Source organism: Zophobas morio, unplaced genomic scaffold (assembly GCF_036711695.1).
Source record: "Zophobas morio isolate AGI-343-1 ecotype UQ-CSIRO unplaced genomic scaffold, CSIRO_AGI_Zmor_V1 ptg000024l, whole genome shotgun sequence".
NCBI classification, from domain to species: Eukaryota; Metazoa; Arthropoda; class Insecta; order Coleoptera; family Tenebrionidae; genus Zophobas; species Zophobas morio.
In genome coordinates, this window is record NW_026972129.1 from 5954544 (window position 1) to 6098722 (window position 144179).

General features: G+C 32.8%; 2 protein-coding genes across 6 annotated transcripts; one reads left to right on the forward strand and one right to left on the reverse strand.

The window, feature by feature from the left end:
• Positions 1–17577: 17577 nt before the first annotated feature.
• Positions 17578–29703, forward strand: LOC135135653 (activating transcription factor 7-interacting protein 1). Of its 3 annotated transcripts, none has more exons than XM_064064776.1 (6): positions 17578–17743; positions 24677–24835; positions 24890–26209; positions 26911–27506; positions 28587–29058; positions 29114–29703. In XM_064064776.1, exons 2-6 carry the CDS (start codon positions 24679–24681, stop codon positions 29605–29607), a joined length of 3039 nt encoding a protein of 1012 aa, XP_063920846.1. In that variant the 5' UTR covers positions 17578–17743; positions 24677–24678; the 3' UTR covers positions 29608–29703. The 3 variants fall into 3 exon arrangements, with proteins under 3 accessions (XP_063920846.1, XP_063920848.1, XP_063920847.1); XM_064064778.1 differs by having other exon boundaries at positions 24893–26209; XM_064064777.1 differs by lacking the exon at positions 17578–17743 and adding an exon at positions 22595–22719.
• A 365-nt stretch (positions 29704–30068) lies between these two features.
• LOC135135655 (myeloid zinc finger 1) lies at positions 30069–104584 on the reverse strand. 3 transcript variants are annotated; one of them, XM_064064782.1, is made up of 6 exons: positions 103926–104584; positions 80812–81285; positions 70689–70718; positions 55327–55698; positions 47498–48163; positions 30069–32957 (listed from the first exon to the last, which is right to left on the reverse strand). In XM_064064782.1, exons 1-6 carry the CDS (start codon positions 104011–104013, stop codon positions 32650–32652), a joined length of 1938 nt encoding a protein of 645 aa, XP_063920852.1. In that variant the 5' UTR covers positions 104014–104584; the 3' UTR covers positions 30069–32649. The 3 variants fall into 3 exon arrangements, with proteins under 3 accessions (XP_063920852.1, XP_063920850.1, XP_063920851.1); XM_064064780.1 differs by having other exon boundaries at positions 55243–55698; XM_064064781.1 differs by lacking the exon at positions 70689–70718 and having other exon boundaries at positions 55243–55698.
• Positions 104585–144179: the final 39595 nt, after the last annotated feature.

Consider the following 144179-nt stretch of genomic DNA (forward strand, 5'->3'; position numbering starts at 1 on the left):
ATTGTCTACACCACGAAACAGATCAACGGCACACCGATTCAGCCCATTAGGTATTAGGTAGTCCTTTGGCCTTTATCAACTAAGAATCTACGTGATCTAAAACAAATGCTGTCCGCCATATCAAAGGACTAAAGTACCTACATTATATTCAAAGTACGGGTAGCGCGAAAATAGTTGTCATTCGACATGTTTAATCCAAAAAGCTGACTGCGAAGGGTGTTCTCTATTATTTAAAATAAAATAAAAAAAAACTTTAGAACAAGCACGAGTTTGTGGCTTTCTAGCCAACAATATATTTAAATTATTTTATGAGTCTTTGTGGATTTTATACAACATGGTTGATAAGCATCTGTAATAATATTAGTGAAGATAAAAAATTAAAGTCAGGATGACCATGATGTGGTACATTAGAAATAACTCGCGTAAGCACAGCTATTCAATAACAGACAATTAGCAAAATTACGTTCCGTACAACGTATGTTACGTTAACGTACACAATCCCCAATTGGGACACTGCATTTTCTATGTTTCTATATATATAAATAATAAAAGATGTAATAGTTTTTTCTACGTTTTGCGTGCTGTACGTTCTATGGAACGTGATTTCGCTAATTGTCTATTCATTTCTTCCTTTAAAGTTTAGGTTTTCTTGTCCATAAATGAACTTCTACTTTTAGGATGACAGTATTACACACGTATTTGTCCACAACAAAATAAAGATCACCAACTCTACTTATTCTCGTTTCCTTTAAACTCTCTTTTCTTAGGCGCAAGGGGTGTTTCTAACTGATAAACCTCAACGTAGATCCGCTTGCACGAGGGTTTTGTTTATTTCACGTTTATCCTAGTAATTTTTTCTTTTGTGGCAAACAACTTCTCGTGTTTGTTATTTCGAGAAACGTTGTAGAATATAGTGGATCCTATTTCCACACCAAAACTGTAATTTTTGGAAAATAAGTACACTTGCATAGAGGATCTTAGTGTGTATAGAAGTTGTGCTCAGAAGTGTCAAAGTATTGTCAAACCTAAAGACAAAAATATGGGAAAGCAGAACCGAATCAATTTTAAACAGCAGTACTTCGATATTCCAAGTTCCTTCGTGTAATTAACCTTTCCACCGATTTCAAAGCAATATGTTCAGGATGAACGGTTCTCCCTCGGTGCTGATCTTTCGATTTTACCGTTCTTCTTGTTGTCACCATCGTCGAAGTTTTTGATTACAAAATAAAATGAAAAAAAAAAAACGCGACAAAAGTTTTAGGTGACTTCTCGCTCGATTATCTCGAAGGACGGTAGACACGATCCGATCGATCTGGATCAGTCTGCTCATGCGCACTTTCATCGATTTAACGAGATCGCTCGGGTATCGTGTTTGATTGAAAAAGTGATCTTTTGATGAAAATACGACAAGTCAGAAGCACCTGACGAAATCGGAATTTTCAAACTGTACCATATGGACAGAACGATTATTTCCTAACATTTATATCAGTTACATTTAGGTCAATTTTCCCAGAACTAAACAAATTTGGCAAGGAGTGGAACAATTGTTTTTACAATTAGCAGTCGAATTTTTAGAAAGTAGTCCGTACTATTGGACGATAATAATGGGAGAAATTTTAGTAGCAGATAGTCTAGTCTAAAAATACCTAATTATCTGGAGATTGTAGATGAGTACTACAATACAATGTCGATCAAGCGCGACTGATATTACCTTTTAACCTTGCACTTGTTTTATTTTTCATATCTAACTAATATTTCTATAGTTTTAGAGTTACTACCGCAAGACGAGAAATGCATTTATATTAACTTTAAGGAAATTTATGTATTAATTTTTTTATTTTCCCAACACGGAAATTTTAAAGGTTTGACTGTACTGACTTAGTTATTGTCAGTATTCATAATAGATTTTAATTATTATTATTAATAGTTTTAAGTTTGCCGTAAAAAAGTTATTTTACGAGATGATGTCGACGGATTTAGGTACTATGTCATGGTCTACGATAAAACCATAAATAATGTTTGCCTTCTTTTTTAAGAAATTGCATCGAGTATCTTGTGTTATATAATTTCCAACAGCATTGGAATAAAAAAGCTTCATGTACACAATGTGTATTATGATCTTTCCATGTTGGTAAAATTAAAAAAGGAAATGAAAAGGATGCCCTTTTTAAGAACTGAGAACAAAAAACATTATACGATCAGGGGTAAAGAAGGACACCGTTTTGGTACCTGAGCAGAAGATGGAGCGGTTTTTTAGTGAATGTCAGTCTCTTGCTCCCCAGTGCAACGAACCAAGCACAGAGGGTGCATAAGACATCCCCCTCTACTCAGGAAAAAAATCCCACCTTAGTAGAACGGAACCAAATCTGAGCAGTCTTTTCACATTTTTGTTAGATTCATCGACATAAAGCTAAAGAGGTAGTTTTTCGAGTAAAGCTAGTTTCATTCCCAATTAGAGCGATCTCAGTCGAAAGCAATATCTATATTTAATTTTATATATTTTAGTAGTGAAATCGTCTACTATATAAACCTATATTATTATTTTGTACGGACTTTTCATTATCAATATCAATATGTGTCGTGCTGACAAATGTATTTTGTTAATCTGAATTTATTTTTATTTGTTAATTCTATGCTTGAATGTTTATTTTAATTTTTGGTATATTATGAATTGTCCTGTTGGGTCTTCCTGTTATTTTTATTATTGTAGCCATGGCATCTAAGGACAAAAAATAAATCATGCCGCATTTTCTTCCAAAACAATAGCAATCTAGTTAATAACAATCAGCTAATTTTTACGAATACCCTCAATAATATTGGCGATTTTGACAGTGATTTGTATTGAAGATGTGAATTGCAAAACGTATCAGTAAATATACTTATACACTTAGTATTATTAGTATAAAAAAATAATAATAAATAAATAAAACTTTCAGATAGGGATATGTTACGTTAGACTGTTTCGAAAAAAGAAGAAACTACAAAAAAATTGGTTTAAAATTTTATTCAAAGAGAACAGGTATTGGAAAATATTCAGAAGTTATAACATTCTAGACTAGTGATGTAAGTGTATAATCCAAGCCGTATAATACCACGATTTAAAACCGTATTATGTGGTATGTATAAAATGTTTTTATACCACGCGTAAAAAATTAAATTTTTCGGTTATGTTATTGTAAATTATAATGAAAGTGTTTCAAGCTGCCAAGTGCTGTTTGTCAAAACGGGCGGCCCTGCTAAATATAAAGAGTATATCAATATAAGAGAATATTTCACACTAATAAGAGAGAATAATAAAAATATTTATAAATATAATTTTTGCAGCGGCGAATAGCTACTTAAGGGGATGTTTGCTAAAAGAAAACTGTCGGATTTTTAATTTTGCCGTGTTATTGCCTTCACAAGAAGTTTGCGTGTAGAAAAATAAAGACGAGAAGTAGTGGTAGGCTGGTTGAAACTCAGGAAAGCTGGGGTGTAATTTATGACACCCATAATCTCTGGTAACAGTTCGGCACCCGCTTGTCGTGTATTATTGTTCGATTTTCGTTCGTCAACAGTTCAATTTTCATATACGAAAAAAGACTACAAGAAATTAATAACAAATAAAAATTTGAATATGTACAAAAATGAACATCGAAAAATTAAGACAACAAATAGTAAGTCCAAGCAATTATAATCTAATTGGGAAACTGATTGATTTACAACAAAAAAAGCACTCAGCCGAATAATTATAAATGCAGTTATTTTTCGGACACACAACAATCACTTTCGCAACACTTAAAAAGATTTGTGGCAAGTAAAACAAAATCAATTTTAAGTGTCCACATAGCTCTACTGAGTGTGTCCCTATACTGAAATGCAACGAGAAAATCACCAATTTCGGCATCACTACGTACCTATATGTCATGATGTAATGCAAATTATAAAATAAACTAGAGACTAATAATTTGTTTCGTTTTTATTTATGCGTATTTATAAATATACCCAATTGTTTTACTTAAAACTAAGTACTTCAATTATTTGGTTTATATATTTCAATTATAACTGGTTCCCTAGCTGGTTAGTATCGGCTAAGTTCAAACTAAAGTGGTATAGAAACTACCTGTGTATACTGAATGGTTATCCGGCTAATTATAAGGTTTATGGTAATCTTTTATTCAACAAAATAAAATTCTTTCAGGTAATACACTTTGATCTTTGACAAAAAGCCGAGAAGCAATAGGATTGGTGATTATATAAAGTAACAATAATAAAATTTATATTAGTAACATTGGCTTACACTTTATGTAAGTGTATAAAAACATCGGCGGGTCTAAAAAACAGTAATATTTATATGTACAGAAATTAGGGAATAAAAGCATAATAATAGTAAAACTAATCAAATGATGATTAAACTGCATTTTTTGTCTGTAGTTTTAGTAGGTTTTTGTCATAATAATTCTGATAAAAGTTTTTCCCACTTTTTCGTGGCTTTGAAAGTGGAATCTTCGACTTTCGTCCTATTTCAAAATATACTCTTTATATATTTCAGTGGTCACGAGTTCGCTAACTACACTAAAGTAAATTTATGCAAAGATTAAATTTGTCACCGAAAAGATGTCGGAAGTAATAAATTATCCCATTGGTCCAAGAACGTTCGGTGGGTGTTATACCCCGATCCGAGAGAGACCGCAGTAAGAGACAGCAAATGGAACGGATAAAATAAAGCTTCAAACATGATCAGTTTTAAATCAAAATTATGAAGTTTTATGAATCGAATTTTTTTTTCTTTTTGAAATATTGTCACGACCGGGTCAGGGGAGAGATTGGTAGAGCTAAGGATAATTACCCGATCCGACGTTAAGAATAAAAATCCCAAATACATTAAATAAACTAAATATATTTCAACTTACATTACAAATTCCATCCTTAGGGGGTACGGTGCGTCACTTCACTTCCCTCACTTTACCTTCTCCCTATCCCTAGTTAGTACCGACTGCCCCTTTCGTCAGTCCGCACTGACCCCACCTAAGCTTCAGCTGTCAGCAAAAAGAGGTTTTTGCTGACATCCCACAAGCATGGCATGAGGCAATCTTTACATAACTAGGGCAACTCGCAGTTCCGTGACACATCTCCCTCCTTAAGGAACACTGGACCTCCAGTGTTTTACAAACAGATATCTCTTAACTAATACAATGCATAAAACGTACATAGCCACAAATTATCCATTTTGCAAACACAACCCTACAAAATATACAATCATATTAGACTTCACTCCTACTTTACTACAATAACAAAGATACCCAACGATACAAAATGACATTCTTCTGGTCGACATACCCAGGAAGACCCTACCAACATTTTACACACTTGAATAAGACAAAAATTGATTTAAGGTATTTATCTTTTGAAGCAACTATTTTAAAATCTCTCGCGACAAGCAGCACTCTCTTACTAATTGCAGCAGTTGATGAGCGCTATTTTAACGTCCCTGCTTACTGGCCGAAGTCCCGTTCACCACCATTTCCTTTTTGGCAACACTCAACCACTATGAGTCCAGTCTTGTTAACTGGAGTCCTCTTTAAAGAGAACTCGCCGTCGTAGAAGCTTGGTTCTCGAACGAGAGCGTCGTATGCGAGAGTGATGTCAGGGCCTCTTTTTTTTCCATGCTGGTTCTGTCTCGAGCAAGAACGCCTTATGTATGGTAGGTGTCTCCCGTTGCCAGACCCGGTTCCAGAACATAAAAAAAAGTTCATTCATTAGAATTACCTTATACTCCTACAAAATAGATAAAGCGAAGCCAGTACACACTATCTAAATAACTTTCTAAATCTATGTTCAATCTCCGATCTAAAATATAAAACAGTGGACAACTACTTATTATCTACATATAACCTACATATGGGTAATACATATATGCCTGCAGGCTTCAATCGACCTGCACAGATATTGCCTCAGCATTTGTCTAACGATCTTTTTAATCGAGAGTCCAAATATTAAGACAAGATCCACAGGTGATAATATATATAATTTACGACGCGTCATCTACAGTTATCCTAACGGCTTCCCCCCCTTGTAGTAGAAGGGAGGTGGTAGGGTTACATGTTTGGTTGGGGGAGGCTATCGCTGGGTGGTTGGATTTCCAAAATATATATATTAATAAAACAGTTAAGATTAAATTCCAAACAACTAAAGTAGCGGATGTATGTACACCATAACTGTCCGCAAAAGAAAAAATTTGTGGTGATTCTGGAATATTTGCGACAAAATTTTGGAGAAGTTTATTCGGGGAGGTTAAATTTAAATGCGGAATAGTCAATGACCAATTTGGATTAATACATTCCGAAAAGTTGTTATATGATGGTAACGAGTGGGTATGAATGGGGTTAAGAATGAAAGATTTTAGATTCGACCACGCTGCTGGAATTATGTGATTTACGTGGATGCGAGGGATAGTATCTAAGCAGGGAAAACGTCTAGGTATTATTACATCATGCAGGTAAACAAGTGCACACTGGCAGTGAAGTTTTATTTTTAACGCACCCAATAAGCTTCCGAATTCAGTTAGGGTTTTATTACTGCTGGGACAACTTATATAAGCGCCTACCTTTAAATTTGTTATTATAAATAAATCCTCCTCGACTTCTGTGATTGTAAGCGATGTCGATGCGTGACATTTCATGGGGCAGTGATAACTTAATTCCTCCACTGTCGCACCTTCATATAATTTTCGTGCACACGTAGGCCCATGAAGTTTATCCTCTCCGAATCGAGGAAGAAAGCACAGCTTGTCGGAGTGCGGCCTGCACTGATGCAACCCCAAACCAGAAATTTGTCGGTACAAATTGTGCCTCCGGTGTCTAGTGTAGGGAGCTTCTGCCACCGCCAAAAACAAGGTGCTGTACTCTATTCTGCAACTCTGATTGTACCAACTGAAAGGTGCAGTTATGAGCTCAAACAAACTCCTCCTAATGCCCTGTTGTACGATGGGCACTCGTACTACCAGTGTTATGTTATTTCCTGAAATTACACAATCTGTTATTGGTAACTGATAATACCTGTGTATATCCGTGACAGCAATAGCTAAATCGTGACCTGCTTTGATTAATTCCTTTTGAAGTTCCATTAAGTTCGCTTGAAAAAGTTGGGGCCGCAACACCTTTTCTGGTATTTGGTGTTGTCGACATGACAGTTTTACGTCCCTTTGTTCCAACGCGCGCCACATTGTTACGATACGTCTAGTATTCTGAAATTGATTTCCTATTAAAGTGCCGAAAAATCCTTCCCATTCATTCGTCTTGTTCCTAAAATTTGTGATGGTTTTTTCCATTTCTTTAATCCTCCTTTCCGTGGATTTAAAAGCCTCCGGAATGCTCCTGCCGACACTTCTATTTGTCCTCCAACGCAAGAATTTTGACTGATTAGTAAGATAGCGAACAGCCTGTAGGAAAGCCATGTTAATACATTTATTTTGAATTCGTTTTACCTTAAACTTAAAAATTGTACTATTTGTTTGTCTTTTTCCGACACGCAGGCTTACACGTTTGAAAAGTTCTCGTAAACCCCCGTTAACAAAGCATACATTTAAAATAAAAACTAACACCCAACGCTTTTATATAGTTCGACAAAATTATCTCATTATAATGGATGCAAAAGTAGATCAATGAAAACATTGTTTATTTGTCGCTACTCACCTGTGGACTCCATGGATCATTATATTTTAAAAGTCGACTTACATGTACAACTTCTTTTTTCGAGCCTTTTCTAATCTCGTAATCCACATCCCCCATTTTTCTTATCACCGTATATGGACCGAAATATTTTAATAATAATTTTTCACTCTTTCCCACTTTTCTAATAGGAGTAAATATTTTTATTTTTTCCCCAGGCATGAACTCAACGTGCCTATGTTTTTCGTCGAATCTTTCTTTATCAATATTTTGTTTTTTATAAATATTTTCGACAGCCCAGTTCCTAACGGCCAATGCCTTTTCTCTAATATCAAACACGTAGCTTGACAGCGGTTCCTGCAGAAGATTTGCCTGCGTAGGTAAGACTGCTTCTCTTGCATAGACAAGCATGAATGGAGAAAACTGAGTGGTATCTTGACGAGCTGTATTGTAGGCGAACGTTACGTGAGTTAAATACTGGCACCAGTCTTTCTGGCTGGTGCTTGTGAAAACGGCGAGCATGTCGGCGAGTGTTTTGTTGAACCTCTCTGTCAGTCCGTTACACTGTGGATGGTAAGCTGTTGTAAAATTGTGATAAACACCCATCAATTTCAACAGTTCTTGTACCACTTGCGACCGAAAGTTGGTTCCCCTATCACTCAAAAGGTATCTTGGGCTTCCATGTCTCGTAAGTATTTGTTCCAAAATAAACTTGGCCACTGATTCTGCTTTAGCATTAGCCATCGCCCGAGTCTCAGCCCATCTTGTTGCATAATCTGTTGCTACAACTATGACTACATTTCCTCTCTTGCTCTTTGGGAATGGTCCCAAGATATCTATGGCTACTCTATCAAATGGCAACCCCACTTGAATAGGTTTTAGTAGTCCGGCTGGTTTCTTATGTTGTTCGCCCTTCCGCGCTTGACAGTCTGCACACCCTTTTACAAACTTTTCCACATCTGACTGCATAGCGTCCCAGTAAAATCGCCCTTTAATTCTATGGAACGTTTTTGCTATCCCTAAATGTCCTGCCAAGGGTTCGGAATGGTGTGCAAAAAGGATCTCGTGCTTCAGATGATGCGGGACTACTAGGAGGTTATCATTTCCACTTGGTATTGCATTTTTTTTGTATAAGACGCCGTTGATTAGTGTAAAATTTTTGGATTTTCTCCTCAAAGCTATTGTCGACTCGTTGTTTTCTGGATCCTCAATTATTTGTATTAGTTGTTGTAAACCCGGGTCTTTCTGTTGTTCAAGGCGAATATCTACGTTGTCCAGCAGGAAGGTAGGTACGTCGAAAAGGTCAGATTCTTCTTCAGGAGCGGGAAGTACTGGATTGCGTGAAAGGCAGTCGGCATCGGCGTGTGCTTTACCATTTTTATATATTACCTGATAATCAAATTCTTGTAATTTGATCGCCCAGCGAGTTAACCTGCTTGTCGACTGATCTGCGTTTTTCAAATAACAAAGAGCGTGATGATCCGACTTTACTGTGACGGGGCGACCATGAACAAAGTGGCGAAAATGCACTAAACCGTATAGGACTGCTAAAGCTTCTAATTCTGTGATTGAGTAATTTTTCTCGGCTTTTGTTAATGACCTGCTGGCATATGCCATAGGGTGCATCTGCCCCTCGTATTCCTGAAGTAGAATCACCCCTAGACCATCTTTACACGCGTCTGCTCGAAGTTCGCAACCGATATGGGGATTGAAATGCACTAAGACGGGAGACTCGCAGAGTTTATTTTTTAGAACATTAAAAGCATCCTCTTGTTCCGTATCCCATTTGAATTTGAAATTTTTTGATAGTAGTTTATGCAGGGGATGAGCGAGTTTAGAAAAATTTGCGATAAACTTTCTATAATAATTGGCTAAACCTAAGAAACTTTGCAATTGCCTAACAGTTTTTGGTCTAGGAAAATCTCTAATTGCGCCGAGCTTTTCAGGATCCGGTCGTATGCTATTGTTGTTAACAATGTGCCCCAATACTTTCACCTGCGTAGCTGCAAACGTACACTTTTGAGTTTTTAATGTAAGATTAGCGTCTCTTAATCTTTGAAAAACTTCTTTCAACTTGTCCAAATGTTCCTCAAAAGTTTCTGAAAAAACTATCACGTCATCGAGATACACTAGAACGGACGACCATTTCAGTCCCCGAAAAACTCTATCCGTTAGATCCTGGAAAGTCGACGGGGCGTTACACAGACCGAAAGGTAATTTGTTAAATTCGAAAAGTCCGAAACCCGGTGTTACAAACGCTGTGTACTCTTTAGAGTTTTCGTCTATTCCAACTTGCCAAAAACCGCTAAAAAGATCCAACGTACTGAAAAAGTTAGATTTTCCGAAATACGTAAGAATTTCATCTATATTACTTAATGGGTAATTGGATTTTTTTGTCACCTTATTCAACTTTCTGTAATCCACGCAAAATCGCACTTTTTCTTTTTCGCCTTTCTTTTTTACCAAAACAATTGGGGAGGAGTACGGAGATTGGGAAGGTCTAATTACACCTTGTTCTAGCATTTCCGTGATCTGCTCTTCAATTATTTGGCGTTCTTTTGGGGATACTTTATATGGTTTGCTTTTAATGGGAGTACTGTCTGTTAATTGTATTTTATGTTCAACTAGCTGCGTAGAGCCTATTTCGGTTAGGTCGTCCGCAAATATATCACTGTATGAGTTAATTAAATGTTTAATTGCTTCATTTTGTTGAGAGGACAATTTAGAGTCAATTTTAACTTCGCGATTTTTCGTTTGGCCCGTTTGTAGTTGATTTATTAAAAATAAGGGTTTGTCTATCACAAGTTCTTCTAGGTACGCAACAGCAGTACCCTTAAATAATTTTAATGCATTATGACCTTGAGATTCTAATGTTCCTGACGTAAAGTCGTCTGCAACATTTAAAATGAGTCCTTTTTTGACCAAAAATTTGTTATTGTTTGATAAGTGAGGTAATGTGATGTCCCTGACGTCTCCATTTAAGGTAAGCTTTACCGTAATTTTCGTATGTGGGTCCATTTTATAATCTTTTGATAGACATAGTTTTAATATGTGTGTGTTTCGGTCGCCGGTTTGCTGCAATTGATCACTCGTTTGGGCAGAAACTGAATCACATAGAGATGTCTGGTGTACAGTTACAGTGTTGTAATCTTGTGAATTTATTTCTGAAGTGGAAATTGAATTTTCAAAAATATAAATATTAATAGGTGTGTCTTTGAAAATGTAATAAATCATACGGATAATTTCGGCAACTTTAATTTGGGTATTATTCACAGCTGGTTTTTGTAAATACATGTGTGTAATATTCTTCCTCGTTACTATTTGTTTTAGTTCTTTTAGAACGTGCCATATCATTTGATAGTTACTTGCCACATTAAGAGTAAAATTTAATTTATTATCAGTGGAATATATTTTGCGTATGTTTAATTTATTTTGTTCATTGAACAACCATGTGACACAAGGGTAACTGTTTCTTTGGACTTTCACGGTAGAGATGTTGCAACTAGTGATGGTGTCAAAAATGTCAAAATTCGCTTTTGCGAAGGTTTCGTATGTGTCTTGTTCTTGAAGGTCTAGGTCTTGCCGTGTCAGTAATTTGTGGTCGCGAAGTGAATCATGTATGGTGTTGACTTGTGTCATAGTTTCTTTCTGTTGAATTTGTGTCATTTCCGTGTTATCATTCCGTTTTTTGATTGCACGTAATGTTTGCGATATGTCATCAACGCATTGTTTATAATAAGTCATTTTAGGAATGTCGACTAAGGTGTTGTTGTACCACTTAACTGACCTACGTTGCGTATAGCTTGTATGTTGTGAAACATGAAACGATTTATTCAGTTCGAAAACTTTACCTGTCAGCATAATCGTGTTATCTTGTAAATTAATGATAGATTTTTCGTTGCATAAAAATTCCATGCCTAAGATAATTGGATAGGGTAAATTCTCCACGACGTATGCTGAAATGTTTTTTGTATGATTCATTACCCTTAAAGTCAGGGAGGTTGTACCTAAGACAGGAACTTTCGCGTTGCCCGCCGCTAAATTATAGTAGTATAATTTAGCATAGTAAACACTTCAAAGAATGTCCATGACTTACTTTAATGTGAATTTTATGACTATGATCGGCACAGTCGGACCTAATATTAGTGTGATTTTGAGCATATTTGCGATTTTATTAGAGCAAAACAGGTCATTTTTTCTCCAATTTTATAAGTTCCGGACACTAATAGCATATCAAAGATATTGTAAAAAAAAAAATTTAGTTCAGATTCCAACTAGTTGTCTAGTATTTGTGAAACAAAATGTACTGTAAATTCACTGAAAACTAAACCGATAACATCACCTTAAAAAAAGTTCTTAGAATGGTGAATCACTTGATAAAATGTTCATGTCCGTATTAAACAACTTTCAAAAAAAGCCATTTAAAGGACGTGTTACTACAGAAACTGCAGTAGATGGTGAATGGCGTGAGTGCTAACACAGCCAATAAAACTCTAGCTCTGGTATCTTAAATATGATACACTCTGTATTTGCGAGTACTTTCGTGTTTTTTAATGCAATAGAAAAAAAATTCATATTTACGAGTACGACATGATTTACTGTTTTTGTGTTTTTTATTATATTCGTGAATAGTGTATACTTATTTTTCTACTAATTAATAAAAAGTCAGATGATGTTTTCCGTAAACCTAAAAATAAAAAAACTTTGCGTCAAAATTTGAATATAAAATCATATGAAATACCGTATAAATCGGTCGAATTTATACCGTAAAAATAAAATACGGTATTTTTACAGCACCATTCTAGACAAAAATGACCACGTGCAAAAGATGTACATAAAATTTTTATTGAAGATAAACATGTTGTAAACGTTAATAGTGGATATGTACCTACATGCAACATGTTCTGGTTCAGTAAGATATTGTAGTATTACATTTTTACAACTTGTGGAGATTTTGTTGATAAAGGTTCAGTTGTTATTCCATGCTGCCGCATGCTGTTCGTCAAAACGCGCACCCTTGTTAAATATAAAGAATATATAAATATAAATAAAAATTGACAGAAACTGTGGACAGATAGACGGAAGCGGGAAACACATTTTTTCGTGCTCTAGGGGTCATGGCCCACTGAAAAAAAACAGACAGTCGCCCAATAGGACTCGACTAAAATAGATACATACTTTCTTAGCTTACGCTCGAAAAGTAAAAATAACGCATTATATCTTAAGTTTTCTTAAAAAAAGCCTCTAATGTCTGAAACTAGCAATCCTAAATATCTTGAATTGTCTACATTTTCAGTATCAAAGGTCTTGGAAACACTCTAACTAACTTAAATGTTGTTTTCTATGTTGCGAAAAATCAAGTAGGTATAACACATCAGTTTTAATTTTGAGGGCAACCCTTTTAACGGCAGATATGGCCTTATCACGTTGATTCCTTGGCCCCGGCAGCAACCTAGTCGTGACGCCTAGAGTACAAAAAAAGTGATCTCCCGTTTCCGTCTGGCTGTCTGTCTGTCTGTATGGCGTCTGTGTCGACACGTAACTGGTTGTTATTAAATTTTTATGTATATTAGGAGTATCATGTACATGTAAATGGTAAAACGCTAACTAAAACTTGGCAAATCATTACAAATGGGAGGACGTCATCTCCAAAATTTATAGTAATAAATTTTATTTAACTGTATAAAATAACATAACTTGTGATGTTTGAATGAACTGTATTTTTAGAAATAAAATCAAATTTCTAAAACAACATTTTGCAATTTAAGTTTGAAACTACTGCAAAACTGAATGCTCTGAAGTCTTGCAAACGTTTTACGAGGTGATCGTAATCATGGTAAAGCGTTGTACAAAATTTATTCGTTTGTTTCCTCCGAAAAAATGAATGACGTCATCTCAAAATTTTGCCTAATAAATCCTGTCTGAAATATGCAAAATATTATGACTCTATACTTGTGGTTTATCAGTACACTCATAGTTTTTAGAATTACTTATACAGGGTGACTTAAAAAAATTAATGAATGAGGCAAATTATTTTATTGATTAAATCAAGAATGACTCACTCCATTTTCCCGAAAATTTGGGAATACAGTCCTGTTGTTATTAGTGTTACACTGCATCTATCCAAATTAATACACATGTCTTTGCAAAAATGTTGATGACGTCATCACACAATTTTCAACAATCACCTGAAACAAACGCGTACCACACTTCTTCTCCTTTACTTTAACATTATATACATATCTTTATTGTGACTTATAAAAGTTATCATAAAAAAAAAAAATTCGCAAAATCCACGCTTTTAATTTTTCGAAAAAGCTAGATTTGTTCTAATGTACTTCAGCAGCGAGGGACTGCTAGTGGGTTGCTAGAAGATATTCTTTAGAATAGCCACATCTCACGTCACTTGATTTTTTGGCACTTTAAGTAAATGGTTGGCATAATTAAACCAGGATCTTTGGAAGAATTAAGAGAAAGTATTGACAGAGTCAGCAAATGACTCCGGCATTTTTGCACCATGTCTGGAAGCGTTTGAAACAATTGTCAAGGGCGGCAAGTGCCCCCCCCCCCCAAATTACAACGTGGGCGTGGCAAAATAGTAACTTTTAATATTCAAAAAATTATCCGGAAATTTGTGTCATACTTATCAAAACTAATTTTTTTCTCTTGCTCCACTTATACAAAATGTATCAAAACTTACATCCACTTACATCTAAAGATGTTGTGTCTTGGATATATGATATGTTGCTAATGAAGTGCTGATAAAAGCCGGAGACCGAATCATGGCTGATTTAGATGTTTTGTTTACACCGTTGCTATGGAAACGGTGCGTCTGGTGGCGGTATTAAAGTGCAATCGAGTCGCAGTTCCGATAGTGTCCAGAGAACCAGTAACTCAACTGCGGGTTTTAATTTTCATTCTGCGCGATTGAAATTGTCTGATTTTAAATAAAAATAATGAATTCAGTTGAATATTTAATAAAAAATCGTCCTCGGTGTCAAGACGGTAACATTTTAGTGAAAAATTTAAGGAGAGCCACCCCCGATTGATTAATAAAAAACGTGTTCATGGCAAAACGAGAGACTTTCGTAGATATTTTAATAGACGTAACACGTATGATAAATATTCTTGAATAATCTTTTCGGTAATACAGACATTCGGAAACAACTAGACACCGCCTATATTAATAATATTCGGGTACAGGCAAGGGTCGACAAAAATCGCCATATATTACGCCCATTGATAATGTGCACAAAATTTTGTGGAGTGTTCGAATTTGCTTTACGTGAACAGGATGAAAGCAGGGAATCGCAAAATCCAGGTATATTTCGAGGTCTGTTGATTTTACGGCTGAATTGGACTCTGCTTTATCAGATCATTTGAAAGAAGCAACGGTGTTTAAGGAACGTCTAAAAGTGTCCAAAATGAACTTTTAGATGACTTCAACGTAAAATTAATAATATTTTTTTACTTTTATTGAATATATTTTTGTATTTTTTCCGTCACACAATTTCGTCTATTAATTGGTAATAACAACCTGTTTTATATCTTCATATTTAACTCATCAATCAAATTGTGTTCCCTCATTTCAAAAGGTCACGAGCCGCCACTGTCATTTGCATGGAAATCAGTGGAGCTTGTAATTAATATCGTATAATATTAAAGTTCATTAATTGTTACTGTAATTAATTCATTATAATAAATTTAAAATATATGTTGACTAGTGAAAAATTAATTAACAGTTGGAAGAAGGTATACTTAACTATAGTTAGGTATTAAAACCACAAAATACGTGTTAGTAACACTATTTTAATAATTTAATAGTACAACAATGGTAGTCCCATTCATATTTGGTAAGGTGAGTAAAGTAGGTAAATATTATCCTTTTAGTTTTAAACTTAAAAAAATGCATCTATTTTTAAGCAAATTGAAGAACAACCTCAAAATTATTTATAAAGCTAGGTAGAGATTCCAACTGAGAGGTCGCTTGACCACCTTGCAATAAAAATTTTAAAGCTGGGGACCGTAGGGTGCAAACAACCCTTAAAAACTAAAATTGATGTTTTTGGATTTTTCTCGAAATAAAACAGCAGTAGGTGTTATTTAGGGTGGTTTCTTTTCATTCAAATACCCTGCACAATTTCTGTAGAAAATTGCATGCAAATGTAGGCGTCGCTATTACCTGAACACTACGAAGCCAGAGACCATTTACTACACCTGGGTGTTAAAATCAAATTTATCAAGCTCCAAGTTTTAAAGGATACGTTTAAACAGATAGATGGTAGAATTTTTACTGTCAGTGTTTGCTAGTCTACAAGTAAATATGCAAGGAATAAATTTAGGTGTGGTTCGTAATGAATAATGATTTTCACAGTAATAAGAAAAACACCATTCTATAACATAGACGTGTGAGATATCGGATATCTTTCACACAAGCAGATTAAAGATTCAAGCTCTTCATATTTCTAGGCCACATAAAATGACCGTGAACAAAATTTGTAAGTAAGAAAACGTATTTTCGCTAAAAAAAAATATATGGGTGTATTTTGCTAAATAGACCAATCTGAAGGTGTTAAATAGAGACAGGGAGATGTTGTTTTTACTGATGTTTTCTAATTGAGCAGCACGAATTACTAAAGTAGCTAACGGTACAGATATACAAAACGCTCGAGACAAAACGATCCACCCAAGCTGTTTACAGTAATCTCGATAAATCATTTTAAAAGAGATAAACACCAATTTGCCGTTCCACGCAGACTAGTGAAACATTTTTGTACAACCATAGAAGTTTTTGACGACGATTCTACTTTTCTTTAAAAAGTATTCGTCAAAAACAACAACGAACAATGCTATAGACATTGCGAAAGTGCTCGATAAAGATGCATGACGTCAGTTGATCATAGAGCATGATTCGCTAGTCCGACTGACAATGAGTGAATGTTGCAGTACAACACAACTGCCAATGCCGTAACCTAGACTAAATTAATTGTTTTCCATTCCAACATTTTTACTTTCATTGTAATGATAAAACATTTCGTCTCATTTACAATTTAGAAAATCTAATCCAAATCGAATTTCACTTAAGTAAATAGTCAAGAGATAACAAAAATATGTGAAATGAAGGTCATCTAAAAATAGTATAAGCGACCAGAAGGCAACAAAATTTGTTTTCTGCTTAATCGTCTCTGCTAAATCTCTTGGCGTTGGAGACCTCGGAAAGCAACATCGAGCATGCGCTATCGATATAATTTTTACTTGGTGCTGTAATTTCGATCAATTCCATTTCTTAAAGTAAAAAAAGTCACCCCAACGGCTGAAAGATTTGTTCATTATTAATGGCATATACATGGGTATTTGAAATACGTACAGTTTTATCGACGTAAGCTACGCTCAATTAATAGTCCCAGACTAAAACAGTTGATTTGAAAAATTAATTAGCAAAATTTGGAAATTTGCTAAATATGAAATCGTACTAACTTTATTAGTATCATATTCAACGAGTAGTGTTAGCGTATACAATATAATGACTCTTTTGCTTCATACATTTTATATAACGGCCCGCTCGGTTTCTCCTGCAGCCTAGTTATTCAGTCGCCGTTACGTACTTTGTTTTTCAATATTGTAAGTTTTTCAAGAAGTATTTAATTTCAGAAACTTCTTGTGCTGCTGTAATTCACAGGGAGAGTATAGCGAAAGGTCTGTGTGATTCTCGCGTCCGTAACTGAGCTAAAATAATATGGGTCATGAACCCAAGACAAGTAAAAAGCGTAAAATGTATAAAAGTAAGAAAGAACTTTAATATAAACCCAAAGTTGACGTCAAGTTGCTAAACATTTATCAGAATAGGGTACAATAGAAGGCGCGTACCGGTTGCGCCGTAGTCGTATAGCACGGTTCCAACATTTGGCAACGCCGCTCGACCAGTCTTTCTCGACGTCGCTTTTTATGACACAGTGAGTACGGTAACAGTCAAAGCGATAGTGGCGGCACTTAGTTTGTGTTTTATAAATTAAAAAAGAAGAAATGTAAATTCTGTATTTCACCGGGAATTACATCAATGCCTGTAGATGTTGTCCGCAGCCTATATTTTTGAGGTAAGCCCACAACATTATTGCTGTGCTCATATATGGTGAACTAACCTTAATGTCACGAACAGAACACACCACAGTCACTGATAACGTAGCTGCTTACGGCAATTATTAGTGTTACATGTGTAGTGAGTGTTAGAAAGATAAAGTGAGGTTATGTGGTGACACTTTCAAGATGGCTAACATTCTAGATGTGGGTGGGGGAATACGATCGTGATCGAAGGATCACGAGTGGTTTACGAGCATTGCGCTTAACTCCCCACTCTCTTACTTAACTAAACCTATATAACACTCATGGAAAAATAGATTTTTCACAACCAACGTAGTGTTTTTCTGTTTTTGATATATTTCTAGAACATCTAAAATATATACAGATGTTCACTTTTATTGTATTATTTATCAGTGTCGAATAATTGCTTATTTGATATTAAGCAGTAAAAGTATAATTAATAATATAGAGATTATACATTTATATACGGATTTAATGAATCGGAACTCTCGTTTGAAATTGTTATGAACGATAACTTATTAATCAAGTGTTAACGATGCTAATTTTAATATATTAACTAAGGTTAACAATTTTTTACAGTATGTTCTTTATCATAAAATCATGCAAAGCAAAATTCAACAAACATGAGATTTGTAAAATAGAACACTTTGTCAATGTATTCTTTTACGTTTTCTTTTTTTGTAAAAGAAGGAAAATGTTTATTATGGTTTGTTGCGATTTATAAATAATAATTAAATTTAAAAGGACACTACTTTTGTTGGTGGAAGTTTTAATAAATTACTAAAGACTTGTTATTATGTGCCATTTTGCATTAATTTTTTTTTATATATATATATATATAAAATATGGCTATATTTTTGTACACATTAATTACTACTGGTGTTATGATTACAACGGTTAAATGAAAACATGTTTTATATTCAGTTATTACAAGTCTTGAAAATCAGCCTAAAGCCTTCGGAATGTATCGTCAGACCACGAAAATTATGTAATGAAGGAGCATACAGATAGCTTGCATATATGAAAAACGTTTGTGTAATCCTTTTGGAATTTGATATAAAACAGTTCCTAAAATAAAAACTAAAAGCATTGTCTTTGTTGAACTACCTCCAAAGTGGTTTTACGGCTTGAATGTGATACCATTTGTCTCAAATGACGTATATTTAATTTGGATAAGCTTTTGTTACGTGGCGATCAATGGTAAATTTGACCGTCCCATTACAGTCGAAATATATTCAAACTGGCTTTCGAAAGTTTTTGGACATGATAATAGTTAAAAATATATATTTCATCGCCTGATAATAGTTAAAAATGATTTTGATAGTTGTATGTAAATAAGATATTTTCATGTAAGGTCGATAAGAAGATTTCGAAAAAATATAGAATTCTTAATAATTCCGCCATTTTGTCGAGCGAGTACTGTGTGTTCGGCTGCTTTAGCTCGGCGAGTTCATGTTACGCCGGACAGGGGAGTCGCGTTCATTTACCTCTTGCAGCGATGCCACTTTTACACTGCGCCAAAGCTCGTAGAAAGTCAAAATAATTATTATGACGTGGATAGTTCAAAAATATTTTGATATTTCCGTATGTGGAACTTTCTTACGCAGTGACCTACTCGCGGATAAGAGAAGTAATTTATTGTCAGTGGAACTGCTTTTGGTTCAAGGTCATAGTAAAAATGTCGGGCAAATATGTCGTAGCCAAGAACTTTGGTAATAGATGATTACTAAATTTACTAATTGTAATTATTAACCGCGTTAACGTTAAAAGGACAACAAAATCTCTGAGCCGAAATATATTTTTTTAATACCAACGTGACTTTGATTATACCCTACAAGAGACGAACATTTTGTATACATATACGGTATAGTTCAAAAAATTAAACTGAGGAACTTTGGTAATTAATCGTACACAGTAACCGTACATCAATGAAAGTCTACAATTTGACGTACTGTCGTGAATTAAACATATAGTTTTAACAAATATAACTGTTTTTGAATATTGCAAAGTAGATTGCACCAACGCGTGTAAATACAGGGGACCGGTTAAAAGAAAAATGGGTGAATTTTTAGGAAAGTATTGGCATTATAAATTGAAGTTTCTCGGGAACAAAGTTGTTCGAGTATGATTGCGGTGCGGCAAAAACAGAACCGCTCGCGCTACAGTATTCCTATACCGTGCTCCCCCAGAATCTGTAAATAGACTCGCCCAGTCTGGATGCAATTTTGGTCAATCAGAACCAAGTGCAAATGTGCAGTCAATCGGCTTTTGGTTTTTTGTTCATTAACATTTTTCAATTAGAATTTGGTTAATATTCCTAATACAACTGAACAACTACAACTACAATAAAAGTAAAAAGAAAACTGAGTATATATATATACTTATCTCAAATTAAAAAATTCAAATGTAGATCGCTGTCATATCTGGAATTTTGGATTTTTGTTAACTTTAAACTGTGTGAGTTCGATAAAATTGATTTCGTTTGAGAACTTATACGACAATGCTGTGTTGCTATTACTATCGACTAAAACCCAATAAAATACGACGTTTGATGAATTCTACTGAGTAAATAAAATTTTGTATAAGATCACTAATTAAGTATAGTCCCCGTTTGTAAACAAGAATCACTGTGATATGCATACGTGCTAAAAGGTTTCATATACTATTTAAACTTTAAACGAGAATATAAATCTGCCAAAGTTCATCTAAACTAGTCTTTTTAACGTATATTTGTTTGGTCATCCCTGGCTCTGCGACTAATCGATTTGGGACATGTTCTGAAGACTTCGGGCAGTTGATCGGATAAATCGGTTAAAACTGCAGTTTTTGGTGAACTCATCATTTCAAATTTGTTAATAAAGACGAAGGAACTTATTAACAACACTATTTTCTAAGTGAGTTTTTGGAATGTCGACATCAATTTGCATTTTTCTGGATTTGGAAAATAAGAAATCAAAAAGTATGTCCACGTTGAATGTGGGTTAGTCCATTGTAAGCACGAAGGGGAGTAGTAACAATCTATTGCGTCGCAATCTGACTTGAGCGCGTTGTTAGCATAGCCGTAGCGCAACGGTTAGATTTACGTAACGATGAAATCATGAAATAACTCAAGTGCGCAAGTCATAGATTTTTTTAATGTAAAAACTGGTAACGTTTATCAAAAAATTTAGCAAATATAATTTTCTTTTGCAAATAACAGTAATTGTTGAGGTGCAAAATAATTCTCAGTACGGGACCGCATTGAACAATTTCTTTTGTCTTACGAATTGTTGTTGGTCGTTATTAAATGTCAACATGTAACAAATACCCACTATATGCTTTGACAATGGTACATACGTAGCGCGACAATTGTAGACATTCTTGGTGTCAGTTTTTCTGACGGACACCCCTCGCCTGCGCTATTGATGGACTCGTCCAACACTATAGCACTGTATGGTAGACCATGGATAGATTTTATTTCTTGTCCATAGTTATACATACTAACTTTTCTCTAAAACGATTTTACACAATTATCGGCGTACGTGGTCGAGTTGGTTATTTTTAAAATAACACTCATTTTCTTAAATTAGATTTCCAAATATAGCAGTTTTGATTTGGTTTTTCTTTGCACATTGTCTGTCTCTTAAGCAATATTGTAGCTAAATTTCTGGTAATTGCAGTTATTTGGGTGGTGCCACGCACAAATAGAAGCGGAATATTTTTCCTTTGCTTGCCCTCGAGAGATGCTATCGTAAAGTCACGATTAATCGAAGTTGCATAGGCAGTTTTCAAATGTAAAAAAGTTCTTCCTAATTTTTAGCATTACCAATTATCAACAATCTAATCTGTTGCCAGTTTGGTCATTAGAAACAGACAAGAAACGAGTCAAGTAATATGAGGTCAACAACGTGCGCATGCGCTCGCGACCACTGCTTTTGTACGACCTTCATCACATCTCTAACGATTTTTTCATTTCGATGTTGTATTTCGTAAATTTTGCGATTTTGGAAGCGAATCTTCCACGATAATTTCGCTCGATTGTCTTGTTTTTCCAAGTCTCGGATCTTCGCTGCGACTCTATTGATTTTCTGGTGCCTTTTTGCTACCACTATCGCTTTTCCTGAAGTTGTTTACTTTTAAATCATGCTAGTTTTATCTGTGTTGTTTTGTACTTGTCATTCAGTTCACATTAATCCTAATTAATTTAAAGTTAAAAATGTTGCGAAGAAAAAATCTAAAAGTGTAACCGTTGAATGAAACAGGGTTTACTGGTTTTAAAAAATAAAAATAAAACTTCTATCGATTGAAAATAATAATATATTGGCCGTAGCTAAAAAGTTTTTCCATATAGGCGACGTCCAAGTGCGCTAGTTTTCTAGCCGTGCGTCAACTTGGCTTACTTCCACACCCACATTCGTGGGCGCCTCCCAAGACCACCGTGTTTGTACTTACGTATTTTTGTTCAATAATGCCCAAAGGACTTTTTCCCATCATGCTGGGGGATGCTATTGGATCAAGGTTGTTCCTAAATGCAATGTAACATTTAAAACAAGGGAAGATATTAATTGTTTTATGCATTATGCGCCCCAAGTTAGCACTGCTAACACTCAACAATTAATATTAAGGGACTAATATAGGTCCTCAGGTGGCCATTATATGATCTTCTTTGTGTAGACAAAAAGTTAGTTTTTCCAAACCCAGTTTGGCATTGGCGGAAATCAGCACCGTATTTAGCAAAAAACGAAGTACGTTTAGAAGGTATGACAGAAAGATATATTTTTCTAGCATCATTTTCGGCCCAGGAAGTATTTCTGGTATCTTTCTGCGCATGTGTAATGGGAGGATAAAAGTAGAATGCACCACTGTAGAATATCGGACCTGCAGTCTCCAACTCTCGTTGTGAACATTTTGCCGCTGCCGTTCCACTCTAACAAATAAGTGATACTGGCAAAAATTACGGTTTCGCAACAATCAATAATTAATCTTTAACATGGTAATGTATAACGGGATAAATACGTCTCTATAACCAACTATATTGTATTACAGGTTATATATTATCCCATAATTCAGTTGTGCTGAGGTAGGGGTGGGGGGAAAACATGAACAAGTTGGCTATTTTACGATAATATAAATTTGCAAAAATCCTAATGATCATTTTGTTTTGAAATGTATTTACAGTGTTGCGATACTATTAGAATCAAAGTATTGTATATTACGTGGCTATTCTCAAGGTTATTGACATCATTTAGTCATCGGGCTACAAGCGTAGTATATTAACCGATTGATAAGTCGATTGAGTTAAAATCAAGAGGTGCTTTTAACAGATTTTGTAGTGCATTTTTTTTGCAAAATTTAATTGATGTTCATGTTTATGAACAATTAATAATTTTATAATTTTATCGAACTATTTAGGAAATGGTTGTAACTTTTGACAAATTGTGTACAAATTTAATGGTTCAGATTTAGTTTCATTAGATAAACTGTATATAATTTCATTATTCCAGTGAATATTTGACTTTTTCAATGTTGTAAATACTTTATTTGATTCGTACTTTAAAAGCGTGGCACCTTTAGTAAGAGAAAGGCCGAAAGATTGCTCACATTGCAACAAAACAATCGTTATTGTTATTGTAATTAATTGTTTCCTTAGCAAAATACCATGCAAATCTAGTAAACCATGAAATTTTGTTTTCAAATCATGATGTTGACAGTACAGTTATTTGACACTATGTGACAGTTATTTGACCATAAATGTCAAACTGAATAAGGAACGCGTTGGTGTTGTCAACATAATTTTTTTATCATTAAATTTCAACGGTTGCTGGGCGACTTTTTTTTCGATCATATGGTACTACGAACTTTATCCCAACCTTGTCCGCAAAATGATTTGTTGTTTTGTTAAGAACGAAGTTAAATATTTATCAAATGTAAAATTAAGTTATTTTGGCTATTTCTGTTCAAATGAATTTACCATTTCAAATGAATACTATATAGATAACTAAATTGTCTAAATTTAAAAATGTACATCTCTGTGCAAAAAAGCGTAGTACAAGTCCTTTGAACAATTTTTCTAATTTTTAATCTATGTGAAAATTGTTTTTCATTGTTGCTACTATGGTGCCGTACATACCTTATTTCAGATTAACTACTAATTAAAGATTAAATTACAAACTAAAATGAAACTATGCTTTTTCATTGAAAAGAGGTGTACTTTGGTATATTTTGGCAATTAATGTTATGCGGGATTAATGGTTAAATTACAGTTGATTTAATGTTACTAATCCATGCGTTTCGTTCTTATAGTCAGTAAACATCTAACAGAATTGGAGCAAGTCATTTTTGAAAAATAAAAGAAATGTACTATGAAGTGCCTTAAGAATTAAGGTTTGTTGATCACTTATTGGCAATTCGACAAAATAGATTCGATTGTCGGGTACTTATATATTATATAGTCATAAATGGATTGCACATTTTTAATACTTTGGACAACTGAATTTACTGACACGTATTGTCATTCTAATAAAAATGAGATAATTAGTGGTGTGTTACTGGACGACATCTTGAAGTATGAAGTGGTTGTTGAAGATGTTTGTCTAATCTGGTACAAATTGGTTCCATTTTATACTTAATTACAACAGTTTTATATTTAATGAAAATCTTGACTCCTTCTTGTATTGTATGCCAAAGAGTCGAATAAAATTTTTCATTAACAACATCCTAAATCTCTGAAAATGTAGTAATGCAAATTCGTCACGTGTATTTGACTAAACTGATATTAAATAGCGAGCAGCAATTTTTGTGAACGTTTTAGTGTGTATCACATTTAAAGATTTTTATTCTTGTTTGTCGTAGTTATAATTGCGTTACTTTTCTTAACACCAGCCGCTGGATTCCACCTAATCGATACATAATATTCCATTATTATTTTAACATAGTCGGGTTTGTTTCAGTTATGATGCCATCATTGGACCACTGTATAAGTAATTCATCAGAAATGACGACGTTAACAAATACTTTGGAGGTCTTTGACACATACAAACATCGCGATGATAAAGATTCCGATGAAGAAAGTTTTCATCTTCCCTTGGACGATGACGAGTCAGACTCGAGTTAGTGGGTGTTACTAGCACGATTAATTTTTTCTTAACAATTATTTGTTTCAGAAGTTCAGGATTCAGTTCGAAACGGAAACGGTAATGAAACTGAAGACGACATCTTAAATAAATTTGAAGGTGCATCTGGCGCTTTGGATCATATCGATTCTCAACTAGAAGAACGTTTATTAAATGAAGAGGAAGAAGAAAAGAAAGAAGCTAAACAGGAAACTGCCAATACGTCCACAAAAAAGTTAGAGTCAGACTCCACTCAAATTGTCGAAAATGGCATTCACTCACATGAAGAAGGTAAAGATGAAGATGTTCGAGAATCGGAAGCAAACTGTACTGCCTCAAAAGACGTTGCCGATCTTCAACCCGAGACAGATAAACAGTCGTCGCCATCTACCAATCTGTTGGAAAAATCTACCGAAAATGTTTCAACTACAGAAGAAAAACAAGAAAGTCAAAGTGGTGGTATTTTGAACGAGACTAATGCAGAAAAGGGGGCAGCGACAGATATTAATGAAGACTCTAAGAGTGATGCCACTGAAAATAATAATGTTCCTAAAGTAGATGTAGGTGAAGAATTATCTAGTACTAATAAAGATGCAAGTGCAATAGACGCACTAAAAAACACAAATGAACACTTAAGTGTGACTAAGGTTATAAATGCGGCTAAAGAAGATAAACTAAATGAAAAATCCGCAAAAGACAACAATGACTCACTGCAACCTATTGTTGATGAACCGTCTGGTGTTAGTAAAGAACAAAAGGATAACAAAGATATGCAATCCAAATCTCAGGGAGACGTAAATGAAGATGCGTCAAATGAGAATAAATCTGCAGACAAGGGTGATGATCTGAACGAATCGTGTAAACATAACGAGGATTCCGAAGATCTGTTTGATATAAGCATTATTAGAGATGCTGAAGAGGATAATGCAGAAAGTGCTTATAATGAAGCACATGCTGAGGAAAATCAAATTGAAGAAAATGAAGAGTATGATGATAGAGCTGATGACAAAATGGAAGACGATTGCGTTAACGATAAAGGAAGCAATGAAGAAGATGACGAAATGGAAGAAATGGATATTGATAAACATGAAGATCACTTAAAAAGTGATGACGTGGATATAGAAGAAGGGAACCTTAAACTAGATTGTGATGCAACTAAAGACTCAGTTAGTGATGGAGAAGGTGAAAATTGTAAAAAGACTGATGTAGTGCAAATAAGCAATGAACAAAAAGCTAGTGAAAAAACAAACAGTGTAGAAAAACGTGCATCTGAGTGTAGATTGGATGAAGTTACAGGAAGTTTAATTGGTGTTGATGGTAGAGAAATTAATTATGAAGACGATGTTACAGAAGAACATAATGACAACGAAGGTGAGTCACAACGGACATATGCTATGTAACCTGTGCAAAGATATCAATTGCTAAAATGTATTGAAAAAATATGACTCCAAAAAAATTCATTAATACACATTATTGTCAGATATAAATAATGGTGCTCCATGAGATGCACAAATCAATGTGTCTGCCATAAATATGTTAATTAAAAAAAAGTGTATTTTAATTATGTTTGGTTGACTCTTGTTATAAAATATCTGTTCGTCCCTCGAGTAAAGGGACAAAGGCAGATTTAAGGACTTATCCTGGACCGTTTTTGTAGTGTATAATTTAAAATTTTATGAGCCGCTAAGTAGTATTTTTGTTGAGGTAACTTTCCAGAAAATTTTGGAATTATCAAAATACACAATATCTCCAAAGTTCCAAATTTTCTTCATAATGCCATCCACAATAGTTCACAATTTATACTATTTCGTCTTAATACGGAAAAATGGTTTTAATAGACGTCTAATTTTGATAATTTTAAAATGAGTAAAACATAATAAGTTTCAAAAATCGAAATTTTCTTTTTTGAACTGCGTCTGTTTATAAATAAATGCAAGGAATATTGGAAATTTCGAACTAGCATAGTTTTCTAACGTCTTCAACGAATTTTAACTTATCAAATAAAATAAATAATCTGTATGTCGATAGCTTAGTAACAGAAAACACAGTCACGTTGCGTGCTTCATTCACAGATCCACTCAGAAATTCCTTGAAAAGGCCGTCAGCGGAAGATGGTGAAGCCGGAGCAGCAAAAAAGTTACGCACTGAACAAACAGTTGCCGTTGAAGCTAAAGAAAAAGAGAAACCTAAAGAAAAACTGCCATTAAGAACACTTTTATCTCTATCAGATTTTATGAAAACTAGAAAGCACAACAGAAGACTGACTATGCAGGATTTGGAAGAATTCTGTGTACAGAAAATTTGTGAGGCAATAGTCCACAAAAGTGAATTAGGAGATGTCCATCATCAGTTAAAATTACAAGAGCAGCTGATTGAAACAATGCGGAAGGAAATACAACAATTGACAAAACAAGCTCGAGATCTCGAAATTGTAAACAAAAAATTAATGAACGATTTAAAACAACAAACAGCCACACAGAAACCATTGAATCCTTTGAAAATAACAAGATCTGTAGGTTTACAAGTTAAATTTACTCCTACTTTCGAGGCCAACCTAAAGAGGAGACAACCCAATCCAACAGTTTCTAATCAAAAAGTACAAGCACAAACGCCACCTGCCAGGAGCCCAAGGGTCACCCCAAATGTAGTGACAACAGTTAATAGACAAGTAAGTATTGTCTACTAAGATTGAATGCACAGAGCTGAAGATTGTTAGTGAAATAACGAGCATAAGAGGCAATTCTGAATCAAACTTGTTAAATTTAAAGGGTGTTAAAATGCAAATTTCCATAGTAACGAGTTAAATTCGTAAATCTGATTGGCTGTTTATTTTTTAACAACCTTTAAATTTTAACAGGTTTGATTCAGAATTGGCCCTATAGAACTTTTCGTTTTTTATTTATTTTTTTGCTGTGTCCGTTTTTTAATCCAACTGAGCCATTTTTTCTGTTTACGTTGCAACAAACACTTCCTTTTAATAAAATGAACATTTGCTTCATTGTACGGGAAGTCATTCAAGAGATCTGAAATGCCATACACAACACAAGGCGCAGCACTATCGCATGTTCTTCAAATATATGCATAAAAATATAAAGTTGTAGCACATTGTTGTATTTTTTTTTTTTTGTGGATTTATGAATACGACTTTACGTTTGGTAAACTACATACGCACAGTACAGCATTCCTAGTTGCCAATGTTTTAATGGATTAAAATAGGGCTAAACATGATAAGTACAACAGACAAGCAACGAGGTGTTAGTAGAGGTCAAAGCTCGCAGCTTGTGTGAGCGTAGGCCAAGCGACCTATTGTAATTGAATACAGAATTGTGAGTCAGTTATTTAGATGCCCAAAATTATTAAGAATTTGAAAATGTATCTATTTAACATTAATAAAAAATGGATATGGAACTTTAAAATGAAAACTTAGTTCACTGTTTTAGATATTTTCGAATATTTTTTTAAAAAGGCATGTAGTCTATTTAAGTTGAACAGAAAAGTAAATAGTAGGTTTTTGGAAAAAGCGACTTCAATATAACAAGCAGAGGAAGAGGTAGAATCATGTTATACAATTAATTATGTGTATTAGTGAAAATAGCGAGCTACTAGGAACGAGCAAAGCTTGGAGTGTATTAAATACGCTACTGTGTTCTGAGTCAAAAATTAAATAAATAAATAAAGTTTCTGTATTAAATGCTTCTCCATCCGTTATAACAATCAGAGTCTATATCGTTATGTCTTCCCTATATAGGTGGCCTCGCCGCAGAAACAACAGCAAGTTCAGTCAAAACCAACTACACCTTTGTTATCTCAAGCTTTACAAAATCGTCGGTCTCTGCCTACGGATAACACCAACAAAATTCCGAATCAAACAGTTCGAATAAAACCAGCAGATCCAAAAAGTGGAACTCCGTCGGCTTCTGTTATCGATTTGACAGACGAAGATGATAAAAAGGACAAGAATAAGGCCACGCCTGCTAAAATAGTCCCCTCGAAAAATATAACAGTACCGTTACGAACGACCCCCATGCGAGTTAACGCTACCGCACAGGGACTCCGACTGACAACGTCTCAAGGAAAAGTCTCTCCTATCACTTCGGTAGTAACATCAAGCACACCTCAAGTGATGTATGTCGTACAATCTTCGCCTCAGAATGTTCTTACGTCGCCTCTTGGGCCTAAAGCTGTCGTGGTCAATTTTCAATCGGCCAATGGTGTTCTAAGTATGTTTTCGCATTACGCATGTGTAGTATATATCTAATTTGTCATTACTTGCAGCATCGACCTTAAACGGATCAGCCGTTTCTGTCATTCCAAAGCAAGGAAATACTATTCAGCTGAAAACAGTTGCCCCCACGAAAACCTTGCAAAGTAACAAAATCGTAAAAGTTTCCAACAAACATCCCGCGCCTTTGCCTCCTCCGCCCGTCGTTAGAATAAATTTGGAAAAGCCCCTTAAGCCGATACCTCCCAAGCCTCATTTAACCATTAGGAAAACAGATACAGGTATAATTCTGCAGTGGAAGATGCCATACGAGCTAGATATGTATGAAGTCATAGCCAGTTATCAGTTGTATGCATATCAGGAAACTAGTGCATTGCCTAGTACGGACATGTGGAGAAAAGTCGGTGATGTTAAAGCGCTTGCGCTTCCGATGGCTTGCACATTGACTCAATTCGCCGATAAAAATAAATATTACTTCGCAGTGCGTCCTGTTGATATTCATAAACGAATTGGTATGTTTAGTGAACCAGAAGAAATTTCTTTGTAAATATACACGTCTTTGTAATTAGATAGCATTCATTCGTTTCATTTGATATTTAATAACTTATGTTTATAATGTGCATTAAATGACTTACGGAATTAATATAGTTGTTTTATTTACTTTTTTTTTATAAAAATGTCCCTAATCGATCTTTGTTCTGTAAGGAGTAGGGGTAGACAATATAACAAGGTTATGTTTAACAAATACATTCATATTTATTTAATATGCAATACAAAGAGAATCAGTTCATATATTTCTATTAGAATATATTTATAATATAAAACAATTCCGGTATCTATTATTTACAGTATTTGTACTTTTGAGCAAATACTTGTATTGCATGTGTTTAAAAAAAATACGACTATTGTACATTGGTTGAGCATTTAGTAACTGTCATTGTGTAATGGCATTATTGAGGTTACTGCGAGTAGTTGTAGTTAAAAAAACTGAAATGATTCTCTTATTCAAAATACGCTGGACGCAAAATAGTTTCGATTTATAAACACATATACCATCAGATAAACTTTTAAAACAGTGGTTCATGTTTATCTTGCAGATTTTCAGTTAACTAAATTATAATACTTTTGAAAAATACAAATAAAACACACTCGAAAACGAATCTGCAAGATAAACATATTTGATTTAGAGATTGTCTCACGAACAGAAATTAGGGCATTTTATAGACACTAAAATGCACAGGTGTCCAAACACTAACTAAAACATTTACATGACAATTTAAAAAACCCTGTTCATTAATATCCCAGTCTTTTGGTTCTATCTGTTCCTACTGTTGTCACATTTGATACAACTCTTACAGAGTTACTAAGGATTAAAATTTTGATTTTTCAATTAGCATAATATCACTTGACCAACCCTTAGTAAATCTTTACAAGCAAATTATATATCGTGTCAGTCGTACATTTTTTTTTTTTACTTTAAAAGTCGAATATACTAAAATGCAGTGTAAAATGAGTAACACATAACATAACAAAAAACTTAAAATAGTTATTAGACTATCAATGGCACTTAAACATGTTTTAAAATATTTCTATACCATTTCCATTCTAAGAGATCTTATTGCAAACAAAAACTTACTTAAATTTTAATAACACATTAAAAAAAATATTTTTTCATTGATTTTAGCTGCACTTAGTACAAATGTCTTATTACTACTATATGAGTATTTAGAGTAGTTAAACTACGTCAACTTAACGATCGAAATGGAAACACATACGCTAGTATCAGAAGTTCTCAACGATACAAAGTAAGATCCCTAAGTTAAATTTTAAAAATCAAAAATTAAGAATTCCATTTCGATGTTTCAGGAAAGTGTCGTAAAATTATCGATAAAACCATTTCCAAAACTGACATTGCTCTTGTTGAAATATTTTCGAATGGAATGTATCTGTTGAACAGATGAAAATGATCTGGCGATGTAGGAATGCTATTTTTTATAATTAAGTAAATGTTTAATTTTAAACTTAAAATAGATGCCTAATTACTGGTATCAATGAGATTAGTTCACTGCGAAACGATCAATATAGGTGACGAAATAATTAAGAATGTAAAATAATCTTGTGTCCAAATGGACACGAAACTTTAGCTTTTAATGATGGATAATTTCAGTCTTCACTTCTATGAAAATGTTATTTGATGATATGCTGAAAAAATCACGCGATTAATGAATGTCAGTTTGAAAAAGTTTATCCTTCGAAGATAAAATATAGGTATAGTTAATAAAAAGGTCACCCAACTGGGATATCACACAATCACTTAATCTCGTCTTATCTCTTTACAGTTATTATAGTAGGTTTAACACATATTTTAGTAAAAATGATTTAAAAATTTAATTATATACATAAAAATGGCTTATAACTAATTAAATGCTATCACGTTTTATATAAGTCTTGTAGCTCAACAAAACTGGCTGCTACAGCCTTTTTCAATATCATATACATATAATTAAAAAAGGTAGGCCTGCACACCACTTTCAAATCCTAAACAGTTCAATATATATCCTTTTTTACTAAAGTAATCGTATACAAATAATCTATATAAACAAATACATTTACAAAACGATTTGGTCATTAGTTAATTACAATGTTTGTGGTTATGACGGGACCTAGATCAGAATAAAATATGTACAATTTACAACCGCTGCGTCGAAATTTTTACATTTTATCTACTTGTATTGTTTGTTTATTGTTAAGTAGTCAGGAACTCAAATTATAAACAAAAAAAAGCCAAAAATAAATGACATAAAAAAGTAACTGTCTCAAATTAGGTGTGTAGACCGTCTATAAAAAGTTTCTTAAGTAATAATTGTGTATATAGAATATATATTTATAAAAACTGTGGATCATATGAAGAATTGAGTTCTCAACCATCACCCATATGATTATGCATTTTATTTACCTATCTGTTGTTTTTTAAAGATACCCTTTGCAAAGAATTTCATTAAAGTATAAATTTAAGAGATCAAAATTTTAACACTAAGAATTACTTAAAGTGAATTATTAAATGCATATTTTTGACTAAAAAGAATCAGTTAGTGGTTTAATCTATTTTCCAAAGTCTATTACGCGGCGAAAATGTTATTAGAACCCGTCAAACAGTTCTATCATTCTCTCTTGCCGATTTACATTAAAGAGATCACATAAGAGTAAAATCTACCTACAACAATAAAGTTATATTCATTTAAAGTACTTATTTCTTAAAAGTATTGCCACTATGTGAACAGGACACGATCTGGATAAAATTTAAAATACTTTTACATTTTACATATATTTATAGTATGTATACTTATCGCATTAATGTATGTGCTACATTCCGTATGTTACAGTGAACCAGACCTTGTGGTTCTCAGCACCATGTGATAATCACTCAGCAAAATATCATGTCGATATTTTATTGAAATCACCAATAAATATAACTTAACTAGTAAGATCAGTCCGTTAAGCTGGAAACTTAAGTAACAGCATTGGGCTAAGTCCATACACTGGCAAAGGGTCACCCAATACATGGTCCCAGTTGCCAGCTAGCCGTTAGTCACTGAGTTGGCAAAGCGTTGGGCGGCTTGAACTCTGGATTCGCAGCTTGGAATTGGGCTACGCTTGTTGGAGGGTTGAAGCTCGGTGCGTAACACTGCGGGAAATATAATTCTGGTTTTACCACCGTAGTAGGCGTCAGTCCTCTTGGCAGCATTCCATTTGCTAATTTTCCATCGGAACCAGTCGAATCTCGTCTCGTTTTTGCAGCGTGAGGATTCATATGGTTATCGATGTGTTTTTTCACTTCTGGTTCGGTCGCGAATCTTCTTCGACAGTTTGGCATTGGACAACAGAATGGTCGATCACCTGTCGACAAGAATTATTAAGCATGTAATAAATGCGAAAACTTTGTTAAAATAAAATATACAAACGTATATCGCTACAGTATTTTTTGTAAGGTTTTGTTCACTGCAAATTTTTAATTAGGTATATCATAAATGTTAGGATTCAGAATAAGTAGTATTTAATGGATATTTTTGTTAAATATTTTGTTTCTAAAAACTTAAGCGTATTTTCGCGATTGATCAGGTCATGAGTCACTGAACCTAGTCATCAAAGGATCGTTTTAGTATTTTGGTCCATTATTTTTGGTCAAACTACTACATGAATCAAAACACTGTTATTTCCGGTGTGGTTATGAAAATTCTGACCATGCGCTTTTTGGTTGATTACATTTTTTGGTCAAGTGATCTTTTTCGTGTGGAATTGGGTTTGACGGATTTACACGGCAAAACTAATTGAACAAATGACAAAAAAGTAAAACAAAAATACTTCAATCCTTTATGTATGTTATCTACAAATAAATGCGTTAAATATTCTTTAGTAATTTCAGCTGACCCATTATTCCTTTTTACATCCGTGGTTCTTTCACCATCATTGGTAATTAACTATTTATTATTCCTGTAATAAATATGCAGAAGAATCCTCCAAAATATGGCGCATTTAAGGGTTTTGAAAAGTAGTACATATCTACAATTTTTTATATACAATTTCCTCCTCATTTATGCACTGTTTAGACCCACTTTTAAGAATTTTCAGCAATATGTTGATAGAATTACATAATAATTAATAATAATTATTCGCTATTTGCAATGTGTAACACTAATTACAATGTTATTATTTTTATGGAAAACACACATGTGTTATCTGTAATTTCTCTGAAACATATTTTGTCCACAAATAAATAACAAGAATTTACTGCTGAAGCGTAGGCAATATCGCATTTCAAGGCATATTTGTCAGTAAAAATTCAATTTATAATTTTTTGCACTAAACTTGCTGCAGACAATGAATTAATCAAATTTGGTTAATAAGCTCTGATTCCTAATTTTATAATATTAAAGTATACGAACAGTAAAAAAGATACAAATTTGACAGCTCATTCCATGTAAGATTTATTAAGTAATATTTTGATATGACATTATTAATTTATTAGCCGGGATAAATAAGACGGTAATCTTAAGGAACATTTTAAAAACTTCAGTTATCGGTTTGATAATTTTGAAGTTTTGAATATGTGCACATGTACAACCTTAATTTTCGTGTTCTAGAGTCTACGAAATGTCAAGAATAATTGAAATTAGGCATGCACTGTTTGCTAATCAGCTGTTCAGACTACAATGGATTGTTAGTGTCACTGATACTTCAGGTAACATTGGTTCTGAAATTTTAGTTTAATTATAATAGTATCTTGACAGTTAATTTTGGTTACTACTTATCTTTATGTGATATTCCTTACGGGTCCTAGTTTTAGTTTTAATCTGTAGTTAATTTCGCACTCTGATATTAATTTAAACTTCTGGTTACAGTTCCGCCGTTATTTGTTTCGTGTCTTTTTTTATTATTAAGAATCAACAGGTGTGGCAATGTCGATATGTACGGCTTAAAACCTATTACTGCTTATCAAGCTGCTGTAAAATTCAAATATACGTGAATAAAAGAAATAAACTTAACTAACATGTCAGGTAAAGTAAGAATGACATCAGTATAATTTTTGACTTGTCATGTTTTTACTGTGGCACTAAAGACGCATAAAACAGAAAGATATTTACAATGTACATATTTCAGATGTTTTTATTAATAATTACTAGGGATGTACCGACTAGTGGCCGACCGGTCGGATAAGCCGACTATTCGGCCGTTTTTCATCGTCGGCTGCAGTCGGCGACTAGTCGGCTAAACAGCCGATCGGTCGGCTTTTTTTATTAAAATTAAAATAGTATATAAAACAATTAAACCCGGTTTACAGAACCTCAATTAAATATTTAATTGCGATTTAATTTTTAACCCCGCGTTAAAGTATCATGTGACCGACTCTACGCCAATCAGACGTCGCTAATGGCCTTGTTAAATGCGCGATCAACTTTAACTCAGTTAAAATATTGTATAAACTGGCCCTAAATTGTGTTATTCTTTATTTTTGTACTGAGTTACTAAAAAATTAAATGTTAAAATTATCCAAACAAATTTAACACATTTTTTGGAAAACAAAGGAACTTCAGTTATTCCTTTTATTAAAATAGAACAAACCTTTAAGGTAGCCAGAGAAATAGAAAAAAAAACACACTGTTTGTCGCATTTATAAATCGGTTTTAGCAAAGCCGAACAGTCGGCCGACTAGTCGGTTTTTACTGGCCGAACAATCGGCTAGTCGGTTAGTCGGCCAGACCTACAGTCGGTACATCTCTAATAATTACATTGAGCACTAAAGGCAACACACAATAGTAATTCTTAATAATGGCCATTTGTTTATTATGGTACTTAAAAAAGTGTATTTTGATGATTGCAAAGTAGCAGAGTACTAAAGAAACACCAGAGGGGGACACCGGAAAATATATGTACATACATATATGTCAATACTCACTCAATAGTGAGTCACTAAGCGTGCGGTGCTTGATATCGTCAAACACCAAATTTGCACCGTTCTTAAAGGATTACCTATATTCTAAAATATATTGAACTATATAGAGTGTCCTGTTTTTAAGGTGCAACACACAACTTGGTTTTTTTACATCAAATGTCCTATATATTTTTACATATACTCATTAGCCTCTCCCGATATACAGAGTATTCATTCTAAAACTTTACAATTTTCAAATACACGATATTTCAGTTTTTTCAAGTGATAAAATTGTATGTGTTCGTTCTATTTGAAAAAACTGAAATAAAGAAAAAGCAGAATACTCTGTATAGTTGAAATGAGAGAATAGTCCTCAATGAACCGTACAATTTGGCCTTTGACTTTTTTTTTCTATTTCTAATAATATAATTAATGAGATATCGAGGAGCGCCCGCTTAGTGACTCACCCTGTGTACCTATATTTGTGTTTTATTTTCGTGCATATTTCGACAGAAAGTGTTGTATGTCATTTCTGACATATCTATCATTTATGCGGCACTAAGAATGTAGTTGCGAAGTCACTGCTAATGCCATTAATCTAGCTGTTTTTCACAAATTAGCTACGTGCTACGTTGCTCTCTGTTACTATTTATGCATGTGGCAGAGAAAAAAGCAGAACTAACATCTACACAAAAAGACGCGACTTATTTCTTTCCGAATCGTTAAAAAACGATAAATCCCTTCATTGCCAACAAGAGTTTTATGCAATATTATTTTGCAACTACTGCACAGTCGGATTAATTTTCTCACTGAAAGTTCATTACTACACACTACTTTACTTGTTAATGAACCTTCACTATTCTCAATTTATTTTAATTGAGTAAGTTGTAAGTAAGTAATGTAAAAAAATCTTGTTCCATACTTTTGTCCGTCCCTGTACATTTTTGTTTTTCTTTATTTGGCAAATCATCCCCACCAACAATTTGATGACGTGAACTCCAAAATTTACAATAGTAAATTTGTTTTTATTTTTGTAAAAAAAGATACTCCTACATTTGTAATATATGAATCCGTGTTGAGTTTTCACCCTAGACAACTGCAACACCGAATGCTCTGAAATCTTGCAAAAGTTTTAAGGTTAATGTAATCTGCAAAAACTGATGACGTCATCTCAAAATTTTGCCGAATAAATTCTCCCTGAAATATGCAAAATATTATGACTCTATACTTGTGGTTTATTAATGCACTCATAGTTTTTAGTATTACTTATACAGAGTGACTCAAAAAAATAAATGAATGAGGCAATTTATTGTATTGATTAAATCAAGAACGACTTAGTCCATTTTCCTGAAAATTTGGGTATACAGTATCGTTATTTTTAGTATTACACGGCATCTAACCAAAATGATTTACGTGTCCTTGCAAAAATCACAAAATTTTGTATTTGAAAAACTCACTTGAAACTAACACGTAGGATGCTTCTTTACCTTTACTTTAATATTACATTCATATCTTTATTTTAACTTATAAGGTTTATCATAAAAAAAAATCGCAAAATCAAATCTTATAATTTTTCGAAAAATTTGGATAAACAAAATCATTTAATAGATTTTGTTATGCGATTCAGTACGCTACCAATAAATAATTTCTAATACGAATGTTAACATTTTATTGTAAATATATTATTTCTTTTTAAACCTGATAATCTATATGTAGGGAATTAAAATTAAAGGTAAGATTACCAAACCACAGATAAAGAAGCATGTGATTCCACATATTTCAATTAAGCTGGGCTAAACAAAATTTTGCGATCACGTCATCGATTTTTTGAAGGGCATAATTGAAAGAAATTTTGGAAGGCCATTAAGTAAAAACGCTTACCGTTGACTTTATTACGGGTGAACTGGTTTCTAGACAAACTGAACTACTATCGATGCTGAAGTCATCGAAACCGGTTCACTTGTAATAAATAAAACCAACAGTGAAGACTGCAGTATTCAATAACTGAATTTCAATCAGAACTTCACGCCGGCTAACATAAATCAAAATAAAATTTTGTTAATCAGCTAAGTTAATGTTTTATTGAAAATTTGAATGAATTCAATTGACACAGTTAAAATCGCCGACAGAATTAAAAAATTGAATTTTTCAGAAAAATAAAAAAAAATGTTGGAAAACTGAATCTACAGGTATGGGGACACTCGTATTTAAGAATGAATAACTTTGGTATAAAACTGAAAGTCAAAAAGAAAATTAATTCACGAAATGATAACAAAGGTCGGAAAAGTTCCACTTTGTAAAAATTAATTTAAAAGTAGTACTTACGAGTATCTAAAAAAATTGTAATTTTTGAATAAAAAAACCGGGATTTGAAGCAAATAAAAATAGAAAGCGACTTCAGACTTGCTTGCATTTGTCAATACACCTTATCAGGGCCGGCCCTAAGGGACCGGGCGCCCCGATGCAACTTACTGTTCAACGCCCTCTAAAAAATTTTTGTAAAAAAAAACAAATACAATTTTGTAATCACATATTTTTTGAGCGATATTTTTTTATTAACAAACATACATAAAATTATGATGAATCAATCTTAATAGATAAAAGTGTTTGTCCTGACTGACAGACTGAATGATTCGTCAACGCAAAGCCTAAACTACTGAAGCTACAAACATGAAATTCGGATAGTAGGTTCCTTTTGTGTTATAAGCACCCATTAAGAAAGGATTTTTGGAAATTCCGCCCCTACGGGGACAAAATAAGGGATGAACATTTGTGTAGGCATCCTGTGAGTTTTTAAGTTAGACGGGCTCACTGAGGAGGGGGAGTGAACGGGATGAAAAATGATGTGTCCTAAGTGCAAATTCCAGGCAACCTGAACTGCGGGCAACAACTTTTCTGCATAGTATGTGTTAGAGCCTCTGGCGGGGACCTGTTTCACCCCTCCCCACCCGTAAGGGTGGGAGCCAGAGCCACCCCCACCTTGGAACACAGGGTAGCATTCATTCTTAATTCTTAACTCATTCATACACATTCAATTCACAATTCTCAATTCGTAACTAACATTCAACTATCTCGACCGCACAGTCACATAATATTCAATCCTTATCATTCTTATTTATCTAACACTTGTCACTAGCAATATACATTTATCTTACTGTTCGCTGGTCTTATTCATTTATACAAACTTCGACATGGTCCTTCGAGCCGGATTAGCGACAGAATAACAGTGGTAGTGATAAGTGCAATTCTCAACATATCATTCATCGGCTGGAATTCAGCAAAGTAGTTATCAAAACATCACCTAGAAATCATCCGCGCAGTGTTCAACTATCGGTGACGACCGCGAGTGCTGTGCAAAATCCTCAAGTATCATTCAGCGTCAGCCAAGATAATTCTATCCAGGAATCCAGGATTCCAGGTAAGCTTTAATTCTGTTTGGTTGGTGTAATACATTTATTCTCGTACTCAAGATGGTGGTAATCCAAGACAATACTTTTGTTAAATTTTCAATTCTTCTCAGCGAAATAGATTCACATTCTAATTTTATATCAAATGTTGCAAATCATCAAAAAAGAGGCCACTTAAAGCGTCGATTTGAAGACGTACAGCGAATTTATTCAGAATTACAAATGCTTGTAGTTCAGCAAAAATCCGAAACAATGGTAGTCCCGAATGACACGAGTAACACGGAAACGATCAAACCTATAATTTATAATATCAGAGACGTGCTAACTTATATTCAAAAAATATCCGAATTATATAAAGCTCTCATTGAGAAAACTAATCCATTGTGTACTTTCTCGAATTCATGTAAGATAAACACTAACGTGCCAACCACGGATCTGGAAAAAGCTTGTCAAAACTTAAAGCCTCTAAAGGTACACAAATTAAGAAATGGAGAACCCATCAAAATTCACAAAACCCATTTCAATGCTCTACCTAAATTGCCGTTCACTATTAGTAAAAAATCCCCTCCGGATTCCATTGATTCAAAAACTCCTATTGTAATATCAAATCGTTCAAAATTTCCAAATTCAACACCCAATGAAGAGAAAAATCATCTTTTTAATGATTGTTACAACTCCGAAGGCGCATCTCAAATTAATTTAAATAAAACTTCTAATGCAGAGTCATCTACTGCACTAGACAAAGTAAAAAGTCCTCCAGTTAATTCGAAAAACTGTGACTCATTGTTAGTCTGTAACCAATTTAAATGTAGATCGCAATATTTATGTAAATCCGTAGACTCGAATATTAAAGACAATACGTCAAACGTAGCAATGCTCGACAAGAAAAAACATTCCGAAAATGCCATACCAAAAATAATAAGTCATTTCAGTAAAAATCCACCGGGGCTTCAAAATACCGCGCTGGGGTTGATTCTTAGCGGCAATTTTGCGTATTTAAAAAACAATACTTCCCATCATCACAAAATTAGTTCAGCCCAAATTATTTCTCGGTTTTTGGAAGTTGAAACCGTCAAAACCGGAAGCAGGTCATTAAGCAAAGGGTTTAAAAGCGATCTTTGTGCAACCCCTTTTCAGTATACTACCACAGGCCATTCACCCGATGGCTATTTCATGGTCAAACACCCCTTTTCGAAAAATCAGCCGCAATTAGAGAATTTTGCAGAAATGCACCCAAACTGGCTATTATCAGTCGAGAAAAGGTTGGGCCATTCCACAGTCCCTTATTTCGAAAATCTACCTAAATTAGGAAATTCCCCAGAACTCGCTCTCCAACTATTATTGTTAGCAGAGGGACGTGATCATAAACATAACGAGGGTTTTATTGTCTCTCAAAGGAAGTACCTAGACCTTGTGCACCTGAAGGTACTTAACGAAAATTCGTTAAATAATTCCATTTACCTGCAACACAATTATGTTTTAAATCTTTACATTTCTGCCACTAAACTCTGCGTGGTTGCTGACCGTTTAAATCTTAGTTCAAAAAGTTTAAATATGAATAGCCGGAAGTACAACGAAATTACTGATAAAAACCATCTTGAGGGCGAGGGCGTGTATGCGCTCACTGTCAGGGTTAAAGCCGTCCTGAATTCGCGCCTTTCGAAGCCTCTGTCCAGCGACCGCAATAATTTGGTCGCATTTATACCTGGCCAATGCCTCTTTCGGCCAGCCATCAACTGGTCCCTCAGGAAAAAACCACGCCGTCGTTCCCATCAACAGGCCATCCCTTGGCACCTCATCCACGCTTACCATCAACACTTCTGGAAGTCGTGGTACCTCGAATATTTGACCACACTGAAAGGCAGGTTAGGGTGGCAAAGGCCATCTTCCAACGTTCCAGGAATGGCAAGATGGGTCCTCGTGAAGGAGGAGAAATTTCCGCGTCTACAGTGGCGGTTAGGACGCGGCCCTCCAACATCATTTTGGAAAGGAAGTGGTGGTGTGTGTAGTGTCGGTGAAGTGCAAAAGATAATTTCGCAATCGCATGCATTATCATTCTATTTAACCATATTGCATACATCTTGTCAATTTGTTATATACATCTCATTGTTGATTTATTTTACTATGTTCTATGTATTCATATTTGTACCATTGTTATATTCATTCGCCATATTATTTACTCGTCGTATTATTCATTGATTTGGTACATTATAATTGTTGTAAATTTATTTTTAGGTATATTGTAAATAATGTGTATTCGCTGATATTGTACCAATGTAATTTGTCTTAGATATCTTTTTTTTTAAGTTTAATGCATTTCTTCAGGTTCATTGCTTTCTGTAACAATGTCCACCCAATTCATGTAATTTCATCTGTATTTAACATTACTAAATCATGTTTTCATTCTAATGTTCTATATAGTTTATTTTTGGTCTTAAAACAATGTAATTGTTTCAAGGCGGGGGGTATGTTAGAGCCTCTGGCGGGGACCTGTTTCACCCCTCCCCACCCGTAAGGGTGGGAGCCAGAGCCACCCCCACCTTGGAACACAGGGTAGCATTCATTCTTAATTCTTAACTCATTCATACACATTCAATTCACAATTCTCAATTCGTAACTAACATTCAACTATCTCGACCGCACAGTCACATAATATTCAATCCTTATCATTCTTATTTATCTAACACTTGTCACTAGCAATATACATTTATCTTACTGTTCGCTGGTCTTATTCATTTATACAAACTTCGACAGTATGTGTATAAAAATATTTATAACTATTACAAAAATTTTTCAATTTTTAATATTGTAAAATTGATACGATTTCAAAGTTATTTTTAATTTAGGCTTGCCTCAATGTTATTCGAAATGTAAATTTAAAATTAATCATGACAAAGAGCCACGGAATGACACAACAGAACCAAATTCGGCTACAAACAGGAAGTACAGGAACAGTGAAAAATATAACAAAACTGTTGAACAACCACTACAATCAACCGACTAATCTTGGAAAATAAAATTTGTATGTATGTGCCGACATGGAGTTTTATGGTAAAAACAAACGTGACAAATGTTAGGAAAAACATCTGTACCGCTGTCTCGTCAAATTGTTACCCAGATAATGCAGTCATAAATCTGGTATTTTTTGTCGGTATTGATCTGTAGGTCCAATTACCTAACCCAAAGGCGCACTATTTTTCAATTATTACAGTCAAAAAGTGCCAGGAATTGACTTCTTATGATCTGTTTTCGTGAACCATTCCCCATAGTGGAATGTTAAAATGTAGCTTTTTCGGAAAAATTTTCGATGGGCGCCTTGGTCTGTTCCTGCTATAATATTTTGTACGTAGTGATTCAATGTTTATTTTTATAGAGTTAATATAAACGCAGGGACAATGCCCGCCGCCCGGCGCCCCTTGTCACGGGCGCCCCGATGCGGTGCATCTTTCGCTTACCGTGTTGAGCCGGCCCTGCACCTTATTCTCCTTGTCAATGTCGTCGTAAAGTACTTATTTAGGTTTAAATGACATGTTACCCTATTCATATATGCATAATATGTATGTTACCACGCTAATCCGGATTATTTGAATAATGTTTCATTAGCGTAAAAATTTTCAATATTAAAGAAGTTGAAAAGTTTTAGTTGTTAAAAAATACGAATAGAAATTAGTAAACGTTTCCCGTTGCAATTGTTCGTTAAAAATCCTTTGACCTTTGCGAATAATTTGTATGTAGTTGTTCTAACTATGAACGTTATAAAACTTTCTCACTTGTGGTTACAATTCTTGGGGAAAATACGCAAAGGTTTTTTTTAACATTATGAGAGTAGAAATATTTATTATATATACATAATATGAAACAATACTTAACATATTAAGTTTACTACTATAGGAAAGGATAGTAAATAGAATCTTTGAAAATATATGTGAATATTTTTTTGACGAAGTAAAGATGGTTCGTAAAATTCAGAGCACGTCTATTTATAATGGTGATGGCACATCGTTATCTCCTAAATTATCGATAATTCACGAAATAATATAATAATAAATAAATTGAATTTTCTGGAAATTTTTTTCGTTGGGAGTAAAATTGTGAGTAAAAATGGAGGTTGTGCTAAAGCGATGTGCAGGATTCAACCATGTTTTAAATTTTGCTAAAAAATCAATGCTGATAGCTGTCGAGACCTATGTCCAAAAAGCGTCTAATTGTTTTGTATTAAATATTTTTACCTCTTGATAGCAACCAAATGGAATAATTTGGCGAATATCTAATTTAATTTTTTGTCGACGTTTCGCAGCTTGTACAGTACGTAGAAAAATATCGGTCTTCTCTTTTTATCTGTCCATCTATTAGAGATTTTATTACACAGATAATATTCGAAACTGCTGGATTGATTATTATTATGAAATTTTAGGTAGAGTCATACATAAATCCCGTACAGATGACAATTTGAATTTGTGTCTATGTCTTTGATTTTGAGACAACGTAAAAGTGAGGTTGTACGGGATTTATGTGAGCATAACTGTACACATTACTTTAAGAATCTGGTGTCCAGGTAACACGCACACAAAAATGTGTACATTTATTCCCAGTAAAAATTTGATAACTTCACCTCAAAATCAATACCAAAGTATAATTATATGTATATATTTACTTGAAATCCATATTATTAACATTCGACGTAAAAATATTACAATTTCAACTGTGGGTACGAGTTATTACATGAAAATAAAATTTTACGGTTTATCTTACAATATACACATTAAATGTCTTTGAAATTTTGGTAAGAGTGATTTAACGGTCGATTAAAACTTATTTACTCGTTCCCTATACAAAGTTGATGACATGATCTCAATAATAATAAATATATTCTTTTATGTAAGAGCTTTAAGAAAAATTATTAAATTAAGCAAAAATGATTAATAATAATCACTGTTCAGTATGTAATGTAATTTTAGTGACATTAAAATTAATTTGCACTGTTTTTGTTATTAAACTTTCAAGATGCATGCTGTGGAGGTATAAATCAATAAATAAATAAGTATACCTAATTTTGAAAAAAAGCTTGTCACTTCTAGCTCCTTTACTTTTAGATGATAATCTATTTTTACTTTTACTGTAACACATGTGCATTATTATAAAAAAACTGCAGAACCATTTTATAAATTATCTGAAAAACAAGATTTCAATAACAAAAGGCATTGAGTAAATACATATCGATAGTTTCATCCTATGCTTTCCCGTGATCAACCCAACGGCCGGCGAATAAGGTGTACTTGGCTGTCAAATAATAGCTTGAGCCCTAATTACGCGCCTGGAATACTCACATCACAAACCAAACATGAAAAAAAAAACTTTTTAAGTCTACCACTTTATAGACGGAGATGGAAAGAAAATACCGTTCCACGCCTTCCACCGCATGAAGATGTCATAGTAACCATTAACACATATAATTGACAGCATTGCCCGAAGCCTGTTTCAGCTTTTGGGTTGTTCTAAAATGAATAAAGTACATATAATACAAACAAATTATACTTATTGCTGTTCTAAATATTTGTTAGTGGCATGTTCATATTATGTGCTAAATTTTTATTAAGTTATTATTATTATTATTATTATTATGTATTATTTTATAGTATGTTCAACAGAATAAATTCCAATTACTGAACATACTTCAGACTATTTTCAGTGAACATACTTTTTAATACTACCCGAAGTAATATAACTAGATCTGAGAAAACTCAAGTTAAGTTATATTTTCCCTGTATACTCGCGTTGTATCAAATAACTCTGTCCATCACTTAAATGCCTAAAAGGCGAGACGGCTTAGTCTGCAGCTCGGTCATGTAAAGTATCAGGTAGTTGCAAAATTTTGTACCGCAGTTCGGACAGGCTGGATTAGAAATATCCAAGAATCTGGGGCAGGGATCAGGCAAAGTTGTAAATTATTATCTTAATGGTCATTATGACATTTTCACGGGGCGGACGGCGTGAATTCGTCGTCCGTAGTCTAGATGCGCGATTGGAGCCCGAAGTATATGACGGCCAAACGTTGGTGCACCATAGGATTTAAGTATCTACATATATGTACGTAATTAATCGATGCAAAAGAGCTGGAAAAAGTTTACAGAGGGCTTGGTACTAAGGTTGTTAATACGTCCTGACAGTTTTTAAGGTCTTCTCAGAAACGTTAAGGATAAAGTAGAGCCCAATAAAAAGTCGGGAATTTATTAAATAAGCTGCAAAGATTGTAGTAAAAAGTATATTGGGCAAACAAAATATCAATCATCACGCGATTTAAAAAGCACATGACTCACCTCAAATTCAGATTTGGAAAATCAAGTGAAGCTCAACATATTTTCGAGAATGACCACAGAACAGACGTACATACAATACATAATTACAATAACTGTTCACGAAAGTATAGAAATATTCAAAAATAAAAATAATTATGTAATGAATTCAATGTATCCCGCACTCGTTTCGCAAGGCCCTTGTGGAATCAGAGAGGAGGAGAGTAACAGGAGTAGAGTAGACAGGATACAAAATACTACATTTTTGTAATTTAGTATTTTTAGTGTTACAGGGTACAAGAGATTATAGAGGGTTTTATCTGTGAATGAAGATGAACAATAATGGGCTGTATAAAAATGTTAAACCAGATTAAGTCTTTCTAATGGTGAACTTATCTCTAAATAAAGAGAACAAAAAATCCTATAAAACATAAATTGCATCAAGCAACTAGGCCAGTGTGTGAAGGAAGATCCCTTAAGAAAATGAATAATGTAAGTAACTAATCACTAAAATCAAAATTCACTATATTGTTCACAATGAGAAAATGTACAGAAAATATGCGTATAGTTTTTCTCCAAAGCTTGCTGATAAGAGACCAAGGGAAACAGATCTTCGGTGCTAGCATCACATAAAAAGACATCAAGAAATAAAATGAAAAAGAATACCAGATTTAAATTAAGTCATATATTTTCGAAGTGTTTTAAGAATGGCCTGTAGGTGTTAAATTATATGTTCCAAGACAAACCCGTATCAACTTTCAAATGACATTATAGTTGTTAATTGTTCTGTTGGTGTTCGTTAGTTCATTTATTTCTTCTCAACAATGTACTCTATATTTAAGAATTTGGTCATTGGCTAATTAAAAAGGTTATGCAATGCACAAAAAGTATTACGTGATTATGTATATTTTTCTTCTAACTAATCAAGACGTTGATCAAACTACCGGTAATATTTTAGAATGTGTTGCAGATCTAGTTTTACAACCTCCTTCGAGTTATTATAATTATCAGCGCATTAAACACGGAACACTACGTGGTAACTAGCGAACAACATACTAAAATATTGGCTACTAATTTAAGTTAGTTATATCCACCGCTTGACATGCAGAGGTAATAAACCTAAATTTGAACTTTTTGCACATAAAAAAGAAGAAACAGCAGCGAAACTGTTGTAATCTGCTAGATTACAGCAGTTTAAGATACCGCGAAATCTGTCATTTACTTAATATACAAACATTTCTGTGCTGATCATGTACTAGACATCTGATTGGAAACTATTTTGTCTAGTGTACTCTTTTTCGTTCTATGCGAACATATCTTACAATAATACTAAAAAGTTTTCCTCCCAAGCGAAGCAGTTAAATCAAAATTTCTATTTTTTTTTGCACAATGTGATTTGGATACGTCTTCATATTATGTATGATTTTATAAAGCTGTGGAAATTTTTGCAAATAAATCTTCACGCCAAATTTATGCAAAATACTTTCTTATTTTTTAAACTTACATATTTCATTTTCAATGAAGTAAAAAAAAAGATACGCATAATAAACTTTTCAACATAACGATGTTTTTGTGCCTATTATGTGAATACTATTCCCTGCCTTCTTCTTTAAAAACTATTTTTCAACAAATTTTACAATTATAGACATTATGCACTTCAAGTTTAAATTTTTTAGCGAAAAAAAGTTAAACTAAAATACGGATATGTAGTATTTTTACTGTACTAAATTTTAAAACTTGACCCGGTTTACAGAGGGTCAATTAAAAATTTGATTGCGATTAAATTTTTAACACGGCGTTAAAGTATCGTAACCGACTCTACCACAATTAGACGTCGTTAACCGCCTCGTTAAATGCGTGATTAATTTAATTTCAGTTAAAATATGTTCTAAACTGGCTCTTGAAGTTTAAAAAAGACAATACATACAAGGGTTTTTTACAAAAATTTAAAAAATTTTATGAAATCAATGATAGACTTTTTGCAGATATATTTTTCCAGTGTTTGTTCGCCTGAAATGGTACGAATTGTAGAAGTGATAATGCACGAAATTATCACTGCGTAGTAGAAGTAATAAATCTACTCGTACATGCATTAAATAAAACGAAATATAAAATTTGTGAAAATATAAAGTCATGCAAAAACAAATTGCAAATTATCGTTTTAGTTATTTTAAAATCCGTTAGTGCAGTCATACGTGTCAGAGCAGGTGCAGCTTCCGTTTTTTTAGCAGTTTTGTCTTTTATTAACGTCTTGTTACATTAAGTACATAGATAAGTTTTGTGTACGAGAAAAAATAGAAGACTTACCTTGATGAGTTCTCGTGTGTTGATCTAATATAGCTTTTTGTCTAAAATCTTTCCCACACTGCGCACACTTGTATGGTTTTTCACCAGTATGTATTCGCAGATGTTGATTCAAAATCGTTCTTTGCCTAAAGTTTCTTCCACAGTAAACACAACCATACGGTTTCTCGTTCGTATGAATTCTTAAATGCTGCGTTAAATGCGACTGTTGTCGAAATCTTTTCCCACATTCTGGACAAGGGTACGGCCTCGATTCGATATGTATACACCCGTGTTGTAACAAAGTCGACTTTTGTTTAAATTCTTTTTGGCAAATTGGACACCTAACGTATAATGGCATTCCTGCTGATCTCCCGTGTTGTATCACGTCGGGTAAAACTTTCCCAGATTGTTGTTGCTTCAGATATTGTAACGCTCCAAAGTTTGTACTTGAACCGAACACAGAATGGTTCATGCCTTTGGCATCTTTAAAATATGCTGGATACTGAAGATTGCCAGAAACTCCATTAGGCGAGAAGCAGCCAGTTCTATCACTTTGAGAGTTGTTAGTATCACCATCGCCATAAGTTGAAGCAACCTCTTCCTTGCCTTCGTCCGGCGGAAATGGAACATCTTGAGGCCACAGTGTGGGATTGATACCGTTTTTGAATACCAGATGAGGACTTACATCTGAAAAAAGAAAATGTTGTTACAAACCTTTTTCAATTGAGGCGATTCTACCGAAAAAATATAACTTGACTTCGTGTAAAAAGTGGGTTTGGGTTAATACTATTGACTGAACAATAAAGAACACGATAGAAGACAGCCATGGATTTCTGACGACTTGTCTGGTGGAGTTTTTGTTTGGTTAGATTAACGTCAATTTGGAAGTTTGAGTTGAAAATACAATGATCAGAGACAAACTTACAAAAATCCACGGTGTCTTTGATCGTGTTTTTTATTGCTCTCTCGGTATATCTCTATCTAACTAGAAGTCTTTTTAAATATCCCAGGAAAATTGTTTTGTAAAAAATAAGCATGCTTTGGAAAAAGTTAATTAAATTGTATATATAACCAAAAAATGATTTAGAAATGAAACAAATATTGAATGTAAAAGATCACTTTTTGTCGCATTTAATTTGATTTCAAACCTTGAAGTCATTGATTGTACAGTTACAACAAGATCTGATAAAAGATCTACAGAAATTGAAATCTCAGTTTAGAACTTCAGGAAAAAAGCACCCCGGAATGCAGTACACAACTCTAACAATGTGGTAAGCTGCAGCGGTATTTTTAGTGTTAGATGCTTTAATTTATGTAGCAAATAGCAAATATAAATTTCCCTCATTTTGTCAGAATGTGATAATTAAAAACTTATTCAATTCAATGAAGATATTTCATACAAGCTCAAAAAATAAATCCAAACCCACTTTTGTAAGTAATTTAAAATTGAACATTTCGTATACATTTAATTATTGCACAGAAGATTGTGACGTTTGTTTCGTATACCTATTCTGCGTTGTATGTAAAATGTAATCACGACAAAGTCTGTACTTTTCAAATGTATATGAAAAAAATTTATATTCAAAAAGTGATCAATTTTATAAGCTATAGCAAAAGTTTTTCAATTTTCTTGAAATCGCTTAGTCATCTCATCAAGTCACGAATACGTAAAACTGTCCGGATTTGTATAAGACTCGTTGGTAATATTTTAACAAAATTGCATTGCTTTGATCGCTAGGAGGTACAGCCATGGAAATGGGGCTATAACAGTAACTACTTATAATGTAGAACATCATTTCGAGTGAGTAAAACGCAAAAAGAATGCCTTCCAGGGTGAAGTGGAAACTCTAAATGGTTTATCATTATGATCATTATTTTTATACAGTCAAGAAAGAGAAGAATAAAATTTGTTTCAGACATCTATTGTGGCATCATTAAGGATAAATACATGACATTGCAAATCTAAGACAGTAAACACCAACGAAATTAACATTTTGTCAAAAAAGTTGGAATCATTAAAACGCTAATTAATTTACATTTCAAATTTTGTATAAGCGTATTATGTTTATTGTTTTTCTGTTACAATTTGGTATGAATTTGAAACGAATCTGAATCCATGGCATTCATTTCTCTAGTGACAACTGCACGAAGTCTGTAATTAGAAATTACATATTGACGAATGTTTAATTTAAGTTTTCTTGGCGTGTTGTGGCTCCTAGAATACGAAAATGTAAGTACTTCCTGTCCGTCTAATTGTCGTTTGATAGTGACAATTGGAAACTAGTGAATCGAACACATTAAATTTTGAAGTTTAGTGGATTCGTTGAAGGTAACATTATTGTGACGGTGCCAAAACTATAATTTTCTTCTAGTTATCCCCTTCACGAAAGTGGTAGCCATCTCAAAATGTTAGCCGACACTTAGATACTTCTTATGTGTAGAGAAAGTGCTGGTTTATGTTTGGTCTAACAATCCAATCTAATCTTATTCTCAACTTTGCTTACATAAGTTGTCTTAAAATTCGTTTCTTTAATTAAAAGATATATCCGAGGACAGCCCTGATGTTCATAATCATAAGAAACATTAAGATACCAGATCGAATCAATTTATTTTGAACTATCGAATTTCACCGTTCATTTCGGAGATTATTTAACAGAATTTTTCCAAATTTGATAAGCTGTTAATATTGAAAAACTAACTGAAATTTATTTATTTGATCCCCCTAGAAAGTTAATGACGTCATGTCAAAGAATACCACGATAAGCCCGGGTGTATTTCAGCAATATGTTTCATGTTTAATCTATTCATTTGACTGATTCCTTCAAATAAAGCTGAACTAGTTTTGCTCAAATTTTAACAATATTATGTTAATAAGTATTATTACATAATGTAGAAACTACTTACGGAATACATACAATTTAAAATTAATTTAATTTTAAGTGCGTAAAAGTTGCTGTACGTATTTGTGGCTTCATCCCCTTTCGAGCTATCATGTTATATGTATATTTTTTTATAGAATACTAGATTTTGTAGACAGTACCTTGAAAGATCTTTTCAAGAAACCCACATTTGTTCCACTCATTGTAAAGAATTTGTTGTAAAAATATAATAACATTTGTACTCACATCAAATTTCACAAAAATGTGAGAAACATGTAAAAAGTTGCAGATTGAGCTTTTAAGATTTCTCCAGTTTTGTTATTATTTAAGAAATTTCTACACGTTCGTGTGAGTTTATGTACAATATTCGTTAGATAAAATGTGTATTTCAAAAACTATTTAAGGATATCTTAATAATGTCTTAAAAGTACTATCCATAACTAAAACAAATTACAATTTGGTACTTCTTTAACTTAAGCTCGGGAAGGAAAAACATAACGTTTTATTTAAAAAATGAGACTGACGTCATAGCTCACAGTGGATGACATCACGAATAAGTGAAAAAAGTTAAAAAGCGCGTAATTAGAAATAAAAATTGTTTTCGATAAATACCATTAGTTTTGCAATTACTAAATTTATTCCATAAGTACGAGTAGTTTCCACACTTTAAATTCATGTTAGAGTATTCCTGAGACTTCAAAAAGTCTTATTCTGTAGGTTCTAAGATCAATTGCAACATTTCATTCTATCAGTTATATTCTTTTCGATAACCCGTATGCATAAGGTTAAAAATATCGATACCTTATTATGTTACTACCGATAAAGGTGAATATTAACAATGTAACTTTCAACTACAAACAAAATTTTAAAACGATTTCTTAAAGCTTTTTTTGCATTTTGGTTAGTGTTTTATCATTTACACATAGTGGGTCCAGTAGTTTTGGAGATCATCTATCGTCAACAGACAGACGATCGACAGACAGTCCTTGGTTACTTTTTTAAATTTGACCGAGGCTCTAAAAAGGCAATTTTTATGAAATAAATTTTAATTGAATTTTTAATTTTAGAAAATTTGCATATTTAGAAACTCGCGGAAAATGTGTAAAAAAAGGAAGAACACTTTTAAGCTTTTTTTAAACATTTTTGCTGTTATTGACGCACTAGTGTCTGTGATTTTATGACACAACACAAAATAAGTTTACACAGTGGTAAAAGATATATCCGATGATAAAATTTAGGATGTATCTTACACGAATAAAAAAAACTTTTCCGATTGAAACTGGTTATATAATTTGAGGTTAGCTTCATGTATTTTTTCAGAAATTAAAATAAAAGAATAATATGTAATTGTAATTTAAAATTGTAATAGTTTCTTATAAATTTGAACATTTCTTAAATTTGGCATGGACCAGACTTATAACGCATACACAACACAAGGTTTAAAATGATAAAGAAGATAAAGATTAACTGTTCAAAAACAAAATACAACTTTCAACAACTTTCCAAGTTTTTTTGAGTTTTCGATACTATCATTATTTCAGTAATCAGACTAAAAACAATGTTTTCTCTTTGTCACTTTTTAAGGAAACTGTATATTCCTATTATTTGCTAATACCGAAGGAAATTATTAGTCTTACTTGATTTTTACTTCACGAGTACAAGTTAGAAAAGTATTCTAATAGGATTATTTTAATTACTGTCTGTTCATATTTTCTTGGCGTTCCACAGCTTGTACAACACAAAAATGCCGATCTTTCTATCTGTCGTCTGTATGTCTGTTGGCAGTATATTAGACATATCTCCAAAATTAGTGAACTGATTGCTGTGACATATAACCACCCAAAAATCTGAATCCATCGTGTCAAAATCGTATGGAATTGCTGCTGCATCTGTCACTAAACAATGTATTGATTCAACCCATTTAGCATTATGACTTTTATACTGTTATTTTTTGTGACAACACAATATATTCTTTTAATTCTCAAAAATTTTGCCTCACAATTAATCATGGTTTAATACAATTAAGTATATTGCTGTTAGCTTCAGATTTGGTTTTCCGTCCTTGTGACGAGGCTACTTTTTACTTTCATAGCCTTCGAGCACTTTTTCAAGGTATATTTATACCAAGTTTGACAGGTTCATTACTTAAAGTGGTCATTGTAATGTTAATTTCAGTCACATTTCAACATACACGTTTCTTACATACGATGACCAGAAAAACGTACAGTTTAATTTAATATACCTATCTGAAGTTAAGTTTTCAAAATAATATCGAAAATATGACTGTGCTTGCACTAGTGTTTTTGCTTTAAAATACACCGACTACGAAATTACAATAAAAGAAACATTTACTTCGCTCGATAACAAAAAATTAATTCTTCTATTTCTAAAATTCTGCAACTGACTAATTAATTAACAGTTTTGAAAGTCAGCAATTTTTGAGATTCATGGTGCGTACATTAAACAGAAAAACTTTAAACTTGAAAGCGTGTAAACTTTATTTAAAACTGAATTTCGATAATTTTAATTACACAAATGGATACATTTCTTTGAGAAAAAACATTTCTTTCTTAAGGGATTATTGTTTGAGCTCCAAAAATATTTATTTGGTTGCTTAGGGAATTTTTGGTGTTCGAGTTTTAAAATAGCGTAGGAATTACGTTGGAAAACAATAATTGTACTATTTTTTCGCAAATGCTACATTAGAACAATTATTTTGTACAAATTTGTCTAAAACTATTTAGACAGAACTTCTAACTTCACCCCTAAAGTACAGGCGAACAAGTATAAATTCTTCGAAAGATTATAAAATTAAATTTTGCCTTTTTTTTTTTAAATGACAACCCCATTAACTAAAATAAAGCCATGTATTATGTGGACTATTAAAGTGCACGTAAAGAAGCATGCTGGGAGTTGTTTCAAGTGAGTTTTTCCATTGCAAAATTTTGTGATGACGTGATAAACTTTTTAGAAGGAACACATTTTAACTGATGCAGAGTAAAATTTTGGAACTAATCAACAAATCGTTGTACTAATGGCACCGTATACTTAAATTTTGGAACCGTTCTTTATTTGGTCAACAAAATAGATTGTCTCTTTCATTAATTTTTCACCCTGTATATATAGTCATCCCATTTTTGTTGGGAATGATAATACAAATTTTGGTTAACGTTTTCCCATCTACACGACATTCCTAACATACATATAAAATTGGACAATACTTTCGGAGATTATCTATTTAATAAAAATCGACACAAATTGTTACGCGGAAAGGCGAGACCTACTTTTTCGTACTTCAGGGATCATGAAACGTGGAGAAAAATGAAAGTAGCCATTTGTTGAATTACAATACTTCCTTAGCTAAAGCTCCAGAAGTAAAAGTAGGAATTTTTACATCTTATGAATCTCATTTTTCAAAAAGAAATTCTATATAGTTCACACCCATACATTAATTACCCAATTAATGCATTTAAAAAGTGGATAATTATTTAATTAACATGCCAGAAGAGGCGGCTTAAATGACAACGTAATACAGTACTTGCCCAATCAGGCGTGAAATGCTGTTGGTCGCTTTGTTTTGTAGTAGCTACATTTGTTTTATACTGACAAGAAATATATGTAAAATTATAAAAAAAAGTGGATGCATATTCCAACGTTAATTGTCGCTTATCTACACTAGACTTTCTTACTCATACCGTGCACTCTTTTGCATTAAAAAAAACTGTAACAAATTTTGCAAATTCCAAATGCTAATCGACCTTGTCCATTTTCACGACAATTAAAAGCAGCAAATTAAAAAGTTAGCGTCCTTAACCTGAAATTTACTACGCTAACCTAAAATTTGTAAGTCATTGCTTGGACAATAATCGATATGTTTTTAAAATGATATAAAACGGGCAATGGTTTTTCTGTGGTTTCTATTCTAATTCTAGCAGTAGATAGTAAGAACTTGAACACTCAGTATGTTAACTCAGCGTTAAATGAAAATACCCGAGCACAGACTAGAAAAGTGAGTTCTATGAAAATTACTGCGACGGGGATATGTTTTAAGTAATAATTCTTTCATGTTTTAAAACTAGAGGGAAGCGACGGGTCCCACCGATATCGAGTGGCTACGAATTCATGGTGCGCACTGCTTTACGAATTTTCAAGTTCAAATATACTGAAAGTCCTTATTTGACTTCAAAAACACTTTAACTTTAACATATAAAGAAATATTTCGTTGCGTTCTATAATTTCGGGTGATTTGTTAAAACTTGCAAAGTAAAGCTGGTCACAGCAAAGTAAATAAATTTCTATGTACCAAAGGTCCAAAAATAATACCAGATTTCTGTAAATTTATTAAGAAAGTATATTCACTGCACCCAAAAGAGGTCGCTAGTTATCACAATGAGACGTTATAAACTTCGTGAGATGACTCATTTGGTTTACGTACAAGTGAGGTGTGTTGTCCTTTTATTTAGCTAATCCAACACAAGAAACAAATCTCAAACAACTCAGCAACATAAAATCGTCTAGTTTTCAATGTTTACATAGTTTTTGCACAATAGGCCCGTCGCGGAGTTGGCCTTCACCTCACTCGAGACACCGTGAACGTGGGTCAATGCGGCACTGAACGAACAAGTTCAATTTTAAGTTACTCCTTGCGAAAACAAAGCATAATCGTGGCATGTCACACATGCACTGCCACATCGCAAGTCGAAATGAGCGCAGCGGCGATTTCGACGTCGATCAGAGACTAGCAATAGTACATCACAGAAAAAAAGAAAAGAGTGAATATGTTGGGAGTGCAGCAGACCAACTCTAACCGCCCGTGCGGTGGCAACAGCAACAGCAAAATGGATCACGGGGCCGCGAGAGTGGCCGCCTTTGAGGAGGGGCGCTCGCCTTGGTGTGTGCGGACGTGCTGGTTGAGGATGGCCTTCTGGCGGAAGTGTTTCCCGCACTCCGGGCATTCATAGGGCTTCTCACCGGAATGGATTCGCAGGTGCTGGTTGAGGATGGCTCGCTGTCGGAAGGTGCGCTCGCAGTACACACACGCGTACGGCTTCTCGTTGGCATGGATGCGGAGGTGCTGCGTTAGGTGGCTTTGCTGTCGAAACCGCTTCCCGCACTCGGGACACCCGTACGGCCTGCTGTCGGTGTGGATGCGTTCGTGCTGGAGGAGGGTCGATTTTTGCTTAAAGTCTTTGCCGCAAGTCAAACACTTGAACAGTCTTAGCTCGCCACCGAGGCCGTTTTTGTTCGGCTTCAGATTAGACTGCTGCTGCTGAATCACGTCCGGCAGGCTTGCCGATCGCAAGTCCTGCATGTTTCCAGGGTATTGGTCCAGCTGGCCGTTTCCTGAAAAATAACGGAGACATCTTTAGTGATACGATAAACGATGGAATGATCGATGGAATGCTCAACCTCCATGCGGTAATACGATTCGTGTGTACGTACTCACACCTCTGTTAGAAGTTTCCTGCATTTACCCACTAGATAAACGGTGGCGCGAAGACAACGTTTACCATATGATTTCTAGAGGCTTTATTTGTTTTAATAATGAAAAGTTGGCTATGAACTTAATTATGTGTTTTGATCATTGCTTCTCTGTTAAAAATTTTAAACAATATATAGGTATTTAAGTCACTGTCAGTATTATTTCAGGGGCGGCTGGTGCCAGGGGGCATAAGAGCACGTGCCTCCCAAAATTACAACCTCTACAAACACACTGGACATAACAAAATAGTAATTTTCAATATTTAAAAAATAAAATTTTAAATAAATTTATTCACGGGAGACCCCTTTAGTACACAATTACACATTACAATAATTAGTGCTGATGTAGGTGAATCAGATTAAATAAACTTAAAATTAAACTCAAACTACATTATTACATACATTAAATAACTAAATTCTCAATGCTAGATTTAAATTGTCTTAAGGACGGACCAAAAATTCATGCATCATGTGCATTAACTTCCCGAGTTAATCTAGCTATTGGAGAAAAAAATCCATAATTCGTACGATGCAGCTTCGTGTGAAAAGTTGGATTGCTTCTCATCTGTCTTGTGGGGCAGTTTAAACTAAAAAGTGCTAACAGTTCTGAACAGCTGATATAACCATTAAATAATCTAAAAACATAAAAAGGTCAGTATGTAATCTTCTGCTTTCAAGAGTGCTTAAATTTAGTATGTCCTATATATTCTGGTAAGTATATTCTTCTCTTGTATACCCTAATTTCCATGCACAAGTGCGTAGAAACGAACTTTGAACCTTTTCCAAACTTTTGATATGGGTCATATACATAGGCGACCATACCACACTTGCATATTCTAAATGAGACCTTACAATGGAGCTATATACTAATTTATACGAATTGACGGGGAATAATTTCAATGATCTATTAATCAATCCAAGCATTCTGTAAGCCTTACTAACAATGTACTGTATATGTGGAACAAAACACAGTTTGAAGTCCATTATAATACCCAAATCACGAATTTTCGAAACCACCTTTACCGGTATCTGATTGATTTTATATGAAAAAACAATGATATGTTTAGTCCTATAAAAAGAGATTTTATAACACTTGTCAAAATTTGTTTCCATATCGTTCCATTTGCACCAATTTTCAACCTTTAGGAGATCATTCTGGAGAAGCGAACACTCCAGTACCGAAGATATACGCCTAAATATTTGCAAGTCATCTGCAAATAGACGTATTCTCGAATATTTTAACGAATTGCCTATATCATTTATAAAGAGATTAAATAAAAGAGGCCCACAATGGGACCCCTGAGGAACTCCGGATTTTACAATAACTGCCTTTGAGAGGAATTCGCCGATTTTTACTAGTTGAGAACGAGTTGTAATGAAGCTTTCTACCCACTTAACACACCTATCATCAAAATTCATTGCATTGAGTTTATATATTAAAATTTGATGATTAACCCTATCAAACGCTTTTGAAAAATCTTCATAGACCGAATCATTGCTTGATTACCCCCCTCAAGACTGCTTACAATACAGTTTTGATAAATAAGTAGATTTGTTGAAGTTGATCTGCCTTGACAGAATCCATGTTCTTCATCGACGATTATCTGTTTACATACTACTTTTAACTGATCAGCAATTAATCGATCTACAAGTTTTGGTAACACAGACTGATTGCAAATCCCCCTATAGTTTGTTATAAGCTCCTTGTCACCAGATTTGTAAATTGGTATCAAATAATTTGTTTTCCAAAAATCAGGAAATTTACCAGAGGAAATGGATAAATTGAATAAATATTGAATGGGTTTACATTAGGCTAAACACATACGGTATTAAAAATTGTGTTGGAATCCCATCCGGACCTGCGCTACCCGAAGGTTCCAAGGCTAAGATTCCATTAAATACTTCTTCCATAGTTACTAAACTGAAATTAAAATTCGTTTTACCAGATATCTGTACTTTGTTCAGGTCAATACTTTTGGATGGATCTCTGTAAACTGTTTGAAAATAATGTGCAAATAAATTGACAACTTCATTTGGTTCGCAAGACGACGTTTCATTATATTTCATCGTATTGGGATAACTATTGACATTGTTTTTATTTCTCCAATACTTCCAAAATAGTTTGGGATCAGAATTTATGTCTTGTTCAGTTCTACGTATAAACTCATCATAACATTCTTGTGTTTTATCTTTACAAAGTCCTCTGATTTGTGAGAATTTAAAATAATCGTTACAGTGACCTGTTTCCTTATATTTGGTATGTAGCTGTTTTTTCTGTCGAATAAGTTTTTTCAACTCTCCAGAAAACCACTTAGGGTATTGGGAAGATCGGAATTTCTTTACAGGGACCATATCTTGAATTATATCGTATATTACGAGTATACAGTAAAATGTGTTCACCGCTTGATCTAAATCTTGAGATAAAAAGAGTGTTTCCCAATTAAATAGATTAAGCCGATAATTTATTTCTTCAAAATAAGTCAAAATAAATTTCTTCTATCTTAAGATTACGAAATTTGGCATAACAATTAATTTGGACTATGTAGCTTGAGTGAAACATAGATTCATTTACAATAGGTGTATCTGCATACTTAGTTGTAAAATTAACTTCATTGGAAAATACTAAATCAAGAAAAGTGTTCATACTATTTGGTAAATAATTAATCTGAAACATATTTAAATAAGAGAAGCAATTTGTTATGCTTAGAACCTTGGGATCATTATTGCTATCGACCACCATTGTATTGTCAATGTTATTCCATGTAGCATTAGGCAAATTCTAATCCCCACATATAATCACCAAAGAATCCAAACAACTTTCAAGTGCATGCTTAGTGATAGAGCAGTAATTAAAAAATTATTATCCGGAAATTTGTGTCATAAGATGTTGTGTCTTGGATACATGATATGTATATTGTTGGTGAAGTGCTGATAAAACTGGAGACCAATTGGTAAAAACAGCCTGTTTTATATCTTCATATTTAACTCATCATTCAAATTTGTCCCCCATTTCAAAATGTTACGAGCCGCCACTGTATTATTGTACGTATTGTAGAACGCAGATGTAATAATTTTGGAAAGTACACCAAGAACGGTCCATATATTGGGTGTTCCCTTCTACTTTGTCTGTCAAAAAATTATAATTTGGCCAACAAACTGTAATTTGTAATTTTACGACACGACAATTACTAGCACTAATAATTTTATATTAGAACTTATTAATATATCAGACCGCTTCCTTTGAGTCTAACCGAGCATAAGTAATTACGATTCTCTTAGGAACCCACGCCAAAACTTCCAATGTGACAAATTTTTTAAAATATTTTTATTTTTCATATTAATAAATACGCTACATATACACCTCTTAAGAAGTACAAAGTAATACAAAAAATTAAAAACCTAACTCCCTAAAGTAATTATTAATAATTATTACATGGATTAACATTTATAATACAATCCAATAAAATATCATATAAAATATAAATATTTACAAATACTTCCGAAGCTACCATTAAATCATGAAATAAACCCACCGAAACGTGGGAGCTTCTTTTACGTGGACCGTGGTGATATGATAAAATATTGCACCCAGAGGGATCCTCGGCCTAGAAACTTCTTCGAGATGCTATAATTTCATGTTTTATCGTACTAAATCCTATTCATTTAAGCGCTTAATGTTTCCTTTCTTTTCGTCGTTGTTTAGAATATTTTGCTTTTACTCAAATATGTTCCTCAAAAGACAGTGTATTTTGGGGTATTTACGTATCGTGCCTCCGGCTGAGGGAAAAAAATGCAAATAGAGATACTAAATCCTTGAGCGAATGACAACTTTAAACTTGTTTAAATATATACACTCACGAATGTAACTAAACTTTATTATAAGCAATATTTTTTGGATTAGGAAGAAAAGGCCTGTAATTGTTACTTCTTAAACTTTCAAATTCTGGTTGAATTTCAATGAGCTTTAAAATAGGGGATTATTGTTTACTTACAATAAATTAAAATATTTTATAAAGCTTAGGAAAATTTTACTTTTTATTTTGCGAGCATAAGCTAATGAATAGAGTGAATAGCTATTGTCATAATTTCTCGACGTTTCATGACCCCGAGTGTATGAAAAAATAGATCCCCGTTTCCGTCTGTTTATCTGTTGTCTGTTTGTGTCGAATTTTATTAGACATATAATTCCGAAAGTACTAGATTGATTGTTGTCAAATTTTATTTATATATCTTAAATATCATGTACAGATTGTAGGCGGTAAGACGGTAACCAAAATTTGTCTGATCATCCTCACCAAGTACCAAGAATGTAAAGACGTTACCCCAAACATCCTGATTTAAAAAATAATCATAACGTTTCACAATTTAAATGCAAAACTCAATATTTTGAAATCTTGCATATGTTTTAAGGTTGTCATGAGCATGGGAATTTTTTAGTCAAAATTGTTTATCCCCTCTGCAAAAAATTGATGACAAAAATTTCCCTAATAAATCCTACCTAAAATGTGCAAAATATGATGAGTGTATACCTGTGATATCAATGCATTAATATTTTTTAGAATTACTTAGGTTTTTGTATGAAATAGGTCGTAAACGTTTACAAATAAAAATAAATGGACATCTACATGATTTATTAATAATTTATATACTCTATATACATAAAAATGATAATACAGATAAATTTGTTAATTAATTATTTTATATCTAGTTTGATGAATTCGCTTTATTACAAAACTATTTACGCAGCTTCTCAAAACTCAGTTTGAAAATTTTGTCATACTTGTCAGTACAAATGTATTGTACATTGAAAAACTTCGTTCAAATTTTGTTCACTTAATAGAATAGATTAATTTATCACTTTTTTCTGCAGAATTGGAAATTTTTTTATTATTAGTTACCCAATTTTTTCCGATAGTTTTAGAACTGTTTTTTTTTAATCAATTGACAAATTAACAAGCTGTTACAGTGACAGCAGTTCAGTTTCAAAATACAAAATTATTTTGTATAAATCTGTACCACGATGGAGCGTTATTTTAAATTGATTGTCTGAAATTCCATTGTTTTCATCTTCAAAAGCAAAAATGACGTCTTTCATACATTCAAAGTGTTTAATTTAAAAACAGACAGCTTTCAAATATGTTTCTCAACTCAAGTATTGGAGAACTTTTATTTATATAAATGAAAGGAGATGTTTGCAACATTTTTACCGCAATCTAAATCTTAGTATGTAGTTTAAGTTTTACAATATCGTAAACGTTAAAACAAAACAAGTTGGTGAAAGTTTTGGCTTAAGTCCTATTTTCTAGTTTAGAAGACATCGAAAAATTTCATCTTACTGATCCACCCTGTATTTTGTTATCCATAATTGCAGTCACTCCATTCTTTATAAAGTGACAAGTATAATATTTAGAAAATTTTATATATTCGTAAATATGTTTTCATAACATTTTTGTTAATTTTCTACTTTGTTATTCGCAGGTTTTCCGAATTCATTTATATGATAATCTGTGAAGATTAACTAAATATTTCATAATGCTACACACTTCAATTGTATACATAGTTTAATAGGAAATGTTTTTATTCTTAAAAACAATTACAAGTCTGCGTCAGGTATTTACCTCGACAAAGAATAAACATCTCTTTGTAATCTAACTTTATTTCTTTTTGAGTACAACTAATTTAGTATGAATAATTTTCGGGTGGTCATTTAAATTTTATGTTGAAATAGTGATGGTGTGAACAGTTCAGTAGTTGATGTCTGTCAGACACACGGTCTTGGGGTTAGGCAATATTATCATTCAAACTCATAAAAAAGTTTAAAGGTGACACCAATCAAACGATGATTTAAAAAAACTTCTTTCATTCCGGATAAAAGATGTAATTTCGTACCCCCGTTTTGTGTTTTTATTGTAACATTGACAACAAATTAATGTGACATAGGTATTTCATTTAATACCAAAGTAAAAAAAAGTGCGACATCTGTTTTCACTTGCATAAATATATCATTTGATGACAGATTTAAATAAGCAATATTGCAAAAGAGATTTTTTAGACATAAAATGCTTTCATACGCCAACTAAAAGTAAGTTCTAGAAATTTAAGTTCACAGTTGAAGCGACTACATTTAAACAAAAAAAGTTAGACACGAAATTTTTGCAAAAATTTTCGTTGCTTACGGTTCATTATTATGATTGACATACGAGTGTTATCCAAAAATTAGTTCCATTTGGCCGTAGTAATATACCTACATATTAGATCGACATTTAACTTTGGGTAAACAAGAGGAAACAAACAAGAATTAAATTACAGGATGATTACTGTTTCGATTCTTTAAATATTTTGTAGAAACCTTTTAGTAAAAGTTCTTCAGTGTATTAAACGTCAGATGCTTGGGAGAACGTTTCTCGGAACGAACCGCAATGAATATTTTCAGCAGCTTAATTTTTTTTCAGGGTAGTTCACAATTAATTGTACCTGATCAAAAGCAAAAGTCTAGTAAATATTGGAATAATTTTATTTTTCAATATAATTACCTGAAATAGCAATACATTTTGTGCAACGGTGCTGGTGCTGTGACATCTCTAGAAAAAAATGTGTATGTTACTTCTTAAGCTAATTATTTATTCTATCATCTCGGCTTCATTATGGGGATAGTAGTTACTACGGAGTTGTTCTTTTAATTGTTTTGTTTGTTCTTTTCAAAAAGTAGACACTGGGGTCTGAAACTAGAAAATAAGCCGGTTGTTTTTTGTATTTTGAAGCTTGTCTTACGAACACAAGCCATGGAAAAAGTTTGTCTATTAAAAAAATTACAATTTTTACTCAGCAATCGACTGTAAAATTCTTAAATGTAAAATAATAGTAGATGAAAACCAAATTTTACATACGTTTATTTTAATAAATGGCAGATTGTTTATAAACATTTTTTACTTTGTCAGGCAACGTCTTCTACAATAGGGTGAACAAATGAACCACTTCAATTAAGGTAGGATTTTTAAACCCTCCAATTGCCAGATAGAATTGATTAATGCAAAATAAATTCAAATGCGGTCCTGCAATGTCCAAAACAAGGGCTTGTTAAATAAATACTTTTACAGTCCCCTGCGGTTAAGAAATAGTAAAGATTTGTGAAAGTTAATAACCACTTTGGGTCATAATCACACTTAAATTCAGTTCAGTGGGACCATAAGTTGGATACGTGCAGAGCGTACTCGGAGCGAACAGAATGCACTTAAATTATTCAGCATCAGTAGCAATAAATAGTACCAGATCTGAAATAATATTCAAATTATGTGTACCTAATGTATATCTAATAATACATATATTCATCTGTTCAATACACAAAGATTCTATTGTGGGAGTAATTGTCAAGGATTAAAAAAAAAGCACGTTAGTTGTAAGTGAGAGAAGGGGAACTACATGCAACTAACTATTCTGTTATATAATGTTGAAAATTCAATTTTTTTGCTATGTAGATTTATGAGCGGTGAATTATTTCAATTCAACTGATTGATTTACGAAGTAGGTACAATAATAAAAAGTGAAAAATTACGAATGTGTAGTATTCCCCAAGGAGAAGACAATTGCTCATAAAAATAAATAAATGTTTTACTCGGTTTCTAAATCATTACATCCCATTGACTTACATACGTTAATGATTTGAACTGTAATCAAATCCACAAGTAATTTGTTCTTAGGTTTCTTTTTAGTTTGTTACCCTTTTCGACATCTTTGCGCCCTTCCTTGGCGTTTTTGTTTTTTAACTTAATTTTTAAATATGCAAACTTAGAATTTTTTTGTGGAATGATCCTAGACTTTTTATATTAGTTCTATATGATCCAGAATTACTTCATAATATCATGATATCGAGGTTTCTTGAAAGTATTCTGTGTAACCAGGACCCAAAGGATGGTAACTTCATGCAATACCATTTGTAATTTCCGAATCATTAAAATTAAATGGTGTTTTATTAAGTATCACATTAACTGCATCAATTGGAAAAAATTGGTCTAAAGAGTTGAGACAGTACTTCCCTCGCTGTCGGAAAGTTGACGACTGCATGGCTATTGTGTTTTTTTCTCATTACATTTTTGTAGTGTGGAATTTAAAAAAAAATTGCGATGACGTCATCAACATTTTTGCAAGGACACGTATATCAGTTGGGATAGATGTAGTGTAATACTAAGAATAAAATTATTGTATTCCCAAATTTTCGGGAAAATGAATTGGGTTGTTTTGAATATTGATTTGTTATAATCAATAAAATAACGAAACAATTTACTCACGTATACGGCGCCGGTGAGAGGCAACTGAAAATCGTTTATGTATAAGCATTCTTAATTTAAGATGACAAGCGTAACAGCATACGTGAGAGTCAAACAGAGAAACTGTAAACAAAACGACCATCGGTTTTATTGCTTCGAGTTCCGCTTATTAGATAAAACATTGGGTTTTATTTTAATTTTTGACGGTGGAATTCACAATTGGTTGATTATAAACATGTCTATTCCACATTCGCGGAACCTAGGCAGCGCACAAAACAAATGCACGTCTGTAATGTTAAAGTCGATGTAAATAAGCGTGCTACCCTTATGTTTCAACCGAGTTTTTACTTAAAAAAATTTTGCGTCTACCAAATTGGGTTGGTCCAATGTAATACTAATAATAAGTGTTGCCTTTAATTTAATCAATAAAATAAATTGACTTCATTAATTTTTTTGAGCCACATCTTAAGAAAATCTAAAAAATATGAATGGAATGATAGATAAATCACAAGTACAAACTCATCATATTTTTTGCATTTTAGATAGGATTTATTCAGCAAATTTTAGGGTGACGTCATAAATTTTTTTAGGGGGGGATGAGCAAATAAATTTTGATAAAAAATTTACCACGCTTATGATAACTTTAAAATATCTCCAAGATTTCACAGCATTCGGTTCTGTAATTCCTGATCAAATCAATAAAATAAATTGACGCATTCATTAATTTTTTTGAGTTACCCTGTATCTGCAAATCCAAAAAATATGATTGGAATGATAAATCACAAGAAGAGACTCACTATATTTTGTACATTTTAGATAGGATTTATTCAGCAAAATTTTGTGGTGACGTCATAAATTTTTTAGGGGGGGACGACCAAATACATTTTGATCAAAAATTTACCATGCTTATGATAATTTTAAATCATCTTCAAGATTTCAAAGCATTCGGTTTTGTAGTTCCTGACTAAATCAGTAAAATAAATTTTGCGCATTCATTAATTTTTTTGAGTCACCCTGTATATGCAAATCCAAAAAATATGAATGGAGTGATATATCACAAGTACAGACGCATCATATTTTGTACATTTTAGATAGGATTTATTCGGCAAACTTTTGAGCTGGAGGGGATAACCAAATATATTTTGACTAAAGATTTATGATGCTCTTTAGAGCCTTAAAACATCTGCAACATTTCAAAACATTCGGGTTAGCAGATTCAAAATTAAATTGCAAAATGTTGTTTTATAATTTTGATTTTTTTTCCAAAAATCTGGACGTTTCGGGTAAAAACTGAATTCGGAGTCGTAAACTACATGTGTAGGACTATGTTATTTTATACAATTTAAGACCCATTTACTATGTACAATTTTGAAGTGACGTCATCGCATTAGTGGTGGGGATGATTAGACAAATTTTGATTAGCGTTTAACCATCTACATGATATTCCTAATATAAGTACAAAATTTCACAACAATCGGTCCAGTACTTTCGGAGATTATCTGTCTAATAAAAATCGGGACGGCAGACAGACGGGCAGACAGACGGACAGACGGACGGACAGACGGACGGACAGACGGACGGACAGACGGACGGACAGACGGACGGACAGACGGACGGACAGACAGACGGAAATGGGAGACCTATTTCTTCGTATTCTAGGGGTCATGAAAGATCGAGAAAACGTAAAAGTAGAGAGTCGGCCGACGGACTCGACTACAATACTTCCTTTGCTTACGCTCGAGAAGTAAAAATTGGTCTAGAGAGTTTAGACAATACTTCCCTCGCTGTCGGAAACGTGACGACTGCATGCCTGTTTTGTTTTTTTTTTCGCAGTAGATTTCAAAGCATTCGGTTTTGTAGTTCCTGAGTAAATCAATAAAATAAATTTACGCATTCATTATTTTTTTCGAGTCACCTGGTATATGCAAATGCAAATATGTAATATGAATGGAATGATACATTACAAGTACAGACTTATCATATTTTGTACATTCTAGAAAGGATTTATTCGGCAAACTTTTGAGCTGACGTCAGCAGTTTTTTGGAGAAGATAACCAAATATATTTTGACTAAAAATTTATTATGCTCTTTATAACCTTAAAACATCTGCAAGATTTCAAAATATTCGGTTCTGTAGTTCCTGATTAAATCAATAAAATACATTTACGCATTCATTAATTTTTTTGGGTCACCCTGTATATGCAAATCCAAAAAATATGAATGGAGTGATAAATCACAAGTACAGACTCATCATGTTTTGTACAGTTTAGAAAGGATTTATACGGCAAACTTTCGAGCTGACGTCATCAATTTTTTAAATCAACAACCATAATGTTTTTTTAGTTATGATGAAGACGTTGACACAATCTTTTCTACTCAAACCATTTATTTCAGTATATGTACCTGCTTTAGTGCTCATTCACAATGGGCATAAAGCATAAAGATGTCCTAAGCTTTAATCCATAAAAGATTATGTTTAGTGCTCTATATGCTTATATTCGTTCACAATGAGCATAAGTGTTCATTCACAATGGGCATAAAGCACAAGAATGTCTTAGGCATTATGGTCATTGTGAACGAATACAAGCATAAAGCACTAAATATAAATTTTTATGCATTAATAATGCTTAGGACATCCTTATGCTTTATGCCCATTGTGAATGAGCACTTACAACTCTGATGCAGTTTGTGCAATTAATTTTGTGATAACTTTATTAATTTTAATTTACTCTTTTTACTGTATTTGGTCTTTTGTTATGTGTTTTCATTAGATTTACCCATATTTTAAAGTAATTTAGTTTTTTCAATCACCTGTAAATATTATTTATTTCAAATTGGTTGTCGACTCAGATAGCTGTGAAAATTATAAATAAAGTTGGCAGTACATCAAGTATAGTAATTTTGAAATTCTTTGTTGGCATTTCAATTTTGTGTTGTCAGAAACATGTGTGCCAGTTCGTGGTATAATCTTTGTTATTTTGAATTAGTTTATTTTTACTAATTTTTATAGTAAAAGCAATGTCTTTTTTAAATGGAAGGGAACATGAGGCAGTGTCACGAACATATAACTTTTGGTTTCTTTTAAATTATTTATAATCTCAAACTGATAAAATTGACATCTAGTTACTTTTTTGTAACGAACCTAAACGCGGGCGGCAAAATCATGATCTACTGCGCCGACAATCATTTTGGAATGTTATATTAAACCTAATATATCTATTATTTAAAGAAAAAAAAAATTGAAGCCTTTTTGTGAAAAATTCTTAGGTGATGGAGCTATCTTTGGATACAGCGTCCAAAAACACATAAGAATTCGTTATCAAATTGAAAACAATTTTTCTGTGATATGAAAGGTAGAAAAAAGTCAACGACCAAAGTTGTACAGTTGTGTGAGAAACTTGTTAATAAAAAAGTTATTCGAGATGTCCTCTTTTAGCTAACTCGCCTTCAATATCCCATTATTAGATTTAGAAAAAAAACCAAAGACCAAAGTTGTACGGATCTTTGAAGACTATACTCTACAATTATTTTTAATTATACAAACTGTTTTGTTTTTAAGACGTAACACATAAATTAGTTTTTTTGAATGAAACACCTCATATATTTTTACATTTTCTCATTAGCCTCTTCCTAGGTTTGATAACTCCAGGTTATTTTTGAAATTTCAATACGACGTTGTCACGTTATTTCAATTTTCTTGCAATTTTTTGACAATGGAAGAATTTACAAAAAATCGCAATAGGGTTATTTTTAAAATCTGTATTACAATATTTTGTGGAAGCGCTTTTTTGTGGTACCAGTTGTATCAAATTTTAATAGACAGAGTGTTATAAAAAATTCTAGAACTTTACCATTTTCAAATATCGATATTTCAAATAGACCTCTGTGTATTTTATTACTATAGCTTACTCCATTTTTCGTTCTCGTTCTTCTAATAACTGTCTCTTAAAAAAGTAAAAAATCGCAGTCACTGTCAGCTGTAAACATAGAAAATTTTTAACATAAAAGAAAATGAACAAAAAATAGAATAAAACTGAAATATCGATATTTGATTTACATTTTTTTTTTATTACACCACCACAATGCGTGAAAGTTACTTATTTCTTCACAAAATTACACATATTTTAAAAATAACACTACTGCAATTTTTTTGTGAACTCTTCCATTGCTAAAAAATTGCAAGAATATTGAAATAAAGTGGCAACCTCGCATAGGAATTTCAAAAAGTTTAAAGTCTAAGAAGAGGTCAATTAAAATATCTAAAAATATATAAGCTGTTTCATTAAAAAAAAAATCTAGTAATTCCGTTTTTCTTCTCAAAGTAGCCATGGTTTCATAAATTTAAAACTTGTACAAACTAATGTCGACGCTAAGTACTAAAAATTTATCTAAATCGCTGACATATTACGACACAGCCCATCATCAGAGCTATGCATAAACTAAAAAGAAATTAGTAGATAAAAAGCAAACTTCAATTGTTAATAATTAAAAAGCTCCAACACAAAAAATGAACTCTTAAAAGGTTTGAAATTGGTTAAGATTCGTCAGTCGTCGTACTATCACTACCCTTGCGCGAACTGAGCTAATTCGTACACTAACTACATTTATAACCTGATGTCATTTTTAAAATCACTCTAAACACTAGAATTCACTTAATTCCTAAAGAATAATTACTGACAGATTGACTTCACATCAAAGAATCTAAGAAATGTTACCTATGGGAAGCCTATTTGAGGTCTACACATGCATACGCATTTCACCTTGCAAAACTATGCGAACCACGTTATTCTTCAAACCACCCTCGTAAAAACCTTCCCAATTAAACCAGTTTTCAAACAAGAAAACCGCACTGGAATCGGTTTATTCGTTGGCAGCAACGGTGCCACAGACACAGAGACACAGATCCAAAGTTCGCCTCTATTTTCAGTGGGAGTTTAAAAATTAAAAAGGATTATTATACGAAGAAGCTACGAGAATGTTTTTTGGGTTGCATTTCTAAAAAATTCAGGTTCATTTTTACTGGTGAACAACCTTGTATACAGAGCTATTCAACTAATTTCCAGAGCAAACTTTGTCTTTTGTAAGTAGAAATTTATAAATAATTATAACGATGCCCCTAGATCTGACATTTAATTAAAACACTGTCATACTGACATTACTTGATTGATTTGTTAAAAGAAGTACTAAAACAGAAAGTCGAATTTATGTTATGAGTTATAACAATATAAAAAAAAATGAAAGTTGAGTAAAATAATGGACTATCACCATTTTACGACAGTTCGAACATATGCTAAAAATAATTGCTTTTGAAACAGATCATGTTGATTATAAAACAAAGTGTGAGTGTGCTTTATTTCACTCAACTTTCATTTTTTTTTGTTGCTTTATAATTTCTTGATCAACTTAAAATGAAATAAATAGTTGAAATGTTGTATATCATTGTACTGGCAATTTAATGATCTGTCAAAATCCGTTAAAAAATATAGCTTTGCGTCGCAACACTGACCCCATATGTCGCTATACTTGCAATGTATCTACTAAATTAAGATTTTCCTTTCAAGTTAAAAACAATGGTGTTTATAGAATTTCAATATCTCTATCCGTTCTCAAAATACAAGGCTGTGGAGTTATAACCGGGACACCTATGTAACGAATCCACAAAAAAAATTCTCGTTAATATATATCTACATTTTTTAATTTCTCCGTATCGAGACATTCATCTCTGTATTATCAATGATCATTCATATACTAACTTTTTTGCGTCTTTCCCAAGACATTACTGAACCCCTCTGTTTCTGACCTTTTGGTTTTACAATTTTCAATAATTTTTAGAATATTATGATCCTAATTTCATCTGCATTAAACCTTCTATTTTCCGAAAATTAGTATTTTTCCATAATATTTATAAAATTGGTAAAAAATGATCTGCTTTTATTCTGTTAAAAGTTCAAATATTATTCAAACGTACACCTTCTTATTTGTGAAATCTAAATTGCGGATCACGATTCAAAAAACGCGAACTATCTTTACCAGACATTTTTTTGCTAGGATTAAAACCGTGCTTTATTTGGTGAACCACAGCAAAATTATATGCTAAACATCTCCCAACTCAATTGGTCGTAAATCGAAAAAAGTTGTGCTAACTTTTATACGTGATTCGCTAATTCTTCTGTAGAGCATTAAACGTAAGTTTTCTTTTCCACTATTGGTGTTTTATTGTGCTCATAACTTGTCATAATTTGTGTCCATCAGCAATGGTTTTTAAGGCAGCTTTAAATTAATCATCAGACCGGTTAGAGTTTCCAATTTTTGTTTGATAACTACGTGGCATTTTCTATTTATACCTACGTAATAAATAGGCTTTGTTATATCTTAAATATTTTTCCAGTAGGTTGGGGTAATTGTACGTGCGCGACGTAAGCCCATTACAAATGCGCGGAATTCCCACAACACACATAATCTAATTTACAATTTTCTTGAAACCAATTAATATGTATTTGTTTTTAATATCTACATGAAATAAATCTTCAAACAGAGCAATAATTCTTGAAACAAGCGTAGTAAAAGTTCATCATTAAATTTACTTACCTAGTTTTGGAGGCTCCCTTAGACGAAATTCTATAAGAAGTAAATATGTCACTAATAAAGGTAAATAGGTAGATAAATAAATAAATAAATCGATACAAATATCGATGGAAGTTTTAGTCATGCTTTTTACGCTAATATATAAGTTGGCAGCAGTTGCTTAAAGCTCGTAGAGCGGTCATTTTCCCTAAATAGCAAAACACGGTATTACCCACTGCGCGGAATTCCCCGTTATTCCCTACAGTCATAACATTAAGAATTATTTTGAGTTACACGATACAAAAGTATCTTGGTTATTAAATTGTCTTAAGTCATTTTCTACACCCGAAGAAACAGTTTTTCTAATTTTCAACAAATAATTTTACTCGTACATTAGTTCTAACATGATAGTGTTTTCTCCATTTTTCAATTTACAAATACTGACAAAATCATTAACTATTCGATTATTCATACACTATTTCCTTAGAGAGAAATTCATGAAAATGATAATACTTACTTAATTTTTATAATGTTACAATTACTTATTATAAATTAAAAAAAAAAAAACAGTTTATAAAATTTTCAATTTCTTTGGGAATTACTACAGTTAGTTCAATCTAAGAAACTTTTTGCGGTAAAAATTTGTTTATGTAATATATAATATATCGCATAGCACTCGTGTTATAGCGCATTAGTCACTTGAGAAAATCAGCTCACAATACGAATATAACTCGCTAACTTAAATAAGTTAGGTTTAAATTTGTTATAATTAAGTTCTGCAAATCGTAGATAAAATTTTGTATGTTGTACGTGGGTTAATACATTATTATTACACTCGTCTGCTTACATAACTCGTCTAATGTCTCTGTATGCAAACTACGCCCTCACAGGTAACAGTACTTTTATCCTACCTGTAACATAAAGAATCATTTATAACCATACGCGATAACAAAAATAATTTATTTGCTCTGTGATGTAAGAATGTAAAAAAATCTTTTACACTATAATTCTGACATTTATTGTCACTAAAGTAACTTATTACAGAACTATCCTTCTGAGTGTTACAATCAACTTGGCTTCTTCAAATGTTTCATATTGAGAACTACGGTCGTCGAAAGGACATTTGAATGAACAAACAATCACTTATTGTTTGTTGTGTACAAAACACTACAATACAGTAAATTTTATAAGGGAAATACAGTGTGACACTGTATTTGCGTGAACATGGTTTGGCCCTTGACGTAATAATGTATCTACGGTTTGTACAAAAACCAATACTCATCTCATAACTTAGAAATACAATTATTTCTACTTTCAGGAACATCCTTATCAATATGACGTTTCAGTGATTTCCTGCTGTGTCAATCATCTTTCTTTGTTTGAAAACGTTAAGCATCCGTTTGTTCTTGCAGTTTTCTCGCTAAATTTATCGATATCAATTTGATACCATGGCTCAAATTTTTAAGCAGTACTCCGGTTTGTAATTAAGAACTTAATTTGTATCAAGGCGACGAATAGTCGAGCCAAAGGGAGATGGTGTAGGCACTATCTAAGACCGCAAAAAGAAAGATGAAAATAAAAGATCCAAGTTGTGAGTACTAACTGATTACCATGATTTATCAGTAAATAAGTTTGTTGGGTATTTTAATCTTGATCATTTTTACGTTTCTAGCTCTCAAGTCAAAACACATTTGCACTAGACTTATCTGGTGTAATGAAATATCCCGTATGTGGTTAAGTAGTATTATATTGTTTTTTGCGATGAATGCTCAGACAGATGTAGAAGAAACGGCGATAAACATATATACATAAAATTAAAATTATTACCTAGCTTTATAGTACTCATACTATCATGCTTTTATTCAAAGCGTTATACAGAATATTCGGTATGTTTTGCGATTGTCGTTCACAGAACATGAAACACCGAATATGATATCGAACCAATGTTGGAAGCAATTACGACAAACGATAACATATCGTTGGCTTTGAAAAACGTGCTTAGAAAAAATTCAGTGATATGTTCAGGAAGCTTGACCATTAATAACCAGCAGATAAATGCATGCTAACCACGTCTAAGTAAGCTGCAGTATTATCTAAGCACTCGGAGAATTTACCTACTACCAAAATTAAGAAGATACAAATGCATGTGTATTTATTCAAATTGGCGTAATATGATAAAAATACTAGTGAAGTAATGGCTGTAGTACAATAATACCCAATTACGTGCACGGTTTTTATGATACAAAACAAATCTATTTTTAAGCAACAAAAAATGCCTATTTTACAAATGGAATAAAACTATAGATGTAATACCTGCTTATAACGAGACATAAACCGAGTCGCGGAATTGAACGAGTGTGATAATAATGCAGTAGTCCACTTGTAACGTACAAAATTTTATCTACGATTCCACGAGAACACGTTCATATCCCCCTATCACACTGTAAGTGTGTATAGTAGGCTGGCGCAAAAAAACGACTTTTTTTTTGTGTTGAGTCTCGTGCGAAAATATGTTAGTTTATCATGGTCTAGGACAATTCGGCGCGGCCGACATGGCGCGGCCAACTTGGCGCGGCCGACTTGGCGCGAAACATTTTGGCGCAGGGACACTTTGGCGCAACCATCTTGGCGCGAATGAACTCGCACCAAGAAAAATAGATGTAATTATACAAAAATTGCACCCCATTGTAAACATACTCCTAAACGTGGAACTTCTTGCTCCGTGGATCATTTAGTTATTGGAATTGTGCGGATGAAACTGTGTATTTGGTTGCCTAAACTTAGCATAAATAACAGGGTGCCAACCACAGTACGAACAATAAATATTTTTTATATTATATACCGTCGTACTCGCGCCAAGATGGCTTGCGCCAAAGTGTCCCTGCGCCAAGTCGGCCGCGCCAAGTCTGCCGCGCCAAATAGTCCCATTCCGAGTTTATCATGTTTTAAGACCCTCCTCCAACGGACACCTCAAAAATTTTTTTTTGAAGAAGTCGCTCCAAATTTTTAAAAAGTTCTCAAATCGTCAAAAATTGATTTTCTTTTTGTTTAATTTTGTTTTTCTCGTTACGGTAATATTTTTTAGACGAAAATTCCCAAGTTTTTAGCTCATAATTTTTTTTAATTTACAAGAGCATTGCCTTAGATGTTTTCAAGCGACTTTTTAATATCTATATTAAGCTTCAATGAATGTTTTAGTGAGATAATCAATGAAAATACACCACGAGATGGAAAAAAATCAAACACAATGCTAGAAATATAATTTTTTATTAACTCGATATTTTTATGTAAACAATTACAACATTTTAACAACATTTAAATAAACTTTGTTACGAGTTCTGAAAACAATTGTAAATTTATACAATTTTAAAGCTTATAGTCGCTCGAAAACATCAAGGCAATGCTCTTGTAAATTAAAAAAAATTATGAGCGACCTTTAAAAATTAATATTTTGAGCTAAAAATTTGGGAAACTTATTTTTTTTCGTCTACAAAATATTACCGTAACGGGAAAACAAAATTAAACAAAAAGAAAATCAATTTATGACGATTTGGGAACTTTAAAAATTTGGAGCAACCTCTTAAAAATTTTTTTTTGAGCTGTCCTTTGGAGGAGGGTCTTAAAACATGATAATCTAACATATTTTCACACGAGACTCAACTAAAAAAAAAGGTGTTTTTTTTGCGCCACCCTAGTGTATAGTCTGGGGGTATATTTTTTAAGTGTTTAAAAAATAATGTCGGGACCCTGTCTCTACTAAGACTTGTTGGCCACAAAAAAAAATAAAAGCAGAAGTGCAATCATAGAAGATACAATGAATTACAAACAAAATTGCAAAGACTAATAGACAGGGCAGAGCGTTTCAAACGGTGTTTCTGCAGACTGAAAAACTAAAAAGTAACTAAGACTGAAGAAAAATAATTATTATTAATAAGCTGCCAAAGAATAAAAATATTCTGTCGGAGTTAAAAAGGAGGTAGATATGAATGAATTAGTAGGCATTTGAAAAAGATATGAAACTAAGACAAAAAAGTTATACCGAATTTTCCCATTTATTAGCATCTACAAATATACCAGAAATATACAAGTGGTCAAAAAATAAGAAAAGATGATGTTTCTGTTCGAAAATTTTTAGGAGATAGAAATGTGCCCCAATAAAAAAAATTAAAACTCGAAAAGAGTTAAAATCCAAAAGCGTGTACTTCCATATACCACGAAAAATGATCACGCAAAATATAATGAAAACCAGGATAGGTAAATATCATATAGTATGTTTCTGAAGCTAAGGCCATTTTATATTGTTCCGCCTAAATTATCTGATCGTGATACATATATGTGTTTACCCGCGAATATGGATTTGATGATGAAAAAGCTTCGACATTACAAAATAATTCCTTATCCAACATCAACAAAAGTAGGTACCTGATGCCATTGCATGTTCATCTATGTTCAAATATAAAATGTATGTATGGGCCAAAAAATACGATTTGGTTTTCACCATCAGTGCAAGGCAATGAAAACAAGAAGCAGAAGAAACTGACATTATCATCTACACAGAGTTTCCAGAGAATTATGGGTGTGTCAACTAAAAATCTGCACAAACTTTGAACATACGTACTTATGTATCGAATAGGTTTTTAACAATAGAAACATGAAAATTTGTAAACTTTATAAATATATGCCTAAAGAATGCAATCTCGTTCGCTGTCCGAGGTTTTTCCGACTTTTGTATAAGCTTGAGCCATTCGAGTTTCAAAGTGCTTGTTTTTGAATTGAAGAAGCTTAATTCTAGATTCGAATTCATCTTTAAGTGCAACCAAAATAGGAAAACTCCTACGCCTTTTTTAGAGACGTATATGTTGTTGTCCGCACAATAATTTCCATCTAAGCTAAAATATGATTCATCATTCATTACGCCAAATTTTGATTCAAAGATTTCAAAGAAATGTCTGTAAGCTTACGATCTTTTTCCGAGATTTTCCGTACATATTCATGTGTTACTTAAACTTTCCTCCCAATTTATTGCAAATATTCTAATTTTTCTCAATGCTTGTTGTTCAAGTTGTTCTTTTTTTGAGTCATTTTAATTACTTCTATGGACCCTCCTTTCCGTTATACATTAAATTTTCTCTACTGTTTTAATAACACTATAAACAGTCCGCCGGGAAAACTAGAGACGTTCAAAATATGTTACAGTAAAAGGTTTTCCGAACACTCAGTGCTTGGCGTAGCATTCGCCAATAAGTAATTTTCTGCTATCACTCTCTTTAAGACCGTTCGCTATGCTATTATTTTAATGCTAAAAAACGGTTTAAACGTTATTACAATTGTTGTTACTGATGTTGGCCTATCAAAAAATGAAAATAAATAATAACAATAAGCCGATGTGATTCATTTAAAATTGAGCAAAGAAATTTGTGCAGATTTTTAGTTGACATATATATTGAAATTCGGAATCCAAGAAATGCAATCTTTACATTTTGGAGCAGTTCTCTACATACAGGAGACTTGTAATTAATTAAAATAAACGGAGAAATCAAACTAACATGTTTGTGCACAACTTCAGATGATTGTACACATGGTTTGTATGCGATCTGAGCTCGTCTGAAATATAATTTATTTTGTGAAAACGAATTATCCTTTCCTAAGAATTATCTCTCTCTAAGTGATTAAAATAGTTTCTGAAAAAATCAACAGATAGTAGGTTGGTTTTGAAATAGTGAGCTAAACTTCAAAGTTATGAAGTGCGGCAGCCAGAAGTTTATTAAATAATAAACAATGATTGTATGAGTATCGTTGTCTTCATTACCTTTTTAGTATTTCACATACTGCGTAATCTAAATTCTTTGAAATTTTTGAAAGTAAGTACCTAATATTACATTGTATTTAACTAACAAAAAATTGATACCTTTACACAAAATTTTGTTAGAATCTTAATTAAACCTTTGTAACAATGTGATTCAATGTATAAATTAAGCTGTAAAGCCTGATGTTATGTGGAACTCGTGCTTATGTATACGTCCATTAACGTCCGTCGTGAGCTGCTTGTTAGGAGGATATCAAATCACTGTGATTCTAATGCGTTCACATAATGTGCTGAACGTAAGAAGACTTGGTGTAAGTGCCAACATTTTTTAGAGCATTTGGATGCTATTTGATAGCCTATTAAAACCGATATAAAATGGGGATACATTTTTCGAATATTTTAGAAATAATCATCTAATTTCTATGAAATTTTGGAAGCGTACGTTACTTCACAATCTGTGCTAAATTGTACTAGAGGCAGTAAAATCGGAAATCTTCAGAACAATGCACTGACACCAACACAAAAAGTCGTCGTTATTGCCGTGTTAACTAAATTTTAGCCCTAAATAAACGTGTGGCAGTGGGAATGCGTTTACGGTTTGTTGAAATGTTTGATATCTTGTTTGTTTTAGTGCAATTGTCTTAAAAAAGAAAGGAAATTATTTCAAATATACGAAGAAGATTGACAATGGGATTGAATTTATTACAACCCTATGCCGATGCCGCAAATTACAAAATAATTATTTTGCAAAATGTCTGTTCCGTGGATTAATATATTATTATTGTGTGGCTCAAATATTGTGCGAAATGGTTAACTTGTTTTCGTGTCTCAAGTGAAGAATGATTCCTTACAAAAAGCTCATTGATACTCGTATTAGTATTAAAAACGGTGCTACTCTGTTATTATTAACACAAATTCATGTCAAACTTGCAAATGTTTTTCATGCATATGACATCCTTAGTTTATTATATGAACGCCTACGATGGAAATGAAGCATGAGTATAATATTATTAAATAACATATAATACCATGACTCGAACAAAAACAAAATATACTGTGCTGCCAAAACTGTAAATGTAACATTTTTTATTATAAAGACGTACTGTTCCAAAAAGTATCACACTAATTGTAAATTACTTGTGTTACGCAGTGCTCAACATCATTAGAAAGCATATTTCGAAGAAGCTACTATGTTGAAAGCACTGTAAAATATTGTTTATATAATAAGGGATCAAGTGTGAAACTGACACTTACCCTTGTGACTTTTATTTATGGAGCCAAAAAGAGCCTTTCTAGACTGAAACTGGCGCTAGAAGGAAAACGATTTTGAAAAGATTTTCAAAGAATGGATTATTCATAGATATAATTATCAGTAGCATAGCAAATAAGGTTATCGTACTCTAGGGTGAACATGGGATGTAATGGTAATTCGATAGGTAAATTAAGTCGGTAATCTCGCTGAATTGTTCTTGTGTTTAATTTAAAATCATCAGTTAGTGTTCTTTAATTAAAAATTGTCGGTTGTGTTGTTGATTGTCGAACTAGTGTTGGTTGTGTTTTTGATTGTCGAACTAGTGTTGGTTGTGTTTCATAGGTGAAGTTCGATGCAGATAACTTTACACACTTTGATTGTTATTATATTATTATAACGTGTGATCAACAAAAAAAGTGCTCTAGTTAGTATTGAATTTTTTATCTTTCTCACTCCCTGTTGTGGGTAACCGACAATGAAAAAGACAAATTGTTCATGGAGAGTTGATGCCTATGTATTTCCTTCTATGCCATTTGTTCTGAAATGAAACATATTCCACACAATTAAATAAATTCTACCAAATTAAATACACACATATAGTTCTAGCAGCTACACCATAACCTAATCAACTAATCCATTAGAGCAATTCAAATTGGAAATTTTGAAACAAAAATAAATCTCTTTTGAACTGACTAATTAAATTTATGTTAAACTTTTTGAAGTGTTTACGAAATAAAGGCATCAAGAGTGATATTTACACTGACCCTCTGCTAACTTTTATCGATATCAGCAAATAAAAAATGACTCTAAATTGATGATTTTTTTTTTGTACTGTCTCTGCTGTAGTGACGTATACGTAAAGTGCCCTGATTAAGAGAGCAAGAGCGTTCCACATTTACGGTAAGGATAATATGTAGTAAACAAGGCAACCTTCATGCAACAAAAACAAGAAAAAAGCTTAGCTAGTACAAACAAAATATTTTAAACGAGATTTACACATTTTATCTACTCTCCCCTTCTTCACGGAATCGGAAGTGTAAAAATTCAAACTTGCATATCTACTGGGTTTTCTGATTGTATTCTAAACCTAGTAAGATACAAGAACTACGACAGGCTTTAAAGTCATGTAAGAAATGAACTGCTACACTAATTCGGAATTTAATTGAATTAGTAGAAGAACGATCGATATGCAATATATAAAATAGTGTATAGACAAGTCAAAAAACCTAAATAATTACAAAATCCAAATTTTTCAAGTAATAAAATTATGTTTATACAAAACTCCTCTGGCCTCTACAATATACATGTCAGGATGTATTTTTAGTAATATACTAACATTTTTTGAGATGATTTCGATATGCAAAATGCAACACAGTATCATTACTACATTTCCACAATTTCAAGGAAATTATAGATGAGCCGTTTCTGAAATAATCAGTAAATTAGGTAAGTCGATTTTGTATTATTTTTTTATATAATATGATCAACATTCTGGAGGGGATTATATATTATATATATATATATTATTATATAGTGACGTCTTATAACAAATTTGAATATGTGTTCGTACATCTATAAATGTTTCGGGAGAGCCCGTTTACTGAAAGTTCAAAATATGCCACCTTTTTATAAAAAAATCAAAGGAACGTATATATTTGTACGAACTACAATGAACACCATAGATATATTTACAAATAACATTTGTAGTCAAGTTAGAACAACTTAAAGACACGAAATCTGCGGATGACGTCATAACGACAACCGATCCATTCAGGATGTGGGAAGCACAATTCGATAAGAAGTATCACTTGCAAGACGTTCTGTTGGAAACTACTTTATCTGACAATACTTTCACTAATAAGAGACGGAAATGATTCAATCGCCAATCAACTTTTTCGTAAATGCGCTAAAATTAAAAATGGAAATTCTAAACATCGTCAATACAATTTAAAATAGCAAATTAATTATTGTTTCCGACTTTTTAATCGCATTTTTTCATTTTGCATAATACTCCCCTACAAAAAACATCAAATATACAATATTTTCTCAGCAAACATCACATAAGAGTTTTCTGTCCAGTTTTATACCGAGAATCGACCATATGAGTTCCTTTGATGGAAAGCACAAATTTAATGTTATGCCTGAACGAGTAACTATCGTGTTATTGTGAGATATACTTTTCGTCTAATATTTTCCGTTAGTAGCATTAATAATAATTGTTTGCTGGGGTAGATACTTTTGATTAACGTTTTGCTACCTGGTATAGGCGGCAAAATGTAAGAGTAAACTTAAAATTTTAAATTAAAGTAGGTACAGTTGTACTGTTCTAATAAATTTTCAACAAACGACACATGACGGACGACAAACTGATAGAAACAATAGGCAGCTGAAAAATCGAAAAGTACACTTATTCCACGAGTTTCATTAAGAAAATATAAAACTGAATATTCATCAGTTCACCACAATGATTCTATTGCAATACTATACTATCAGAGAATGGACGGCATCTAAATTGTTCTTTTATATAGGATATATCAGAAAATGTGAAGTACAACATATACAATTACAAGTACAACTCATTAATAACCACATAAACTTCCGAAAGTTCAATTTTCACTAAAAAATGAAGATGATAAAATAACAATAAATTTCTTTTCACGTCCCTCTAAATTACAACATTCTTAAAATTAATTAACTTAAAATGTGTATAAGTGATCGTGTTTCATTATGGCTTCAAAATCCAATTTTATTTTTAACTTTGATTGTACAAATTATGTAATTTAAAAAAACAATGTATGTTACTACAATCTTCTTCAAAATTGTAATTAACAGTCACAATAATTTAGGACTTAAAACAATAAATTAAATTATAAATTTTTATTATTTGTGTGGTATGAACGTCGTGGATATGCGTGAATTTGAAGAAAAAACTAACCCTTTTTTGTACCATACAGTCAGCCACCTGAAGGTTAATTGCTCAAACACGAGGTTCAGGTGAATCACTGCATTGGCGGTTTACCCCCTTATCGTGTTGAGTTCACTGTATGGTGATCAGTAACATATCAAAATAGTTAAATATGATTAATTACCTTCTGATCCAAGACTCGTCAACATAACGCCGGGTTGTTTTAGATAGTGAAGTGCTGAAAAACTCCCAGCTCCTAACATATGTGGTGGAACAGGAGGGGGAGCTGCAGGTGGTGGCGCTCTAGCGTATTGTTGATACGCTTGCTGCTGTTGGAGATCGGTAGGAAAACACTGCGACGCTGGTCTAGGTTCTAGATCCATTGTGGGTTGGTCAGGTTGTATTTCGTCTTCACGAGGTTCTGCCTGAGTGGCTGGATAGGGAGAAGGAGCTGGGGAAGGTAAACTTTGGTCTCTGGGAGGAACGGCGTCTGCTTCGACTCCAAGCGGCACAGTGGGGCCACAGGCTTGTTGGGGGCTGCCGGCGCCTCCACCGGTGGAAGTGCTTTGCTGTGGTGGCGGATATGCGTCTTGAGCACCCCACTGACTCCTAGTTTGATCCATTCCATCTTTGTATAAAACGTAAGGAGCGGCAGTATCTGAAATAAAATAATACATAAATAATAAATACTTTTCGAAAGCGACTGGTTACACAGCAATAACATAAGTGTTCGAGGTCAAGTTTTATATGAATTCGCAAAATTAAGGAGTAAAAATTTTGCGGGAAAATTTACTTTGCTGGATACCAACCAGTATAGACTTTTTTGTCCCCTGTTCAAGACTGCGACTAGAGAACTTAAGTTGATTCTTTAGACTTGCCTGTCAAGAAAGACAGAATGAAATAGGTTCACGTAAGTTCACTCTCCAAAAGAATATTACAACTAACCACCTCCTGTGAAAGTGACGGCAACGTTTATGTAGTATACAGGAGAAATATGAAATGATTTGTGTTACGACGGTCTGCAGCAAATATAACAAAAATAGTGGTTCCACGATAATTTCAAAGTCCACGAATAAGCTAAATAAACAGTTTGTTCCGGTGGGTTATTGACAAAGGCTTGAAGGATAACACCCCAACATACTCGACAATAATAATTCTTTTGAAGCATTAAGGTTTACACTCAGTCTTATAAGAAAAAATGATTTTATTCCTTTCGATTGTCCATAGTGTACCGGGTGCTACTTGATACACGTAAATTTAAATACACCGTGTTACTTTCACATAAATTTATAATAAAGGGAAAAGTTATAGAGCATTCATAACCAAAACCATTTGTAGGTATATTTGATTGTACCTTTACTTAGTTCTTAAATAATTCAAGACTACAATTAAAAAAAACACATGAAATTCGTCATTCTAATAGTCACATGAAATAACATTGAAATTATTTTTAGGTTTGTTACTTATCATTAGACCACAAATCTATTTGGGTAAAAATTGATTAGAATGCAATTAAGGTCCAAATATAAATTATAGGGATTTTTCAATTTGGATGAATATATGAAATAAAAGTATATATATAAAAAACAACCGCATGAGATGCTCAAATAGTTTTCCGTGGACTGCCAAACAAAAACCTATCACAGTTTTTTTGTGTGGACTAACTGTTGACAGGTTATCTGATTTGTTTTTTAACGTATGCAGGGTTATTAAGAAGAAGCTCTAAACATAAAAAAAATGGTCTAAAGAGTTTATACAGTACTTCCCTCGCTGTCGGAAACGTGACGACTGCATGCCTATTATGTTTTTTTTTTCACAGTAGATTTCAAAGCATTCGGTTTTGTAGTTCCTGAGTAATAAATAAATGAATAAATTCACGCATTCATTAATTTTTTTGAGCCACCCTGTATATGCAAATCCAAAAAATATGAATGGAATGATAAATTACAAGTACAGACTCGTCATATTTTGTACATTTTAGATAGGATTAATTCGGTAAACTTTTGAGCTGACGTCATCAATTTTTTGGAGGGGATAAACAATTATATATTGAGTAAAAATTTATTATGCTCTTTATAACCTTAAAACATCTGGAAGATTTCAAGGCATTCAGTTTAGCAGATTCAAAATTAAGTTGCAAAACTCAATTCGGAGTCATAAACTACATGTGTAGGACTATGTTATTTTATACAGTTTAAAACCTATTTACTATGTACAATTTTGAAGTGACGTCATCGCATTAGTGGTGGGGATGATTAGAAACAGTTAGGTTAGCGGTTTACCATCTACATGATATTCCTAATATAAATACAAAATTTGACAACAATCGCCCCAGTACTATGGCAGATTATCTGTCTAGCAAAAATCCGTGACGGTAGACAGACGGACAGACAGACGGAAACGGGACACCTATTTCTCCGTCCTGTAGGGGTAATGAAAGGTCGAGAAAACGTAAAAGTAGAGAGTCGGCCGACGGACTCGATTACAATACTTCTTTTGCTTACGCTCTGGAAGTAAAAAGATGAAACGTTTTTTGGAAAAATGTTCTGTTCCTTTTGTAGCGATCCTTTATGAAATAGCAGCTTTGAAAAATATGCATTTATTTGTATATTTGAGGGAAAACAGGTATAAGCTGCTGGGATCATACGTGAAAACCGTTTGGCAAAAAACACTGTCCTTTAGCAAACAAAAAAGATATGTCCAAACGGGCAAACGAGACTACAACTGTATAATTGGACGACAAAGTTTTTATTTCACATCACAATACTCAGGCAGGCTGTTAGCTATCATATCGCCTCACCTAATATAGCGGCAGATTTTAGTTATACACTCACAGACTAAAACTTTACATTAACTGAAGATTTAATTCCAAATGACGGTGACAAGCATTACCAGTTTTTTGTTCACAATAATGTACTATTTCTTTTTAATTATACGTCATCTGTTCATTTTGTTATGGTGGTATATTGTGCAATTTACTTTACTCCTCTTTTGTTGAATAAAATCAATCCATTATTCTTCTCCAATAGGAATGAAATCCATTGCATAACATTTTAACTGCAATATTGTCGTAAAATAATACGGTTGACTAAAACACATTAAAAATCAATCCATCAGCAACAAACCATTGATCAATAGGCGAGTAATAAGATGTAAGAATAAATATGAACGTTTATTATAAAAATTTAAATGTGCATTAAAACACCATTATCTTTCAATTTTCCACGATTCCCTGTGTTTTAGAAAACAGAACACAAACAGCTCGTGTAAGTGTAGCGTTAAATATAGATGGTTGCTGTAGCTTAATGATTTCCTACTAGTTGATTAATTGTAATTTAATGGAAGTATTAAGGCATTTTAAACTGAATTCATTTCACCATATTGTTAAAAGTAAATACATATTTCAGTAAAAATTAAGCTACTAAAAAAAAGTAAATAATAAATAATTCAACACATAAATATTTTTTAATTTCATCGACACGGCACATAAAATACAAAAATAACACATATTTATTGTAATTAAAGAAAGTAATAAAATAAGATAATAAAATTATTTAATAAAGCAGCATTACCTGAGTTGTTTATCTATTGACAAGCACCAACTTTTAAGACGCAGAAAATGAAAATTTTTACCCTTGCTCACCCTTTTTGTATAGCATACCTACATATTCGATTTTTTTTATAATTCATTTTTTGTTCAAATGGCAGAAACACGGGATATTGCATACTTCGGTTGGTAAATATCAAGTCCCATTTTACTGTCTTGCCAAAAAAAATAATATATCTAGGTTGCACAAGTTTTTTGCTACCGCCGAAACAAACAATGAAATTTAAGCCTAAATTAAGCAATCACCATGCATATATTTTTTGCCAAAATTAAAAAAAAACACCACTTGTTGATTTCAGTTGCTAACAGAAAAAAAACTCCAATGGTGATTTTCATATTATACCGTTGAAAGTGCAACAAACGTCAAAGTTGTCATCAAGAAACACGTACACACAAACAAATTAAGTCAATTATATTATGTCAAACTTCAGATTTAATACCAAGATGTTGTCAGTTGTATTTTCAAAGTAGAATGTAGTATGTATTGGTGTTTTTTTTTTTTATAAAATACTATAGTCTGATAATAATTAAGATACTTTATAATTCGGTGAATACCTTAAAAGTTGTGGCAGTGATTTTTGAGACTTATCATTTCTCAAGCGACCGACGGTTGAGAAACCCTGGAATCTGTCAATTTTTGGGACAGTTTATGACTTAAGCGAACGGAGTTCTGAAGTAGACTATAGAAGCGGTTTGGCGGAAGTCTCGATGCCGGACTCCAGAACAACCTCGAAGGCGGCAATCGCGAACTCCCCACACGAATGCACGGTGGTTTAAATGCGACCACCGTTGAGAACGGGCAGTCAGTGAATGATATAATCATTAAAATCTAGTCAAATCCGTTCCAATCGATTAATGAGTACGAGTTAAGTTGACTCGGAATTATTCTCTACATAATCGCTGTAAATTAGTATTACTGAGAATTACATTGATGAGTTTTACCCACGCCGATTTTAATTACCGATCATTGTAGCACCATTATATCATACGATCAATATAACTTCTGATTCTAGTGTGTGCTAAAGACAAAAGAAATCGATCATATATTAGTTGATAAGATTACAGGAACTGTAGATTCTAAATAAGTGTTATGAGCCTGTCACAAGAAAAATTTTGACATCGTTAGGACATTTAACGTAAAAGTATTAACGCTCCTCTTGTTTTTGTTGTACATGGCTGATTTGCCAATCCAGTTGTCCTCTACCATTTCAATGTTGCTGACGATATTAAATTATATGCCAACTCGCTTACTTACTAATTATGACCATCTTACAAAAGATCTAGAGACTCTAAATTCATGGTGTTCCGATTGGCTGTTACCTTTAAATTCGGACAAATGTACCATTCTCCACCTGGGTAAGTTACAACACTGCGGGAGTACCTTTAACTGTAGTGAAATGATTTAGGTATTATTATTTCTTCCGACCTCAAATATGAACAACATACGTGTCGTTTCGATAACAAAAAAATACTAATTCTATGTTGTTTCTAATTAGTCGCTCCTTTTGTAATCCTACTCCCTCCACCACTGCTAAACTGCTTCGGATGTACGTTAGGCCACTATTAGAGTTTGTCGCTCCAGCTTGATCGCCTTATTTTGCCAAGGACATTAGCACTTTGGAACGAGTCCAGCGAAGGGCCACTAAGATGGCTCCTGTTATTAGGCACAGACCGTATGAGGTACGGTCGTACAGACGGCGAATACGTGGAGACCTTATTCTCACCTATCGAGCTTTTAGGGATCTGGAGATTATCAACTTCTTCAACTAAATAGTGACACATAAGACTTCGAAGGCATCCTTGGAAATCTACCGTATTCTTCCTTGACAACACTTTTGGTCTTGTCGGGTTTGTAACGACCGGAATATGCCTTATCGCAGAACGACGTGGAGTCGCCTAGCGTCAATTCGTTTAAAAACCATCTCGATTCTTTTCTCGCGGAATAGTTTTCTTAGTTATAGTACTGGTCTTATAATTTTTTTATTTTTTATTTATTGTGTAGCAGGCAGTTGCGAACCCAATGCACCCACCCGGGTCCTCTATGTATATAATATCTACACAATCTGCAGTATACAGGACCTGGGTCCTCTCTAGATCTTTGTTACTTAATGATAATAATAATAATAAATTATCGCACACACAAGATATATCCTGTTAACTCGTATGTAGTTGTAAAGTTTCTATATCTGGTATTGCTAACTGCCTGTGGTCGAAGTCTTCAAGGTTATTTAAAAAAAAACAAAATGATGTTTTTTGGATTTCCTATACAGATAGTAGTATTAAATAACTTTTGCCTATTATATGTATATCTAGATAACCATCTGAAACGACATAATAAAGCAATAAAATGATGTTCAGATGTCAGGTACTAACTACTCAATGTTGTATCCATTTGTTCCTCAAGCGTACAAATCGCAATTTGTTTTAGATTTTTGGTGCATTTTTATTTTCGTAGAAATAGGTACGAAATGGGTACTGTACTCTTCAATATTGACGTGCGTTCAAAAAAACCTTACTCAAATTGGCTTTATGATTCCCCTCTTAAATGTAGACAAAGTTGCACATAAACGTAACACTGTCCTGCTGACTGTAAAGTAAAACACTGATTTATTGTTAAATTTGCGTGTAAAATTTAACAAATAGGTGTTACTTTAATACTATTTTTATAGTTAATTATTCATAGACATGTTTAAGCAGATAAATTAAGTCGGTAATTAACAAAACTGCATACCTAATGTTTATACATTATTATCAAAGTTCTTCTAAGTATTTAAATTACGCTAATTGCTCATATTTTAATCGCGTTTTTAATTCTGTTCTTAAATCTTACGACAAGTAATATTCTGCAATAGTTTAAAAAAAAAAATTATAATGGCCTTTTTCTAAAACTGAGCTGTTTTTTTTTCTTTCTTATTTTGAGCATATATGAAAATGTCAATACAGGAGGCTACAGTGGTTTTCAAAAATATAATAAGAAATTCATTTCAAAATTTGATTTAAAATTACTTCGACAGAAGTTCCCCGACCACTGAAACCAACCAGAGACCAAATAGGTTTTTTTATTAAACTATAAAAGTAATTGAGAAACTTTTAATTTTGGCGGCGATGGATAAACCAGTTTTGGTTAGCGATCTATTAAGCTGATGATGACCTCAAAGCTAAGGCTAAATTTTAGAGCAATTAGTTCGGTAGCTTCTAAGATAAATTGCAAAATTTTACTGTATTAATTTGCATACCTTTTCCAAAATTTGTATAAGCAAGATTAAAAATTTCGCCATCTAAGATAACTAAACACCTAAAGTAAAAAAATAAAGGCCAATGAATAAATAACAAACATAAAAAATTTTACAAAATCAGGATTTACCTAACAAAATCTTTTGACAGCGTTCAGCCATCCGTGTTAGGGTACAACATAACTCGGCCCTGTAGTTTCTGAGATTAGGTGTCTAATAAAATTGCCAACAGACAGACATACAAAAGACAGAAAGACAGAGAAAATGGGAAATCAATATTTTAGTATTGATTTGTAAACCGTGGACAGTTCGAAATGAAGAACATAAAAAAACACGGAGAATTAACAAAACTCATCCCCCTGCTCCAATAATTTTATAATATATTAGTTATTTATTATTATTATTACTGAATTTGTATTTCCATGACGTATACCGGACATTTCCGATTTTGTTTCAAAATGCAAAGACTTTTACTTATTGTAGAGACATACGGTGAATATCGTACTCAGTGTGCATTGATAGTTTTAGAACAGCAAATAAAGTGTTAAGGATTTAAAAAAATATTAGTGACCTTAGCGCTTTAACTGCGTCGTGCACATATTTTTTAATTTGTTGCTAAAATATTATTCATTTGTAAAATAGTTATATTTTTACTTCCCAAGCCTAGGCTAAGAAAGTATTCAGTTGGATCCCTCCAGCGAATGACTACTTTCATGTTTTCTTTACGTTTGATGACCCCTAGGTTATCAAAAAATAGGTCTCGTATCCGTCTGTCGTCCTGAAATTTTAGATGAATATTAAACCAAACGAAAATTTGTGTATCCTCCTCACCAACAAATTGATGACATCAGCTCAAAATTTTGCAAGGTAAATGATGTTTAAATTTTATAAAATAAGATACCCCTGTACTTGTGATTGTGAATCCACCTTGATTGTTGTAATTATTTTAATTAGTATTCTTTAATCTTTCTAATACTTAAAAGCGCTCAGTGGTAGAGCGCGCGGTTTGCCTATGTTTGCCGGGATCGAATAGCGGCATTTCCAACCTATTTGTTAATGAAATCGAGCCAAGTTTAATCTATTTTCCCAAATATTTGGAAATATAGTACTGTTATTATTAAGGTTAGACTAAAACCGTTCAAATTGCTATTTGTGTTGTAACGTTATCACTTATCACAAAACTTTGTTATAGAAAAACTCACTTGAAACACACGCATGGCATAGTTCTTTACTTGTACTGTACCAGTCCACACGTATCTTTACTTTGACTTATGCGGGTTATCATAAAAAAATCCAAAATTAAATTGTATAGTTTCTCAAAAAAGCTGCTCGATTATGCGCCAGGGGCGACGGAAATTCTGTTTAAATAACCTTAAGATAAATGTTTATATTTTGCTACGGTTGGTGTTTTGAACAAAATTAAGTAAATTTTGAAATGAAATTTTGCTTTATCTTTGAAAAATTAATTATGATAATACTAAATTTAATTTGCCCTTTATTAACAAGAGAAATAAGAAAAGTGTACTGGGAGATTAAACCCTGGCACATAATTTGAAGCGAACTAAAATTATCGTAAACACAAATATACAGCGTGGAAACAGCTTACGGAATAAATTCAGTAATTTCAAAACTAATGGTATTTGTCGAAAATGCTGTAATACGTCAAATTGTATTTCTAATTACCCTCATTTTAAGTGGCTCTACCTGTTTGTGATGTCATTCCCTTGCGAGCTATGACGTCATATGCATTTTTTTCAATAGACTGCTATAGTTTTTGTTATTTGTAGATGGAACCTTTAAAGACCTTTTCAACGAACCCCCACTGGTTACCCCTATTTTCACAAGTTCTTGAGATTCTTGAGATTATTACAATTGTACGCACCAATCAAAAGGTTTACAAAATTGCAAAAAACTTGAAATAAAATAAAAATTGGACTGATTTTCAATTTTGTAATTTTTTTCACGTTTGTGTGACGTGTATGTACAATATTCTTTGGTTAGATAAAATGTGTGTTTCAAACACCAAGGTAGACACAAATATTATGTAGTATTTGTTAAAAAGGCCCTTACTATGTACTATGCAAAACTAAAACAAAAAATATGGCATTTCATTAAAAAACATGAGTTCAAAAATGGATGAGATCATGAACAAGTGAAGAAAACTTAAAAAGAACATATTTAGAAATGAAAGTTGATCTATTTCACAGTTTTTCACAGATATTTTTATTTTTCTAATTGCTGAATTTATTCCGTAAGTAGTTTCCACACTGTATATACATATATACAACGAAAAACACTTTTAAAAATTGTTTGATGGCATATATACCATAATATTTAGAAAGTTTATTTCAAGATCAAAATTGGTTTGAAATTTAAGTCTTTGCATATTAGTTTTTGATACGTACGATAATAGGTCCATATAAATAATCTGGAACATTATGAAGACTTGTAACGTGTATCTACTTAAAACTTTATTCACTAAATTTACCCTTGACAAATTGTCTTCATTGACGGAAAATTGCAGGTATCCAATCAAGATGTAATATTTAGAGTAATCGCAATCCACAATGAAACTAAAAATAATGTACTATGAACTACACGAACGAATCTATGTCTATTCACTAAGTACAGCGCCCACTAAACAAAGTTGGTTAACAACTAATCGTTAACAAAGTTTACAGAATCTGATTCGTCTGTAAATTTTGATGCAGGTAACCGGTTTTACAATAAAAAAAGTTGTTAAAATGATTAAAATGAATTTCTACTGTTGATTTGATTCAATAAGTTTATTCTAGCGAGTCAATTCATACTTACTTTTATAATTTATGGTTGCACTATCTATGTATAAAAAAACATAATATAATAAATATTTGCTAAAGTAACATTTTTCACCAACAAAATTAATGCAGAAATAACATTATCACATTTTTTGCCTACGAAGACGTCATAAAATTAAAATGGCAAACCGGTACGACTTTACCTATCCCAAGTTTTTTCGACTGTCTAAAATTAACTCTAGGCAAATCAGATTTCACGAAAGAGAGAAACCTGATATTGTGGATAGGTCAACATGGAGAATGGTGTGCCACGCTATGCATCTCGACTAGCTACTATCTGATAATTTACATGTGTATTTCAATTCAACGGCGTTTATGGTTACTATTCGTGCTTCACTAACATCATCTACGTAAATTACTGTACTTGTATTGGTGTGAATTCCATAAACCTCACCTAGGTTAAGGTCTCTATCGAGGTCTACTTTTTAAACACACAGCGCCAGCGTAAACGTCGCTGTCGACCCTACCACGGAACTCCGCCTTAGGCAAGGTCCGGGCTCCGGGTCCTACGTTGCTGATAACAACACTCGCCAGCATGTTTTCTGACGTTTCAAATTCTGTAATTGTTGTGATTACATTTGATATTTTAATGAAAACTGCTCACGCGCATCACGTCCGAATTATAATGGTCGCTTGAGTAAGTGTGTGGAGTGCATGAAATTTCTCGTGCACGAGATCGAAGGATTTTGACGAGGCACCAGTCGACTTATAAAAAATCTGTCAAGAGCACCAAGACATTTCACAAACGAGTTTCACACCAAATTCTTTGTGCAAATTTATTTACACTAATTTACGAATGGCAAATGTATTTATTTATACACAGTGTGTCCTGTCATGTGCATTATTCATTAAATACGAATCGTGAGCCTAAGAAATCAGGCTTAAACCATAGACGTAAAAAAAGTACGTTAGCCATATCACTGAAGAAACATACCGTATATGCGAGAGACGTTAGAACAGAGTCATACTTGAACACTTATATTTTGACAGTTGTACAAAAATATAATCATTTTACTAATAAGTAATATGAAGGGTAAAAGGTGCTACGTCTAACTCCACATTTCTGAATAAGTGTTTTTGTTATAGAAAGGACACGTTTCAAGAAGGCTCTGTTCTCATGCAATTGCCATTTGGATTTCCGTGAACAGAACATGTGTTTCTGTTAAATTTTTCTTTTCTTTTAATTTAACAAGCTGAAGATGAGAACAGAGCCTTCTCGAAACATGCTCTTTCTATAATCATAAGACCTATTCAAAAATGTGGAGTTAGACATAAAACCACTTTGAGAAATCCGGTACACAAACAATTTTCATTTTACCAAGATTTTGGTTGTATGCCATGTTATGACGTATTTTAAGGGCCACTACATATTTTTTGTCATATTTTCAGCAACTTTGCTGGACAAAAAAATAATAGTATGTATTAAATAAATAAAAATAATAAAATCGTTCGTAGTGTTTAATTTCGGAATAAGTAATCAGTACCAAATTTCTGTTCCAGATATTGTACCGTACTTGTGTCTACAATAATTATAAAAACAATTACGATGATTTGGATAAAATTTCATTAGAAGATTAAGGATTTTTAGCTGGAATGTATTAACATACATTAGTATGCTATGCCCAAAATGGGCACAGTATTGTAATCTTTAATTAGACGTTTTCGGTTAGAGGATGTAGTAGCAAAAGTACCATATATAAATACGCTCAAAAGTTAAATCTTAGCCTTTGTTAAAACGAGACAATACACTATTGCATGGTAGAAGCAGAACAAAAGATTATGTTTTTTTTTTTTAATTTCACTTCAGAAGATTTACTGACATATCGGCATGATATCTTTACAATAATGTAAACTTACTTCGTACATCCTAAGCGAACAAATGAATATTGTTTCAGGTTTCCCCAAAGTAAAGGTGCCACCACTTATATTGTCTATTTAGTGCACAGAAACGAAAATTAAATAAATATGAAATTAATCTTGTAGAAAACTGGTTACAATTATATAACAAAAAATAGCTTTCGCAATCGTTAATTAACAAAGTAAATTGTGTTACATGTAGATATATATTAATTTGTTTCAAAATTCGATATTTGACACCCAAAAATTAAAGCAGGCTTTTTGTTGATATATTTGGAACTTAAAACAGGGTCAACAGATGCTCGAAAGTCTTAAAGTGTTAGCAATTTTTTGTCACAATAAGAACGCATATTTTGTGAGCAGGATTAGCCGGATTTAAATCACCCTAATTTTTTTTAATTTTCTTCTCAAATTACGATAATATAGTGCATATTACGGCCATTTCAAATGCAATTTAAATCAAAATAAAGGACGGACAAAATAAAACGCTCATTTCTTTTAATTTGTTTACCTCCCGAAAGTATGCTTTTGTTTTCACGACGTTTCATGATTCACAAAGTATAAAAAATAGGTCTTCTGTTTCCGTCTGTTTGTCTACCTCCTTTGATCTGTGTCGATCTTTTTACACAGATAGTCTCCCAAACTCTTGGACTGATTGTTGTCATCATCAAATTTTATTTGTATTTTAAGAAAATGGTGTAAAGTTAAAGTTAACTAAAATTTGTCTGATTTGTTATTGATTTGTCAGATTAAATTTGAGAACGTCACCTAAAAATGTTGTTTATAAGTGTTATTTAAATTTTATAAAATAACAATCTTAAACTTCTGGTTTATCAATCCACCTCGATTTCTTTAACTTATACCTACAGGGGAAGTTGTATTTATTGGACTGTATTTCAGGAGAATTTCTAACTACTACCCTTAACCAATTTTTTATTTTAAGAACAGGTGTGACAACTTTATAAAAATAAATAACACCATTACTATTTAGGAACGTAAATGAAAATAAATATCTCTTTATTGTTGCAAACCCTCAAAGACACACAATTAAAATTAAAATAACTCAATAAAAAATATATCTACAAAGCGCTGGAAAAAACTGAATAAATGTGATTAAAATTCCTAACTGTTGATTTTTCTTACTACTCTTAAGGCAAGCTTATAGAATATTTTAATTGAGATGAAGTTAATCATGCAAGTTAATGAGGCGTTTAGCGACGTCTGATTGGCGTAGAGTCGATCACGTGGTACTTTAATGCCGTATTCAAAATTTAATGGCAATCAAAGATTTAATAGAGTTTCTTTGTTATTTATTTCAATTCGATTCTTTCCAACAACAATTATTGTAATGTGCGAAATCATATTTTAGGCACGCTCATCTGAATTATTTTTAGGAAAATTTGAGAAAACTTAGTCGAGAAAAATAATGGAAAGAAGATAGCAGACGCAATGGAATACAGGTTGATGATGATGACAGTTTACTTAAGAATTGAAAGAAACAGTTCCATTCCTTTAGAGAACTACTAGTTAATAATACGTTATTTCTGTCGTAACACAACCAAAATGTATTAATTTTTTAAATATAAAAAGATTCATATTTTAGAGCGTGTAGAAACAAATACGTGGTTTTATTATTTATGAACACATTAATTAATTTTACTTTGAAAAATAAGTTACTTTCAAATTAATTAATGATAACTAAGTTCCTTTACTTTAGGCATATTTTGAGTCAACGACCACAAAGATGTATTAGTAGATACACCGTTGTAGCAATTATAAAGTCTCAGAAAAAACTTAACGACAAAGTGGACTCACACTAAGAGCCTACACTTGATTGGTCAAAAATGTTGAAGCTTTAGCCACTGCATTTAAATGTCAAAACAGAGTGATACAACTGACAGATTTAATGTGGATATGAACATTCACTTGACGGTTAAGTGATACAAAAAATCACTATCCTAAAAACATTGTATTTTATTTTGCATAATAAGTCCTATTTAAATTTTATAAAATAAAATATTTCGATAGTTGTGGTTTATGAATCGATCTTGATTTTTACATTTTTTCAACGGACATCAAGATGTTGGGGAAAATCAAAATTGTGTAACATTTTACTGCAAAACTGAATGCTCTGAAATCTTGCAAACGTTTTAAGGTTTTCGTAAGCACGGTAAATGGTTAATCCAAATGTAAAACTAACTTTACGAGTTATCGTAAAAAAAAATACAATTCGCAAAATCAAATTTTATAATTTAGGTTTTAGGTTTAGTCCAATTTTTTTATCAGATAAACACACTCAATTTTCGGTACTCTATAATTATTATCTAATAGTTAAAAAAATCCAGACCCACGTTTGCTCTAATGTTGAACGAAGCGTAACGTGTTTTATTGGATACAAATGGTTGACATATACAAGCTTTAACCTTTGACGATTAGTAATAAATCAAATTTCAACATGTTTGTTATAACTATTTTTTTTTCTAAGATAGATGCACAATTTTATAAACGGCCGGACAAAATATAGTTTATAAATATTACATCAACTGAACATGGAGTCACATCTTCGATCTTAAACGTATTCATGTTCGTCGTGCCAGTATTACTGTGCAACGCAAATGACTAATGCATTTTTTTTTTCTTTAGAAAGCAATATTCAAAACGGTCCCTACGAGAATTTTTTATAAAAATTTTTAAGTAATAAAATTTATTCCATAAATAGTTGTCACACTATGCATACATAATAAAAATATCTTACATAAGACCGTTGGTAGTTTTCTTACAAAAAAAAAAGAAAAAAGTTAACTATAGATCATTAATAAATTTCTTACACAAAAGTGGCGTGTAACGTATTTATACAGTACGTTACGAAATATGTTGCAAATGTAGTAATCGCAGCAATACTGTAATGATTGTCATTTATGAACTATTTAAATAATACACCAAATGAGAACCTAACAACTATCATTTAAGTCTTTTGACACTTTTTGTATGTCTCAGACTTAACATTAATATAAGGAAAGGTGAACTGTGAAGAGTCATTAAAGTAATTAAGAATCTAGATCTAGTTTTTACTTTGATTCCTTTCTAATGCCTGTACTTTTATGTTGATTTGATAAATTTATATCTAGAGGCATAAAACAGCAGATGCAGTATGTAATTATTATAATGTTCTGCTGAATATTAATTAAAACGAGAACACTTTTGAAGATAAACAACTTTTAGCTCTTCAAGTGTAGAAAACTATTATAAAAATAATTAGGTATCGTGGTAACTTCGATTATGCAAAATCAAATTAGCTACAGTGAATTGTCTGTCTATCTGGACTATTAAAAAAAACACTTAACTAACTGAAAGGTAAAACAATAATTTAACATTAATCAATGAAGGGTGTTTAGTGAAAAGTGGGTATGTCAATCAAAGGTTGATTTATAAAATGGAATTTTTCATCTGCAAATTAGTCTTGAGTAATTATATTGCCGAAAACAAGATATAAAATCGATCAGACTAAGCTTTCACTTAATTTATAATAATCAATTATTATTTGTTAGGACGTGAAACTAAGGCTCGAATTGCATATTACGTTATAAAGAAAATTTTCATTTTCAAGCTACAAATATCACTCTAAAATATGCTTCCTAAAAAAAATGCTGGGGATTCAAAAACTTTGCTCGGAAATTTAAAATGCAATTTTAATTTAGAATAATTAAAAAATGTTAAAATATAATAAACCAATATTTTCGAAAATTTAATTTAACAATAATTTCATTACATCAATAAATACAATAATGTCGCGTTCTTCATATTTTTTGTTATTTTATAGATATGATGTTTAAAAATATCAGCAGCATTCATAATAGTTAATTATCCAAGATTGACAATGCAAGTTAAGTCTCTGTACAAAGGCGTAAGGTGGGTTGTTTTTAACGTCTTTAATTCATTTTAATACAAACTTTTTTTACTCAATTAACAATAAGTAATGTTTTTATTATACAATTTTTCCACGTTTTGGAGTTTTATTTTATTCCTCAAAAATATCCTCCCAGATCGATCTTTTCTTAATTATTATTACATAAAGATTTCTTTTTTCTTGACAATTTTATCTTTTATGAAGAATTAATATTTTAGAATCTACAGCAAAAAATATATATATAACGAAAACCTAAAAGAATACTCTAAGCTGCAACAAAGGGCAATTTAAACAAAAATGATTAATAATAAAATTCTTCAAACTGTCGGGTGATTATATTGTATGTTGTAGTTTGCAGTAAATTACAAATTTTTAATTGGCTATTTTTTCAAAATCTACTCTGATAGACGTTGAGGTTCAAACTTAACAGTCAATGTCAGCGCAGCAATATCAATTTGTCGATAATAAATGATATAGGTGTATTAAAAAGATAAAATTATGCAAGTCTATTTTTATCGGTAATTATCACAAAAAGTCATCACATTTTTTCCAGTACACGACTGGATAATAATGATGACCTTATCGTCTCATATAATTATTAACTGGTACATACAATCGCACAACTATTAGTACTTGCTAACAACAAATAGCGTCTAAGATTAAATAGACAATAGACTTCACTTACTGAATTTTATTATTTTAATTGTAAAAATTATTCTAAAACAATCAGTATTTGCGACAGTTACATAATAAAATTAATTAGTTCGAAGAAGTCAAAATAACTGTGACTCATTATCAGTTGTTAATTAGTGATGCATTATCCTATTTATGGAATTTTATATGCAAAACAAACATCCCAAAAATTTTATTTTACACATTTACAATAAATAATAATATTGCCCAATGCTGGAAAAAAATCCGTGCGTTTTCACAAAAAAATCTTTTATAAAGACCACTTATTGTTTTTTTAGAATTCATTCTGGTAAATGCATCTAAATAATGTGAGAATATTTACTCGATTTATAGCAATACACACTTTAGACAACAAATCTTTGGAAAAAAATTTTAGCTCTGGATTAATTTTTGAAAATAATCTAAAACATCATAGACCATCCTTATTTTGTATAATAATAAAGAAGGTAAATGCAACAATACTAAACACGTAAATGTTTGATAAACTTATGGCATTTTATTAGATACTAAACAATAAATATTATTATTATTATTATTATTATTATTATTATTGACTTAAGCGACACACTTTCACAGCCGAGGCTGGAAACAAATTTGACCGGCTCCTCGCGCGCGACATTGGAGCTCGGCTCTGTGAATAACCAGGAATTTACGTCCAAACACTTTGAATGAAGTTGGTCAACAGACTTGAAGCCCAATTACAGACCAACTAGTACAGATTGAAAAAGAAAAAAAAAAAAAAAAATAGTTACCTAAATTACAGGCGGCCACAATTACCACTGCTTCTCATAGAAGATAGGTTTGTTTAACACAATCTGAAGGAATCGTTATGCTCGTTATAGTTAGCGCACATCCGGTATAACGGTGAGTTTTTCTGGATGTCAATACGTGGCGTTGGAAGATAGAAAAATTGATAATTCTCAGGACGAAAGGATGGTCTTGGTATGCTGATGTAAAGTTGGCTAAGAAGTTGAGGACAGTCAATTTGATGATTAAAAATTTTCTTTAAGAAACACAAAGACGCGTTAGTGCGTCTTCTATCCAGATCGATGAGGCCGAATCTTTCAAGAAGAACATTTTGCGGAATTCCTCTGGGTGGGTAAACGCCATCTAATTTGAAGGATACAAATTTCAAGAATCTTCTTTGAATTTTTTCAAGTGCCTGGATATGAATTTGAGTTGCGGGGGCCCAAACCACACTAGCATATTCCAATTTAGATCTGACGAAGGCAACATAAAGTCTTTTTAAAGTAGTACCATTACTGAAACAACCACTAGATCTTATAATGAACCCCAGACATTTAACGGCTTCAGACACTATAAAGGAAACGTGTGGGGCAAATGAAAGGGAAGAGTCAAACGTGACACCAAGGTCTTTAAATGAATCAACTCGAGACAAACTGGAAGAAAACATCGAGTATAAATACAAAACTTTAGAAGTTTTATTGGTCAAGGACATAACGTAACATTTTCTAGCGTTTACGGGAAGGAGATTGTATATACTCCAATTTTGAAATTTGTCGATATCATCTTGAAGTTCTAGGCAGTCTTCGAAGTTATTAATGCGTCGGAAAATCTTTAAATCATCTGCATACATCAACACGTTTGAACTCAGATTTTTGGTAATATCATTAATAAAGATTGCAAAAAGTAATGGTCCGAGAATAGAACCTTGCGGAACGCCAGAAGTAACAATAATTCGATCGGATTCAAAACCATGAAATGTCACACGCTGAGATCTACCGGACAAATACGACCTAAAAAGCTTAATTAAATTTGCAGAAAAACCGATGCTACTTAATTTGGACAGTAAAATATTATGATTAAGCTGGTCGAAGGCCTTAGAAAAGTCGGTGTACACCACATCCACCTGTCGTTTAGCATCAAAGCTATCAGATACAAATTGAGTAAAACAGCACAAGTTGGTGACTGTAGAGCGGCCATTAATAAAACCATGTTGCGTGTGCGATAAACGATTGCGTACTTGAAATTGTATGAATTTATGAAGAATAGACTCGAAGACTTTGGAAAAATTACAGAGTAAAGAGATAGGACGATAATTTATAATCAATTGAGTATTGCCTTTTTTAAAAATGGGTGTAATTAAAGAAAGTTTCCAGAAATTAGGAAAGGAGGAAGATTTGAGTATTAAATTAAATAGAATGGTCAAAGGCCGAGAAAATGCAGTAGCACAGTCTGAAAGAAGAAAACCCGGAATATCGTCATGACCGCACGTAGAATTAGACTTAATGTTTTTCAATGCTTCTAATACATCGGATTCATCAATAGCAGAGACAAAAACTGGAATATTGCTGAGATCTTCGTCAAGACTATTAAAATCAACATGTGCTAGATTAGAATAACTGTCACTAAAGTGTTCGGCGAAGGCGTTTACAATGTCTTGAGGATTCAACAGAGATGTGTTTAGATAGCTCATTTGAGAAGGAATCCCCGAACGTTTTTTAATATTATTGACATGAGCCCAAAACTTGCGAGGATCCGAGTTAATATTAATTTCCAAATTGTGAATATAATTGGCATACGATAGTTTAATGTCACGCTTCAATTCAGCTCGAATTCTTTTAAAATTAATCAGATCTAAGTCACTATGGGATCTTTTGTAGATGCACCAGAGCTTCCATTTGATTTTAACTTTTTTTATGTTATCAGAAGAGAACCAGAGAGGGTAAGAGTAATTGTGTAGTCGGCAAGTTTTGGGAACATAAAGATCAAGCACAGAGTTAAGTTTATCATAAAAAAGACGACAAAGAGTATTAACGTCCGTGTATATTATAATATATTGTAACCAATACATTTTGAATTTACTTATTAAATACAGGCACAAATTTTAACACATTCACCAGTCGCCGCTAAATAAAAGCATGGTTAAGCATAGACCTCCAGACGACATTAATAAACAGGTTTTTAATTGTTGAATTCATAATCACCTAAGGTAAAAAGTGGTAAAAATGTATATGAAAATTAACTGTAATGTTAAATTTGAATGTTTTATGTCACCATTAGTTTCACTGGTTCAAAATTCACAAATAATATAAATAATTGCACAGATCAAAAAATATAAAAACAAGTTCTGGTTAAAATCATGACAATTCCGTGAGCAAGTAACGTTATAAAATTACTATTAACGCCAGTTTTTGCAACTTTTTGTTCAGTTACCTTCAAAAACTTTACCTGCTTTCCATTCATATTTTACAATTTTATTTTCTATAAGTGACTATTTGTTTCACTTTTTCCTTTCAAGTGTTTTTACCGATAGTATTCTAGTTGTTAATTCAATATCTGGAGTAAGTTCGAACTATGCAACGTACCTCAGATGTATGGTGCTGATTATTATCGAGCGGTGTCGCCAGGTCTACTGTAGAAGAATCTTTATTTTATGGGGCAACAATATACGCTTTACTGTAGTACCTGAAAATGTTTTCATAAATGTATCAAGGAACTCGCAACTGCACCGATTTTTGGGTAACAGCAAATAGCATGTAATTGTTTTGTGAAATCGGTGTAGGCAATTAATTAGTTGAACAATGTAACATATTATATTAAAAGAAATTTAAACAAACAAAACTGATTCGACGCTGAATATAATAATCCATATTTTTTTCACTGCTTGACATTAGCACAGTGAAGAAGTGATTTGCTCAACGTATTCCCTAGTAAGGGTTTTGTATGTTTTATGGACATTGAACACCTATGAATAAACAAGTTTTCATTGGTATTAAAATTATTAGGTACACACTTACATATTAAACTGAACCCAGATACTTAAAAAAAATCATAAAAACAACAATTACAAAATAAAAATATTAAAATTATCTTATAATACATTTTTACGCTAGAATTTGTAATTTATTTCATACTCTGTGGTTCCTTTTGATTACCAAATCTGTTAACCATAATTGCTAATTTTTTATCAAAAAAAATCACGTTTGCGTATTGGTACAAGTTGCTTGGTTCAGTGTCTAATACTTGTTCAGTACCATTAAAATTAACAGATCTGTTATGTACTAAAAGGTTTTAAATCTCTACACAAACAAGTAATGGATTTCTATAAGAACTATTTCTGTATAAAGGAAGCTACAAAACGTAGGTAGTGTACAATTAGGTGTCTAATTTTGTATTAAAGAAATCCAGTCAGACAATAAACAAGTTGTATGCACTGGCGGATACATGAATAAAATTGCATCTGCTTGGCCAAAGCCCAGTTGTATTTTTATTTTGTTAAAGAGTACTTAGGTACATAAAATTATAGAAAAAAAACACATAACTTACATCATTCTGCATACGATAAGTTCGTTTAAAATATATTTTCTCTTTAAAAACAGTTGGTAAGTGCACCTGAAAAGTGAAGATCTTAAACTAAACAAAAATGATATGTCAGGTTTAAATTTTTTTAATTCATTTTCAGTGTTCTTTGCGGTAGTGATATTAAAATAAGAAAAGTAAATTGAATTAAGAAATCACTCAAGTTTTCATGTACAAAACAGTTTTGAACAAAATTCGGCAACTTTTAACAATCAGTTTTAATAACTACTTATAAGAAGTTAATAAAGAAGAGAAACAAAATGTATACCAAAATTTTTCAAGCAGTTTTCAAGACAATAACTTAGGTTAAGTAACTATTCTGAGTCACTGTTGATTCTTAAAGTTTTACAAAATTAAATAGTTGTTTGAAATGATTCCTTCTTACCGATTTGTTCACTAGAACACTAATGACAGCTGCAATGCCAACTCTCGATCATATTATCATATATTATTTATATTTATTATATATTTAAAAAAATCCAAGTGTAGTAGTAGCCTTAAAGAAAGACACAATACAGTCGCTCTGTTTTTTAGAAACAACCCTGGCCAACGAAATTTTAACTATCCAGGATTTTTATATTTAAAATTACACATACTGATTAGAAAATATGCCAACATAGAACCCTAAATTATATAAAAAAGTCACATATAAAATATCACCTAAGACAAACAAGAGAAAAAGCAAAAGACACAAAACAGTGGTGAAAAATCATCACCTCCACACCACTGGTAGAAGAGGTTGTCGATAAGTAACTATTTTATTATTGTAATCTGTGTTCAGACTAGAAATCAATACAAGAAAAGATAAACAACATTCACCTATTTTCGGTACTGTAGCGACAAAAGATCCCATTTTATTGGTTAATTAATCAATGTTATAGTGATTCAAATTCTGTATGCTTTTACGATATCAATCATCCATTATTCCGGTATGGTCGGTACAGAGAAAAAACTGCGACGATGGCAAATTTCGGGCACATTTGCAAAGACGTGTTAAACCAAAATACAGTAAAAATATATTTTTTTTATAATATTAAATAGGCGGAACATGCTGTTAAGAATTTCAAGATGTGTTACCTTTGTCACTTTTCCCTCCAAGATCGTGCAACGAAAATTTACTACATAATCATTTTTAACATTTGCCTGTTGTACCGTATGTTAACACTTTCAAGTAAGTAACAATAAATATGGAAACAACTTTAATAATAATTGTTTTGAATAATAATGTTAATAAAGCAGTATTTTTAACAAGCATTCTTAACTGCCCACACATAATCTCTAAAGATTAGCACCCAATACAAATAAAGAAAATCACGGAAACAAAGGATTTTAAAGGGGTTTCTTATTGATTAAAGAAGCATGTATTAATCTAGAATATGAAAATTTTGAATAGACATATATATGGACAATAACAATGATTAACTCTTACCATAAAATGTAAATGCCTGATAAATCTTCAGGTTCTAACATAAGTTTGTCAAATAAATGCTTTCGTCGAAATAGACAAAAGTAAGAATCAAACTCTTAATTGTGCAGTTTGATGTATCGCCACCAGATAGAGTTAGTTATCCGGAGCTAAAAATAATGCAGACTGAGGCTAACTTGCCAAAAAAAACTGCAATCCTTTTATACTAAAAGTTTAGTTAGTGTAAATCCAAAAGTGGTCAGGGGAATTGACGTGTATTCTGGTGATTGGACAAAATTGATAGTAAAACCTAAGAAAATCTTGACGAAAACTTTTACATTCTAAAAGTTCTAAAAAATCTGCCAAAGGTGTTAAGCGTTAATAAAGGTGTTCTTATAAATTTAATGGTAAAATCAAAAAGTCCGCACAATTATTGCTACACTAAACTAAATAAATTTTTGGAACCGAAAGACTCCAGGTATCCGGATCGTCCTCTGCCATTTTGGAAAATTATCAGGGCAAAATAAAACTGAGACATTGCAGTTCAAATATTCGAATAAGTAACTGGAGAGTTCGGCGATACTTTTAAGTGCGCAAGTGACTTCTTACAACACTTAAGTAAGTTTGCAATTGAAATTTAATATTTGTTCCAAATTTTAAATTTTAATTTCTTGAAAGCAAGATATCCAAGATATCCTCAGTTAACCTTTATTTGTGATGCTACACTAGCTGCGGTCTGCTTCTCCTCAATAAATTCAAAATGACATCGGCAATCATAGATTTCTGGAGTCCTAAAGAAATATTATTTGTAAATTAAAAGCTATTATTTCAATCATTTGGTGAAATATGAAACGCGAAACATTAAAGACGGGTGACTTGTGTCTTCGAAGATATGGAAATGTTCCGAACCGGAAATTCTGAAAATACTTTTCTCACCTCGACCACATCATCACTTCTTCTAATAATTCAAATGAAAGAGATAATTTAAGTATAAATTTCTTCTCATCGTTCGATGTTTCAATGTAAGAAAAATTTTAACTGTCGACGCCAGGTCGACACCTTGCATAAATGTGCACCAGCAGAATTAATAACTTTGCGCACCTACATCGCTCAATTAATTAGTCAAAAGTTCGCTGGTGGTGACCGACTGTCAAAATAGATCGGTTAAAAAAAATGAAGAAGTGTGTGCAGTGGTAAATGTTGCGTGGGCAACGGCGTGCACGCATGCATAATGCATCAAGAACGTGGTAGACGGCAGACAGCATCACGAAGTGGTGTTAAGTTCGCAAATTCCTTTTGTTCGTTTCGGCGCTTCTCGCGCAGAAACAAGAAAACAAAAGGAGCGCCGGAGGAAGGAAGGTCAGCGGAAGTGTGCGTCCCGATGGCGGGCGACGCGGTGCGTGCAATGGTGCCGCCGAAGAGGAGAGCTGCTGTACCTTGAGAGATGCAGTACATGATCTGCCTGGGCACCTTGAGGCCGGCCGCCAGACAGGCCGCGAACGACGCGGAGAAGTTGATGGCCATTCCGTCGTGGAGACTATCGCGGTCGCGGCTGACGTTGACGTTGACGTTCGCAGTCACTCACAGGGGGCACGGCACCGGCACGCACCACATGGCACTGTCACAGGGCGAAGCGCGCGCGATGCACTCGGGGGCGATGCTGCAGCTTCAGCGGCCGCGGCCTCGGCAGCATCCATTGGGGCGACGCGGACACGACGAGCGGCATTAACAGCCGAGCCGGCTGCATACGATTTCGCCCAAGTTTCGGCTCGGAGGTGGCGGGGATGCAGACGCTGGTGGGTCGGCGGAGTCGGAGTCGGCTGCCGACGACCTCATGGCTCGATCTCGCGAGATGAGGAGCCCGCCGCGCTGTTGCCGCCGTTCTCTGCCCGTCTGGCTGCACTTCACCACCCACCTCACCCCCTCCGTCCTATGCACGTGCATCGCGCCGGCCTGCTGCACCCGAATCAATATCACACATTATCACAAAAAACTGACCCGACTTGAAGCGGGGCTTTGCACCTTGCTTGCTTGCCTCCGAGCTCGTCGGGACCATGCCCGACTCCGAACGCCGACTACCAAAACTCCATCCAGTCTGCCTACCCACCGGCACCTACTGCTTGACACTACGTAGCCTTGACGACACCTCGAACGATTACTCACCAGGTACCAGCCTGGGTTATTCCCCGGAGTGGTGTTCGTCGCTTAGCCTCCGTATGAGATCTTCGCGACCTCATGACTGTTACTCATGCTTTGGTAAAATTCAAAGAAAAAGGACACAAGGCAAAAGCTTGGCTGACTGTTAAAATATTGCGACAAAATTAAAGAGAATTTGGACATTCTGTTACAAACACCCGAAACCATACATAATGTAACACCTTTCGCCCGACCTCTGCTGGAATATGAACATTGTGACCGTTATTTTATTTACAATTACAGAAAATTAGATATTATTACAAAATATCTGTTACTTTGCAATTCTCTGATTAACGACGATGAGATCAACACACATACCGGGTGTAGAATCGTTTTTGAGAACAGGGATTTTTCATGTAAAAACAGATTTGAACATATCGGCTCCCCAAATTAGTTTTGATCAACACGTTACATACAAAAGTTATAGCGAATAAAAAACTGTATCTAAATCATTCTTTATTGTTTTTGCAACATCATGTGGTATTGAAATAAAAAGAAAAAAAGTTCAAAATGCATAATAAAATTCATTACTTTGACATTTTGATGATTTAGTTTAAATTCATTACTTTGATTTTGGGTTCAAAACAAGCTTTAACACATGCTTTATTTGCAACTATAAATTAAATTAAATGTTCAAACACAAGAGCAGCTTCAGTTTTTCTTCACTAGCACCACGAATGTTCTGTTGGCACCTGCAGAATTTGTTTACAGTGCAACCTTAGGTTTCAAACTGTTGTACAGTATTTGCCAAAATTAAACCACAAACACTGCATTCTGCCTCGAAAATACAACTGACAACACAGTAACATTAAATATGAAGATTGACATGGGGGAAAAACAAAGATACTTAGGTTGTAACTAATTTATGGTCAATTGCAGATTTTGGAAGGATTTTGATGTTTCAAAACATTTTAAAGACAGATAGTAAACTCAAATTCTGCAAACGTTAATATAATTGACTTAATTTGTTTGATTCCATGTTTCGTGACAACTTTGACGTTCGTTGAAGTTTATTAAATAAAATTAAACCACAAACACTGCATTCTGCCTCGAAAATACAACTGACAACACAGTAGCATTAAATATGAAGATTGACATGGGGGAAAAACAAAGATACTTAGGTTGTAACTAATTTATGGTCAATTGCAGATTTTGGAAGGATTTTGATGTTTCAAAACATTTTAAAGACAGATAGTAAACTCAAATTCTGCAAACGTTAATATAATTGACTTAATTTGTTTGATTCCGTGTTTCGTGACAACTTTGACGTTCGTTGAAGTTTGAATGGTACAATATGAAAATCACCATTGGAGTTTTTTTGTTAACAACTGAAACCAAAAAGTGATGGGTTTTCTAATTTTGGCAAAACCTGTAGAACTTTTTCGATTGATGGGTGGTCCTGGAATTTGTCCATGCATGTAAATTGTTGCAAAAGTTCCTGAAAGTTCCCGGACTAACTACCCGCCGTAGTACCATTTTCCCAAATAAGTTGGCAAAAATAAAAGAGGAAAAATTCAGTAATTAGTGAATTAATGAACTATCAATGAATTAGTTATCATATTTCCAAGCTGATACTATTTTATCACACATATGTTACAAAATAAATAACAAAGGATTTAGACACAATTTTTTTGATCTATAATTTTTGTATTCACTGTTTTGCCCTAAAATAATTAGGGAAGTCAATATTTTCAAGTTTCTGTAAAATCCCTGCGTGTTCCAAAAACGATTCTACACTCGGTACATAAAATGATACCGTCACTATTGGCAGTTTTAACCGCCATCCTAATAAAGGAGTCGAAAATTTAAAATAGAAAATTGCAACTTGTCCGTTTATGTGCAAGATTCGAAACTTTGATGACGTTCCGTTTTTTTAATTTTTAAAGGGACGCAGTGTTTGGATTGTTCTTAAATTATTACAAATTGTCACTTAGCCATGCCTTTGCGATTTAATTGTTCAAAGATCCATGTGCTCACAGGATTTTTGGAAAGAGCTTTGCTTTTTGATATTTTTTTGTTTCACTAAATAGTACTGCTGAGTATCACTTATTCAAAAACTAAGAAAGTTTTGCATATTCAGATGGCTAACCAAGGAACCATCCACTTTTTTATAGTAAAATTTTGCTAAAAATATAGTGTATTCAAGAAATCTATATGAGCAGAAACATCTATGTTTTATAGCAATATAACAGCAAGTTGTCTTTGCAAATGCAAAGAAGAATTGTTATGTAACATTGACATTATTAAAATGTCATTTTTTGAATAGTAAAAAATTTTTAGATGCGGAATTGATATCTAAGTAACAATTTTGCATCTGCTATTAATGGATTTAAATCTGATACCAAATTATTTAGTTCGAGTTGAGAAAACAACGTTAGTCGCCAGTTTTGTGAATTAATCAAGAGAGGATACCGGATAGCATAAGAACCGTACGGAAGAGATAGCAACTTGTAACTGAAGAAAAGTTATCAGATTAACTAATACAACTGACGATGTTTTGCACAACAATTACTTAGATTTACATTACCCCCATACCATCTCACTCTTAAAGGATCTGTGAAAAATTAAAAATGCAATTGGCAAATGAAAACATTGATTTTCCTAATTTGTTCGGAGATGGATCGTATTTCCATCTCTTCATCTTTATTTATGCTCAACAAAATTGTTATTACTGTTATTAAGAATTATTATTATTATTAATTTTATTGAAATCATTATTTTCTGTTATACTCGCATTACTGTGCATAAAAAACATTGACATTCAAATTGTAAATACAGTACTTCTATCTTTTTCTATTGCTGTGTTTTCGAAAACGATAAAAGATAGGAGGTACGTTCAACTATAACACAAGATGACTAGTTTTTTCTGATGTACCTATAGCATGCCAAGAAAACTAAGGTACGTTGTACCATTTTGGAGAGACAACAAATTACCCGATTTCTAAAATACTAAATAGGTTACTCCCTCATTATTCAGCTAGGTAACAATATGATTTAGAAAATATTCCCAGAAGATTACTTTTTACCTTTTAACACCAACAAAACCTACACTATAGTGCTTCCAAAGAAATAACAAATCTTATGAATTTAACTGAAATTTTTACCAAGTTAAGAATTTGCATGAAATTGTTATGTACATTTTAATGTCCGCTGATTCAAAATTTCAGAACTACGAAATTAAAACGGAGAATATACAAGCTTTATGAATTAGGATATAATTGTGGTTTTTAACTAATAACTACGTTTGTTTCGAAATCAGTGCATTTTATTTTAGTGACGAATTGTATTGATCAACATGAAGTATTTTTTTTCATTTAATCGATCTCTCGATATTTTTGTTTTCAAAATTACAACTCTAACAAAATGTGAAAACACCACAGAAAATTCAATTTTTTTCAGATCTGGCTTTCAGCGCTTTTGTTATGAAGAATTGACCTCAAATTGGTCTAAACTTTGCACCTTCGTTGTTGGTCTAAGAGCCTATAGGACGGTCACCGACTGCCAACTTTATCCACTGGCATCTACCGCTTTCGACTTCAAATTTCAAATAGTCGAATGAACCAGCCATCAGGTTATTCCCCGGAGTGCTGTTGAGCCTACACACAAGATCTTTATAAACCAATGCAAGTTACCCATATATACTTTGATAAACTTCAAACTGTGACCCGTTTTTGAGTACACATCAGAAAACAACACAAGAAAATATTTCAGTGCTAAGTTAGAATTTTTACTTCTCGAGCGTAAGTTTTGTAATCGAGTCTATCAGGCGACTGGCTATATTCATATTTCCTCGATGTGTCATAACCCCTCGAATACAAAGACTTGGATACAATAACATACTCCTACACCTGTAGTTTATGAATTCGTGTTAAGTTTCTATCTGAAACATTCAGATTTTCAGAAAAAAATCAAAATTTTATAACAGCATCTTGCAATTTAATTTTGAATCTGCAAAAATAATGCTTTGAAATCTTGCAGACGTTTTAAAACTATCCTAAGCATGATAAAGTTTTGATCAAAAAATATTTCTTTATCCCCCAAAAGATTTATGTGGTCATCTGAAAATTTTGCCGACTAAATCCTATCAAAAACCTGCAAAATTAATATTTTTTAGAATTGCTTATACAGGGTGTCTTAAAAAACTTAATGAATGAGTCAATTTGTTTTATTGATTAAATCAGGTTTTTCCCTACTGTATCCCCATTTTCCCGAAAATTTTGGAATACAGTACCTACCTACTATTATTGTTAGTATATTATACTGTACATACGTGCACTTGCAAAAATGTTGATGACGTCATCACCAAATTTGTAAAGAAAAAACTCATTTGAAACAGATGGGTAGCACGCTTCTTTACATTTACTTTAACATTACATATATATCTTTATTTTAACTTATAGGTGTTCTCTTAACATCAAAATTCATGCTATATTGTTCTTTATGGACAAGGAAAATTCTATCGAAATAACCTTCGGCCAATTTTTAATTCCGTAGTATAAGCTAAGGAAGTATAGTAATCGAGTCCATCGGGCGACTGCCAGTTTCATGTTTTCTCGATGTTTCATGAGCCCTAAAATACGAAGAAAGTGATCTCGCGTTTTCGTCTGTTTGTCTGTCTGTTTGACTGTTTCTCTGAATTTATCTTCTTTAGTTTACGTTTTTTTTCTCATTTTTCTGCTGACTAAAACGAAACATTTTATAGCACTCGGATGGAAGGACAATATATATTGTATAACCATACGACTAATCACATAAACGGCAAGTCTTCATAGACTAAACAGATGCAATTAATGGCAAAACTGACTATTTATCAACGACAAGAAAGTTACGCATGATAATTTATCTCAAATTTGCAAAATTTTTAAACTTCAAGGTTTGAGGATGCACGACGAATCGTGATTAAAATTTGGAAAATTTAAGTTCAAGGTGCATACAGTTACAATTCATTAATAAAAAAACTGGAAGTTGTCAGAGATTTTATTTTGTCGACATTTTATTATCTTTATTTTTTCTGTTTGGTAATAAATTATTATCATTCCAAAACTTTGTCTCCAACGTCAGCTCCGTCCGTTTTTAGTGACGAATAATTTCCACGATTTAATGATCAATATGATTTCTGATCCTAGTTGCCGCTGAAAATAGCTGAATTATATAGATTATTATTGTCTAATAATATGAACTATACTGTTCCTCTGAACAATAAGTTACAAATGAATGTCATGAGTGTACCACGACACGGTTGTTAATTTTGTCAAGCGATTCTGCATAGGAATCCTACATACAACCCTTTAATGATAAAATCTGATGTGTCGCATACGAAAATAGGCTAAAAGCAAAATAATAAGTTGTAGTATATGCAATGTAAAACGAAATTAATTATTATGTAAGATTTTCCGCTTTGGTTTTCTGTAGTCCTATAGGAGCTTTCACCACAGCCATAAATATAAGCTGGCAAGGTATATTATTTCTTCTTTACAAACTTAAAAGCTACTTATGACAGTTGTTTGGAATTTGATGTTCCTATAATATACGATGTAGTTTACTCTTTAGTTGTTTTTAATGCACACCAGAGTTAGAACTAACATTGATCATATGGTAAAATCAGAACACATGGCACCTGATTGCCATGTTATTACTGTTGGAACATTTTAGAGCACCGTGCATCCTATGTGAACAAAAGTATTACAGTTAGCTTGAAATTCAGAAGAATTATCCACTTTAGCAAAAAAGAAATATATTATATTATAATAATCGTATGTGTATTTCCCAGACTACACCGTTGCAATTTCAAGTTATAGCGATCCTGTTACTTTTTCTGATTGATGATAACAAAATTATTGAGAATAGAAGTACCGAGTTAATAATATACAGACTAACTACGATATGTACGACTAAAGTTTATTATTAAGAGATATACCGTGACAAACGCATAAACAATTCTCAAGACTTCGAGATCGTAAACTCGTTATTGAATTCAACGAATGGAACGAACGAGCGAAACATGTTGGGTGCCACTGGTATCAGATGCATTTCAACGGACTCGAAGATTGAAACCGATAGAATTTTAAAAAGTTCGGGCATAATCAGTGGGATCTGTTAATGATGAAGACCCACAGCACTGATCTGATCAAGATCTCCAGTTTTTATGACAAAAAAGAACAAATAGTGTAGCACATATAATTATGACAGTGGTACCTGAACCGTTCACTCTTATCCAGTTGTTTAAACGACAACGGTAAATTTGCAATCTTAACCTCCTAACAATTTTTTTTGCATTTACTACGATTAGGTGCTTTTACAAGTCTTGGAGTTTATATCGTATTCTCTTTATAGAGATTATACATTCATAATCAGTGAAATAAAATAAAATTTCCAGGTATCTCTCAACCTCGCCGAAGCTCGAGGAAGTACTATCCCAAAATTAGATATAAATATTCTACTTTCCAATGTAAGCTTGCTAATGACCTAGCTGTCGATGCAACCAAATATAGTAATAAAAAAAATCTTGCACGTTACTTTATAAGAAAAATTAACATTCATTAAAAAAGCATCAAATCATATAGCCGTTATTGTTTTCTAATTTTTCTCCTTTAATTAGAAGTTTGATTTAACTGTTCCCAGTGTCACACAAAATTTCATAATTTTTAGTCACAATTCAGCACATAAAAAAAGACAGAAAAGAACGAATCATATTTTCTGCGTTTAAAATTGAAGTACCTTACATATAGTTTTTAAAGATTTTATAATGAATTTATTATTATTGTCGTAGGAAACAGAAAACCACGCAACTTTATTTTCACAATGTTAACGTTTAATGTATGTAACAATGAGAAAACGAAAAAAAAGGAAAACAATTGGTGATACAGAAACCTAACAACGAGAAAAAACAAAAAAAAAAGTAGTAATTTACTGCAGCGTGGTAGGAATAGTACCGGACGTTAATGAATTTCTGGCTTTTTAAAATAAACTACTCAAGGACAGAACAGACCTAAGGACTTAGTAAACTGACTTCTCAAATATGTAAAGTGTTACAAAAGTACGTTGATTTCCCATAATAAAAAATAAATTGTTCAATTTAGAGAAATTTTAAAAGTTGTCAAAGATTGTCTACAAACTTCTATAGACTTCCAAGCAAGTTGTAATCTAATTTCAAGGCAATGTAGCCCTTGTTTTTTTTTTTAGAGTGACACTACAATATCATAAATTAACAGATGACATTTTAATTTTAGTATTATAATAATCTTGTTATGACTCATGAGCCAGTTTCAAACGGATTTGTAGGAAAAACTAAATACTTCCCAAGAATGGTTTCTGAATTTTGTAATTTTTGAAGGAAAATAAGGAGAGAAAACAGTCGCAGCCGCAACCCCCTTTTGCCCAAGGGATGGAAACAGTGTTCAAAGGATTGGATACGAAAATAGTTTACACTCCCGTGCTGAGAACCTTCAAAGTCTTCTCAACAACCCGAAAGATAATGTAGGGTCAAAGGAAAAATCGGGGCTTAAATAATGTTTATTGTAAAGGTCTGTAATCCAGAATATTTTGTAGGACTGAATTGCAATGCGTGTTCAGTGGGTGTAGTGTAACAGACAGTAAGGTCATCATAAAGTTCAAGGAGCACATGGCTCATCTAAAGTATTGGCCAATATATTTTCGAAAATGACTGCAATATTGATGACGATGACAAAATATGTATTACGCAATTTTTTACGATTAATATAAAATTTTCAACAGGTAACCCAATAAAATTTTCTAGTCAAAATTGAAACAATTTTATTATTTTTTCGTTCAGTAATAATAGTAACATAGTTTATCAATTACTTGTATTTTTACCTTGCGCATAGGTACGGGTTGTAGTAAAAAAATGAAATTGATAATGTCTCAAGATTTATATATTTTTTTAGAACATGAACACTTTGAAATTTTGAATGACGAAGAAGTTCTCTCTCCCATTATCTTTTTTTTTCTATATATCGCTTCGGTCGTAATTTGTCTTGTTTTCTTGTTTGCATCTTCGCGTTCTTCCTCAAATCTTTAATTTGTGTTCGTTGCTTTAAATCAATATTCCTGTTTTTTTAATTTTTTATCTTGTGTCATTTTTGCAGACTATCGTCTTTTATTTTCATGTTCATAGTCGCATTTTTCAACAACTTTTCTGAAAGAAAAAAACGGATCGTCGTTAAAAAATATTCTAATATTATACTTTTACTATTTATCAGAACTGTAAAACGTGATAAAGGAACCACCGCATGACTATTAATAATTGCAACAACTAACTACCCCATGTAGTTATGATAATGCAAATATAATACTTACCCAACTTATGCGGTATCTTTCTGTGTACACAGAAAGATACTTTTACTTGTTTAAATAACATAAGTAAAGACCTTATTAAATCTTTTTAATTATAAACAGAATAATAGAAAGAGAAATATCTTCACCGAGATGTTAAAACTGGCAAGTCTCAGTAGGGACAGGAAACCGACATTAATTTTTAAACAATTTAAAAAAAAAGCCAACGAAACAATATAGGTGCACATTCATGATGTGATAATGAAAAGTATAAAGCAGTAATGAAGTTCGCATTTATTTCAAAATTTAAAAGCAAAACAAATAAGTGTGACAGAATCATAATTGTGACCATTGTGACTTCAAAGCCGAAGGGAGTTGTTTTATTAAGTAACAAAATTATTTTTTGAAATCCATTGTTTATTTTTTATCTAAATGTGTGCAATTATTATAGTACAAGAAAAAATAATAAAACTTATCAACCGGTTACAAATAATAAAACAATCCATTTTAATTTCATTTTGGTGTGTCCTTGGTTACGAAAAAAGGATCCTACTACGAGTTCATCATTTAGATTTCGCCAAAAATTTTGTTAACTGTAACTACCCTTTGCTTAGTCAACGTTTAAGTTTTGCGAACTAGATCGTGTCTTGAAGTCCGCCAGGAAGTTGCAAAATATAAAGCAGTTTGCGAGCGCGTTAGGCCAGAGTACACTAGAGCAAGTAAGTGGAGAAGTTGTGTTGTTTGTCAACAAATCATTTCAGAACTTTGGAGGACTTGCATTCCCATATTTACTCTTATTGGCGAAACAACTAGGAGTAAATTGTGTCAAACTAAGTGTAGGTCATGAAGAGGAATATATAACTCGCATTTTTTCTTTATATTCACCAAATATTCGCATCCAACGTTTCTAATTAAATTAAATAGTGGGGGTTTTGTTTTTGTGTTTCAATTTTAGTTTTTGAAGTATTCTATTCTAGCAATGCGATACTGAAAAACTGTATCAACGTTTTTGTTCAAACTGCTTGTTGCATTAATTAAAACTTCGTGTCTGGCAATTTTTACCTGTTAGAAAAAAGAAATTAACGGCGTAATAAAGTACCCGCTAGCATAAAATACCTCGTATGTTCAGACTCAACGAGCCTCTATTTTTCTCGTGAATTCGTGAATCTTGTATTTGCTGGGAGTCTGAATCTTATGGAATTTATTATAAATTGAAATAAATGTTGGCCCACTTTACCTAACATATCTCTCAAACACCAACAAAAATCTTTGTTATATGAAATTGTCCCTTCCATTATTTTTGTCATTCCGTTATATACTTCCTTAGTAGCATGTGTAAGCAGAACAGAGAAAGGAAACGTTAGTCTGTGATTGCTAAAAATGGTCAAGTTCACAAATAACCATATGGCGTTTTCAAATAATTTTATTCTATGTAGGTGGTTAAGTTTTATTCAAACATTAATTAAATAACTTAATTTTTAATTGCGTCATACTGACTTGAATTGTCAACGCTTACAAGATTGCGAAATGAAAATTAAGTTGATTAATCCCGCTTCTCTGAACAATTATAAAATTTGATTTTGCGATTTGTTTTGTGATAACCTCTATACTCTATAAAGTAAAACCATTACCGTGGCCCGCACAAGTGCGAACGATAGAAAATATATTTAAGCAGAAAATGAACTCTTAGTAATTACATGGTTAACTTTGAGTATTTATGTTTATACCTACTTCGAAAGAATTCGACTATAATCACGTACAATCATCAGCGGCCGCATAAAAGAAAATGAATTTTGGTTGATTTTTGTCTCCTTAAAATAGAGGAGTAGACTGGTTCCTACAGCAAACGGTCCGAAAATTATTTTGGGTGCGGAGCTGTTGTTGTAATAAAAATTATTTGCTGTGTAACACTACTGCAATTTTCGAGGGATTGGGATGAATCGTTCTTGATTTGCTAAAAAAAAGGTGTAATGAGGATCATTCCCAGATTTGAACCCGACTCGCTCAGATCGTAGTCGTACGCTTGGTTGGCGCTCCAGCCCGTGCAGCTACAATGCAATTGTTCTGATGCGCGCGAAATATCGGCTATATACAACACGCAGCGAATATTGCAGAGACATTTTTATAAAACTAAATGCGGATTTGTAGTTTACGATATGATTTTATAAAATTTAAAAAATATTTAAGTATTGTTAAAAATTTTGAGGAGGTGGCATCACGTTTTTGGTGAGGACGATTAGACAAATTTTGGTTAGCGTTTAACCATTTACATGGTATTCCTAATCTAACATATAAAATTTGACAACAAGCGGTTCAGTAGGTTCGGAGACTATGTTTCTAATAAAAATTGATACAGACACCACACAGATAGATAGACAGACAGACAGACAGACAGACAGACGGAAAAGGGAGGCTATTTTTTCGTACCCTGGAGGTAATGAAACCTCGAGAAAACATAAAAGTGGCCGATGGTTCATAGTCAAAGCATGTAACAACAAGAAAAACGGAAAAGCAGAAACGCATTTGCTATACGAGAGCCTTAAGGTACTGTTTTGTTAAACGAAAACTGGCAAATCTTTGAAGTTTGTGCCTGTTCGTCAACTGTCATGTGTCTGTTGACGGTTTTATTACGCAGAAACTGCCATATTAATTAATATGAAATTTTGTGGTTTAAGATTTCGGGTAAATGGTAAAACGCTAACAAAAATTTGTATATTCATCTCCACTAAAAATTTGATGACGTCACTTAATATATAATTTTGCCAAAGTAAATCTTGCTTGAAATTTATATTTATCATATTCTGGTTTGAACTTGGCGTCTCAATTGGTTTTATTGTTTCAGAAATGATTTATATAATTTTGTCAAAATTCTTAGGGTACGTCCTGTGTTGTTCTTACGAAAAACTGTTAAATACATCGTTATTCAAAAGTAACAGTTAAATAGTTTTTAATTTACACAGTTTTTTTTCATATCATAAGATTTAAATTCCTACAGTTAGTTTAAAACTCTTCAACTCAACGCTAATATGTCTTACACTCAGATTCAAAATTCATAAACTCTAGACAAAATTTTACAAAACAGTGAGCTGAACTGAGAATATTTCCATACGAATTGTGCATCATATTGTTGTGTTGGGTAAAAATTTGCATATGTGTATGTATTTGTAATTAACGTTATAAATAACCGAGATTACTTTACCATATCCAACACTACGTAAAAAGTTGATAGTAAACGGATTCCCAAGCAAGAACAAATAAAAGCTGAGATGTAATGGTGCAAAACTCATTTTTTACTTCTATTTATCCAATAAAAGTGTTTTACGGTCTATTCATATTCTTGGCAAAGTACACCCGTTAAACCGCAAACCAGAATCCGATAGTTGTACTTTTTGCGGACCTACTGGAAACTGAAAAATTACTCTCAGACTTACTTTTATGCAAAGGTGGAATCGGAAGAACATTCTGAAATGTGGTTATATGTATTAAGCGTATACCATACTATAATAAGTTTTCTCCTTTACATTTGTACGTAATACTAGAATTTTGCTTAAAGTAAGAGTTTGTCAAAAGAACAAAACAAAACAAAAGATATGTGAAGATATTTATATAAATAAAACTTCACTTGTACCTAGAATAGAAACACTGCTAAATGCGATTTAAAAAGGTTTTGGTTTATATAACTATGCGTTTTTTCAATTTAAAGTGAGTAAAATGTATAATAGTTAAGAATTATTGAATCTTAGGTAAAGTTTTTGAGCAAAATGTTGTCGTAGCTCTACACCATTAAACACAAATCAAGTTGTATTTCGAAATCTTAACACAAAGTTTAGTACAAGAATAAGAAATTAAATATATATATGTACAATGTAACACTAATCGAAACCTTACTATGTTCCTAGCGATTTTAAATTATAAAATAATCCTACGTTACATAAATTTTTAAAAGGTAAAGTTTGATGGTTCAAGCAAATATTTTTTTTAACATCATTTACGTATGCATGTAAAGCTAAAAATAAAGGTGGATTATACAAGTAAAAAGGTGAAATTAGATTTATTTAACAATAACGATCTCATCGTTTTTTTTTGGGGATTGTTTAATGTTTTACCATCTTCGTAATAGTTTTAAGATACACTAAAATGTTAAAAATAATACGTTAGCTTTAAAGATTATTTGTTTTCACAAGACAGACATCAGACATACGAGTGAAATCGAAAAACCTAGATTTTAGTATTCTACCGAGAAACGTCAAGAAAACATGAAATGAAATTTTCGTCAAAGTATCCATCTTGTATGCTTTCCCTAGTCCGTCATTGCCCGTGAAGTAAAATTGTAGATTTGATATACGAGAATAAGTTTTTGCGGTGGGTTACATGGAAATAGGAAGAGATGATGACACCGTTTAGTAGTGATTACTACAATGTTGCGAAAAAATTGCCACTAGCAGTGTGGCAAAAAAATAAATCGCTGCCATCCATAACCATAACTGGATCATGCATGTGAAAAAGAATGTAATATTCGTGGAGTGAATGTCGGATGTCGAACGAATCGGTGCATCGGCCAGCGGGTTCGCGGGTTCGATATTAGGCCGCGGGGTCGTCTGCAAGTGCGGGGGAAGAGGGGGGCGACACGCCGCGGCCGAGCAAGACCAAGGAGGAACTCGAAACCCTTGAGAAGGTCGCGGTGACTGTGACGGAGATTGCCATTACCGTGCCATGCTGTATAATATCGTTGTGTTTCTCTGTTTCTTTTCTTATTACAGTGCAAAACTCGTCCGGCGACTATCACCCAACATTTACATGCCCACACTGAAATTTTGTGAACTGACTGATTGTGTTGAACGTCGTTGAATATAATACGGTGAAATACTAAGCACGATTTATTGATACATACAGGGTGTGGGATGACCCACGGCCTTGGACTCATCGTTGACGTGAATGATATTTTTGCCTGCTCTCCCAAGTATTTAATCTGAAAAACTTGCTGAAATTCGTTGCAACAAACTTTTACATCTAATATATAAATAATAACCCAATAAGTAACTTAAAATAATATTTATATAATGTTAAAGTAAACGTAGAGAACGTGCTATGTGTATATTACAAGATTTTCAAGTGAGTGTTTCCGTTACAAAATTTTGTGATACCGTCATTAACATTTTTTTGGGTAGGTGCAGGGTAATAATAACAGTAGCGTATTCTCAAAATTTTGGGAAAATGGAGTAAGTCGTTCTTGACTGAATAAATAAAATATATTGTTTCATATTTTTTTGAGTCGCCTGTAATTCTAGAAACTATGAGTGGATTGATAAACCACAAAGCTAGAGAATATTTTGCATATTTCAAAGAGCATTTATTATGCAAAATTTTGAAATGACATCATCATTTTTTAGGAGGCGGTCAATAAATTTAAAAGGTTTACAAGATTTCAAAGCATTTGGTTTGCAACTTCAAAATTAAATTGCAAAATGTAATACAATTTTGATTTTTTTTTTCAAAAATCTGGATGTCTAAGTTAAAACTCATTGATACACCACGAGTGCAGGAGTATTTCATTTTATAAAATTTAAATAACATTTACCGTTTTAAATTTTGACGATGACATCATCCCATTGGTGGTGGGGATGATTATCCAAATTTTGGTTAGCGTTTTACCATTCCTGGCATATGTATATATGTATATACAAAATTTGACAACAATCGGTTCAGTGGTTTTGGAGAATATCTGCCCAATAAAAATCGATACAGACAGATCACACACAGACGGAAACGCGAAACCACATTTTTCATACTGTAGGGGTCATGAAACATCTAGAAAACATGAAAGTAGGAAGTAACCCACACTTCAAATTTCTGGTTACAGTTTACCATTGAATTGATTGTTGATTCCATTAAATCTGGTTAGTTTTTATAGCTCACTTAGTACTTATTATGATTATTAAATTATTCATAAACATTTTCACACTTGACTCTACATATACAGTAGACGCCGCTTAATATGATCACGGTTAATGTTATCAACCGCTTAGTGTGATCAAAATGGCTTGGAACGGGCCCACGCAATACCTATGCATTACAGTTTTTCCGTTTATTGTGATCAATATTTCGCTTATTGTGATCAATCTCGCAATTCTTAAACAAACGGGAATTGCTTTTTTGGAGAAGCGAGACGACTGAAACTAGTATTGTGTTTTAATGAACATTCATTGCTCTCAAAAGGTACTACTCATTTTATACAACCACAATCAGTGGTCAAAAACAGACTTAAAATCAGTGCGTTTTCGACTTTTGAACGAACGAATTTTTTCTGTTTTAAATCTGAGTAGACTTATGTAACAATTAACACATCGAAACGACGAAATCTCAGTTTATCAGAGAAAAAAAAAAAATTTCAGCCCTTAACAAATTTCTGCAACAACCAAAGGAAATCGAGGGTTCCTTTCTCAGAATGGTAACCAAAATTTAAAATAAATTCTAATGTTTATGTACCTTCATCTACCAGCGTAATGAACACTGTCTTGTTCATGATTTTGTTTTGTTTCGAGTTTTACTGTCTCTGATTGTGGTTTTCGCTTATTATTATCAGTCGGTTAGTGTGATCAATTTGTCTGAGTCCCAAAGTGATCACATTAAGCGGCGTCCACTGTATGTTAAAAAAGTACTACGTATGCCTGGTGGGAATGTTATAATTATAAATTATGGTAACTTACAACCGACCTGCGGACTTCTCTACCTGCAGAACATGGAGAGAAACAGTTTCTTTTTATCGCTGAAGAAAACTGATAATTTTTTTTTAATTGTTCAAATTGTAGCATTCAAAGTTAAGAGCGTCGATATATAGATGGCTATCTACTGAACAATTTTGGAATGATACACAAATCATAAAGCATTTAATATTTTCGTTTGATGATTGATTTTAGAAAATACAGTTTAAAAAAAAACTATGTAACATTTATTCATTATACGGCAACATCGATATGGATGGATATTTTCCGATTTTAACTATATATATGTCAAATTTTCATACTTTACGATATATCGTGACAGATTTGTGGTAATCCTATAGGAAACTGCTCCAGGAATTTAGAGCATCGAACGCTCAGTGTACAGGGGCACATAAACAGAATAAAACAGAATTTGTTAACATTAATTACAACATTTTGTTACATCAATACAATTTAACTGCTCTAATTGAGCAACTTTATCTTTATCTCATACTTTCAGACTTAATGTTTTCTTCGATATTAACATTCCTGTTGCTATAACTTCATTATTTCTTAATGTTGATTTTCATTAAGAGCTTTGGCGTGGGCTCTAATTTAGAGCAGCTGTCTCGATGTAAATATAAATTATTATTACACCTATAATTACGTTATTGTACTTAAACAATTTATCGATTATTTATTTGTTTGATAATAAAAATTCAAATTACAACAGAATAGTACTACCACAAAAGCAATTTTCAACAATTTTTATTGATTACATTCTTTCAGAGTCTGCCGCCTAGCTAGTTTGCGAAACAAAGTTTAATTAATCATACATTTGACAGCATCTTCGAGTGAATCAGATGCAGCTGAGAATAACTCAGGGCGCAATTATCTTCTTCGTTGCTTATTAGATACGGCGCGACGATCAAGAAAGGGTGGTATTGCATCGTAATAGCCAATCTTCAGAACCTGCGGCTTGGCAACAGTGTACATTGTTTTTTTAAACATGATGCAGGGGAGAAAGAAATAATTAGATGTATTCAAAGTAATGCTTTTAAATACAATTTCTCGACTTTATTGCTCTGAATAAGTTAAATTACTGCTTTCTGTAATAATTTGTTTTCCTACTGGCAACAATGCTTTGTTGGTGAGACATCACTGATTTGCGAGTTACATTCCAAAGTTCTACAGAGTGTACAGTAATTCATTATCGAAATTTTACCAGCGTATTCTCTGAGCAAACATAACTCAAGAAATATTTATAACTTCGACCTGTTTATTATCTTTAAATATGACTACGAAGGTTTTTTTTATAATTCTGAACAATTATGCAAATTTGTGAGTTTATAATCATTGCCAAAACAAACACCATAAAAAAATTAATTATTATTGTCATAAAAGGCTATTTGCTCATTTAACGAGTAGGTACCTACTTTATACCGATGTGGAAGTGTTTTCTATTTTTTGCTGTATGTTTTACAGTTTGCATCACTGCATTGTATTAATTCTCTTGCTATACCAACTCGTAATGGCATATCTAGTAGTAGTGTTCGAACTAAATCCTTCATGGTTGTAGTAATCGATGACATAACCGTGAAGTTGACATCACTTGACTTGAAAACGACTTTAAATCAGTTCCAAACAGTCGAATATGTTTTTGTCAGATGGGTTCGACCAGACGAATTTACTTACCATCTAGCACCGACGACAAAATTATATTTTGGTTTTCAGTTAATTATACGTGGAATTTCCAACCGTGTCATTAGAAGAAGTAGGAGGTTTTGCCGTCACTAATTGGTATTGCTAATACGATATTCAAAGTAGTGTATTTGTATGAAAAATTAAAAAAAAGACAATTTCTTCAAAATTTAGATGTTATTTTTAGGTTATTGTTAAAAATTGTTTTCCCTGTTAAGAAAAAAAAAAAAAAAAAAACTGAAAAGCAAACATTTTTACTAAAAAGTAACTAATAAACACACAAACTTTGAATCTAGATAATTCATTTTTTTCGAGTATCTAGGGGAAGTACGGACAAACTGACATACGTTTTTGCTTTGAAATAATATATATTTAATTAAAGCAGTTGCAATTTGTCAATGTTATTAATAATCATCTTTAGTTCATTGATTTTAACTTGCATAGTCTTACAACTGAATAGGTACTGTACAAAAAAAAAGATTAATTCCAACCTCTTGTTCATAACAGTATTGACAAATTGAGATATTAGATACGGCCATACTGACATCCCAAAAAATTGAATACACAGTTGAGAAACACATAGTTTGGTCTTCTTAGGGACATTAGCATATGGTGCCCAACGAGAACACGTGATACGTGGTAACTAACATTCACTGGGCTTGGAACAAGAAAAAGATCGTTACAATAAACACACGGGCAGTCGTCGTGATTCTGAGTGTCAGCTGAAGAATCTTCTATAAATGAGCCATCGTTGTTAATGAATTTTTTATTTGTCTTCTGTTTTTTTGTTTTTGGTGTTTTTTGGGCATTTTTGCTCTTACTTCTTTCATGAAGTAATAATAATAATTACTATCTTTTTCCCTGTCTTCCTTTTTTTGGGCGACTTTTTGGCGCATATTTGGCTGTTACTTCATCCAAGTAAGGAGTAGTAGTGCTTTCTTTTGTTTTGTCCCTGAATATATTGCCCTTGTGGTGTTGGGGAAAGGATTTCAACGGAAAAGTTTGTAAACCCTTAAACGTGCAAGATTTTATATTATTACTGACAGCTGTTCCACCTTAGTTGGGTCAATAGGGTTTTCTTGAAACAATAGAAGTTTGGTTGTCGCGGCAATTACCACGTGCTGTTTTGTAAAAGAACCAGGTTTTATATTATATTATTTTTATTAGGTGCACCTATTGCATCTTCTCCAAGAAATTCGTCTACATTTGTAAGGCTTTTCGTTCCATTATTGTTAAGACTGATGGAGCTGGGCTGGACGCCATAACATCGCGAAGGTTTTGTTGTACCAACGAAATGCTGGTAGTTTTGTAGTTTAAATTTTCGTGGTTCCATAGAATGTTAATTGTGTCTGCAAGTTCAAAAATAGGGGAAATATCCGAATTTATGAGCCAAAGAAAGGCCCGTGCTTTTAATAAAACCACTGCTAGGATTTTAGTCCGTTGCAAGAGTGCGTTACTACATAACCTGCTGGATGCTATAGTATTTCCACCGATAGATTAGCTGACAGAAAAGTCACCAAATAGACCGCTATAAAAAGTAGTGCCTATGAGTAGTGCCGAAGGCGCTTTATTTGAAGTATAAGGAGATTTGAAAATAATGTTGAACTACGTAAAATTACTTTTAATAATAACACAATTTATTTCCAACAGGCAATATTATCTATACTGGAACATACACTACGAATAACATTATGTACTTTATATTGAAGTAACAACCTCTGTAGGGCATCTTAAATTAAAATTTTCCTTCTTGAAAAATGAATACGCATTGGCAATCATTTTCTGTGCCACGATGTTGTCAACAACAGTCATATTGCACCGGGTTGAAGAGGGCTATAAAATATAATGGTATATAATGATTGCACAGAATAAATCAACAACTCACTCTTGCGTAATTATGAATTTTATTCGTAACGTCTTCCATGGTCTCCATATGAAATGTTTTTTGACACAAACAACTTAACCTAAAATGTCCAAACTTCAGCCACTATACAAAAAACAACACAAAGGTCTATAATATCATACCTAACAAATCAAAACAAGTTAAAAAACACAAATACTAAACGCAAAAAACACACTTTTTAACTTTTTGAACCAAAATTTTAAATTAACGTCAATTAGCTGATCGACCAAAACACAGGTTAAACGAAACCGGCCGACAGGCGCAGGCATAGAGGCGTAGGAAATTCGATGCGCGGGAAAAGGAACGTTGATTGCCAACTTAAACTACAACTCTGTAACTGCTTTAAGCGTATAATGTTAGTATATTTTGGATTCTCCGGTTGGCGATTGTGAATTCAAAATGTTCCAATCTATCGCTGGAAATAGTATACATTCCATGTGTGCACACACTGCACATTTATAACCCATATCTACCCGACATAGCATATAAAAGCCATTCTGTTGGTCATAAGTCAAAGCGTAAATGCATTTGTGGCTACCATGACTATCACAAATAAATAAGATGATTTGGATCGTTTTTACAAGATTTTGGGTGCTTGGAAATGTTTTAACCGTTTTACAAAAATTTTGGTATTCATCCATTTTGATTGTTATGCTAGTTCTAGTGTGCCAGTAAGTGCATCATCCACAAGTTCATTTGAGCGTAAGCAAAGGAAGTATTGTAATTGAGTTCGTCGCCCGACTCTCTACTTGTACGTTTTCTCGACCTTTCATTACCCGTAGAGTGCGAAGAAATAGGTCTCGCGTTTCCGTCTGTCTGTCGGTCACGGATTTTTCATGCTTTTTTTTGAGAAAATATGATTGGATGTATGACCCAATGGCATTTGTACAACATACAATTGTCACCTTTGAATCTGTCTCAGTACTAGTGAACAACTAATTTGCTTTCTGCCGTTAGTGGCTAAAATTTGTTGCGGTTTTTGAATTGTGGTAAGACTCGATTCATTTAAGTGGATCTGCAACAAAGTTGTATGTAGTTAATATTCTGAAATTATTTCTGAAAAATGGGGATAAAGAAAATGTTTTCTTCCAGTTAAGTATTTTTGAAATCAAGTCGTTCTCAAACAACGCAAAAATGCGACATACCTATTTCAGTTGATGTGCCGTGTCCCAGACATTGCTAAAGTTCAAAAATTTTTACCACAAGGACAAAGATGGTTGTCAAATACTTCTTCTTTACAAGAATTATCTTATACTTAGTATAATGTACACGAAGTAAATAAATAAATGCCATGACAGCACGGGCGATTTGAAATAATGAATCTATCTTGTAGTAACTACGAAAGGTTTTTCCTTATTCAACTAATGTACCGTGAAATATGAAATTTTCCCCGGTGATTGGCCGAAGGCAGTGAAACATGAATTAATTCTTCAAAATCTAGAAATGTGGAGTACAAGTAAAAAAAATTGTAACAGTCCGAATGTTATTAAATAGCAATTAAAAAAGTATTTAGCAACATTATCCTTATGTTTACTTTTAATACCAAACAGTGATGTAAGAGTAAACTAATCTTAAAAAAAATATTTTCACAGTACTTTTTGAATAGCAAAATAAGAAACTAGTGTAATGCTAAACAGTTATTTGAAATTGAGAATTTTGCACATGACAAACATTACTAGAAACCAAGAGGAAAGCAAATTTAAAGTCTGTTTAGACTTCTAATTTTTAATAGAAAATGTAACCGTTTATGGTCTTCATAAGTTTTGGTATGTTGTCTATCTGTATGTTGATTTGTTGTCCAATTTATTAAACCGATAATACCCGAATCTCAATAAATTCGATCGGTCAATAAATTAGTCCAATGCCTGATTACTGTCCCATCGAAAGATGATGACATCGACAATAAATTTTATTAAGAAAATTCATAAATTCAGTGTTGTTTTTACATACAGGGACTATTGTCAAAAAGATACAATTTTTCTCTAATTTAGACTATATTCAATAGACGTGTTTAGAATTGTTGGAATCACTAAAATTATTTTAGTGTTTATGGAACATTGACAAAATTTCATTTATTCGCCTTTACTAAAAAATTGATGACATCACCTAAGACATACCTATATTAAATAAATGTTTATTAAAAACATGATTTGAAATGAGGTTTTCTTACCACATACTTTACTAGTATGGTTTTGGTGTTTACGATGTCGAAATAACTAAAAATAGACCCCCTGACATTTCTTTTTTAAATTATTCTAACGAACTAATATTTTAAAGAATAATTCTTATATCCACTTCCAAAAATCTTAAATCTTTTCTTAGTGGAAATGAAACCTACTATTCAAATTTCATGTTTCTACCTTCAGTAGTTTAGGTTTTGCGTTCCTGAATCAAGCAGTCAGTCGGGATAAACACTTTTGTATGTATGGATAAATGGGGTTATTTTAAAGCAACATCCTATTTTACAAAATTGCCGTAAATTCATTGTTTCTGTTAAAATATATGCATTTTTAAGAAGAATCTTATAACTCAGATTTGGTTAGAGCATCGCTTTTGTTACACGATTATTACTATAAATATCAACTCATAAAAGCTTTATATTACCAACAATGATGTACATTTTAAAAAGAACAAATAAAAATATATATATACTAATAAGCTGCCGGTAAGTGGTCAAAAGTGATTTAGTAGCGACGCTTATCCGTCATTTACTTCATTTAGTTCATTAAGATTTTCTTTGGCTAGTTTGAGCCGTACCTATTCTAAAACAGCTGTCTTGTCAGTTTTGGAACAGCTGAGCATTAGAGTTTGATTAACATTAATCAGGAAGCACAAGGTAAGAGTCTGCAGTAAGTAACAAGATTTTCTGCTCTTCAGATATTAAATACGTCCGTACGTATGTTACCTGTGTACAAAGTTCACAAGATTTTGTGAGTTGAATGTAAGTTTATTTCAGCGATTGTGGCTGTAAAGTCTTGCGTTGTTTTGTGGGATTTTGACAGCAGGAATTTCAATGCAACCAAGGGATATTCCTGTACGATTGTCGACCTCGAGTGTTCACTGCCCCTCCTGGCAACCTAAATATAACGGCCTCGCGTGCGACGTCCAGAAAATTAATGCATTTTATGTGATAAGCTGTGTTTGTATAGAAAAGTGCTATAAAAATTAACATATTAACGTCTATTTTTTCAATAATTTAGCTGTATATTATTTAAAGATATACACGAACAATATATATTTTTATTATTTCCGATACATAGGTACGTTAGCCCACATAAACAAAATGAGCTACATAAAATACATGTAGGTAATAATATAATTAACTATCAATGGTTAAAAAGGTTTGTACTGCCAACACGTGTGCGGCACTAGTGCATTTGGATCTGAATATCGATTGTCTTTTCACATTAGGATTTTTTGCAAGTTTAAACTAAACTATGAGCGAGCGAGAATACATAACGGGTGGGCTAAAAGTAATTAGAATACATACTAATAACAACAACATTTTTATAAGGGTAAAACGTATAATTTAGAGCTCAGTTTGACGAATAACTAGGGTATTAGAAGTCAATTGATCTGATCAATACTAGCCCAAGAGAATTTCTCCGTCAGTCTGGACAGACGTAAAATTCTGTTTACTTTTAGCAACCAGAATATTGTCTGGACTATTACAACTAACTATTATACTGCCAAGAACAACAGTGACAGTATCATATATATATATATATATATATATACAAACAAATATTTCAATAAAAATCCTTGTTTGTAATTTGGGAAAACGAAATTACGAAGATCGTTATCAGATATTACAGGTTTATCAGTGCTGAAGTCTACCAGCGTCAGTGCCCGCCAATTATTATTGTTCAGCGGATTAATAATCACTATTCTGATTTTGACACACTGATTTTGGTCCCATTTGGCAAGTTCTCATTACGCCATAACCACTTGGAAGTGGCAGAGGGACAAAATGTGAAATTTGTGTCCAAATAGCCCGAACATTCCTAAAGTTATCTGAACTGAGCATTTCGGTCTATATTAAGTAGAATGATTCACAGTGTCATCGCTGGATGGGAGGCCAAAATAATTCAGCACTTAAAGCCCATGTTACAAAGACATATAAAAAAAATGATCTAAGATTATTTAGACAGAACATCTCTCATCCCTGAGCTTTTTCGAAAAGTCATAAAATTTGTTTCAAGAATTTAATTTTTTATATGATAACCCTTCAAAATAAAGGTATGTGTGCAATGTTAAAGTCAAGGTAAAGAAGCACGCTGTGCGTATGTATGAGTTATTTTATTACAAAATTTTATGATGACGTCACCAGCATTTTAGCAAGGGCACGTATATCAATTTGGATAGGTACAGTGCAATACTTATAATAACAACAGAACTGTATTCTCAATTTTTCTGGAAAATGGGGTGAACCGTTCTTGATTTGGTCAACAAAGTAAACTAGATCATTCAATAATTTTTTTGAGTCATGCTGTATAAACAATTCTAAAAAATTTGAGTGCTTTTATAAACACAATATTTTGCATATTTTAGAAAGGATTTATCCGGTAAAATTTTAAATTCACGTCAAAAGTTTTTGTGGTGGATAAAAAATTTGACTAATCGTTTACCATGCTTACGATAATCTCAAAACGTACATATTCGGTTTTCCACTTTCAAAATTAAATTGTAAAATGTTGTTATAAAATTTTGATTTTTTTTCAAAAATCTGGATGTCGGACACATAAACCATATGTGTAGCATAACTGCATGATTTTATAAAATTGATATAACATGTACTACGTAACATTTTGAGGTAACGTTGTCGTTGGTTGGGGTGATGACACAAATTTTGGTTAGCGTTTTACCGTTTATATAATATCCCTAACATACGTATAAAATTTAACAACACTCTGTCCAGTAGCTTTAGAGATTATGTATCTAATAAAAATCGACACAGACGACAAACAATAGACAGACGGAAACGGGATACCTACGGTTTGAAATGAAAGCAGCCATCGCCGGAAAGACCTTATTACAATATTTCCTTAGCTTATGCTCGGGGAGTAAAATGAGCTTAGAAAGGTTATCACCAAGACCAACAGTTAGTTAAGAAAAATTGAAGAAAGAGGACCTTTTGCTATACAGACTCATCATATTTTGTACATTTTAGATAGGATTTATTCGCCAAATTTTTGAGCTGATGTCATCAATTTTTTGGAGGGGATAACCAAATATATTTTGACTAAAAATTTAGTATGCTCTTCATAACCTTAAAACATCTGCAAGATTTCAAAGCATTGGGTTTAGCAGATTCAAAGTTAAATTGCAAAATGTTGTTTTATAATTTTGATTTTTTTTTCCATAAATCTGGACACTTCATTAGTACTTTCGGAGATTATTTGTCTAATAAAAGCCGGGACGGCAGACAGACGGACAGACGGACAGACAGATGGAAACGGTAGACATATTTCTCGTCCCCTAGGGGCCATGAAAGGTCGAGAAAATGTAAATGCAGAGAGTCGGGCGACGGACTCTATTACAATACTTCCTTTGCTTACCCTCGGGAAGTAGAAATTGGTCTAATTTAGTTAAAGTTGAATAAAACTTCCCTCGCTTCTGACGCACAGCATGCAGTTTTTTTAATGATATAATTAATAAGTTCAGTGTGACACCATTATCTACGAATGTCGTGGACATTCAGTGGACTGTTTCTGAAATATTGGAATAAGGTAACCGTAGGTTAAAAAATTGCAGATAACAAATACGCTATCTAAATAGACAATTAACATTTTCTCGATAACCTTAAACTACGTGCAGAATTGTAGAGTAAACTTTTATGTGGTTTTTAAGATAAATTATAAAATCAATTGTGATTTTTTTCCCAAAAACTTAATAGTGTAAAGTTAAAACTAGAGCTGAATTAATATATTACAAGCATAGAAACATGTTATTTTATACATTGCAAGGAGAATTTACTTATTAGTTTTTACAAAGTAAAATTGAAATTTATTTCAGTGACATCAAATTGTTGGTGATTTTGGTTAGTGTTTTATCATCTACACATAAGCTTAAAGGTACACCTAGAATTTCACAATAATTTGAATTGTAGTTTCGGAGATTGCTTCTTTAATCAAATCGCCCACAGACTGACAGGTGACAAACGGAGGACGGACAGACGGAAACGAAAGATCTACGTTTTCATATTTTGGAAACGATGAAATGTTGAGAAAACAAAACTGATCATTCGTCAAATGGATTCTATTACGATATTTCCCTAGTTTATCTTTAGGAAGTAAAAACGTCAATAAATTAACACGAATCGATTATACAGGGTTTCTATTGATTATTGGATTGAAGTAGTTCATGGAAACGTGCCGCCTCTCACTTTATAAGGACTTCACTAAATGCCCAAGCACTCACGACAAATACCACATTCATCTATATAATTGGTTGCCTACAAGCTTCATATCTTATTAAAAAAATAAAACTAATTCATTATAATAAAAAGAAAGAAATGTATTGTGGTTAACATCACGGTAAATGTTGAAAATGTTCACCATTTTTAAATGTTTTTTTTAATTAAATTTGAAGTTAAGAAGAATTTTTTTTAGAAAAATCCGTCTAAAACCATGGTTGTGTTAGTTGTACCAAAATATGTGTTTCGAGACGTCTTTAAGTTGTCAAGGCTTGGTTAGAAAAAGTTCATTGTCATAATAAAAAGTGCCATTTAACACATTAGTTATAAAAATGATTATTCTATTATGGATGATTGGGAAACACTGACCAAAATTAAAATTTTGTAGATGTTACGAGGTTAGAAATTAAATAAAACAGTTTTAACTGCGAAGTTGTCTCATATGTAAAATTTTAACAATTCATGGAAAGGGTGTTTTCTGCAAGAAAGAACACAATTGGACAAAATCAACATGGCTAGTTAAACTTTTTCAAAAATTTTTAAGTCATGTTTTTGAAAATGGAGATAAACTGCCTTTTTAAAAACGCAATTTTCAATTTTTGGTTGTATAAAATCTCGACGTTGTTATAAGAAAATATGTTTAGTAGACAGCGAATATGCAGATAAAAGGACAGAAAACGAGCGATAAAAATCCACTTAGAAAGTTGAAAGTTGTAAACAAATCGTCTTTCATAAAACCAAAGGAGAAAATTGTCCTCCAAACTCGGTGCATAAATGGTGGTCCAGTTATCGTTAAAAAAAAAACAACGAACTCGAGGTGTCGTTCGTCGGGCTGTTTAACGTCGCGGCGCCAGTCGATGGGGGCGGGAGGTTAGTTGTCCTCCTGCACTCCGCCTCCTGCACCCCGATGCACCAGCAAGCGAGCGCCCGGGCCAGACCAAGAGAGAAGTTTGCGCTGCAGTGTTCCCATATCGACACCAGACGCAGTTCTCTCAGAGCCCGTAAAAATCGATCTGGCTTAGTGTTCCGGCTCTACGAGCACTGCTGCACCGAACCCACGTCCCGTCCTTGCCCGCGAATGAAAAATTATCCTGATGCAAGAGAAAAAACCATTGTCAGGATACTGTGGCGTGTATCGACGACGCCGACGGCTGAAGGATGCGCGCTGACGCTTTACTGTTTAGTCTGCACTGATAATGCCGGGTGACATGGCATGGCATCGTATACTTTGCGAAAACAGCAGGGGCGTGTATTTAATGGAAACAAGGAAGCATTGTTTCTCTTACATTTCAGCTAATATAATTTTGTCTAAAAATAATAATTTATAATACATTTGCATATTTTTAAATTTTGAAGGAGAGGCATCTGCTAGTTTCTCTGAGTGCAAATGTCGCAAAAATATCTTCAACTAATATTCTTCGTGTTCCCTCTGTCTTAATAGCTATATACTGTCATTTGAGTCAAAATTTCCAGAGATTCGTATATTATAAACTATTCATCGACATGGTTTTAGCCACAATTCGATGTGGTAAAAATTTGGATTAACATCATAGTGTCCCTTATACGTCATGTGAATGTTCACATTTCCATTATAGCTGTCACTTGTGTCAATCTGTTTTGAGACTTTAGTGCAGTGGTTTCGAAATTTTGACAAATCAACTGTAGGCTATTAGTGCGAATCCACTTTGTCGTTAAGTTTTGCCTGCGACTACAGTTATTGTTTATGGTGGAAGGTAATTTAAGAGCGAAATCGTTGGACGGAGTACTAAAATTTATTATGTCGGAATTTCAATTTATTAGTGGGTCCGGCACACAAACCTAAACTAAGTTTCTCTATTAAAATTAACATTCAAATTCAAGTTTTCAAACCTGTTCGTCTGCTAAGTGTGCAGAACATCTTTTAGTCGATACTGTACTCCACAATGACGAAATTGTCACGATAGTGTCATAGTTGTCAAGTGATCAGCACCACAACTAAATATATTTACTTATCCGCTCCAAAAAAATTAATGAATCAGTCCATTTATTTTATTGAATAAATCAAAAATTGAAAAACTGAATACTTTGAAATGTTGCAGACGTTTTTAAGTTATTGTAAGCATGATAAAGTGTTAATCAAAATATATCTGTTTATTCCCCCAAAAAATTGAGGACCTCATCTCAAAATGTGCAAAAAATAATCAGTTTTTACTTGTGGTTTATCATCGCATTTAAAATATTTAGATTTGCAGGTGGCCGAAAAAAATTAATGAATGAGTCAGATTATTTTATTGATTAAATCAGGAACGGTTCGCTCCATTTTCCCAGAAAATTTTGAGAATACAATGCTGTTATTTTTAGTATTACACTGCACCAATCCAAGATGATGTACGTGTCCTTGCAAAAGTGTTGATGACATGATGACATCATTACAAAACTGTGCAAAGAAAGAAGTCAACTCGAAAATTGTGGATATGTTTCATTGTACTTTAAGTGCGAGGGAAGTCCTGTCGAAACAACTTTCGACCAATTTTTTGAAATTATTGGAAGTAAAATCGATACGAAAAATTTCTTCGTATAGACTAATAAAATTGTATAGTTTCATTTCTGAATACAACAGTCTATTAAAGTGATAGTACTTATTTGGAGTTTTGTAGACAAAAGTGTTGTGCGATTTTTTAAACCCTAACGTTAGCACTCGCACTTAACACATTTAATTCACTGAGAAGTTAAAATCAGAGATATATTTTGCCAATAAATCTTGAAGCTTTTGGTGCAGGGTTACTAATATTTTTTGTATGGAAAAAGTTTAACTTAGAGCCCATTAGAACATCTAGATCGAAGAACTATTCAAGAATTTACCTGGATGTTGTAATAAAATTAATTTACTTTTTAGATTTTATACCAAATTTTATTATTTTCCTTTTGCCCTGGTAACTTGTAACACCATTTAAGTTATTTAAATTTTGCTGTAAATTAACGCAATCCATGAAAGAGTGTATAGTATATATATTATACCATATTACTTACCTAGAGTCTTTAAATAATATACTTAGATAAAAACTTTACAATTAAGGCTTGATATTACGTTATTGAAAAACAAAACAAAAAGTAGAGCTGATGTTTGACCCTTGCATAATACCACTCTTATTAGTGTCAAAAATTGGTCTAAAGAGTTTAGACAGTACTTCCCTCGCTGTCGGAAACTTGACGACTGCATGCCTATTGTGTTTTTTTTCTCATTACATTTTTGTAGTGGGAATTTAAAAAAAAATTGCGATGACGTCATCAACATTTTTGCAAGGACACGTATATCAGTTGGGATAGATGTAGTGTAATACTAAGAATAAAATTATTATATTCTCAAATTTTCGGGAAAATGAATTGGGTCGTTTTGAATATTGATTTGTAATAATCAATAAAATAACGAAACAATTTACTCACGTATACCTACGTATCAGAGGCAACTGAAAATCGTGTATGTATAAACATTCTTAATTTAAGATGACAGGCGTAACAGCATACGTGAGAGTCAAACAGAGAAACTGTAAACAAAACGACCATCGGTTTTATTGCTTCGACTTCCGCTTATTATATAAAACATTGGGTTTTATTTTAATTCTTGACGGTGAAATTCACAATTGGTTGATTATAAACATGTCTATTTCACATTCGCGGAACCAAGTGAGCGCATAAAACAAATGCAGGTCTGTAATGTTAAAGTCGATGTAAATAAGCGTGCTACCCTTATGTTTCAACCGAGTTTTTTCTTTAACAAATTTTGTGTCTACCAAATTGGGTTGGTTGGGGTGTAATACTAATAATAAGTGTTGCCTTTAATTTAATCAATAAAATAAATTGACTTCATTAATTTTTTTGAACCACCTCTTAAGAAAATCTAAAAAATATGAATGGAATGATAAATCACAAGTACAAACTCATCATATTTTTTGCATTTTAGATAGGATTTATTCAGCAAAATTTAAGGGTGACGTCATCAATTTTTTTAGGAGGGATGAACAAATACATTTTGAACAAAAGTTTACCATGCTTATAATAACTTTAAAATATTCCCAAGATTTCAAAGCATTCGGTTTTGTAATTCCTGATTAAATCGATAAAATAAATTCACGCCTTCATTAATTTTTTTGAGTCACCCTGCATATGCAAATCCAAAAATATGAATGGAATGATAAATCACAAGTACAGACTCATCATATTTTGTACATTTTAGATCGGATTTATTCGGCAAACTTTTGAGCTGACGTCATCAGTTTTTTGTAGAAGATAACCAAATATATTTTGACTAAAAATTTATTATACTCTTTATAACCTTAAAACATCTGCAAGATTTCAAAGCATTCGGTTTTGTAGTTCCTGATTAAATCAATAAAATAAATTTACGCATTCATTAATTTTTTTGAGTCACCCTGTATATGCAAATCGAAAAAATTTGAATGGAATGATAAATCACAAGAAGAGACTCACCATATTTTGTACATTTTAGATAGGATTTTTTCAGCAAAATTTTGTGGTGACATCATAAATTTTTTAGGGGGGACGACCAAATACGTTTTGATCAAAAATTTACCATGCTTATGATAATTTTAAAATATCTTCAAGATTTCGAAGCATTCGGTTTTGTAGTTCCTGAGTAAATCAGTAAAATAAATTTACGCTTTCATTTATTTTCTTGAATCACCCTGTATATGCAAATCCAAAAAATATGAATGGAGTGATAGATCACAAGTACAGACTGATCATATTTTGTACATTTTAGATATGATTTATTCGGCAAATTTTCGAGCTGACGTCATCAAGTTTTTGGAGGGGATAAGCAAATATATTTTGACTAAACATTTATTATGCTCTTTATAACCTTAAAACATCTGCAAGATGTCAGAGCATTCCGTTTTGTAGTTCCTGATTAAATCAATAAAATATATTTACGCATTCATTAATTTTTTTGAGTCACTCTGTATATGCAAATCCAAAAAATATGAATGGAGTGATAAATGACAAGTACAGGCTCATCATATTTTGTACATTTTAGATATGATTTATTCGGCAAACTTTCGAGCTGACGTCATCAAGTTTTTGGAGGGGATAAGCAAATATATTTTGACTAAACATTTATTATGCTCTTTATGACCTTAAAACATCTGCAAGATTTCAGAGCATTCGGTTTTGTAGTTCCTGATTAAATCAATAAAATATATTTACGCATTCATTAATTTTTTTGAGTCACCCTGTATATGCAAATCCAAAAAATATGAATGGAGTGATAGATCACAAGTACAGGCTCATCATATTTTGTACATTTTAGATATGATTTATTCCACAAACTTTTGAGCTGACGTCATCAAGTTTTTGGAGGGGATAAGCAAATATATTTTGACTAAACATTTATTATGCTCTTTATGACCTTAAAACATCTGCAAGATTTCAGGGCATTCGGTTTTGTAGTTCCTGATTAAATCAATAAAATATATTTACGCGTTCATTAATTTTTTTGAGTCACCCTGTATATGCAAATCCAAAAAATATGAATGGAGTGATAGATCACAAGTACAGACTCATCATATTTTGTACATTTTAGATATGATTTATTCCACAAACTTTTGAGCTGACGTCATCAAGTTTTTGGAGGGGATAAGCAAATATTTTTTGACTAAAGATTTATGATGCTCTTTATAGCCTTAAAACATCTGCAACATTTCAAAGCATTCTGGTTAGCAGATTAAAAATTAAATTTCAAAATGTTGTTTTATAATTTTGATTTTTTTTCCAAAAATCTGGACGTTTCGGGTGAAAAGTCGATTCAGAGTTGTAAACTACATGTGTAGGACTATGTTATTTTATACAATTGAAAACCCATTTACTATGTACAATTTTGAAGTGACGTCATCGCATTAGTGGTGGGGATGATTAGACAAATTTTGGTTAGCGTTTTACCATCTACATGATATTCTTAATATAAGTACAAAATTTCACAACAATCGGTCGAGTACTTTCGGAGATTATCTGTCTAATAAAATCCGGGACAACAGACGGACAGACGGACAGACGGACGGACAGACGGACGGACAGACGGACGGACAGACGGACGGACAGACGGACAGACAGACGGAAATGGGAGACCTATTTCTTCGTCTTCTAGGGGTCATGAAAGATCGAGAAAACGTAAAAGTAGAGAGTCGGCCGACGGACTCGATTACAATACTTCCTTTGCTTACGCTCGGGAAGTAAAAAAATGAGAAATTTTAATTTTAATGCTGTATTTCGGCTTGCATATTTTCAGCAAGTTCCATTATATTACATTTACTTCAGAAAAAACCTAACTTTAAATGTGGGTTCTGCAAACAGGTCACTTTTTGTTTGCTGAGATTTTAGTAGTAAATTTTAGATTATTTACGTCATTTTATAATTTATACCTATCTATTTGCCACATGCGGTCGCTCAATGTAACGTTTGTACTAAATATAGTCATTGACCAAATTGTTACTGTCAACTGTTGCACGACATACATTATTGAAATTTACATTCAGAGCTGTTCAGTACTTCAAGTACTTTAAGTACTTCAAGTACTTTACTTGAAGTACTTTTATATTTAGGTACTTGGTACTTGGTACTTGGAATATTTCTAAAATGTACTTGAGTTTAGTACTTGATTTTGCCAAGTACTTTACTCCAAGTACTTCACTCAGTATTTTAAATACTCTTGAATTACTTGAAGTATGAAAGTGGAAATTTCAAATACTTTAGTCTCTATTTTGCGAAATTTTCACATCCCAAAATAGGGTCTGTTAAATACTTGAAGTTATTAATTAAATTATTTGATTAGATGTATTTTTATAGTAAAATCGTGTTTGTTTCCTGTGAGGTTATATTTTGATCTGTGATTGTGGATATCTTGTCCACAATATGACGTACATTTCATAGGTACTTGCATAATGCCGATAGATAGGTAGGTAAGAAAATTAATGTCATAAATATGTCATTTGAGAGTGGATGACGACAGCAGAAGGGTCGGAGATCTGTGTAAACTATTCAGCGATGTAAAGTTGTGAATATATGAATTTTGTCTTTTTTGTATTTTGGTCTGGAACTTAACTTTGCGGGTAGTTTTTCAGTACCTTCCCGGTACCCCAAAGGGAATCGGGTTTGTTGACGTACCTGCTAAAGTGCAAGGTCGGATTTGAAAATATTTGAGGAATGATTCAGTACTCGTTCAAAAAGATATTTATTCTTTCATTAGTTTCTTAACCCCGCCGTGTATTTGTCAGTAAGAAGCCTGGTCAGGGCGGAGAACTCGGCAGGGGATTATCCCTTTTATTATTATAATAGCAATAGCTGATGGCAAATACAGACTTTCATATTCGCCTCTTCCTCGTAGAATTTAAACACAATTTTATGTTAAATATTTTGCAGTTTAATTTTCTTTATCATGTTAGACACTCGTTTTTTACCAAATTTTCTTTTTTTGTTTATACATGGTTCAGCCATATAAACTTAGTTTGTTATTACTACTTATATTTTCTCACATTACAGTTTCAAATAATCTGTTAAATTGTATGAATTATTTGAACACCAACAAAAAAAGACGTAATGCAGAAAAACAATGATTTTAAAAGTCACACTAATTAGTGTCATTTATCTTTCCTGTGCGGATTTTATTTATTACCGTACAACAACTTTACGTATTACATTGCATCGCTTATTACATAAACCCAATATTGTTCAAAATGAAATATGTTTTGTGAAACTTGGCTCGTAGTACTAATGTTTTTTGTAATCCAGTTGATACGACCATGATTGTATGGTTTTGATGAGTACCGAATTGTACATTGATATTGCTCGAAGGAACTTTGTTTTGTTGTGTGCGAAATAATAGACAGCGTTCGGTTTCGATGTTTAAATACAGGACGGTTACAGAAGTACTGAATTTACATTTGTATTTACAATATCAGGTAAAGATACTCAAAAGGGTCGTCAGTGGCCGTTTCCGTAAATGGAACAAAATACATATTCACATTATAAAAAAATACAAAGTTAATGAAATTCGCGATTAGTTAGTATAATTGCCTAGATAAATACACCCCTACGAAATATTTTAACAATAATAAATTTAGTACATATTTAGCTGAATTTTCGCAAAAGCCGTTGCTAGGCATTCCCTGAAGTCATTGTAGTTATCAGTTACTAATGTCATCTTCTTTGGGTTTTCAGGTAAAAATAAAAAATTGGTCTAAAGAGTTTAGACAGTACTTCCCTCGCTGTCGGAAACTTGACGACTGCATGCCTATTGTGTTTTTTTTCTCATTACATTTTTGTAGTGGGAATTTAAAAAAAAATTGCGATGACGTCATCAACATTTTTGCAAGGACACGTATATCAGTTGGAGTAGATGTAGTGTAATACTGAGAATAAAATTATTATATTCTCAAATTTTCGGATAAATGAATTGGGTCGTTTGAATATTGATTTGTAATAATCAATAAAATAACGAAACAATTTACTCACGTATACCTACGTATCAGAGGCAACTGAAAATCTTGTATGTATAAACATTCTTAATTTAAGATGACAGGCGTAACAGCATACGTGAGAGTCAAACAGAGAAACTGTAAACAAAACGACCATCGGTTTTATTGCTTCGACTTCCGCTTATTATATAAAACATTGGGTTTTATTTTAATTCTTGACGGTGAAATTCACAATTGGTTGATTATAAACATGTCTATTTCACATTCGCGGAACCAAGTGAACGCATAAAACAAATGCAGGTCTGTAATGTTAAAGTCGATGTAAATAAGCGTGCTACCCTTATGTTTCAACCGAGTTTTTCCTTTAACAAATTTTGTGTCTACCAAATTGGGTTGGTTGGGCTGTAATACTAATAATAAGTGTTGCCTTTAATTTAATCAATAAAATAAATTGACTTCATTAATTTTTTTGAACCACCTCTTAAGAAAATCTAAAAAATATGAATGGAATGATAAATCACAAGTACAAACTCATCATATTTTTTGCATTTTAGATAGGATTTATTCAGCAAAATTTAAGGGTGACGTCATCAATTTTTTTAGGAGGGATGAACAAATACATTTTGAACAAAAGTTTACCATGCTTATAATAACTTTAAAATATTCCCAAGATTTCAAAGCATTCGGTTTTGTAATTCCTGATTAAATCGATAAAATAAATTCACGCCTTCATTAATTTTTTTGAGTCACCCTGCATATGCAAATCCAAAAATATGAATGGAATGATAAATCACAAGTACAGACTCATCATATTTTGTACATTTTAGATACGATTTATTCGGCAAACTTTTGAGCTGACGTCATCAGTTTTTAGTAGAAGATAACCAAATATATTTTGACTAAAAATTTATTATACTCTTTATAACCTTAAAACATCTGCAAGATTTCAAAGCATTCGGTTTTGTAGTTCCTGATTAAATCAATAAAATAAATTTACGCATTCATTAATTTTTTTGAGTCACCCTGTATATGCAAATCGAAAAAATTTGAATGGAATGATAAATCATAAGAAGAGACTCACCATATTTTGTACATTTTAGATAGGATTTTTTTAGCAAAATTTTGTGGTGACATCATAAATTTTTTAGGGGGGACGACCAAATACGTTTTGATCAAAAATTTACCATGCTTATGATAATTTTAAAATATCTTCAAGATTTCGAAGCATTCGGTTTTGTAGTTCCTGAGTAAATCAGTAAAATAAATTTACGCTTTCATTTATTTTCTTGAATCACCCTGTATATGCAAACCCAAAAAATATGAATGGAGTGATAGATCACAAGTACAGACTGATCATATTTTGTACATTTTAGATATGATTTATTCGGCAAATTTTCGAGCTGACGTCATCAAGTTTTTGGAGGGGATAAGCAAATATATTTTGACTAAACATTTATTATGCTCTTTATAACCTTAAAACATCTGCAAGATGTCAGAGCATTCCGTTTTGTAGTTCCTGATTAAATCAATAAAATATATTTACGCATTCATTAATTTTTTTGAGTCACTCTGTATATGCAAATCCAAAAAATATGAATGGAGTGATAAATGACAAGTACAGGCTCATCATATTTTGTACATTTTAGATATGATTTATTCGGCAAACTTTCGAGCTGACGTCATCAAGTTTTTGGAGGGGATAAGCAAATATATTTTGACTAAACATTTATTATGCTCTTTATGACCTTAAAACATCTGCAAGATTTCAGAGCATTCGGTTTTGTAGTTCCTGATTAAATCAATAAAATATATTTACGCATTCATTAATTTTTTTGAGTCACCCTGTATATGCAAATCCAAAAAATATGAATAGAGTGATAGATCACAAGTACAGGCTCATCATATTTTGTACATTTTAGATATGATTTATTCCACAAACTTTTGAGCTGACGTCATCAAGTTTTTGAAGGGGATAAGCAAATATATTTTGACTAAACATTTATTATGCTCTTTATGACCTTAAAACATCTGCAAGATTTCAGAGCATTCGGTTTTGTAGTTCCTGGTTAAATCAATAAAATATATTTATGCATTCATTAATTTTTTTGAGTCACCCTGTATATGCAAATCCAAAAAATATGAATGGAGTGATAGATCACAAGTACAGACTCATCATATTTTGCACATTTTAGATATGATTTATTCCACAAACTTTTGAGCTGACGTCATCAAGTTTTTGGAGGGGATAAGCAAATATTTTTTGACTAAAGATTTATGATGCTCTTTATAGCCTTAAAACATCTGCAACATTTCAAAGCATTCTGGTTAGCAGATTAAAAATTAAATTTCAAAATGTTGTTTTATAATTTTGATTTTTTTTCCAAAAATCTGGACGTTTCGGGTGAAAAGTCGATTCAGAGTTGTAAACTACATGTGTAGGACTATGTTATTTTAAACAATTGAAAACCCATTTACTATGTACAATTTTGAAGTGACGTCATCGCATTAGTGGTGGGGATGATTAGACAAATTTTGGTTAGCGTTTTACCATCTACATGATATTCTTAATATAAGTACAAAATTTCACAACAATCGGTCGAGTACTTTCGGAGATTATCTGTCTAATAAAATCCGGGACAACAGACGGACAGACGGACGGACAGACGGACGGACAGACGGACGGACAGACGGACGGACAGACGGACGGACAGACGGACGGACAGACGGACGGACAGACGGACGGACAGACGGATGGACAGACAGACGGAAATGGGAGACCTATTTCTTCGTCTTCTAGGGGTCATGAAAGATCGAGAAAACGTAAAAGTAGAGAGTCGGCCGACGGACTCGATTACAATACTTCCTTTGCTTACGCTCGGGAAGTAAAAATAAGCCAATCGAAAATGTAAAGGAAAATTCTAAAAGTATTGTGGCATTAGAGGACCAAAATTTTGTATAAATGGACGGAACAGCATTACGAACCTATTATTTGTGATTTGTCAGTGTAAAGTTACATACTTAGTTAGACAAACATCGTAGTGATTAGTGTTTACTATTTAGTCACTGTAGTATTTAGGTTAATTTAATAATTTTTAGAATAGTAAATACGTAAGTGGTAGACAGATATATTCAGGAATATGGGGCATTCATTCCAAGAAAATTCTCAGCATTTTTGGTAATCGCAAAAGTAAAAAACGACTAATTACTTTGATCACCTTGATATTTTTCAAGAGTTATAGTTTTCGCTGAAAATGGACTCTCGTTTTAGGCATTTTATTTTTTATTTAAAAAATTCATACGTTTTTTTTGAAAATGCAACATAGTGACTTAAACATTTTTATGTCACGAGCATGTATATGTATCGCACTGCCCTTAAAATTTTTTTCTGAAAAATTTCAGTTTCACAAATCCGGCCCTGTGCACTTTCACAATGGGTAATGATTAAGGGTGCTGTAAACTACCCACAAACTTAAACACGGAACCGGTTCATAAAATTCATTATTTTTAACACAACTTTATTAAAAAATCAGAACGTTTTGGTGGTGAACCAAAATTCAAAATATTAAAAAAAGGCAACAGAACCCTGAGAAAATACCATACAGCGCCAATGTTTTTGTTATAAATTAATAGTAAGCATACGTAGACAACGCCGTCATGTATTTTATTTTAAATTTTAAATTAGAAATATACATTAATTTTGTCGAAGGCATTGTGTCAACAGAAACATGTAAAAGTATTTCAAAAGAATATTGTTTATAAATAACATAGTATTGTTAACAAGTGAGCTACCATTCTGCATTTAAGTTGATGCTTATGCAATTTTTTATGTGGCGAAATATGTATTATTGTATACTTAAATTCTGAGTATTAAAAAATTCAGTTCTAAAATATATTAAGCTTTTTTAAAAAAACAGGAAAAGTTATGTAATTCTACAGTATTTCAAATAATTAGAAAGTACTTGAAGCATTTTCAGTACTTCAAGTATTTGTAAGTACTTGAAGTATACCTCCAGTACTTCAAGTACTCGTAAGTACTTGAAGTAATGTACTTGGCTTGTACTTCAAGTACATCTGAAAAGTACTTGATACTTGAAATACTCTTGCTGAAAGTAAGTACTTGGTACTTTACTTGAACACTATTTCAAGTAGTACTTTGTACTTGGTACTTCAAGTACTTTTATTGAGTACTTTGAACAGCTCTGTTTACATTTAATTCATAGTTTGACATCTGATTTGTAAAATTTATTGGACTTTTTATTAAATGATTATATTACATATTATTAACACGTAAAGAAAAGGAATTTGGTAGTGACTGAAGCAAGAATAACGTGTCGGATAGGAACTTTGCTTTATTAATACCGGATGTATCCATAAATGGGTTGCAGTTCTTCTATTGATGTGAATTTGATATTTTGGTTCCATAATGTGCCAGGAATGCTTTTTTAATCAGAAAAGTTCTAAGTGTAAAAAATCCTTCATTTTAAATAGGAGACGAAACTCTATAGGATTAAAATTTTATTTATTTAATGCAATCACCTTTTAAACTTATACACTTAAAAAAGTAATTCCAAAACTCAAAATTCTTTGTCTTGGTCTGCAAACTATTTATTACTCCACGATGTTGATCACATCTTTATTTGATTAGTGTCTCTTTCTTTTCAACGGTTTTTTCGGTTTCGGAAAGAGGTAATAATCAGAAGGGGCTAAATCCGGCGAATATGGTAGATAGTCAACCAATCCAAAGTCGAGTTCGTCAAATTTCTCCCAGTAATGAAGAATAATGTGGCCCCATCATAGTTTTGCCAGTTTCTAAATAATCTTCTAAAATTATTCCATCCTTGTCCCAAAAAATCGATGCGAGGACCTTTCCTGCACATTTCTGTGTCTTAAATTTCTTTGGACCAGGATATTCTTGTGTTTCCATTATTTCAACTGTTCTCATCTTTCAGGATCATAATGATGAATTCATGTTTCATCTATTGTTATAATTCCATCCAAAAAGTTGCATGAACCCTCTTCAAAATGTTTGCAAATCAATTTGGAAGTTGTCACCGTTTGCCGCTTTTAATTCCTTTGCATTTAGGGATCTACTTTGAAGATAATTTTCACAATATGGAAAACACGTTTTGTTCAGTCTCTGCTATACGTTTTAGCCCAATTCAACGATCTTCCATAATCAGGTCATGTATAGCATTGATGTTTTCTTTAGGAGACACAGGAACTGGTACTACATCGTGCGGAAGGTGTTCATCTTTTACTTCTCTTCCATCCCTCTTGAACTCCGCAGTCCAGTTTTTTATAGTGGCATATGAAGTCAATTCTCTTTCGGTGTATCCAGCATATCGACATAAATTTCTTTTCCGGACAAATCTTAAAAAAGAAGTACTGTATCACAGATTTGGACTCAATTTTATCAAACGTCCCTAATCATAGGTTCATCCCTAATTGGCCTTGGCTTTTTACTACAGTAATTGATAAACAGTTTTTTCCTTGTTTAAAATCTTTGAAGCTTTGGCACACCTTGTTGTAGACATCCAAATGACGCTAAGTAACAGTCAGATCAGGGCTTGTGTTTTGATCGAAATAAAAGATGCTATCGAAATGAGTCTTCTAAAAAGTCAACTGCGTCAAGAAGACGCTACGCAAACATTTTTTAATTTGATCTTCGTTGTGTTTTTAAAAAAGGTAAACCTCAAAGACGCAAATGTTACTTTAAATTAAAATGCAAAAATATCAACCACGCACACAAAAATAATTCGTTTCAACCTCCATCTTGCATCCTCGTTCCTACCTCCATCTTGCATCCCACCCTATGTACAGATTAAAGATTATGAGATATGGTTAGCCACATTATCGATGAATTTTTTTCTCCGATTTCGCTGCGTCGCGTCTTTCTTTCTAGGTGCGAAATTTAATTTTGAATCTGGTAAGCATAGCCGCCCTCCAGTGTCTCCAATATTGGACTGTCGCAGAACGGGTGGAGACACTTCTTTCTTGATGGTGGACTCTTTGTGGAG

Coding starts and splice junctions, on each gene's coding strand:
- LOC135135653 (XM_064064776.1), top strand. CDS start 24,679: ATGATGCCATCATTGGACCACTGTATAAGTAATTCATCAGAAATGACG. Junction 26,210..26,910: donor AGAACATAATGACAACGAAG/GTGAGTCACAAC, acceptor CTTCATTCACAG/ATCCACTCAGAAATTCCTTG. Junction 27,507..28,586: donor TGACAACAGTTAATAGACAA/GTAAGTATTGTC, acceptor TTCCCTATATAG/GTGGCCTCGCCGCAGAAACA.
- LOC135135655 (XM_064064780.1), bottom strand. CDS start 104,013: ATGGCCATCAACTTCTCCGCGTCGTTCGCGGCCTGTCTGGCGGCCGGC. Junction 55,699..70,688: donor AAGGGAGCCTCCAAAACTAG/GTAAGTAAATTT, acceptor GTTATTTTTCAG/GAAACGGCCAGCTGGACCAA. Junction 32,958..47,497: donor ACACACGAGAACTCATCAAG/GTAAGTCTTCTA, acceptor TCTTGTCGACAG/GTGATCGACCATTCTGTTGT.